This window comes from Macaca nemestrina, chromosome 17 (assembly GCF_043159975.1).
Source record: "Macaca nemestrina isolate mMacNem1 chromosome 17, mMacNem.hap1, whole genome shotgun sequence".
Lineage (NCBI taxonomy): Eukaryota > Metazoa > Chordata > Mammalia > Primates > Cercopithecidae > Macaca > Macaca nemestrina.
In genome coordinates, this window is record NC_092141.1 from 37,201,190 (window position 1) to 37,344,350 (window position 143,161).

The 143,161-nt window shown below is 45.4% G+C and overlaps 2 protein-coding genes, 1 long non-coding RNA gene, 1 other non-coding gene and 2 pseudogenes across 6 annotated transcripts; 4 read left to right on the forward strand and 2 right to left on the reverse strand.

The window, feature by feature from the left end:
* Window positions 1–890: 890 nt before the first annotated feature.
* LOC139359513 (TBC1 domain family member 3B-like) lies at window positions 891–12,771 on the forward strand (annotated as a pseudogene).
* A 12,865-nt stretch (window positions 12,772–25,636) lies between these two features.
* LOC139359514 (14-3-3 protein epsilon-like) lies at window positions 25,637–96,903 on the forward strand. Its single transcript, XM_071082632.1, has 7 exons — window positions 25,637–25,712; window positions 25,988–26,062; window positions 77,358–77,557; window positions 79,770–79,848; window positions 85,073–85,151; window positions 86,614–86,692; window positions 96,820–96,903. Exons 2-7 carry the CDS (start codon window positions 26,047–26,049, stop codon window positions 96,841–96,843), a joined length of 477 nt encoding a protein of 158 aa, XP_070938733.1. The 5' UTR covers window positions 25,637–25,712; window positions 25,988–26,046; the 3' UTR covers window positions 96,844–96,903.
* On the reverse strand, window positions 39,411–39,517 carry LOC139359694 (U6 spliceosomal RNA). Its single transcript, XR_011616052.1, has one exon. It is a non-coding gene; the product is annotated as a U6 spliceosomal RNA (small nuclear RNA).
* LOC105469842 (TBC1 domain family member 3B-like) lies at window positions 59,197–71,081 on the reverse strand. 3 transcript variants are annotated; one of them, XM_071082633.1, is made up of 14 exons: window positions 69,594–71,081; window positions 69,349–69,431; window positions 68,018–68,240; window positions 67,451–67,531; window positions 66,894–67,001; window positions 66,455–66,564; window positions 65,171–65,219; window positions 64,527–64,647; window positions 63,727–63,821; window positions 63,277–63,342; window positions 62,707–62,806; window positions 62,184–62,336; window positions 60,856–61,215; window positions 59,197–60,670 (listed from the first exon to the last, which is right to left on the reverse strand). In XM_071082633.1, exons 1-14 carry the CDS (start codon window positions 69,663–69,665, stop codon window positions 60,420–60,422), a joined length of 1,872 nt encoding a protein of 623 aa, XP_070938734.1. In that variant the 5' UTR covers window positions 69,666–71,081; the 3' UTR covers window positions 59,197–60,419. The 3 variants fall into 3 exon arrangements, with proteins under 3 accessions (XP_070938734.1, XP_070938736.1, XP_070938735.1); XM_071082634.1 differs by having other exon boundaries at window positions 59,204–60,670; window positions 68,018–68,057; XM_071082635.1 differs by lacking the exon at window positions 63,277–63,342 and having other exon boundaries at window positions 59,199–60,670; window positions 68,018–68,057.
* Window positions 96,904–103,868: 6,965 nt separating the features above from the next.
* Window positions 103,869–113,318, forward strand: LOC139359516 (uncharacterized). Its single transcript, XR_011615573.1, has 3 exons — window positions 103,869–103,986; window positions 108,622–108,684; window positions 113,224–113,318. It is a non-coding gene; the product is annotated as an uncharacterized lncRNA (long non-coding RNA).
* Window positions 113,319–115,755: 2,437 nt separating this feature from the next.
* On the forward strand, window positions 115,756–126,123 carry LOC139359515 (E3 ubiquitin-protein ligase KCMF1-like; annotated as a pseudogene).
* Window positions 126,124–143,161: the final 17,038 nt, after the last annotated feature.

The window sequence follows — 143,161 nt, forward strand, 5'->3', positions numbered from 1 at the left end:
ATCCTGTTTCCTTTATAAATTACCCAATGTCAGGTATTTCTTTATGGCAGTGTGAAAACAAACCAGTACAGACCTTTCCTGAGGTACCTTCTCCTTAGGCACTGGCTGCCCCCGTGCTCCTCCTCTGCTCCCTGGTCTTTCTTTTCCCAAGTGATCCACATGGCCAGCCCCAGCCCCATCCTAGTGTAGCCCGTGTGGCCGCTGGAGAGGCCGCGCTCCTTTCCTCACCCCGAGGGGGCCTGATATGCTCTTTGGATCCTGGAGGAAACTGACCCCCTATTCTCACACTGGTGCAACTTCTTCCAAGACCTCAAAGCTGGACAATGTGAACTGGTCTTTTTTCTTGTCTCCTCTTGCTAGGGCTGTCATTGGGACAGTCCTAGATGGGGAATGGGGGTGGGGGGGAACAAAGGATGAATGGACAGTCGTCCAGGGAGTATATCCCCGTCTGTCCTGAACTGGGCCCTTCCTCCAATGAGAAGCTTTCCTGAGTGAGTTTATACAGTCATTGCTTGGTATCCATGGAGGATTAGTTCTAGGGTCCCCAGGGATGCCAAAATCCATGGATGCTCAAGTCTCTGACATAACATGGCCTAGTATTTACATATAAGCTATGCACATCCTCATAGACATTAGACCATTACTAGATCATTTATGATATGTAACACAATGCAGATGCTACATAAATGGTTGGGATACTGTATTCTTTAGGGAATGATGACAAGAACAAAGTCTGCACATGTTCAGTAGAGACATAACCATCCAGTTTATTTTCTGAATATTTTCCGTCTGCTGTTGCTGAATCCACAGATGCAGAGCTCCCGGATACGAGGGCCAAGTGTGCTTTGAGAGCAGGGTGGGTGAGGCTGCTAATGAGTACAGGGGAGCAGGTGTCAATCATGGGGGCCCTGCATTGGGGCATCTGGACGCCCTGTCTCAGGACTTGAGACTCTGTTTAGATGGCACAGGCAGACTCAGCCCAGGTCAAAGCCCACCTCTTGAAGGTTCATTTTATCCCAAGCTCTTTCTGGAGCCTGGAATTTGATATCCCCTAGGCCCTGGGTGGTTTTAGATAACATGTCTGAAAGAATGAGCCCCTACTGTGTGCCCAGCACTTTCCCCACAGGATCCTCTAGCTAAAATATCCAAGGGTCAGGGAGAGAAATACCCAGTTAAAATATCAGAAATGAAAAAAGAGATACCATTAGAGACACTAAAAAAGACCATTAGGTAATAGTATTAGCATTTGTGTTCTGAGATTCAACAGCAGCAGTCACTTTCCTCCACCCCTATGTGTATCCCAGACCACCCTGGGCAGGGACAGCTGAGGTCGCGGCGGTGTGATGTTGGTCCTGGGCCTCGGGGGTGACAGTGGTGAGGAAGTGGGTGCACACATGAGTAGGGAAGCCAGGCCTGGCCAGAGAAGCAACACATGGGTGCACAGACCTATTTACCCATATACATGTGTGCAGACACGTGTGCAAACACATTGCAGGCAGGCATGTGGCCGCCTCAGGCAGCGGAGGACCCTGACTCTGGGCCCTGCTGACCCGGGCAAGGCCCCACTGTGATGCGTGCCATGACCTCAGAATGTCACTGGTGCTTAGCACCAATCCGCTCTCCGGCCTGCCTCTGTGTTCTACGGCAGTTACCCACGCACAGTGGTATCAGCTACACACGCACAGTGGTATCTGGGAACAGTTTTGTGGACTCAGAGGTTTTCTACCTGAGAGGCATAACGCAGGCCAGCTGATTCATCAGAATCAGGTGAGTGTGACCTGCTCTCTTCCCTCCAGGCTGACTTGGGGACAGTGGCTATGCTGTGGGTGGTGTTGGCCTCTGGGCAGCTACCGAGGAGGGTCATTCCTAAGCACTCACTGGGAGCCCGTTCTACACTGCCCGTGTAGACGATTTTCTCTTTTGTCCTCATGGGGGTTTTATGGAGTCGGTGCTATTCTCTAGTGTACCCATTCAACAGGGGAGACGTCTGGGGTCAGAGAGGCGGTAACAGGCTTGGGAATTTAGACAGGACGCTGGGTTTTGCTCTCAGCCCTGCCGTGCGCTGTGCTGGAATTCAGGCCTGAACCCTGTGACCTCCCTGCCCTAGATCCCAAATCTGCCCAGGCTTCCGATCCCGATGGGGCAGAGCGTGGTCCTGGCAGAGACGCTGGGATGGATCCACTGTGGGTGGGAAGGAGGGGAGGGTCCTCTGAACACATCTGGGGCCTAAGCTGGGTCCTGATGTTCGCTGTGGGACCCACTGGACCCACACGGTCCCTTGTCTGGGAGTGGCATGGGGAGACTTCTGCCCTTGGGCAGTTGTGGAAAATGAAGGGGCCCTGGAGGGCTGGCTGGAGGGAGACTATCTTCCCTTCTGTTCAAAGGGGTCCGGGCTCTGGGGATTGTCCCCGAGTATTTCTTGTTCTGTCTGGTCCTCTCGAGGCCTCGCTCGCCTTTTGCCCCGAGTGTTCCCAGGAGGGACAGTCCATCTAGATGTTCTCCAGGACCAAGGACCCACTGTTCTTCCTCAGTGGCCCAGGAAAATGAAGCCCCCTCCTGTAGGGACAGCTCAGAATGGTGGAGTCCACAGTCCCTCCCCGAGAGCCGTGATTTCCATGAGCACAGAGGCTGCTTTAGAGACAGTAGATCATTTTCATCCCCAAAACCAAACACACTCCTGCTCAGACGGCATTATTCCTAAAGCAGCCTCAATGGTTAGACTGAAGGGCCACGGTAGCCCAAGTGACGAGCGGGGTAGAACGGAGCAGTCAGGAGAGATCTTGTTCTCCGCAGGAAACTGGGCATCTCTGTGGTCCTGAGCATCCCAGGAGGCCGATCGTACAGAGACCTCTGGTGCCTGATCCCAGTTCACATCCACATCCCTGGAATAGCCCACGATGGGCCCTTTACCCTTGGCAGGTGGACACCATTCAACCTGCCAGGGCAGGTGTGTGAGCATTTCATGGCATTTGGGGACAACGGGATTCTCTGTCCAGGTCCCACTCTTCTCGAGTCCTTGGGAAGATGCCATCCCCTGCTTGGAGCTTCAGACTCCAGAGACCCGTGGAGGTGTGGGCCATGGGGTCTGGCCCCTTTTTACCTGGGGGCGGTGGTGGAATGAAGGTTATACAACCAGCCAGCATCTGGGAGCCCGGCAGGAGCAATTCAGGTTTTCTCTGAAGCTCTCGGGTACAATGTAACCTTTAGACAATTTTGTCTCACAGGATGGACATGGTAGAGGACGTGGACAGTTTGTGGGCACAGGAGCGAGAGGACATCATTATGAACTATGAGAAGGTACAGGTCGGTCTGCTTCTTGGAGGGAGGCCTGTTCCAGTGCACCCTGGTCAAAGGGTCCTGGGCTCACTAGGAGCACAGGGTGGGGACGGGTGGCCACTACCCCCAGGCCCTTACACCCTTTACCTTGGACCCCTCACCAAGGCTTCCTCTGGGTTACAGGGACACCGAGCTGGGCTGCCAGAGGACATGGGGCCTGAGCCTGTTGAAATCTACAACAACATTGATCACTTTGGAATTCTGCAGTGAGTCCTCTGTGCTCCCCTCACCCCTAAAGCACCTGTCTCAGCTCAGGGACGGGTCTGCTTTTAGGAAGGCCTTTCTGAGGTAGGACATGTCCTGCCAGGTCGCGTCAACCTCCTTTCCAGGGTCAGAATTCCTCCCTGGCTCCCCTGCAGGTCCAGCCCGAGGTTGCTGTTAGGTCAGAGGTGCGGGGCCCATCTAGGGAGCAGGTGGGAATGGAGACTGGGCTAGGTCAGGCCCCTGGAGTCTCAGCAGTTCTGTCCACAAGTTAGCACAAGAGGAGGGGGCAGCCTGAGTGTCTGGCCATGTCTACCTGGAGACAACCCAGTGAGATCCAAGTGTTGTGGCCACAGGGTGAGGGGACGCCTGGCCGAACCTTGGGGCTGTTGTCCAGCAGGTCTCTGAGGGCCCACCTGCCCCTGTCCTCCCCCAATTTCCCTAGAGCTACAGCCCTCATCGTCCCCATGGGGAAGGGGGAAAGGCATGAGGACAGTGGGGGCAGTGGCCCTAGGGAATGGGGGAGAAGATGGGCAGTGCCCGTTCTGGGCATCTCATGGTGAGGCCAGGGAGGCAGCAGGGCTTGTGGCTAAAGACCCTGGATCTGGTGCTGGTAAGGGATCTGGGGCCAGGTAAAAGGAGCCCAGCCAGGAGCCCATCTGTCAGGGATCGTAGGATGGAGAGACAGGATCCAGGGGAAGTAGAGTGGGAGTGAGCTTATGAGTTGTGCCACTTCTGAAACGCAGGGTGTGTGGTTCACATGCAGGGAGAGGCAGGTGGACACTGGGAGGTCAGACCCTGCAAGGGTCTTGGGGCTGTCAAGTGGGATGGGACCCTTGTGGTCCCAGGGTGCACTGGGCAGGTCTCAGGGCAGGCTCCCTAGACCGTAGTGGGGTGATGTGGTCACTCCCTGAGGGACTCCTGTGAGGGCCCGGTCACCCACCCTTGGCGGCCCCCATCTAGTCTCAGGGCTGACCTTCCTCAGATCCAGCAGAAAGCACCACCTCCAGTCCAGGACGGGCAGCCTTATTGTGCAGCCTGACCACCCCCCACACCAGGGGCCCCAGTAACCCCACCCAGGCTGGCCCCACACTCCTTCTTCTCCCAGGTCTTGCCCCTCCTGGGAGTCAGCCCCACAGGAAGGCCCTTGTCCTCCCTTCCCTGTGTCTTTTCCTGGACTGAGCCCTGAGCTAGATAGGGACAGAGCCTGTCCTTTCTGGGGGTTGGTTCCCAGTCTCGGGGAGCTCCAGGCCCTGTGCAGGTCCTCAGTTCTGCCTGGGTTGTCTTACAGTGAGACAGAGCTGCCTCCTGCCACTGCTCGGGAGGCGAAGGTAAGAGCCTGATGCATGAGGAGGGGCTGAACCAGGGATGTGGGGACTGGGCGGGTGGTCAGTGAGGCAGAGGAGGCAGCTGGCCTGGGCGGTGGTGGGTAAGGGCAACACGATGTCCCTGGGAGGGGCAGCACTCCCTGCTGGACCTGACCCCAGGTTGCTGTAAGTTTGGCAGCTTGATAAGATTCCAAAGTGAGGACCACAGTTGTGGCTTGGGGGTGGCTGCCCGCCTGTGTCAGGACCCCACCTAGAGGCTGGGACCTGACCTAAGACTGGTGTGTCTGTGGCCTGAGGATGGCACCTCCCGGGGTCCCAAAGCCAGCCCACTGGTGATCATTTGCTCAAAGGTTCTCAACCCTTAGGGTCTGCCCTTCCTTGGCTCCCTCCAGCTGGGTCCACCTGGGCTCCAGAGCCCAAGATCCAGCATCCACGGGCAGCTCTGGGAAGCCTGGCAGCTCCCCTAATGCCAACATTCCTCATTTGACAGCAAATGCGGCGGGAGATAACACGAAAGAGCAAGTGGATGGAAATGCTGGGACAATGGGAGACATACAAGAACAGTAAAAAGGTAATGTGTGGAGGGAGAGGCCCCGGGAACCACTCTCTGCAGAGACAGGGGACAGGCACCCTTGGCTGTGACCTGGCACCGTCAGCCTCTCAGAGGGCGGGTGGCACACTGTCCTCACCCAGAGGACTGCAGGCCTGGTCGGTGGTTTGCCTGCCTATTTGTGCAAGCGTCACCTTGCTGGGAGGGAATCTGAATCTAGGGCTGGGACCACCTGGAGCTCAAGGCTAGGGATGCCCTGGTGACCCGAAGGAAGGAAAAGGTTCAGATCACAGTCCTCACTCTGAGTGTCCATCCACTCTTTTAATCCTGGGAAGGGAGACTGTGTCCCAGCTTAATGTCACCTCTAACGAGGAATCATGGGGCCCAAACCAACCATTTCCAGAATCCTTGAGCTCTGGTCCTCACTGGGGTCGCCCCGTGGCCTGTGACACCAGATTGTTTTCTGCCCACAGCTGATAGATCGAGTATATAAGGGCATTCCCATGAACATCCGGGGCCAAGTGTGGTCAGTTCTGCTGAACATACAGGAAGTCAAGTGGAAAAACCCCAGAACATACAAGGTACGCTCAGCCAGAGCACGACAAACAGGACAGGCCGTGTCAGGAGCCCAGGTCTCCAGCTGGAGGGAGCATCAAGCCCAGGCTGGGGGGTGGGTGGGATGGTCAGATGCACATCCTGGGCACGGACGGTGACATAGTCACCACAGACAAACGGCTCTGGTGACCCTCCCCAGCTTCAGTAACAAGCCAAAAAGCAGCTTTGTGCACAAGGAAACCTTCCTGCTTTCCTTCCTTCCCGGAGTGCTGACTGTGGGCTGACTGCCATTTGGGGCCGGGAGTCTTCCATCTGTTCTGAGGCTGCTTCCTCCTCTTGGCCCTGCCCTACAGGTCATGAAGGAGAAGGGCAAGAGGTCATCTGAACACATCCACCAGATCGACCTGGACGTGAGCGAGACACTAAGGACTCACATCTTCTTCAGGGATCGATATGGAACCAAGTAAGCCTATGGGAGCCACAGGGTCTCATCAGAGATGGAGTGAACGAAAGGGATGGGGGCTTCCCCGGAGAAGAGGCCAGGGTCACCTAGGAGGGATGACAGAGCTGCCAAGACCTCCCCTGACCCAGGGAGCAGCCAGCACCATGAACTGAGCACCTGGTTCCAAGCCCTGGGCCAGACTGGAACATGTGGGGCCAGAACCCAGGAGGATCCTGAGGAGACAAAAGGCAGCAAACAAAATCATGCACAATGGTGAAAGGTGCTCTCCCGGACCCACGGGGACCCATGGTAGGACTCACAGGAGGGTGGCAAGATGGAGGGCCCATGAGCCTCTCCAGGCAACACTGAGAGCAACAAATGCTGGGGTAATTGGGGTCCCGGAAACTGTCATCCTGGTCTGCTGGGAACATGACATGGCACAGCCACTTTAGCAGCCAGTTGGGCAGTGACTCACAAAGCTCAATGGACTTGAACCACGTATCCCCAAAGTATCACAAATATTGAACCCACTGATTTGAAAACTGATGTCCACATGAAACCTGCATGCCACGTCCGCTGCTTGATTCATCGTCACTCACACAAGGAGCCTTCAGGGACAGTCTTCAACATGGGAATGGGGAGAGCAAGGATGGTCCTCCCTTCAAACGGAAGCCACAGTGAGAAAAGGGAATGAGCCAGTGTTGCCCGCATGAACGTGGGTGGATCCTAGATGCATTTTGCTGAGGGAAAGAAGCCAGACCCAATAAGCTACCACGTAGGATTCCCATTCCTGGGCCATTCTGGAAAAGGCCAAACCATAGGGATTGAGAAGCAGTCTGGGTGGTCAGGGGCTGACGGATCAGGGACAGGCCGGATGCATAGGGGCCACCCTGGAGACTTGGAAGGTGAAGGAGTCGCTTCAGGAGGGGCTGGAGCGGTTGCCAGGAGACTCTGCCCATTGGTTTACAACCGTGGAGGAACTGTACACCCAAAGGCTGAACTGGCGTGTGTGCAAACTGAAAATTAAAAAAATCATTCAGAGTGAAAAGGATCAGGCAAGTCAGTGTACAACTGGGCTATCTGCATGTCACAGATGTGGATTTTACTGAAACATTTCCTCAAAGTCAAAGGCCCTGAGGAGCTCACTGCTTATCTGGTGAATCATCTGAACCTGAAATGGGCTTTGTTGTTAGGCTTTGTAGACAAAGTGAAACTAACGGCATCTGCACAAAACAAAGAAAAGCCTCATTTCTCTGTTTCCTAGGCAGCGGGAACTATTCTACATCCTCTTGGCATATTCGGAGTATAACCCGGTGAGTATTCCCCGCAGTGACGTTCCCGGGCAGTATTTCCCTGTTCACAGGAGTGGGTGTCTGGTGGGGGTGTCGCTGCTTCTTTTAAAGTTAGTATTTGTGAGCCACCAGGATATAGGAGGTAGGACTCCGGCTCACTGCTGGCATAAACCTCCAAGCAAGGGAGTGGTCTCAAGGGGTCAAGCTGAGACACAAAGGAGTCAGACCTGGACTCCTGGTGTCACCTGGGTCTGACCACCACTTCTCAGAACCAGAAATGATGCTCTCCTCCTGGGGCTGCCCCAAATCCCAGGAGCTTGGCAGGGTCGTATGCGAGATGGTGCCATCAGGAGACAGTTTGGACAAGGTGCTGAAGTGCCTGATGGACTTGGCTCTTGTCATGAAATGAATTTGCATCCTGAGGAAGCCTCTTCTTCAGAGGAAGCCTCTCCAGTCACCTCTGCCCTCTCCAATGACATGAGTCCTCCCAGGTGACCTCAGTCCTCCCAGGTGATGTCCTTTCATGGTGACTCTGGCTCTTGCAGGAGGTGGGCTACTGCAGGGACCTGAGCCACATCGCGGCCTTGTTCCTCCTTTATCTGCCTGAGGAGGATGCATTCTGGGCACTGGTGCAGCTGCTGGCCAGGGAGAGGCACTCCCTGCAGGGTAGGTGAACAGGTGCCCAAGGGACCTCATGCAGTCAGACCCAGGGACGACCACCCTGGCCAGATGATCTCAGCTTTCAGCCAAGGCACCTTCCTTGGCCAGCTCCTTGGGAGTCTTTAGGATGTCTCTGCTGAGGGTCCCACAGGAGTCCGCGGCTGACCCCAAAGCCCAGTCAGACGCCTTTCATCCCCATCAACGGAGGGCATCTCATCCTCCCCGTGGCCACCCTCTGTGTCCTGCTGCCACGCCCTCTGGATCTGATTGTGTAGCTGACTCTCTAATCCCTGAGAGTCCTGCTGCCCTTGGTGCCCATGAATGGGCCGACCAAGCCCAGGTGGCAGCATCTCCCCAACCCGTGTCCCCTGGCCCGACCTCACTTCCAGGAGACGACCAAGAGCCCAGCACCCACCCTGCTCTGGCAGCAATGTGGTGGCCTCAAGTCATGCTTGCCCTTTTTGCACCCTGGTCCAGGAGGCGTCCAGGGGAACCTCCAGCCAGGCTCCAGGGGATGTTCCTGCCCCACCTCCCCAGGGCAAAGGCTGCATGGTGGGTCACCAGATGGGAGGGTGAAAGGCTTTCAGGTTTCGGGTCCTCTCCAGCTGCCCAGCTCTTCCTGCTGATGGCTCCACATCTTGGGGGAAGGCTCTGATTTCTTGATGGGCTGGGGGCTTCTCAGGATTCCACAGCCCAAATGGCGGGACAGTCCAGGGCCTCCAAGACCATCAGGAGCATGTGGTACCCACGTCACAACACAAGACCAGGTGGCATCTGGTGAGTTTATGGCGTCTGGTGAGCAAGCTTGGGCTCTTCCCCAGAGACTCTGCCTCCCGTGGCTCTGGAGGAACGGGGACTGGAGCCCCTGGTGGGGCTGGTGACTGGATGAGTCCAGCCAGGGCCTGACCTGGAACGTCGAGTTCTCCATGGGCTGGGAGTTGGATTCCTTTCCTGCCCTGGAGGAGACAGAGGCACAGGGATGAGGGCCCAGCTCCCGCAGAGCAGGGCAAAGGGCAGTGTGTCCACCGGGAGTGTGGGAAGGGGCCGGTGTTGTGGGGAGCCCTGGACACCGCCCAGTGTTCTGCACTAGGGGAAGGGTCTTCAGAGGCCCTGCAAGAGGGAGGTTTTTAGGGCAGCCCAGGGGGCCCTGAGCACCTCTGTTCCTCCCATCAGGACAAGGAAGGTCTTTGCGCGCAGGATTCCTCCTTAGGCTGGCTTCTCCAGATGTGGAATGACGGGGTAAGAAGGCACAGGGAGACCGTGGCTCAGGGACCCTCCTTGCCCTGCAGTGCCCTGCTTCCCTAGCCCGGGGATCTGGCTCAGCCACAGCCCACAGGAGGCTCCGCCCACAGGGGGGCCCTCACAGGACACCCAAACCAAACCCTCTGCCCAAGAGGGGTCACCCCAGGGCAATGATTGGGGCACAGGACCAGCCTTACAGGCAGACTGGGCCAAGACCTGACTTGGGAGGGATCAGGGAAGCCTCAAGCCCTGGGCAAGCCCCTCTCTCCAGGAGCCACACTCCCAGTCCAATGAGTGCCCCCCATGAGGAGCTGCAAGACCTTGTCTGACCCAGCGTCCTGGAGGGCTCAGGAAACCCTCATGGGGAAGGTCACTGACTCTGGGGACTGAAGCCCCAGTGGGCTCAGTTCGAGCCACCAGCCCCAGCCTGGAAGGGCTACAGTCTCCCACACCTGCTATCCCCACAGATCTCTCTTGGGCTCATCCTGCGCCTGTGGGACGTGTATTTGCTGGAAGGAGAACAGGTGTTGATGCCGATGACAAGCATTGCCTTTAAAGTTCAGAGGAGTAAGTCTACATGTGCCCAGTTGGGCCTGGGGAGCCCTGGGGTCAGACGCTGACTTACCCGAGGGCAGCTTCCTCACACTGTCCTCATGATCCTCTGTTCTGGCCCAGAGGGAGGTCTGGCCAGGTGGGCTGGGCAGGGCACAGTGACACCGAGCCGATCCCCCACATGACCCAGATAAATGTTGTGAGCACTTCCCTACCCACTTCCCCCAGCCACGGTCTCCTGTGCACATCCGAACCCCTGGGGTGGCCACAAAAGATTCCCGCATCACCTAGTGGGAGCCTGAAGTGGCTAGTGGGTATCAGCTGTGCCCTCTCCCAGGGAACTCTCCTGGCCTGATGTCCACCCTGTCCCTAGAGCGCCTCATGAAGACATCCAGGTCTGGCCTGTGGGCACGGTTTCGGAACCAGTTCTTTCACTCCTGGGAGTTGGATGATGACTCTGTGCTCAAGCATCTTAGAGCCTCTACAAAGAAACTAACAAGGAAGCAAGGGGACCTGCCATCCCCAGGTGGGCTCCAGTGCCATGTCCCCTCCCATGTCACCCTCTGGGGCAGTCAATAGTATGGGAATGCCCGAGACCCGCAACCCTACTACCTGGGCCTTCCTCTTCACCTTTTCTTCCTCCTCTTCCTCCTGGACTCTAAGAAAGTACAGGAGGCCCACCAGTCCTCACGGCAGGCGCTCAGTGCGTGTGTACTGGATGTGATGTGCACGCAGGAGGGCGATGTGGGAATGACCCTCCAACAAGCCCCCTCCCACATTCCACAGTGTCTCTGTCTCCCCATCACAAGGCTGTCAAGGGCACTAAAGGAGCCAGACCCATTTGTGGGAAACCCCACCCCTCCCTGCAAGCACCCACAGCCTCAGAGAGCAGCAGAGGCCCCTCACTGCTGCACGCTCCTCCAGGGTTGGCAGCACCACAAGCCTTGAGCCAGGGAGACAAGGGAATCGGGTGTCCCTGACCCCAGAGCATTCAGGGAGAGGGCACAGGCAGCACCCCAGGCGAAAGCCAGAGCCAAGAATTCAGACAGATGTGGGAACGGTCAGTCCTGGCATGGACTGGGCATCCCAGGAAGGCAGAGGGTGACCCACGTCCAGGTCCCATCACCCACTGTGGAGATGGGTCCCCATGTGAGGTGACAAGGGTCTGGGTGACATCCAAGTCCCCTCCCACCTGAGTTCTCACTGGAGGCTGTACCCCTGGCTTAACAGCCCTGGGACGAGGGTGTGTCATAGGAATCCCCCAGCCAGTCCGAACCCTGGGGGCAGTCCTAGGAGCTTCCTGTCATGCCCTGATAGCTTCCCAATGCGAGGCGGCACACACCCCTCCCTCTGGGATCAGCACACTACAGGCGTGTCCTCAGTGTCAGACCACGGGGCCACACAGAGACCCTGAGGACTCCAGAGACCCAGGCAGGTGGGGCCTGGCCGGGAAAGGCCTACATGGGCTCAGTGGAGACGCTGACCACGTCTGTTTTCCTTTCAGCCAAACCAGAGCAAGGGTCCTCAACACCCAGGCCTGTGCCGGCTTCAAGTGGCAGAATGACCCTCTGCAAGGGGGACAGGCAGACCCCTCCAGGCCCACCAGCCCGGTTCCAGCGGCCCATTTGGTTAGTTTCCCCACCATGGGCACCTTGTTCTTCCACATCTTTCCTGGTGTGGCTGTCCGGGAAGACACCTACCCTGTGGGCACTCAGGATGTGCCCAGCCCGGTCCCGGCTCAGGGAAGACCTCAGGGTTCCTGGAGATTCCTGGAGTGGAACTCGATGCCCCGGCTCCCGACGGACCTGGATGTAGGGGGCCCTTGGTTCCCCCATTATGATTTTGAACAGAGCTGCTGGGTCCGTGTCCCTTCTGAATGTGTCCTGGACAACCCCGGGACTGCGGGACAGGGCCAGCTCGAGAAGCCCGCGGGGACCCTGACACCAGGCCCTGCCCAGGCCCATCAGGACTGAGGGAGGCCAGGAGGTATCCCACTACAACAGGGCACCCCGTCTGCGGACAAGAGACTTGCACCCAATTTCTACAATGGCACCGTATCCCAGGAAGAGCAGCTGGCCACCTGCTGGCAGGCAGAACACCCTGCGGAGGGGGTGAGATTGGCTTTCACCGCACTGAGCCACAATGTGGACATGGACTTCCAGCCCTGCCCTGCACCCAGCACTGATTCCAACCAGGACGGCTCCTTAACAGCTAGGGACGAGCAGCAGCGCGCTCCCACCTCAGGGCCTTGCCTCTGCACCTCTACTTGGAAAATTCTTATTTCCCTCCAGGCTTCTAGAAGCATCTGGGGCAGGGCTCATGGCTGGATAACTTCCTGAGGCTTAACAACCCAAGCAAACTTCACGTTCTTGTTTTATTTTTTGGTAAACTTATGAAAATTTATTAAGAAAGTGTGCAGCTCGAAAGACCTTCACAGATGGAACACACCAGCCCCCAGATCACAAAGCCATCCATGTCCAGCCCCTCCCAGCACCCCCAGCCGTGTGACCAGCTTTCTGAATTCTGACGACACTGTGTGCCTGCCTTTGTATTTTCAACTCATAGACGGTTAACCCCTTCATGTTTTAAAATAAATGTTTTCTGTTGAAATTAGTTTAGATATAAAAGATTGAAAAGGCACTACAGTGGCCTCCTACACCTTCCATCCAGCTGCCCCTCTAATGACGTTTTGCAGTTCCATGGCACATAACAAATTTAGACTGGGTGTGGTGGCTCACACCTGTAATTTCAGCAATTTGAGAGGTCGAGCCAGGACGTTCAGGTTCACTTGAGTCTAGAAGTCTGGGACCAGCCTGGGAAACAGGTGGACCCTGTCTCTAGAGAAAAGTCAAAGAAATTAGCCAGGCATGGTGGCGTGTGCCTATTGTCCCACTTAGGAGGCTGAGGCAGGATTGCTGGAGCCCATGAGTTCCAGAAAGCAGTGAGCCATGACTGCACCACTGCACTCCAGCCTGGGTGACCGAGTCAGACTTCCCCTCTTAAAAAAAATTAGCAATTTAAGGTGGGTACAATCCTATTAACTAAATAATAATGTGAACTATTATCTAAGGTTATTAAGGCTAGAATTATCCCATTTTTGCCTAACTTCTCATACCTGTCCCAAGATCCCACTTCGGACTCACCCTCTGCCTTCAGCTCATGTCTCCTCAGCTTCCTCCAGATGGTCCAGCAAACACACACCTGGGCTGAATGGTAGAGCTGATTGCTCGTACACAAGGGGAGACCTGTGGGCAGGGGTTTTCAAACTTACACAACAAATGAGTTTTCCATGGTGTTCTGGAGAGCAGCCTTTGAGAAACACTTTGACAGTGAATCCAGGCCCCAGTATCCGTCAGCTGCTCTAGTGAATTTTGTGGAAGCTCAGTGAACACCTGCTCTGCAGGGTGCATGTGAAAGGGGAGAGGATGAGTAAGCTGCAGATAAAGAAGACAGGACACAGGGGGTCTGTCGAAGCTCTATCCCCTGCCTTCAGCACTGATGAAGCAAATCCAACTCTTAGGGAATGGTGGCCACATGCTGGGCCAGCTCCAGGCTCTGAGGATGTGATAGAGAGTGATGCAGAGCCAGACCTTGCCCTCGGGGAGCTCTCCAGCGTACACCTCCCTCTACCCTCCCAGCGCCCTGCAAAGCAGGCGTCAATGTCACTGTTAATGCACAGAGGAGGAACCTGACTGTTAGACAGGTTCATGGGTTTTCCAGGGTCGCACGGCTTCTGGGACACGGATGTGACCCTGAGGACACGGCACAGGCCAGTGTAATGCCAGGTCGGAATGAGCTGTGATCTGTGCCATGTAGAGGCCTAGGCCAAGGTGGGAGTGACTGATGGGAGTCGCTGAAAACACTCTTGGGTCCTCACCTGCTGGCTCCCAGGAGTCCGGAACTGCCAGGAGAGTGGTGGCAGGTCCCCCATCCTCAGCTGGGTGGGCCCGGATAGAATAACAAGGAGAGGGCACATTTCCCCGGCCATTGCCTCCAGGCGCGGCTGTGACCTGCTCATTCCAATTTTGTGGAAATATTTCCACACACACAGAATTGCACATAGCAGTGGACGTGGTGAGACGTGTTTGGACATGGGATAGGCAGTATTCTGGAGGCAGAGCCTCCAGGACTCGCCGATGGGTTAGCTGCAGGGCTTGAGTGGGGAAGGAGAATCGAGGATGATGTGTTCAAATCGGTCCATTCACTTCCTCTGTGCCACGCCTGTGCTGGGCACTGGGAGAGACAGATGAGCACAGCAGCCCCGGCCGGGGGGAGGTGTGGGAGGAAGCCCAGAGTGTCTACTTGGAGCTGAGAGCTTGTGTCCACCTCAGCGCCATCCAGGTTCTCTGTATGGACATGTATAAGCTGAGCTGCCTGGAGGAGGAGCAGCTGCTGTTGGTGGTGACCAGCAAGTTCCGGAATGGAGACTGCTCTGGCAATGGAGAGATGGGTGGCCTGAGGTCTGGATGGTCTAGAGGGTTTTAGGGCCCAGGAAGACCCAGGAAAGGGTCTGGGGGATGCAGGACGTCCTATGGGGGGCATTTGAAACTCAGTGCTCAGGTCACTCCAGGTCACTCAGGTCTTTTGCCGGCCTCTGTCATAATTATTGCCACATGAGAGTGCCACCTTTCCTATGACATATTTTATGTGTTTCTGTGAATGGCCTACTTGTTCGTATTTACAAATTCATGTTTAAAGGAAACTTCTATCACTCTCACAAGTGGAAAGCCAGCAAAATATAAATTCAGTGAAAACAAAATGAAGTCAATGAATTTTAGCTAGATACTATTCCCTGACCAAGGCCTGCTGGAGGTGGTACAACCAGGGTTTGAATTGAGATGTGCCAAGCTTCTGAGTTTCTTCTCTTTCCCCCACACCAGGGCTCCTGAGTACTGAATTACTGACATCAGGGGCCAGACAGTTCTTTGTGATGGGGCTGTCCTGCGCCTGGCAGGATGTTTAGCAGCTTCTCTGGCCTCCACCCACTGGAAGCCAGGGGAATGCAGAAGGGGCTCCTCCTTCTCCCATTTAATCCTCAGGACAATATATGACATAAATGTTATATCTTTTATTTTATAAATGAACAAAATGAGACTCAGAAAGGTTTAAGTGAGTTACCTGAGAACACACCGACAGCAAGAGGTAGAACTAGAAAGTGAACACAGGTGTCCACATGGGACAACAACAAAGTTCAGGTTCCAGCTTCTTTTGAGTCTCTCATTTCAACAATTACCATCGTCTGGATATGAGCTGAAGTACAGGAAACCTGGGGCTGAACTCTCCTCCCATCAGGCCTAGGAGCCCCAGACCAGAACCCCAGCCCATGGTCTCCCAGTCATCAGGCCACTGGAGTGAGCTGGCATCCACACTAGCCTGGTTTCCCAAAGCTACAGGTATGCCAGTCTCACTGCGGAAGAACAAAATGAAGGGCATTTGCTTCTCCTGCAGGCTGTCGGGATTGAACACAGATTCCTTTTCTTGCTCTCTTCTCCCACAGCACCAAACAGAGTGGTCCACCCCCCTCCCGGTGTCCCAAGGCTTTGTTGTGAGTTCTCTTTAATTTCTCCCAGTCTCGCAGCGCACCCCACCCTCATCTCCGTGGCAACCTTTCTGCTCTATCCTCTCAACACCTGGATCACAAGAACTCTTGGGAAGCCCCTTAACAAGCTACATTCCAAATTGTTATTCCCCCATATCCTCAGCCAGTGCCCAGGCCTAACTTGCTCTCCTGGGGCGACTTACTTTCCTGCCCAATATGGTTTCATCATCTGTAAATTGGGGATAATTAAAGTCTTGATCCTGATATTTGACTCTCAAAGCAGAAGTAGCAAGCTCAGCCAAGTCACGTAAACAAGAGGAGACGTTCCTTCTGAACCGAAAGGGCACTGCTCACTAGGGCCACTCCTGTTTCTCTCAGGCCTCTCCAGCACACCCTTGGCTCAGCCAAAGAAGAGACTCAGGCTGTGCTTCTGTGCTGTCAGGATAACATAGGTACCTAGTCCATGACCCTGCGACTTTAACAGTTTCCTCCTGTGGCTCAGTTCTACAGCTTCAGTGACACAAGGTGGCTTTTGCTCAAAATAGCCTTTGACAGGTTAAATTACTCCTCTGCCACTCTAAGTCTGCATAGAACAGTTCTAAATAAGAGATGTTTACTCCTCTGATCCCGAGGAAGGGAAGAAAAGGCAATGACATTAACCCTGTGTTGAACTTCAGCCTCTGGAAAACCCTGGTGTTGGCTGCTGCCAATGTAACCTGGGATAGCGTCACAAACATCAAGCGATGCCAGGAGGCCCTGCTTCATTCAGGGAGCAGCGAGTCGGGATAGGCTGCATATCCCTTCTTATTCACTAGAGACACTTCCTCTTTATCTATTTCTGGGTGAGAACCAGCACCATTTCCCTGGTGACGGGGGCCCCAGCTAGGAACCATACAGGGTAGGATGCTACTCTACCCTAGACATCCAGCAGGGAAAATGCCATTTTGCAGATGCAGGAGTGGTTAGAGTTTGAAATGTTCACGCTGGACTACAACACCACATGGGTTCTCAACTGTTTGAGTTTCTGCGCTCAGACACATAAGGCCCCAGCAGAAGCAACCTGAGAGTGGACCTGAAACGGCATGGCTATGTGTGTCTGCTGGGGAATCATAGAGAAGGTTTCTGTTCAATATGAACCTTAGGGCCAAGTGAGCCTGGCTCCAATCCCAGCACCACCACTCACCAGCCTTGACTGTCAGCAAATCACTTTGTTCTCCGAGTTCCAGCTCCCTTGTTTCTCTAATGGGAATTGGATATCTCACTATAATCTTGCTTCTGTGCAACTGGCACACATGAGTTGATTGCTAAGTATGAAAATCCCTTTTCTCCTTCTGTTTCCCTGCTGATCAACAGATGTGGCCAAAAGCTGACATTAGCCAAAAGTTAAATTTTTGCAAAAATTTAATATAAATTTATATTAAATATAGAAATAGAAACAAAAGGGCTAAATCTGCCTATGTTACAGGATCTTGGCTGATGCTAAGAGCTCAAAGACCTGGGTCAATTACATAGTCTCTTTCTCTGCCAAGCCCATTAAACAGTCTCTAAAATAAAGGCTATGGGTCTTGGGTTCTCCCAGAACTTTGAGAAATAAAGAGGGGGCCTCTGTGCTGGGTTGTGTGAATTGCACCTCTCACCTGACAGTGGCTTGTGGTGTCCCTAGAGCCTAAAAGCTACATGATGCTCCCTGGGAAGTGGCTGCTTTCTGACTGGTATGCTTGGATCTGTGCCATGGACACTCACTGGTGGCCCAGAAATCTGCACTTATTTGAGGCTGATCCAACTTTAAAAACTAATGTGTCCACTGTACCACTGTTCTCCTCTTCACTGAGCTTTCCTTTCTCAGTTTCATGCTGAAACCCTAAGAATCACAAATATTACCTTTCTACAAAATGCACCATGATGTCACCCCAAAGTCTTCCGGCCTCACCAGCCTATAGGAAGGAATGAAATTACATCTGAAATACAGCATGAACTGCCACTCCCTGAATATAATATGACTGTAGTATTCCACAACTATAACACCGCCATTCTTTCAGAAAAAATTCATAGTTGTTCCATGGCGGGCAAATCTATGCAAACCTACCCCCAAAATACAATGAATCTGAGTGGCGGAAGAAAGCGGCTGACAAATCCTACCTCTTAGAAAGTGGCTGGGCGTGGTGGCTCATGCCTGTAATCCCAGCACTTTGGGAGGCCGAGGTGGGCAGATCACCTGAGCTTGGGAGTTCGAGACCAGCCTGACCGACATGGAGAAATGCCGTCTCTACTAAAAATACAAAAAATTAACACATGCTTGTGGTCCCAGCTACTCGGGAGGCTAAGGCAGGAGAATCGTTTGAACCCGGGAAGCGGAGGTTGCAGTGAGCCCAGATTGCACCATTGCACTCCAGCTTGGGCAACAAGAGAAAAACTCCATCTGAAAAATACAAAACAAAATAAACAAACAACAAAAACATAAAGTAATATTTAATAGGAACTTACAAACAGAAGCCATGTCAGTGTCTGGTGGTGGAGAGATGAGATGGTAGATCCCCGCACCCTTACCCTGCAGACCCAGGCCTGATATCCCACAGGCAGAGAGTATACATGATTCAGAAGTGATGTGTAGGACAATTAAAGTATGACAACAGCAAAGCTGTTTTGACCTAAGGGCAGGATTTACAGTAAGTATGTGATCTTACACACGGAATACTAGACAAACTGGAAATCTTAATGGTCTTCCCAGAGCAGAGGTTAATCTGAAGTCAACATGGCAGATTAGCATCCAACGTGGAGTTGCTTTGGCCTCCACACAGCGACTTCAAGAAATTAAGAATCCCCAAAAGTAGCCACTGTCTTTAGGAGTACAGTGGAGGGCGGCGGCAGTGGTGGTCGTGGTGGTGTTGGTAGAAGAAAGAGGTTAGACTGACTTGTCAAAGTGATGCAACTAATGAGAATTTACAATGTCTTAATCAGCTGCAGCAACAAAAGTCAATTCTCCCAAACCTCAGTGACTTGAAATAACAATCGTTCCCATGAATCTGTCAGTCAGCTAGGGGATCAGAAGCGGGTCAGCTGATCTGTCGGTCAGCTAGGGGGTCAGAAATCCAAGTCTTACTGATTTAACTGGTTATTCTTTACTGGTTATGCCTCTCTGTGTGAAATCCAAAACCGGTGTATGTGAACAGCAAGCAGCTTTTCTCCAAGTGGTGATTCCGGGACCAGGCTCCTTCCATCTTGTAGTCTTCACCAGCTTCAACGCGTGGCTTCCAAGACAGCTTGCTTATGTGCTTCATGCCAGCAATAGGAAGGAGAGAGTGGAAGGCTGTGCATGGGCAGCAGGGGAGTTCGGGGTCTCACCCTGGAAGTGGGGTGCATCACTTCTGCTTATATTCCATTAGCTAGAACTTGATTGCATGGCCGTAGCAAACCAACGGCAAAGAAAGCTAGGAAATGTAAGCTACTGTGTCCTCAGAAAGTAGAAATGAGTCTGCTAAACAGCCAGCCAGCCTCTGCCACTCATATAGAGGCTTGCCTCCCCAGCTGCGGCTAAAGTGAAAAAGACTGACCAGTTGTTTATCAAACTTAGCGGTCAAGCATACCATGGAGTCATCCTCATAACGAGAATGTTCTGAACATTCAGAGCCTGCGGAGCAGCCCAGCTGGTATTTGGAGCAGCTTTTGCAAAAGGAGAAATAAAAACTTAGATATAAAAGATGGATCAACGTTTCTGAGAACCTATAATACAAGAAGACTTAAGTATTTTTCAAGTTAGAAGGAGGAGGTAAAATGTGATTATAATCAAATACGGGATTCTCCTACATCTGAACAGCCAGGAGGCTTCTTACCCTAGGAAGTCTCTACTTGTTAACATTTCAGATAGTGTGATTGAATGAGGAATTCTAGATAGTTCTGTGAAGATTGGGAGAAGAAGAAAACAGGATGCCAGTCCTTGTTCCTAGGTCCTGAGCCCTGTACAATTTTTTTTTTTTTTATATGGAGTCTCACTCTGTCGCCCAGGCTGGAATGCAATGGCAGGATATAGGGTCACTGAAAGCGCCGCCTCCCAGGTTCACGCCATTCTCCTGCCTCAGCCTCCCGAGTAGCTAAGACTACAGGCGCCTATCACAACGCCCGGTTAATTTTTTGTATTTTTTAATAGAGATGGGGTTTCACTGTGTTAGCCACGATGGTCTCGATCTCCTGACCTTGTGATCCACCCGCCTCGGGCTCCCAAAGTGCTAGGATTACAGGCATGAGCCACCGCGTCCAGCCGAGCCCTGTAATATTAATATTTACATCTAAAATCAGGTAAACGGCAGTGTGTAAGGAAAAGTAATAAATAGTGTCATGTGAAGGAGAGAAGTTGGGATTTGAAATCGAAAGAGTTGGGGAACTAAGTTCTATAAACCTGGGCAAACTATTGTCTCTTCATGTGTGAAATGAAGATAACTTCTGATAATGTTTTTGATCTTTAAAGGGGGTGGAGATAGGAGATGTGGGGGAGGGGGATAAAATCTGGCACAGAGACGTATCCAGTATATGCCAGTTCCTTTCTCCCTGTCCCGTTTCTCTGTCATTCAAGGTGGCCACCATCTTTAGTTGTCTTTATTATTAGGCAGAAGAAGCTGTTTCCCTTGGCTTAGAAAGTTTGTTTGAAAATACTTAATGCTAAACACAGGTCTATAGAATCCATAAAGGTCAGCTTCCTACTGGGACTTAAGCTTCCAAATACCTGTGTCATGAGCCAGGACGCACATGCTGGGAGGGAAGACGTAAATCTCAGCCCATCTCTGCCCATCTGTGTTGTCATCAGAGGAAACTTCCCACAGCAACATGATGCTGGGGTTAAATAACGTGTCCTCGGTCACGCAGCTGCTAAGTTGGAGTCAGGATCTGAGTCCAGGTGATCTGGTCCTGAGCTCGGATTCTTAGGCTGACTTGCTACACTCTCTAGGTCTGCTACAAGCTGAAGAGGTGTAGGTGGAAGGACGCATGCTTATTGTGGGGTCCAGCTGTCTCCTGCAGGCCCCTCCCAGCAACCCAGGCCTTGGTCTCATGCTCTAGTTTCAGAACATGGGGAGCAGCGGAGCTGATATTTGGAAGAGCTGAGTACTCACAAGCCATCGCTGATAATGACCCTCTTGTGTTGTAAAGGCTCTCACTGGCAGCAGGAGCCCTTTGGGTGGCGACTGTCCTCTGTAGACAATCGTGATGCTCTTTGTCACCTTGTGAGGAAATTATTTAAGATAGTGATTTTATTGCCCCTCCCCTGGCTAATGACTCTTGAGGCAGAATTGGTCACATATGAAGCTTCCTGATCTCCATACGGGAATCATGAGCCCACATAGAGCTATGGAAGTGACAGTAATACTAGCTTCGGCCTTGGAGTCTCTTCATGGTTCAGTTTACAATATCCAGCAGAATAAAATAGGGACAGGTTCTGAGTTTTCTTTATCTGGAAATATTTCCTTAATGAAATGATACACTTTGCATGAGCTGTCTGTAGGTGCCCCGCTCTAGGGAATAGAAAGACACGCATCCCCTTTCACAGAAATCCACAAGAATAGTAGCTGCCAGTGTTGAGGGCTCTGTGCCAGGGGTATGTATGTGTACATATATTATAATTTAGTCTGTCCAACATTGAAGTAGGAATTATACTCCCCACTTTACAGAAAAGAGAAGTGAGGCTCAGAAAGGGAAGTTAATTTTCCCAAGGTCACACAGCGCAAGTAGTGGAGCCAGATGCAAACCAGACCTGTCACACTCCGGGGTCCTCACTCTCAGCCACTGTGCTATACTTGGATCAGGCTTCTTTTCACAAGCTCGAAATGGCTTTAGCAAACAGCCAGAAATAAGGGCCACATGCTGTTCCTCAACTCACTGAAATCCAAAGTAACAGTTTTGGGTGGATGGCACCTACTTTTAATCTGATTGAGCACTCAGAAGCCTCTAGAGTGAGTTGCTTTGCTCAAAGCAGTTATTCTACGCTAATGAAATCGTGACTATGAGTGCCACACTAGATACAGCAGAATTCTCTGACCTCAAAACGGTCATTTATCTGTACCCAGAGATGAGTCCAAATTATTTTCTCAGAATTTGGATGTAGCCTGACAGTCATGTGTACTAGTTTAGACCACTGTCTTTGGAGTTTGATTGTGGTTCTGCATTTAACTATTACTTCAGGCTACTAAAACTCTCCGTGGCTTAGTCTCCTCAACTGTAACATGGCAATAATAATGTCCATCTGTACTGGAAGCCATGTGAGTGTCTTCCTAATTACAACGGCTCTCTGAATTCTCCTCATCCTCCCAAAACACACATTAGTGAGGACAATAAGTGCCCATGATTGAGCGCTGAGGACGAAAGATCAGTAAGACCCCATGCTAGCCATCAAGATACAGGAGAGAAATGTAAAATCACCACAATAATTAATTACAATAGAGTCTGATAAGCCCTATGACAAGATAAGTACCAAGAGAATGTTACTCTCCTGGGGTGGAGGTTGAGGAAAGTTTTGGAGGTGACATTTAGGCTGGGTCTTGTTAGATAAGAAGGATTTGCAGAAAAGGTCAGTTGTTTGCCCAAAGGACCTCTAACTAGTAGCGTTTCAGGAACTGTGATACATGAAGTAGAACAGAGGGGGTGTCTCGCTGTAGACCCAGAATTAGGAACCAGAAGTGAAACATCAAGTACTCTACTTTCTGAAGTGAAGTCAACTTTATCTCAGAGATGGCAATAGCCATCTCTGTCCTTCCTGCTGAGAGGGCGGGCCACCAAAGCTGATGTGAAAGCAGCTGTGGAAACAGTCCCAGTCCATAGGCTTGGCTCCCTGGCCTTAGTTTACCCAGTGATAATGACACCGCCAGTATATCCCCCTCAATCCAGTGGCCATAGTCAGAAAGTGGGTTCAGCTGTGCGCAGTGGCTCACACCTGTAATCCCAGCAGTTTAAGAGGCCAAGGCGGGTGGATCACCTGAGGTCAGGAGCTCGAGAACAGCTTGGCTAACATGGTGAAACTCTGTCTCTACTAAAATTACAAAACAAATTAGTTGGGCATGGTGGCACACGCCTGTAATCTCAGTCACTCGGGAGGCTGAGGCACAGGATTACAGCCACTGACATGCCCAGCTAAGTTTTGTATTTTCAGTAGAGATGGGGTTTCGCCATGTTGGCCAGGCTGGTCTTGAACTCCTGACCTCAAGTGACCACGCACCTCGGCCTCCCAAAGTGCTGGGATTATAGGCCTGGGCCACTGCATCCGGCCATCTCTGCATATTTAAAAAGTAATTAATATCCTTAATATCTTTTAAAAATACAATGGTACAAAAATAAGGGAAAACGTTTAAAGATTATTTTGTTCTTTACAATTCTCTTGCTCTTTTTTGATTAGTTTAGGAATTAAATTTTTGGGGAGAGTCTAAAATGATGAAATTGGAAAATAAGCTCTATTAGGTGCACTATTAAGTAGAAAGAGCCTCTCAAGTTTTCTCCTAGGCTATTTGAAGTTATTTTATTTGGGAATTTTTTCTTCCTAATTCTACCTCATAAGACAAAGTACTAGGAGATACAAAAGATAGTGATGTAATGGCACTGTTTCCCTAGCACTGAATTATTTTCATTTGAAAGAATTTGGTCACTTTTCAGAAAAGTAATGATAAAGTTATTTTTACCTTTGGTTAATTTGATTTCTTAAATAGCACTTTCCTTGACAGAAATTTACAGTGTAAAGACAATACGTAACTGGTTCAGTCAGATGAAAATTCAATAATTAGCTTATGTTGAAACTAGATGTTGATTTACTACAGGATTATACACGTGGATTCCATAAAACCAAAGCAAACTTTATGGCAATACGGGAAAGGCAGAATCTCATGGGATCAGTATAAAAAGATATTGAGTAAGTTGCCTTTTATATTATTTTGTAGAATATTTATTCAAATTTGGCTTTAGGATATGTTCACGGTTAATTGCAAATTGAGTGGCAGAACCATGGTGGAGATTTCACCGTTTCCAAGTCCCATTTCACTGTCTTTAAACATCGCTGCTACAGCGTCATCCTAATCTACTTTTCCGTTTTTATCTCATGCTTCCTCTTATTTTACCATTGGCTGCTGCCAACCTTGACTTTCCTGTCTTAATTCAAAGTGCAGCTTAGATGGTATCTTCACGGTATTTTGATCTCTTACCACCCACCCTAAGAATTACAACATTATTTTTATGATCCTCTGCAGATGTGCTAAAGAAAATAAAATTGTTAAAATTATAGCATTATCAGTTACTGAAGTTCTCCATGTTTGTCTTCCTGTTTATCCACTATCTCTGCCCCCTCCCTTGTCCCAACAATTGTATATTACATTTGTATGTATTACAACAATAATACATAGAAACTCATAGCCTTAATGTTACATTATTTAAGGACTCCCAATGTTTTTATGCTGATCTCAATCTATCATTTTAAATATTTTTTAAGGTGAAGTCATTTCGCCTCTCCTTTAATGATCTATTCTAGCATTTGATACACAATTTGGGAAATTTTTTCACAACTGAACACTACTGACAATGTTAAGTCCCGTGGGCATCTCATTGAAGATGAAGACTTTCCAATCTGGAGCCATCGAAAGATACCTGTCATCGTGTCACTGGTGAGAGATTATGTGATAAGTTTCATAAACTGTGATATACACGATTATCAACTATACATTATGTGTACTCTCAGAAACACTTTCCTAGAGATCCTTTATTTTGTTGTAACAGTTTCAACAGTAAGACAGTTGTCAGATTTCTAGTCCTTCAGGACATGTAAGCCTTTTGTTTAATTTCCGTTCAGTGCATTTACATACACATTTTGAGGAATACACTGAGAACCTGTGTAGGGGATGCCTTTAATGTACAGACACCGAGCACCCCTCACACACAATGTGTGGGAATCACTAGAATGCAACCCATTGTAATCACTTGGTTTTTGAGAAATGGGCAGAAAAGATATATTCATCCATTCCTTCAACTAGCTCCTGAGGACCAACTCTGAGTTAGTCACAGTAGCAGGTAGAAATGTAAAGACCAACGTGGCCCTGCGGGAGTTTATAATCCAGGTGCTGTTGGAAAGTAAGGCAGGTACTCAAGTTAGTATAATCCAAGGCAGAATATGACTAGTGAGATGTGATATAGTAATGATACCTGACATTGTGTGTGTGTGTGTGTGTGTGGGTGGGTGGGTGTGTATAGTAACTTACACAGTATTTTTTCATGTATTTTTTTTTTTGGCTCCATAATGATCTTTCCGTTAAGATAGAAATAATCAGTCTCATTTTACAAATGTAGACATTGACACACTTGTCTAGGTGAAGCCGCTATGAAAGGATGGAGTATAGATTTAAATCCAAGTCATCAGTCTCCCGAGTCCAGTGTGTTCTTGGTTATATCATTCTGCCTTCCTCGGTGGTGTTTTCTCCTGTGTTTTGCACGGTAGCCCTGCGTCTCAGCCAGTATTTCCATTTTAACAGCATGACTCTCTTTGGTCTTACTGTAGTATTCGTACAGTTAACTTGAATTTTAAAAATTTGGAGCCAGGCATGGTGGTTCACACCTGTAATCCTAGTACTCTGGGAGGCCGAGGCGAGCAGATTGCTTGATCTCAGGAGTTCGAGACCAGAGTGGGGAACATGGCGAAACCCCATGTCTACCAAAAATACAAAAATTAGGTGGGCATGGTGGCGTGCTCCTGTACTCCCAGCTACTTGCGGGCCTGAGGCAGGAGGACCACTTGAACCTGGGAGGTTGAGAAGGCTGCAGTGAGCTGAGACTGTGCCACTGCACTCTAGCCTAAGTGACAAAGAGACCCTGTCTCAAAAAAAAAAAAAAAAACTGTTGGCTTCCTTAAGTTTCCGTTGGTGGACCGCATGTATTACTGTTATGGAAAACATTCCATTTCAACGGCTTTCCCTCCCCATGCGCTACATACTAAATCAGTGCTACGGTTTACTTCCGCTTGGACAAAATGAAGATAGCAGAGAAGGAAAGGAAAATAAAAGTAAGATATTTTGTTTGTTTGTTTCTGAATGTTGAGTTATTTTCGTGAAAAACATAGTAAACTGTTAGGCCTAAAATAGAGAGGCATTAATACTTATCTGTTTATACTAGATATCATTTTTGGGGGTGAAAGGGAAAGGATGACGCACTTTTGTTGTTCATTCAAAACTATGAAGAGACTCCATGCATCTACTTTCAAGATCACTGGGGTCACTCAGTTCCTCAGATTTTGTATCCTCTGCCAAAAATGTTTATAAATTTTCTCTTTTGTCCCAGGTCATATAAAAGTGGGTCTGGAGTAAACAACAGACGAACTGAGCTATTTTTGAAAGAACATGACCACCTTCAAAAGTAGGTATTATTGAATGTACGTGCATGATGCGATTTTCCGTGTTTATTGATTCATTGACTTATGTAACAAACATTTTATGATGTTTATTATAGTAAGTGCTTTATCCATGCTAATTCATTCTATTCTCCTAATGACTCTTTTCCATAGAAAAGGAATTGTAACTCTTCCGACCATAATGAGAAAAGATCCAGTGCTAATCACTTAATTGTTACCTTAACATGTTTTTTTATTGCCTTAATGTGCTCTTTTCCTTAACAAGTCTTGCTCTAATGCTTTTGTCCAATACTACAGGTTATTAGTTAAAAAATCATGCTGATAATGAATTATGTTTGAATGGCCTGTTACCTCTTTTTTTTTTTTTTTTTTTTGAGACAGAGTCTGGCTCTGTTGCCCAGGCTGGAGTGCAGTGGCCTGATCTCAGCTCACTGCAAGCCCCGCCTCCCGAGTTCACACCATTCTCCTGCCTCAGCCTCCCGAGTAGCTGGAAGTACCGGCGCCCGCCACCTCGCCCGGCTAATTTTTTTTCTATTTTAGTAGAAACGGGATTTCACCATGTTAGCCAGGATAGTCTCGATCTCCTGAACTCATGATCCGCCCGTCTCGGCCTCCCAAAGTGCTGGGATTACAGGCTTGAGCCACCGCGCCTGGCCGGCCTGTTACCTCTTATATATGAAGAAGCCATATAAAGAGACATTAGGTCATATATCAAATTCTAAAAAGGTTTTATTTTTCAAGATTTCATAAGAAAGTACTTAAATACTTGGATGAAGTAGATATAGTTTTAAAAATAAGCCACCATAGTCTGTTTCTTTAGTTTTCTACTTTTCTCTGAAATGTACAGGTTTCTTTGCTCTTGACTTTGTGTTTTGTTGTAGAAACTAAGGATCAGAAAATTACTTATCTCTGCAGACTTAGCCTATAAGCACTTGAGCAGCTTGTATCCGTGAGAGTTAAGTGTGAGGAATTATGTTGATATTTTCTACTGAATGTCATAAATTAGTCATGTCTTATGGGCTTAACATACCATTCAATTTACTTTTCTTTAAAAGTCACCACTTTAAATATAAGCTGTTGAAATCAAAATACAGAAGGATCCAGAGCTTTTTAGAAGCCTGGGTGCTCCTAGTGTTGGAACTAGTTTTCTGAATCTGTTGGACGTTATTGGTTCGCAGAAGGGGCAGTCTCTTCTAGAGCATGTTTAGTTTGTGGTATTCATAGCTTTGGTAGTTCTCTTTGTATTTGACAAAGACCACTGTGAAAAGAATTTTGCGTTGCATCCAAAATTATATTAATCTATTCTTGGGGAACACAGTAATTTAGGGGATAGAATATTCAATAGCATAAAATACAGATTAGGTTGCATCAGTATCTCTATATTTATTGCTTCAAAAGACACAGTTAGAAATGCAGTAGTTGACTTTGACAAGAATGATTCGATGCTGAGAAGAGTCTACCAGTTATTATACACACAAATATTATTTATTTCATGACTTCAGAACACGTCCCATATTAAAACTTCTGTATGAATTTTGCAGAAAGTTTTGCCTTTGCTTTAATTATTCAAAGTAAATCCTTGAGGAGTTTAATATCATTCATTTTACAGGAGAATGAAGCAATTCAAGTATACACATCTTTAATAATTTGTTTAGGCTATAAACATGCTGAGAAGACAGAAATCAAAAGGTATTTTTCCATCTTAGATCAAAGTATAAAGTCTCAGACAATTTTACATACAATATTCTTTATATATATTATATACTTTATATACATTTCTTTCAACATTCTTGTGAAGAAGTTTGTGTGTGCCAAACCTATACAGTGAGAAACTGAGATAGGATGAAACTGAATGGAATGAGAGCTTCAATATATATATACTTCCAATATATACACTTTACATATGTTATATACTTTATATACATTTCTTTCAACATTCTTGTGAAGAAGTTTGTGTGTGCCAAATCTATACAGAGAGAAACTGAGATAGGATGAAACTGAATGGAATGAGAGCGTCTGATGAATTAGAGGAGTTGTTGATTGTGAAAACCAGGGCTTAGTCATTGTTCTCAATATTGAGTACATGAGCCTCCAAATAAATTTTTTTCTTTTTCCTTTTTTTTTTTTTTTTTTGCAGACAGTCTTGCTCTGTTGCCCAGGTTGGAGTGCAGTGGTGCGATATAGGCTCACTGCAACCTCCACCTCCCAGGTTCAAGCAATTCTCCTGCCTCAGCCTCCCAAGTAGCTGGGACTACAGGCGCCTGCCACCATACCCAGCTAATTTTTGTATTTTTGGTAGAGATGGGGTTTCACCATATTGTCAAGTCTGGTCTTAAACTGCTGACCTTGTGATCCACACACCTCAGCATCCCAAAGTGATGGGATTACAGGCGTGAGCCACCAGCCCAGCCTCCAAATACTTTTTGTAGTCAATTTTTTTGAAATTAAAAATACTTGCTAGGTAGCAATATTAAAATTATTAGTAAAATATGGTTACGAAGTAATGTGAGAAACTAGTTTTTCAATGTTACTGTATTTCATTTGCTAAGTGCTTTGAGGAAGAAGTGGGAAGATTTTTTTGAAATAACAAAAGCTCTAAATGTTATTTCATTTAACTATGAACATCTTTTACTCTTCAGTAGATTGCAAGCCTTTTCCCAGGTAATCTGATTTTTGTTGTTGTTGTTTTTAAACATATGGTGTGGCCGGGCGCGGTGGCTCATGCCTGTAATCCCAGCACTTTGGGAGGCCAAGGGGGAAGATCATGAAGTCAAGAAATCCAGACCGGCCGGGCGCAGCGGCTGACACCTGTAATCCCAGCACTTTGGGAGGCCGAGACGGGCGGATCACGAGGTCAGGAGATCGAGACCATCCTGGCTAACACGGTGAAACCCCGTGTCTACTAAAAAATACAAAAAACTAGCCGTGCGAGGTGGCGGGCACCTGTAGTCCCAGCTACTGGGAAGGCTGAGACAGGAGAATGGGGTAAACCTGGGAGACGGAGGTTACAGTGAGCTGAGATCCAGCCACTGCACTCCAGCCTGGGTGACAGAGCGAGACCCTGTCTCAAAAAATATAAATGTGTATATATATATGCATATATATATATGTATACACATATATATGGTGCATATATTGCATAATACAGAGAAACTATAAATTATGTAACCACTTCCCTAATGCTGGCCTTTTGTATTATTTTCTGTTTTTATTATTATACACAGAAAGCCTTTGTGTGTATCCATCATTATTTTGATAAGTTCCTAAATTAGAATTGCAGGATTAAAAAACACATTCATTCGCAGTTTTTTCTATAATATTGCCAAATTTCCAAGTTTGATATTTTGCGGTAGGATCAGACTGTTTATGGCAAGAACTATGTTTAAGCTTATGCTTCTTCATAAATCTTTCATGATAATGTAAATTTTTACTTGTTCCAAAAGTACATATTTTCGCTTGGAAAAAGAGTAGATCAATTATTGTAAATGAATGCCAGACTTTAACACACACACACACACACACACACACACAGAGAGAGAGAGAGAGAGAGGGAGAGAGAGAGAGATAATTAACTTTGTAATGAATTGTTTTTACCAGTTCTCCTTAATACTCTTTTTATCTGAAAATGGATGTTTGTAGGTTTTAGCAGTTTGTGTTATGGAAGACAGAAATTTCTTTTCCTACAAGGTGAATAAGATAACTTTCATTTTTGGCTTGCTTTCCCTGAGTCTCAGTCAGAAGAAAATACTGACTTTGAATTAGTGTCAAGCTTGTAGCTGTTTGTTTTCCACGGGACTGTTGATACATTTTTAGAAAGTTTTTGGTTGCTGTTTCGGTTAATTTCTCTTCCTTTCTACAATTGTTGTCTTTCAGTACTCCCTGATGTTCTTCGTCTTGAAGAAGTAGCTAGTTAATTTTAAAGTTCTTCTCACCCCAAGAACTTCTGCCTTTATAATTGTTTCTCTCTTCATTTTTATTTTATACAAGATATGTGGCTGATTATATTGTTTCTGTCTGTACAGATGGAGAGTTAAGGAATAAAGAGGACAGACTAGATTACCTCAAACACTGAAATGCTATGATTTGTCCCAAGTCATACATGCATTATCTGATGAGACATATATGCTTTTTCTCTGAGAAGCATTTTATCATTTTGAATAAAATAGGTCTTCTGAATTTACCTTAATGAAGCTGACAACTTTCAGAGTTTTTCAGTGGTGAAGAGAAACTAGAATAAGGAGATAACTGACACAAACAGAAAAAGCCTCGTCTCTTCTGGATTCCTTTAATGCCAGTGGTCATCACCAGCTGTAGATCAGCCACCCTTTACCCGGGCTGGGACCTCCACCTTCTCATCTACAGGTGTATCACCTCAGAAATCTTCTGCATCTCACTGTCACCCAACACATTTTCTCCTTCCAGGCCTCTGTAGTCTCACAAGTTTGTCTGTATTTTTCTTCTTATAACCTACCCTGCTACCCTAGCCCGCCTGGATCTCACAGGAGATTAACTGAAATCCTCCCAACATTGGGCCTTTCCTGTGCCCGTCTTCCTGCTGTACCCTGGTAAAATGCCAGCCCAATCCAGTCTGTTGTTCCACTTCTGTATCTGAAGGCTAAAGAAAAAGCAACTAGTCATACAGATGAACCCTGTTTTAAAGTAACTACTAAATCTTTTCAAACTCATCTAAGTGCTCAGCCTTGCCTAATGCCTTTTCCTTGCCCAACCCTGTTTAGTTCTCTCATTCTCTTCAACATCTTTACCCAATCTCCTTCCCCCTCTTGACCTTCCTGTCTCTTCACCTGATACTGAGGTTCTTAGCTCCTACTTCATTGAGAATGTTAAGGTTTTGCTCTCTTCCATAAATTGACCTATAGGAGTATCCTTCACCCCTTTCCTGTGGTTTTTAGGGGATGGAATATTTGTCCTGAGAGGGCCAATACATCCATTGGACGCTTGTCTCTATCCCCATTTGCTACGTAAGTATTTGACTTCAGCCATCCGGTACGCTGGCTCTGTCTCTGGTTTACACCTGCTGTCTCTGTGTCAGCACTCACTTCCGCTTTAGCCCATTGACTTCTTCCCTCACAACACTACTGAACTTGTCAATAGGCACATCGGTGATCTCCTGCATGCCAAGTCTCACGGACATTTTTCTTTGTGTTGTTTGGCTGCTGCTCTGCCTGACTTGATATTATAATCTCCTTTCCTGAAACCCTAGGCTACTGTAGCACAACACTTTACTGGTTCTCCACTTACCTTCCTTACTTCTCTTTCCTTTTTTTTTCCAGATCCCTCCAGATGTGGCCTAGGAATCCTTTCAAACACAGTGCTCCAGGCAGAAATTAGTTGGAGTTAGTTCACAAGATGCAATTTATTTGCCATCCACCCTTGCATTTCAGCTCCATGATTTGTCCTTGACATGCCTGTCTATAAAAACACTTTCTCCTTCCCAGAGATGGCAGCTAACAAGACCTAGCAAAGAGAAATGGGAATTTTCATTCACAGTTTCATAGGGAAAGCAATTGATAAGATTATTTTACTGCTAAGGATAATAAAATGAATGAGAGAGTTGAAGAAAGAGGCACAAATTCTGAAACTGTCTAGAACCATCTAAGAGGTAAAGCTGAGGCGTTTTATCCATACTTGTAGGCTGTGATTTTTTTTTTTTTTTTTTTTTTTTTTTGAGACGGAGTCTCGCTTTGTCGCCCAGGCTGGAGTGCAGTGGCAAGATCTCGGCTCACTGCAAGCTCCGCCTCCCGGGTTCCCACCATTCTCCTGCCTCAGCCTCCCGAGTAGCTGGGACTACAGGCGCCCGCCACCACGCCCGGCTAATTTTTTGTATTTTTAGTAGAGACGGGGTTTCACTGGGTTAGCCAGGATGGTCTCGATCTCCTGACCTCGTGATCCGCCTGTCTTGCCCTCCCAAAGTGCTGGGATTACAGGCTTGAGCCACCGTGCCCGGCCTGTGATTGTTTCATAGAAGTACTCTCTGATTTATGGGCATGTCATTGATCACAACTAGAATTACAGATTGGGTACATTAAGCACATCAGCGTAAAAATCCTTGACATTTTGGCCGGGCGCGGTGGCTCACGCCTGTAATCCCAGCACTTGGGGATGCCAAGGCGGGTGGATCACGAGGTCAGGAGTTCGAGATCAGCCTGACCAACATGGTGAAACCCCGTCTCTATTAAAAATACAAAAATTAGCCGGGTTTGGTGGCACGTGCCTGCAATCCCAGCTACTCGGGAAGCTGAGGTAGGAGAATGGCTTGAACCCGGGAGGCAGAGGTTGCAGTGAGCCAAGATCTGGCTGTTGCACTCTAGCCTGGCGACAGAGGGAGTCTCCGTCTTTAAAAAAAAAAAAAAAAAAAGCCTTGACATTTAAAAAATACCTCTGGCAGGGTTTCAGTGTAGTCATAATATTTAAAATATTACCATGATTTTTCAGTTTCTTACACATAATTTTGTTTAGTCACATGAGTGATAAGAACATATAGACTTCTTGCTGGGGCATTGGCTCATGCCTGTAATGCCTGTAATCCCCTCTACTCAGGAGGCTGAGTCGGGAGGATTGCTTGAGGTCAGGACTTTGAGACTAGCCTGGACAATATAGCAAGACTCTGTCTCCTACAAAATACATAGCCATAAATAGATTTCTTGGTTTGTAGGGTTAACTTTTAATATTTTCCTCCCATTAATTGGCCCCCCCCTTTTTTTTTTTTTTTTTTTTTTTTTTGAGATGGAGTCTCGCTCTGTCACCCAGGCTGGAGTGCAGTGGCATGATCTCGGCTCACTGCAACCTTTGCCTCTCGGGTTCAAGTGATTCTCCTGACTCAGCCTCCTGAGTAGCTGGGACTACAGGCATGTGTCACCACGCTGACTAATTTTTCGTATTTTTTTAGTAGAGTTGGGGTTTCATCATGTTAGTCAGGATGGTCTCGATCTCTTGACCTCGTGATCTGCCCGCCTCGGCCTTCCTAAGTGCTGGGATCACAGGCCTGAGCCACCGCGCTCGGTCTAATTTGCCACTTTTATCTGACTAAGATAACTTAACTTTTTCCTTGGATTGGTGATATAGTGAAATGATTAGGGCAGGGTTTTGAAGCCAGAGAGATTTGGGTTCCTACCCTGCTGTGAGCTGTAGATTTTGGGGGCAGTGGACTTAAATTCTCTGACTTTCCAGTTACTTTTATTTATTTTGTTTTTACTTTTTGAGATGGAGTCTCCCTCTGCCATTCGGGCTGGAGTGCAGCCGCGCGATCTCGGCTCCCTGCAAGCTCCGCCCCTCGGGTTCAAGCCATTCTCCTGCCTCAGGCTCCCGAGTAGCTGGGACTACAGGCGCCCGCCACCATGCCTGGCTAATTCATTTTTGTATTTTTAGTAGAGACGGGGTTTCACCGTGTTAGCCAGGGTGATCTTGATCTCCTGACCTCGCGATCCGCCCGCCTCAGCCTCCCAAAGTGCTGGGATTACAGGCCTGAGCCACCGCCCCCGGCATCCAGTGACTTTTAAGTGGGTAAAATAACCCTTACTTTGTAGAATGTTGCAAAGATTAGAAAGGATGTATGTAAAATGTTTACCTATTCCAGTGCTTGGTATGTAGTAGACGAATTCTAACATTACACTGAGCTATTTTGCCCACTGTGGATTTAGAATAGAAAAGTATACTCATACATTAGAATTGTGCACCTAGAGCTAAGTGACTCCAGCCCTGGGGAACCCTTCAATGCCAAAATGGCATGTAGGACTAGATAAACGAATGTCACCTGTCCCTGTCTATTAAAACTCGCTGTATTGGGCCGAGGACATCGCTTGGCGGATGAGTAAGCCTCACCCATCTGGACAGCAGCATTTATACTTCAACGTTACTTTTATCTTCATATTTGCTGCTTGTTGTTATTTATGTGGTCACTAGCATGAATGATTCACATACACACATACATATTCTCTGTCTTGTTGTGAAATATTACACCAAGGAGAAAACACCATTGTGCAGTTAGTGACAGTGAAGTAGCCCCAGACACAGTGCTCTTCGGTGGAAACATGGGAAGTTTACAGAAGAAGCTCTGTGTCATAGCGATAGCCGTAAACTTTGGAATATGCAAAGATCTTGAAGTGTATCTCTCACCTATACCAGGGATTTTGGTACAGTACAGAATTGCATTTTGAGCTTATGAGAACTGGTAGCATTGGATTATTTCACTTTATGTCTATCACTCCGTTCATGGGGTATTTTCAGATTTCATGTCAAGGCTCCATTTGGCTCAGATGGTACAATTGTCTGCCATGTTGAAATAGGTGGCAATGCAAATTAATATTACCCTGAAACAAGACTTTATTTTTTTTATTTTCAAAATTTTAAAAAATTATAGTTTAAGTTCTGAGATACATGTGCAGAACATGCAGGTTTGTTACACAGGTATACATGTGCCATGGTGGTTTGCTGTACCTATCAACCTGCCATCTAGGTTTTAAGCCCTTCATGCATTAAGTATTTGTCCTAATGCTATCCCTCCCCTTGCCCGCCGTCCCCTGACAGGCCCTGGTATGTGATGTTTCCCTCCCTGTGTCCATGTGTTCTCATTGTTCAACTCCCACTCATGAGTGAGAACATGCGGTGTTTGGTTTTCTGTTCCTGTGTTAGTTTGCCGAGATGATGGTTTACAGCAGCATCCATGTCCCTGAAAATGACATGAACTCATTCGTTTTTATGGCTGCCTAGTATTCCATGGGGTACATGTGCCATGTTTTCTTTATCCAGTCTATCCTTGATGGGCATTTGGGTTGGTTCCAAGTCTTTGCTGTTGTAAATAGTGCTGCAGTAAACGTATGTGTACATGTGTCTTTAGAGTAGAATGATTTACAATCCTTTGGGTATATACCCAGTAATGGGATTGCTGGGTCTAATGGTATTTCTGGTTCTAAAAGTCTTAAAATATCCTCTAAAGCAGATTTCAAAATACAACATCCATGAGTCCACAAGAGACCTGCTCACAGACGGCATCTGTAATTTACAGGAAGATGACGCTGACACTGGCTTAACCATGCACTTAGCACACCACAGTTACAATGAAAATTCAATTTTGTGCCGAAAGTGGGAAATAAATGGAGGTGTAAGTGTTTGCTTTAGGAGACTTTGATCCATGTAAATAGAAAATGGTTTTATTACATGTAAAATAAGATTTAAAGTGGTCACTGTGAGGAATCGCCATACTGTCTTCCACGATGATTGAACTAATTTACACTCCCACCAACGGTGTAAAAGCATGCCTGTATCTCCACATCCTTTCCAGCATCTGTTGTTTCCTGACTTTTTAATGATCGCCATTTTAACTGGCATGAGATGGAATCTCATTGTGGTTTTGATTTGCATTTCTCTAATGAGCAGTGATGATGAGCTTTATTTCATATGTTTGTTGACCGCATAAATATCTTCTTTTGAGAAGTGTCTGTTCATATCTTTCACCCTCTTTTTGATGGGGTTTTCTTTCTTGTAAATTTGTTTAAATTCCTTGAGGATTCTGGATATTAAATCTTTGTCAGATGGATAGATTGCAAACATTTTCTCCCATTCTGTAGGTTGCCTGTTCACTCTGATGATAGTTTTTTTGCTGTGCAGAAGCCCTTTAGTTTAAGGTTTTTTTTTAATATTTGTGTAATAATGTCCAGTTTTATCAAGCAGAATGATCTACATAGGAGCTTTTATGCAGAACTCATTGTTCTTCACTTAGAGCTTGTTAGTCCCATAGTGAAGTCAAATCCATCTTCAGTTGCTACGTGCCTTTGTTACACAGTTAAACTTGAGTTGGAGATGCTCTGCCATAGGGAGGAATTTTCACCCCCCAGATGCGTTTGTGTAATATAATGTATTTTTCCCCTTTCCCCTGTGGAAACTTTGTGGAGGATTATTTCAGTGTTAACCCTGATGGATAGTTTAGTAATCGAACAAGTGTCTGTTACTCCTTTATTCATTGATTTATCAAGCACTTTTACAGTATGAAATGAGATAATGTGTGTGAAAAACTTTGTAAGCTTTACACATTTAAGATTTTTTTCTCCAGTGCATAGCATGATGCCTGACATATTTTAATTGCTCTTTATACCCTTGAATGAACTGGTGAAGGGCCAAGAGTTATGAGAGTATAATACTAGAGTGGAGACGGATTCGTTCTGCTGAATGGACAGGTGGGATGCGGAGGCTTCCAAGAATATCACTTTTGAACCGGACTTGGAAATATAAGTTATTTATTTTAAGAATCAAGAAAAGAGATTCTGGGGGGGCAGCTGTCAGTCGTTAAAGTGCCTTGATTAAGATGAACCACATATCTACAGGCTTATACCGTTTACAGGACGCTTTGTTTACAGTATCTCTTTTGAGCCTTATGACAGGTCCATGAGGTGAGTTCATACAACCGAGAAGCCTTGACCAGAACCTGGGTTCTAGGGTGTAAGAGACAGCATCTGGCCAGTTTATTCTCTTCAGTTTCATGGATGCTATGATCGCTAATATTATTGTATTTCAATTTGTGAAAGCATGGTTTTCTGAGTTACAAGTATATGAAAGACAAATGTATACATGTAATAAAATGTATAGTTTTCTTTTTCTTTTTCTTTTTTTTTTTTTTTTTTGAGAGAGAGTCTCGCTCAGTCCCAGGCTAGAGTGTAGTGGTGCGATCTTGGCACACTGCAAACTCTGCCTCTGAGGTTCAAGCTATTTTCCTGCCTCAGCCTCCCAAGGAGCTGGGATTGCAGGTGTGCACCACCATGCCTGCCTAATTTTTGTATTTTTAGTAGAGAGGGGGTTTCACCATGTTGGCCAGGCTGGCTTCGAACTGCTGACCTCATGATCTGCCTGCCTCGACCTCCAAAAGTGATGGGATTTTAGACCTGAGCCACCGCACCCATAGTTTTCTTTTTATTTCTGTGTAGCAGGTTAGCTTGTATTGATACATGAGGAGGTTTTTTTCAGAGGTTTCAAAAACAAGCTAGAAAATGCTTCCATAATATTTCATAGCTTCTTTATGATTCAAGCAGTTTTTCAGGATTTTCAGTCCATTTAAAGCATTTCTCTAACGAACACTAAAAATTATGAGCTCTACATTCTCTTGTAAGCTTTCTTTTTCTGTTATAGTTGAGCAACTTTGTTGACATTTTTATTTTTATTTTTATTTTTTTATTATTATTTTTTTGAGACGGAGTCTCCCTCTGTCACCCAGGCTGGAGTGCAGTGGTGCGATCTCAGCTTACTGCAAGCTCTGCCTCCCGGGTTCATGCCATTCTCCTGCCTCAGCCTCCTGAGTAGCTGGTACTACAGGCGCCCGCCACCACGCCCAGCTAGTTTTTTTTTGTAGTTTTAGTAGAGACGGGGTTTCACTGTGTTAGCCAGGATGGTCTTGATGACCTGACCTCGTGATCCACCCACCTCGACCTCCGAAAGTGCTGGGATTACAGGTGTGACCCACCATATCTGGCCCAGTTGTAGCTCTTATGTTTAGATCTTTGATCCATTTTGAGTCAATTTTTGTGTGTGGTGTAAGGTAAGTGTCCACCTACATTCTTTTGCATGTAGATAATCCAGTTTTCCCAGCATTATTTGTTGAAAAGACTCTTTCCCACTGAATGATCCTGACACTTTTTTGAAAATCACTTCACCATATCAGCGAGAGTTTATTTCTGAACTCTCTGTTCTCTTTCAGTGCTCTGTGTTTCTGCCAATACAACACTGTTATTTATTTATTTATTTATTTATTTATTTATTTTGAGGTGGAGTTTCACTCTTGTTGCTCAGGTTGGAGTGTAGTGGCCTGATTTTGGCTCACTGCAACCTCTGCCTCCTGGGTTCAAGTGATTCTCCTTCCTCAGCCTCCCGAGTAGCTGAGATTACAGGCATGCGCCACCACACCCAGCTAATTTGGTATTTTTGGTAGAGACGGGGTTTCTCCATGTTGGTCAGGCTGGTCTTGAACACCCGACCTCAGGTTCCTGGTGCTTCCTATTGCACCATCTTCCCAGAATCCTCTCCCTTCCTGTTGTGCTTTTATAGCCACGCCTGCTTTCCTCCTGCTGCCAGACTTAGTCATAACCACTAATGTATTCTTCATTTTGGTAATTTTGTTATTTCAAGGATGTTATATACACGGGATAATAGAAGTTGTAATTTTCCAGAGGCCAGGTGCGTGGCTTAGGCCTGTAATCCCAGCATATTGGGAGGCTGAGGTGGGTGGGTCACTTGAGGTCAGGAGTTCGAAACCAGCCTGGCCAACATGGTGAAACCCTGTCACTGAAAATACAAAAATTAGCCAGCTGTGGTGGCGCTCACCTGACATCCCAGCTGCTTGGGAGGCTGAGACATGAGAATTGCTTGAATCCAAGAGGCAGAGGTTGCAGTGAGCTGAGATTGTGCCTCTGCACTGCACCCTGGGTGACAGAGTGAGACTCGGTCTAAAACCAAAACAAAACAATATGTAACTTTCTGGGATTGAGTTTTTTACACTAGGTTTAATTCCTCGGAGATTCCTCCAGGTTGTTGCTTAATGTTTGTTACAGTTATACTGCATTTTGTTTAATTACTTATTTGCTGAAAGATAATCTCAGTTATTTCCACTTGTAGGTTATTGTGAATAAAACTGTTACAGCCGGGCGCGGTGGCTCACGCCTGTAATCCCAGCACTTTGGGAGGCCGAGGCGGGCGGATCACAAGGTCAGGAGATCGAGACCACAGTGAAACCCCGTCTCTACTAAAAATACAAAAAATTAGCCGGGCGCGGTTGTGGGCGCCTGTAGTTCCGGCTACTCTGGAGGTTGAGCCAGGAGAATGGCGAGAGCCCGGGAGGCGGAGCTTGCAGTGAGCCGAGATCGCACCACTGCACTCCAGCCTGGGCGACAGAGCAAGACTCTGTCTCAAAAAAAAAAAAAAAAAAAAAATTACACAGGTTTTCATGTGAACATAGGTCTTCATTTAGTAATTTTGATAGGTGGGTAGTGATCTCACTGTGTGTATTATTATTATTATTTTTGAGACAGGGTCTTGCTCTGTTACCTAGGCTTTGAAGGGCAATGTTGTGATCATGGCTCATTACCACCTTAACCCTCTGAGTAGCTGGGACTATGGGTGTGTGCCACTATACCCAGCCAGTGTTTTTAAAATAGGTTTCTGAGGAGATGGGGTCTTGCTATGTTGCTCAGGCCGATTTTGAACTTCTGAGCTCAAGCCATGCTCCAGACTGGTCTCCTAAAGTGCTGGGATTACAGGCCACTACACATGCCTCATTGTGTTTTTAATATGTATTTACTTAGTGGCTAATGATATTGACCATCTTTTCAGGTGCTTATTTGGTATCTTTAAAAAAAAAATACAGAACACTTTAAGAATTTGCATGTCATCACTGTGCAGGGAACATGCTAATCTTCTCTGTATTGATTCAATTTTGGTATATGTGCTGCTGCGACAAGCAAACTAATACCTTTATATATCCTCTGTTCATCACTTTTGGCTATTTTCTTTTTCTTTTTTTGATACGGAGTCTCCCCATCTCTACTTAAAAAAATACAAACATTAGCCGGGCATGGTGGCACATGCCTGTAGTCTCAGCTACTTGGGAGGTTGAGGCGGGAGAATTGCTTGAACCCAGGAAGCAGAGGTTGCAGTGAGCTGAGATCGCACCACTGTACTCCAGCCTGAGCAACAGAGTGAGACTGTCTGAAAAAAAAAAGTATTCTACTCTTGGTGGGTGCAATGTTCTGTTAATATCCATGGATGCAGTTAGTTCATGGGGTTGAATTAAATATTCTTGCTGTGAATATATGTGTAGTTTTAACAGTTGTTACAGGGAAATACTGAAGTCTTTCTAGTGGATTTATGCATTTCTCCATTCTGTTCCATCAGGTTTTCTTTCACATATTTTGCAGTCCTGTTTTTTGGTGCATACACATTCAGGAATGTTATGTCCTTTTGGTGGATTGACCCTTCTCTCAATAAATAATTTCCTTCTTAGTCTCTAGTACTTTTTGTTTGCTCTGAAGTATACTGTTTCTGATATTGTCATCTAGCATTTCTTTAATTAATGTTTGCATCATATACGTTTTAAATTTTTTCTTTGCTTTCAACCTGCTTAGATTGTTATATTCAAAGTAAATTTCTTGTACACAAAATAGTGTTAGGCTATGTTTTATTTATTTTTCTTTTTTTTTTTTTTTTTTTGAGATGGAATCTTGCACCGTCACCTGGGCTGGAGAGCAATGGCATCATCTTGGTTCACTGCAACCTCTGCCTCCTGGGTTGAAGTGATTCTCCTGCCTCAGCCTCCTGAGTAGCTGGGATTACAGGTGTACGCCACCATGCCTGGTTTTTTTTTATATTTTTAATAGAGATCGGGTTTCACTATGTTGACCAAGCTGGTCTCAAACACTTGACCTCGTGATCTGCTTTCCTCAGCCTCCCAAAGTGCTGGGATTACAGGTGTGAGCCACTGCGCCTGGCCTTTTTTTTTTTTTTTTTTTTTTTGAGACATGGTCTTGCTCTGTCACCCAGGCTGGACTGCAGTGGCACAATCGTGGTTTACTGCAGCCTGGACCTCCTGGGCTCAAACAATTCCCCCACCTCAGCCTCCCAAGTAATTGGGACCACACATGTGCACCATCACACCTTACTAATTTTTTTATTATTTGTAGGGACAAGGTCTTGTTATGTTGCCCAGCCTGGTCTTGAACTCCTGGGCTCAAGAGACCCTCCTGTCATGGCCTCCCAAAGTGCTGGCATTACAGGCGTGAGCCACCATGCTTGGCTTTAGGTTAGTTTTTAAAATCCAGTTTGTCAATCTTTGTCTTTTTTTTTTTGAGACAGAGTGTCGCTCTGTGACTCAGGGTGGAGTGCCGTGGTATGATCTTGGCTCACTACAACCTCCACCTAGTGGGTTCAAATGATTCTCCTGCCTCAGCCTCCAGAGTAGCTATTACAGGTGCCTACCACCACGCCTGGCTAAATTTTTTTTTTTTTTTTTTTTTGTATTTTTAGTAGAGACAGATTTGCACCATGTTGGCCAGGCTGGTCTCGAACACCGAACCTCAAATGATCTGCTCTCCTCGGCCTCCCCAAGTGCTGGGATTATGGTCACGAGCCACTGCACCTGGCCAGTTTTTGTCTTTTATTTGCTGTATTTAGGTATTTGGGTCATTTACATAGTTACAGATGTTGTCAGAGTCCCTTTTTTTGGGGGGGTTTGGGCGGGGACAAAGTGTTACTCTTGCCTAGGCTGGAGGGTAGTGGCTCAATCTTGGCCTACTGCAACCTCTGCCTCCCGGGTTCAAGCAGTTCTTGTGCCTCAGTCTCCCAAGTAGCTGGGATTACAGGCATGTGCCACCACGCCCAGCTAATTTTTATATTTTTAGCAGAGATGGGGTTTCACCACGTTGGCCAGGCTGGTCTTGAATTCCTGGCCTTAGATGATTCACCCACCGTGGCCTCCCAAAGTGCTAGAATTACAGGCTTCAGCCACCATGCCTCGTTTAAGTTTTTTTTTGTTTTTTGATTGCTCTTTTTCCTGCTTTCTTTTGGGTTACTTGAACATTTTTGGAATTCCATTTTTCTTGTATTTTTTTTTCTACCCCAATTCACTATGACAAAACCATTTTTCTTTATTGTGTTTTGTATCTGTTTATTTTAGTTCGTTGATATTGTTTGGATATTTGTTCCACTGAAATTGTTTTACTTCTTTTTTTGAGACAAAGTTTTGCTCTCGTTGCCCAGACTGAAGTGCAATGGCGCGATCTTGGCTTACCGCAACCTCCGCCTCCTAGGTTCAAGGGATTCTCCTGCCTCAGCCTCCTAAGTAGCTGGGATTACAGGCATGCGCCACCACACCAGCTAATTTTAGTAGAGACGGTGTCTGTCCATGTTAGTTAGGCTGTTCTCAAACTCCTGACCTGAGGTAATTCACCCACCTCAGCCTCCCAAAGTGATGGGATTACAGGCATGAGCCACCGTGTCCGGCCGAAACATTTTTTTTGGGAGGCCAAGATGGGTTAGTCACCTGGGGTCAGGGTTTGAAGCCAGCCTGGCCAACATGGCAAAACCCCGCCTCTACTAAAAACACAAAAATTAGCCAGACATGATGGCAGCACCTGTAATCCCTGCTACTCAGGAGGCTGAGGCAGGAGAATGGCTTGAACTTGGGAGATGAGCTGAGATAATGCCAGTGCACTCCAGCTTGGGCAGCAGAGCGAGACTCCATCTCAAAAAGCAAAAAACAACCACGAATAAGCAAAAAAAAGGTTTGTTTCAGTTAATCCTGATGTATCTGAGAGATATTAGATACAAGATATATCAATGTTTGCATTTGTTTATTGCCTTTTTCCATTCAGTTTGAAATCTTCCCAATTCTTGGTATCTTTTTGGTATCACAAATAACTTTTGATTGAAACCTGCGCATTTTTGTGTTCTCATGAGACTATGCGGCTTAAACAACTGTTTTAACTAGTGTTCTCTTACACTGATCTAACAGGAGCAGAGTGTTGGTGCTACCTTGTTAAGCCAGGTTGGGGATGAAGTTCAGGTTCTCTACCTTGTCTATGTTGATATTTGAAGTAAATTCCCTTTTAGTTCCCTTTTTTTTTAAATTTTTTTTGAGACGGAGTCTCGCTCTGTCACCCAGCCTGGAGTGCAGTGGCGCGATCTCGGCTCACTGCAGGCTCCGCCTCCTGGGTTCACGCCTTTCTCCTGCCTCAGCTTCTGGCGTAGCTGGGACTACAGGCGCCCGCCGCCACGCCCAGCTAATTTTTTTGTATTTTTCGTAGAGATGGGGTTTCACTGTGTTAGCCAGGATGGTCTCCATCTCCTGACCTCGTGATCCTCCCGCCGCGGCCTCCCAAAGTGCTGGGATTACAGGCGTGAGCCACCGTGGCTGGCCTCCCTTTCAGTTCTTTGCAGAGGTGGGAGTTGTGGCTCCCACCTGATCTCCCTGGTGGATGTGGCCTCATTTGTTACTGGTGAAAGTTCTGACTCTCTCCTAGGTCTTCTCTGCTACCGCTCCAGTGGGAACAGGGAGGGATGCCCTATTACTCGCAGATAGTAGTGAAGGCCAGGCTTCCCCACGTTTCTCCACTGACAGGGTGGGGAGGGGATGCTCATTAACTAGCCATTTGGAATGAAAGTTCCAGTGCCCTGCTTAATTTGCTGTGACACCACCTGGTGGGAATCTAGGGTTGTTTTCATGACAGTCTCAGGAGGGTGGATATCTAGGTTTCCATGCGATCATTGCTGGTGTGGGTGGGGCTAGGTTTTCTGTGGTGTTATGCTGGATTAGAGCAGTTCTTCTTCAAAAGTTTTCTTTCTGGGGAACATCCCACTTTACTGGTAATTGGGTCCGGAGAGAGAAGGCCTTTGTTGGGGCTTTTTTTTTTTTTTTTTTGGAGACAGTCTCTCTCTATCACCCAGACTGGAGTGCAGCGGCGCGATCTCTGCTCACTGCAACCTCCGCCTCCCGAGTTCAAGCGGTTCTCGTGCCTCAGCCTCCGGAGTAGCTGGGATTATAGGCGCCGGCCAACACGCCCGGCTAACTTTTATTTTTAGTGGAGAGGGGGTTTTGCCATGTTGGCCAGGCTGGCCTCCAACTCCTGACCTCAGGTGATCCACCCGCCTCGGCCTCCCGAAGTGCTGGGATTATAGGCGTGAGCCACCACGCCCGGCCCTGTTGGGGATTGTATTGGTCTGTGCCCATCGGTGTTCCTGATGTACTCACTTCTTGCATTCCAGGAGTAGGATACATTAGTCAAGAAGAATACCCAGGGAATTTACTGCTCTACTGTGCCTTGTGTCTTGTGATCCTGAACTAATTTGTCTTCTCTCCACTTTTCAGAGAATATTCGTTTCATTTATAATATTCACTTTTTAAATTTGTACTTACTGGGAGGAATAGGGAAAAGTATGTCCGTTCCATCCTCCCAGAAGTGTAAGTCTAACCTTTGATTTCATTGAGTGTGCCCTATTTTTCTGTTTCTGTTTCATTGACTTCTGCTCGATCTTTCTTTCTTTTGCTCTTCCAGTTTCTTAAGGAAAAGATGAAATCACTGATTTGTTTCTTTTCTAATATAGTCGTGTAATTGTATGAATTTTTCTTTCAATTACTGCTTTAACCGTCTTAAAAATACTTGATATTTTTGTCTTTTTTTAACCCGTTGGTTATGTTATTTAATTAATTAATTAATTAATTTTATATTTTGAGACAGATTCTTGCTCTGTCGCTCAGGCTGGAGTGCAGCCGCGCGATCTTGGCTCACTGCAACCGCCACCTCCCCGGTTCAAGCAGTTCTCTGCCTGAGCCTCCTGAGTAGCTATGGTTACAGGTGGCTGCTACCATGCCCCGCTAACTTTTGTATTTTTAGTAGAGACGAGGTTTCCCCATCTTGGCCACACTGGTCTTGAACTCCTGACCTTATGATCCACCTGCCTTGACCTCCTAAAGTGCTGGAATTACAGGCATGAACCACTGCTCCTGGTCCCCATTGGTTGTTTTAAAAGTATGTTTTGATTCCAAATATTGGGGTTGTCTTATTGATTTTTTTTTCTGTCACTGATTTCTAAATTAATAACACAGTGGTAAGAAAAAAACTCGTGATAAGACCTGAAACCTTTTAAATTTACCAGGAGTTGTTTTTCTGGTTCGAATATAGTATATCTTGTAAGTGTTCCAAATGCACTTGAACAGAATTTGTATTCTGGTAGTTTGTGCGGAGTATTCTATAGTTACGTCAGTTTGGTTAGTGGTGTTATTCAAGCTTCTGTATCCTTACTGATTCTCTGTCTACTGGTCCTATTATTATTATTATCATTCCTTTTCTTTGAACGTGATGTCGCTCTGTCACCTAGACTGGAGTGCAGTGACATGCACAATCATAGCTCACTGAGCCTCCACCCCCTGGGCTCAAGTGATCCTCCCACCTCAGCCTCCCCAGTAGCTGGGTCTACAGGCATATGCTACCACACCTAGCAAAATTTTTTTTTTTTTTTGAGATGGAATCTCGCTCTGTCGCCCAGGCTGGAGTGCAATGGCGCGATCTCTGCTCACTGCAACCTCCGCCTCCTGGGTTCAAGCGATTCTCCTACCTCAGCCTCCCGAGTAGCTAGGATTACTGTTGTACGCCACCACGCCCAGCTAATTTTTGTATTTTTAGTAGAGACGGGGTTTCACCATTTTGGCCATGCTGGACTCAAATTCTTGACCTCAGATGATCCGCCTGCCTCAGGCTCCCAAAGTGCTGGGACTACAGGTGTGAGCCAACACGCCCGGCCCACCCACTTAGTTTTTTAAAATCTTTTTGTAGAGACAGGGTCTCCCTGTGTTGCTCAGGTAGGTCTTGAACTCCTGTGCTCAAGCAATCCTGTCTCGGGCTCCCAAAGTTCAGGGATAACAGGTGTGATTCACCACGCCTGACCTGGTTCTATCACATAGAGAGGTTTGCTGAAATTTTAAAATATAATTGTAGACTTTCATTTCTTCTTACAGTTCTTCCATTTTTGCTTTATTTATTTTGAAGCCCTGTTATTAATAGGTAAATAAATGTTTAGGATTTGCGTGTGTTCTTGACGAATTAAACCCTTAATGTATATAAAATGATGCTCTTTTTTCCTGATAAAATTTTTATTTTTGTCTACTTTACATGATAGTATTATAACGATTTCAACTTTCTTTTGATTTTGTAGTGTGTAATAAGATCTTTTTCTTTGGCTGCATTAGAATTTTCATTTCTGATTTTAGTTGTTTTTGTCATGGTTTACCTTATTTTTTAGAGATGGGCTTTTACTCTATCGCCTGGGCTGGAGTGCAGTGTCACAATCATGGCTCACTATGGCCTCAACCTCCTCCTGCCTTAGCTGGAAGGACCACAGGTGTGTGCCACTACCCGTGGCTAATTTTTGTGTGTGTGGTTTTTTGTTTTTTGTTTTTTTTTTTTTTTTTTTTGAGACGGAGTTTCCCTCTTGTTGCCCAGGCTGGAGTGCAGTGGCACAATCTCGGCTCACCACAATCTCCGTCTCCCTGGTTCAAGCAATTCTCCTGCCTCAGTTTCCCCGGTAGCTGGGATTACAGGCATGTACCACCATGCCCGTCTAATTTTGTATTTTTAGTAGAGACAGGGTTTGTCCATGTTGGTCAGGCTGGTCTCGAACTCCTGACCTCAGGTAATCTGCTGGCCTTGGCCTCCCAAAGTGCTGGGATTACAGCAAGTGTGAGCCACAGAGCCAGGCTATGTTTCGTGTGTGTGTGTGTGTGTTTGTGTGTGTGTGTGTTTTTTGTTTTTGTTTTTTTAAAGAGACGGTGTTCTGCAATGTTGCCCACACTGGTCTCAAACTCCTGGCCTAAAGAGATTTTCCCACCTCGGCCTCCCAAAGTGCTGGGATTACAGGCATGAGCCACTGCACTCAGCCACTTATCTTCATGTTTCTAGTGACTGATAGTTGATTAATAGAGTGCCATGTTATATATGCTTATAATTTCCATCAAACATGTGAAAGTTTTTGGCAATGATTTCTGAAGATTTTTTTTTCTATATTATCTCATGTTTTGTGGTTCTGGCTACAAGTATGTTTGGCCTCTTGAAGTTATTTCAATTATCACGTATTACATTTTTTAGTGGGTTTTTTTTTCTGTGTTTCATTTAGGTTAGTAAGTTTGGTTTCACGTGTTGTAAATTTCAAAGTGTATTTTTCATCTTAGACTTTGTAATTTTTCATCTTTAGAAGTTCAAATTTTAAAAATATTTCAGATTTTTACCTAATATGTTTGTTTCTTCTAGCCTTATGATCGCATGAAATAGCATCATAATTGTTTTAAAGGACTTGTGTACTAATTCTATTTTCTGTTTCATTTCAAAATTGGTTTGTTTTTTGTTTCATTGTGGGGTGTAATTTCCTGCTTCTGTGTAAGTCTTATAAATTTTTATTGACTTTTTAACCAGTGGGAATTTTACCTTGTTTTCTCGTTTCTCTAGTTTTGTTTGCCTTTTAAAAATATTTGTGGACTTTGTTCTGTGGTATTGAAAACCACAGTTGCTTGAAAACAGTTTCTTTCTGTTGGGTCTTTTATGTTTTCTTTGATTGGACCAGGGCTATGTTTAGGGTTAATTTTTTCCTCCTTCTGAAGCCTTTTCTTTCCTAGTACTCCGATGTCATATCTCCAATGTGATATAAATTACATCACATCATTTCCTTTTGGATTTTGAGTACGGGTACCATTCATATTCTTATGTCAGTTCTGGATGCTATTACCTCTAATTCTTTTGGTGATTTCTCACCTTGCCCTTGGATGTCTCCTTTACATTGCAAGTGCTGATTTGTCATTCAACCAAAAGTTCTAGGGTGAGCCTTTGTAGATCTCTTCATTTCTCTCTCTCTCTCCAACTCTCTACTCAGTGCTGGTCTCCCTTGTGAGCTCTAGGCACCTTGGCCTCCTTGGACTTCCAGCTCCATTTCCTCAACTTGGGGAGACCACATGCTCTGCCTGGGTTCCTCCTCCCTGTTCCACGACCTGGAAACTCTCTCGAGGCAGTAAGCTGGGCACGCGTGCAGCCCGTTTGTTTTTGTCTTCCAGGGATCACTGTCTTTTGTTACTTGTCCAGTATCTTCAGTGTTGTTGTTTCATTCATTTTATTAGATTTTTATTATTTCACACAAGGAGGCTAAATCTGGTCCCCTTATTCATGCCGTCTTGACCGGAAGTGGTATCATTGTAGTTTCAATTTACATTTTCATGAGAACTGGTGATATTGAGCATGTTTTAGCTCGTGTGTTGACGATTTGTGTGCTCTCATTGGTGATGAGTTTTTTCATTCAGCCTTTAGTGTTCTTTGTTTTCTTTTTTTCATCTATTTGAGTTGCAGAAGGTGTTTATATGTCCTAAATACTCATCCTTTGTTAGATAAATGTTTTGTAAATACTTTCCCCAAGTCTGTGTGGTTTACCTATTTATTTTAACTATACTTTTTGATGAGCAGAAATATTTATATCTGATAAATTTAATTTATCAGTGTTTTCTTTTGTAGTTACTGCTTGCTGTGAGCTAAGACACTTTTGCCTAACCTCGACATCTTGAAGGTAGTTTCCTTGATTTCCTCTAAAGGTTTTGCTTTTGCTAATTTATATTAGCTCTGTGATGCATCTGCAGTTATTTTTGTAGGTTTGAGTTTTTTGCATATGGCTGTCCAGTTGTTTTTCACCATTTGTTGAAAAGAGTCTCCTTTTCTCGCTGGGTTGCTTTGGGAACATCCTGTGGCTGCATAAGTGGGATCTCTTTCAGAAATCTTCCTTCTGCTCCAGAAATCTGTCTAGCTCTGTTAGAGTATTCTGATTATTTTGTAACTTGATATTGTCTTGAAGTCAGAATTGCAAGTCCTTAAACCTTTTTCTTCTTTTTCGAAGTTCTGCATATTCTACGTCCTTCACATTTCCATATCAATTTTAATAATCTCTTTTCTCTCTTCTCCAAAAAAGGCTGATGGAATCATGATTGTAATTGTCTTGAATCTGCTGATCAGTTTAAGGAGAACTGACATCTTGACAACCATTGAGTCTTAATCATTAGTATAGTATATCTCTCCATTTATTAGGTCTTTTTTGTTATGCCTGAGCGGTCGTTTGTTGCTTTTAGCCTTTGGTCTGTTTTTAAAATTACTTTTTTTTTTTTCCTTTTTTTGAGACGGAGTCTCACTCTGTCGCCTAAATGGAGTGCAGTGGCACAGTCTTGGCTCACTCCATCTCCTGGGTTCAAACAATTCTCCTGCCTCAGCCTCCCAAGCAGCTGGGATTACAGGCATGTACCACTAAGCCCAGCTAAGTTTTATAATTTTAGTAGAGATGGGTTTCACCATGTTGGCTAGGCTGGTCAACTCCTGACCTCAAATGATCTGCTTGCTTCAGCCTCCCAAAGTGCTGGGATTACAGGCATGAGTCACCACACCTGGCCTAAAATTATTTTTATTTTTAAGTGTTTGGTCCTTTTTTGATGCTATTTGTATTTTAAAATATTAAATACATTTTTCAGCAATTATAAAGTATTATAATATTTTCTAATTTTTGGTTGGAAATTGAATTTTTGTATATTGACCTGTTTCTTGCGACCTTACTTAAGTCCTATTAATTCTACTAGTTTTTTAGGTAGATTTCTTAGATTTTCTAATAAATGATTGTCATAAAACACAGTTTCCTCTCTTTTTTCCCGTTGTAATTCCTTTTCTTCTCTTCCCTTACAGAATGGACTTAATCTTGTTTTCATTCTTCGAGGGGAGCATTCAGTGTCACACCATTAATTATAAGTCAGCTGTAGGGATTTTATTGATGGACTTTATCAGATTGTTTTCAAATATAGGTTTTATTACTGTTTAGATATGACAAGGCCAACAGAAGCCCACATGACTCCCATTGAAAAGACAGTTACAGTCACAGATCCCAAGAGGAATAGTCATGCCATGCCATGGAGAATACACAGTTGAGTAAGGTCTAGCCCTCGCTTCCTGAGGGTTTATGTCATGAATGCATATTGAGTTTTCTCAAAAGCTTTTTCTGTATCTATTGAGATAATGCTATATATTTAAAGATATTAATGTAAATTTCATTGTTTTATTTTCAAATGTTATACTAAATGCCATTTGATGTCATGGTGTGTTATTTTTATTATTATTATTATTATTATTTTTTTTTTATTTTTGGAGATGGGTACAGTGGTGCAATCTCTGCTGACTATAACCTCCACCTCTTGGGTTCAAGTGATTCTCCTCACTCAGCCTCCCAAGTAGGTGGGATTACAGGCACGTGCCACCATGCTCAGTTAGTTTTTTTTTTTTTGGAGACAGGGTTTCACCATGTTGGCCAGGCAGGTCTTCTGACCTCAAATGATCTTCCCTCCTTGGCCTCCGAAAGTGCTGGGATTACTTTCGTAATCCCTGTGGGCCACCGCAACTGGCCTATTCTTCTTATATATTGTTGGATTTAAATTGCTAATAGTAAATACGTCCAGCGAATTTTTTGTATTTTTAGTAGAGATGGGGTTTTACCATGTTGCTTAGGCTGTTCTTGAACTCCTAACCTCAAGTGATCCACCCGCCTCAGCCTCCCAAAGTGCTGGGATTACAAGTGAGAGCCACTGCAGCCGGCCAGACTTTTATAAAAGTTTTATGGTTATAAGTGGTTATATAAAATACCTTTGTACATATATTTTTGTGTCTTGAAGATAAAGTATATAAATGATATAAAGGACAAAAAGGTAATTTATAAATGCTATATCTTACATTATTTGCTTTGGCTCTCTAGAAGTGAAGTAATTATATTGAATTTTTTCTCGATTCTTATTGCTTAATTGCTGTCCAAAAGAATCAGATTATGGTGTCATCGAAATTATATAAAAATGAATATTGAGGTTTTTTTTTTTTTTTTTTTTGACAGAGTCTCTCTTTGTCGCCCAGTCTGGAGTGCAGTGGTGTGATCTTGCCTCACTGCAGCCTCTGCCTCCTGGGTTCAAGTGATTCTCCTGCCTCAGCCTCCGAGTAGCTGGGACTACAGGCATGCACCACCATACCCAGCTAATTTTTGTATTTTTTGTAGAGATGGGGTTTCACCATGTTGGCCAGGATGGTCTCGATCTCTTGACCTTGTGATCCACCTGCCTTGGCCTCCCAAAGTGCTGCGATTACAGGTATGAGCCTCTGTACCCAGCCTAAGTTTTGTATTTTTCGTAGTGATGGGGTTTCCCCATGTTCGCCAGGCTTGTTTTGAACTTCTGACCTTACGTCATCTGCCCGCCTTGGCCTCCCAGAATGCTGGAATTACAGGCATGAGCCATCGAATCTGGCCTATTTTTGAAAATTAAAATTTTTCTTTCTTTTTTTTTTCTTTGTTATAGCAGCGATGGGATGTTTGTGGTTTTGTTCCTTTTGTCGCTTCATCATGTAGTTTTTGAGTTACTGTGCTTGGAGACTGTGCCTGATGTTACGGGTAGCTACAGCCATAAAATGGAGCTTATAATCTAGCAGAGGAGTTAGTTTAATTGCGTAAATAGTTAATTGTAATTGTAATATTTCCCAAGAAGGAAGCATAGGTAAATCATCATATGGCACCTGACCTCATCTGGAGATTCAGAGGCATTGTCTTTGATGAAGTGACTTTAAGCAAGGACCAGAGGGATACATAGAAGTTATCCAGCTGCAAAAGAGGGTACAGGGAATAATAATATTCCATTTAGCGTAAAAACAACCCCTTAAAAGCCTCTGAAGTGAGAATGAGCTCTGTAGAATTTATAGAATTGAAAGAAGAAAAAGCCAGTGTTGCCCATAAAGTGAAATGTTGGAAGGAGGGAAGGTTGTGGAGGTGAGAAAGGGTTATATGATATAGGGAAACTATTGAAGTGGTTTTTTTTGTTTTGTTTTGTTTTGTTTTTTTGTTGTTGAGACAGATTCTCGCTCTGTCGCCAGGCTGGAGTGCAGTGGTGCAATCTCGGCTCAGTGCAACCTCCTTCTCCTGGGTTCACGCCATACTCTTGCCACAGCCTCCCGAGTAGCTGGGACTACAGGTACGCACCACCGCACCCAAATGATTTTTGTATTTTTAGTAGAGATGGGTTTTCACCATGTTGGCCACGATGGTCTCGATCTCTTGACCTCATGAACAGCCTCCCAAAGTGCTGGGATTACAGGTTTGAGCCACGGTGCCTGGTGTATTGAAGTGTTTTTAAGTGGGCAGTGGTATATTTGGATGTGCATTTCTGAAGTTCGTTTTGTTATGAAAAGTTCATTCTGTAGATTGGTGATAGTTGGTTAAGAGTGAATACTAAGAGACTACAGTCATTTTCCATTATCTGCGGTTTTTCTTTCCTTGATTTTAGTTCCCCATGGTCAACCCCTCTGAAAATAGGTGAGTAGAGTACAGTGAGGTAGAATCATGTGTTGTGTAATGCAGGAGGGAGGTATTTTCTTAGAAATACCTCATTAGGTGATTTTGTCATTGCACAATCATCTTAGAATGTTCTTAAACAAAGCTATATTGTGTAGCCTACTACATACCTAGGCTACATGGTATAGCCTATTGCTCCTAGGCTGCAAACTTGTACATTTCATTACTGAATCCTGTAAGCAACTTACCATAATGGTAATTATTTGTGTTTTTAAACATAGAAAAGGTACTGCTAAAATAATGGTGTGAAAGAAAAAAAATGCACTTTTTTAAGGACTTAACATGAATGAAGCTTGCAGGACTAGAAGTTGCTCTGGGTGAGTCAGTTAGTAAGTGGTGAGTGAATGTGAAAGCCTGAGACATTATTGTACATTACTGATAGGGTTTGGCTGTGTATCCCCACCCAAATCTCATCTGGAATTGTAATCCCAATGTGTTGAAGGAGGGAGGTGACTGGATAATAGGGGCAGTTTCCCCCATCCTGTTCTCGTGACAGTGAGTGAATTCTCTTGAGATCTGATGGTTTGGAAAGTGGCAGTGTTTTCCTATGTACAGATTCTCTTTCTCTTGCTTGCTGCCATGTAAGACGTGCTTGCTTCCCCTCCCGCCGTGATTGAAAGTTTCCTGAGGTCTTCTCAGCCATGTGGAACTGTGAGTCAATTAAACCTCTTATCTTTATAAATTGCCTAGTCTTGGGTAGTTCTTTATAGCAGTGAGAGAATGGACTGCTGCAAGTACCGTAGACTTCATAAACATTGTGCACTTAATGTACACTACATTTAGTTTAAAATTTGCTCTGTCATGTTACTATGGCTATTACATCACTCCGTCACTAGGCAATAGGAATTGTTCAGTTCCATTTAATCTCATGGGACCACCATTGTGTATCTGGCGGTTGTTATGCAGACTGTATTTTGAGAGAGACCACATTCACGTAACTTTTTCATAGTAAATTGTTATAATTTTTTTTTTAATTTTTAAAATTTTTTTGAGGTGGAATCTCTCTCTGTCACCCAGACTGGAGTACAGTGGCACGATCTTAGCTCATTGCAGCCTTCCGAGTTCAATTGATTTTTTGTGCCTTAGCCTCCTGCTTAGGTGGGACTGCAGGTGTGCACCAGCACACTCAGCTAAATTTTTTGTCTTTTTAGTAGAAATGGGGTTTCACCACATTGGCCAGGCTGGTCTCGAACTCCTGACCTGAGGTGATCTGCCCCCCCCTTGGCCTCCCAAAGTCCTGGGATTATAGGCGTGAGCCACTACACCCGGCCTGTTCTATTTTATTATTGTTGTTAATCTGTTACTGTGCCTAATTTCTAAATTAAACTTTTTTATAGGTATGTATGTATAGCAAAAAACAGAATCAAGTGCTCAGTACCATTTGTCATTTCAGACATCCACTGGGGTTCTTAGAATGTTTCTCCCATGGATAACTGGGCGCCTACTGCATTTAGGAGGTGACTGAAGTGGTCCTGATGAAAGGTGATGCTGGCTCTAAGTAGGGTAATAGTGGAGATGGAGAGAGATAGGCAGATCTCACCAGTATTGAGGAAGAGGAAGGGCACAATATAGTTATGGATTAAAAGTGAGGTTAGGGCTGGGTGTGGTGGCTCACACCTGTAATCCCAGCACTTTGGGAGGCCTAGGCAGGCGGATCACGAGATCAAGAGATCGAGACCATCCTGGCTAACATGGTGAAACCCTGTCTCTACTAAAAGTGCAAAAAATTAGCCGGGCATGGTGGCGGGCTACTCGGGAGGCTGAGGCAGGAGAATGGCATGAACCCGGGAGGTGGAGCGTGGAGTGAGCCAAGATCGCGCCACTGTTCTCCAGCCTGGGTGATAGAGCGAGACTCTGTCTCAAAAAAAAAAAAAAAAGTGAGGTTAGGGAGTAAGGTTTGAAGTGGTCAAAGATTATGTATACTAGGTGTGTTGCATGAGCCATGTGTCATTGAAAATATCATTACCAATATATGGAAAGAGCAGGAAGAGCAGGTTTTGTCATAAATTGTGGAGCGTTTCAAGTGTCTATGTAGGCTGAGTGCAGTGGCTCATGCTTGTAATCCTAGCACTTCAGGAGGCTGAAGTCGGTGGATCACTTGAGGCCAGGAGTTTGAGACCAACCTGGGCAACATGATGAAACCCCATCTCTACTAAAAATAGAAAAAGTTAGATGGAAGTGGTGGCACACACCTGTAATCCCAGCTCCTTGGGAGGCTGAGGCAGGAGAATTGCTTGAACCCTGGAGGTGGAGGTTGCAGTGAGTCACTGCACTCCAGCCTGGGCAACAGAGCAAGACTCCGTCTCAAAATAAAATAAAATAAAGTGTTTATGTAGCATATAGAGTTTTATACCTGAACCTGAGGACAGATACAGATAGATAAAATTTGGGATTCTCTGTTATATTTTTAAAATTTAGTTGGTAATGGAAATTTGGACGATGAATAAGATTGCCTAGTATTTCACGTGAAATAAGATGACATCTTAGGCCAGAGACCTGAAGAACTTCACCATTTAAAGGTTTGATAGGGTGATCAGAAAGGTGCTGCCAAAGAGGTAATAGGAAAATCAGGAGAGTGAAATACTGAAAGGCAAGAAATATAGCAGTATTAGTCTGTTTTGTGTTGCTATAAAGGAATACCTGAAACTGGGTAGATTATTAATATAAAGAAAAGAGATTTATTTGGTTCACAGTTCTGTCGGCTGTACAAGCATAACACCAACACCTTTGGGCTGAGGAAACTTTTACTCATGGGGGAGTGGGAATGGGGACCAGGAGTGTCACGTGGTGAGAGAAGGGAGCAAGATGGCAGGCTCTTTTTACCAATCAGATCTCACGTGAACTAACACCAGCAAGAAACTCACTCATTACCACAAGGAAAACACCAAGACATTCATGAGGGATCTGCCCCCATTACCCAAACACCTTTTGCTAGGCTCCACCTTCAACATTGGGAGTATATTTTTACACGAGATTTGGAGGCACAAATATCCACTTTATCAATACGCTCTATAATTTCTTTTTCTTTCGCTTTTTCTTTCTTTTTTTTTTTTTTTTTTTGAGACAGAGTTTAGCTCTTGTTGCCCAGGCTGGAGTGCAGCGGTGCGATCTCGGCTCACTGCAACCTCTGCCTTCCAGTTTCAAGTGATTCTCCTGCCTCAGCCTCCCAAGAAGCTGGGACTACAGGCACGTGCCACCACGCCCAGCTGATTTTTTGTGTTTTTAGTAGAGACGGGGTTTCATCATGCTGGCCAGGATGGTCTTGATCTCCTGACCTCGTGATCCGCTCGCCTCGACCTCCCAAAGTACTGGAATTACAGGCATGCGCCACCATACCTTGCCGATAGACCCTATTTTTTAAAAACATTATTTTTTGTAGAGATGAGGTCTCACTTTCTTGCTTAGGCTTGAACACCTGACTTTAAGTGGTCCTTCCGCTTTGGCCTCCCAAAGTGCTGTGATTATATGTGTGAGGCACTGCACCCGGCCTCAGTAGGCTTTTATGGCTTATGCCTTCTGTCTTTTTAAAACTATTTCAACTTAATTTTCTACTCTAATTGTTTGTTGTAGTTCATATATGTATGTAAGTGTATATATATTTATATGTAGGGTGTGTAAATATAGTGTGTGTTTATATATAGCATCTGTGTGTGTGTGTGTATATATACATTTTTTGTTTGTTTTTTGGAGATAGGATCCACTCTGTCACCCAGGCTGGAGTGCAGTGGTGCAATCATGGCTCACTGGAGCCTTGACCTTCTGGGCTCAATTGATCTGCCCACCTCAGCCTGCTGAGCAGCTGGGACTACAGGTGTACCACCACCATATCCAACTAATTTTTTTTTTTTTTTTTTTTTTTTTTTGTAGACGTGGGATTTTGCCATGTTGCCCAGGCTGGTCTCGAACCCCTGGGCTCAAGTGATCTGCCTAACTCAGCCTCCCAAAGTGCTGGGATTACAGGTGTGATCTGCTGTGCCCAGCCTATATTACCATGTCGTATGCTGCAGAACCTCTTTTGGAAACAAACTGGGATATAAATAATACTCAAGTGCAACTTTCAGGAACTTACTCTTCATAGTAAGACAATGCCATTGAAACTTACTGTGTTTCATAAGAAGGGTTAGTACTGGCTCGACATTTATTTTTGCTTTTACATTCTGAGGATGGGAGGGAGAGGGATCCACAATAAATTTTGAGTACCATTGTGTTTGTACAATAATAGCTGATTAGCCTAATTCCTTTCAGAAGGGAAATCAGCATGCGTGAGATCATTTCTTGCCACTTAAATTAAAATTCTAAAATCGTGACTATGGTTCTTTAAGAGAAACCAGACCTACTTGACTGCAGTCATCCTAGCTGGCCATAAGACAGGAAGTAAAGGGCCAGGCGCGGTGGCTCACGCCTGTAATCCCAGCACTCTGGGAGACTGAGGCGGGTGGATCACAAAGTCAGGAGAACGAGACCATCCTGGCTAACACGGTGAAACCCCGTCTGTACTAAAGATACAAAAAACGTAGCCGGACGTGGTGGCGGGCACCTGTAGTCCCAGCTACTCGGGAGGCTGAGGCAGGAGAATGAACCCGGGAGGCGGAGCTTGCAGTGAGCCGAGATCGCCCCACTGTGCTCCAGTGTACACCACACCCAGCCAGATGCTGGTGATTTGTGTTCTGGATTTTTCTTTGTTTTAATTTTAATTTTTATTTTTTTGACCAGTCCAAATAGAATTGTTCAGTTTTGTTGACCTTTTTAAAGAAAGTTTTGGGCTTTGTTAATTTTTTATGCCATCTCCCTGTTTTCTATTTTGTTAAACTTCTGCTCTTTATTATTTCCTTCCTACTACTTACTATGTATTTTCCTCTTCTTTTCTAACTTAAAAAGGTGGAAACTTAGGTCTTTTCTTTTAGATATTCTTTTCTAATGAAAATATATGTGCTGTAAGTTCCTCTCTGTTGCTTTTATTGAATCCCACAAGTTGTGTTATGTTTTTGTTTTTGCCACTGTTGTTGTTGTTTTGAGACAGGGTCTCAATTTGTCACCTAGGCCGGAGGGCAGTGGTGTGATCTCGGCTCACTGAAGCCCCAACCTCCTGGGTTCAAGCGATCCTCCTGTCTTAGCCCCTCAAGTAGCTGGGACTACGGGTGCACGCCACCTTATCTGGCTAATGTTTTTGTATTTGTCATAGAGACAGGGTTTCACCATGTTGCCCAGGCTGGTCTCAAGCTCCTGAGCTCAAGCCATTAACAGGCGTCAGCCACCACTGCCCCAGCCTACATCTCAAATTTTGATAAATTTCATATTTGTTGCCATTCTGTTCAAGACTTTTCCACTTTCCCTTGTGCCTTTCTCTTCACTATCTTAGTCTGTCTTGGACAGAAGTAGAAGTCTTCTGCTATTTGTTCTTAACATTGATTTTCCCTCCTCTTCTGGTTTTTTGTGATTAGTTTTTAGCGCTGTATTTTAATCAGTTTAACAATGCAACGGTTAGTACTGCATTTAAATTTAATTAATTACATTAAATTGCCTTAAATTGTCTTTTTGGCCATATCTCTTCCTATATAGATAAGTATTTATATTTATATAGTGGTTGGTGTACGGATTATAATTTTCTTATCAGTAAATTGAGTCTACTGAGTGTATCCCTTTTTTGTTTTTTTTCTTTTTGAGACAGAGTCTTGCTGTGTTGCCCAGGCTGGACTGCAGTGGCAGTATCTTGGCTCACTGCAACCTCCACCTCCCAGGTTCAAGCAGTCCTCCTGCCTCAGCCTCCTGCGTGGCTGGGACTACAGGCACACACCACTGCACTCAGCTAATTTTTGTATTTTTAGTGGAGACATGGTTTCGCTATATTGGCCAGGCTGCTCTGAAACTCCTGACCTCAAGTGATCTGCCCGCCTTGGCTATCCAAAGTGTTGGGATCACAGGCGTGAGCCGCCTCCCCCGGCCTGTGTGTACCACTGAACACAAAATGTAGAATGAAACCGTAGAGACGACTTTTACCTGTTGCTTCTCCAGTCTTTGTTATAGTTTTATCAGAAAGCTACACACATTCACAAACCAACCCGTGTTTTAATCTTTAATGTAAATGGTCATTTGCATTGTAAATGAGTGTGAAGGCATTAATGTTTTATATGTTTATTATATATTCAGTGTGCCTCCATGTTTATCGCTCTTCATGTTTTTCTTCAGTTCTGAGCTTCCTTCTGGAATCATTTTGCTATTACCCAAGGAAAATTGTTTGGTGTCCCCTTTAATGGAAATCTTTTAAAAAATGTTTTCTGGCTTTATTTAGTTATCTAGTTTTTCGTTTGATAACTTCCCTTTTGTTTTTAAAATGTTCATTTCTTTCCCTTAGTTTTCTGTAGTTTTATTAACGTCCCTTGGTGTATATGTTTATTTACTCTGATTTATAGTGGTTCTTCAGTCAGTGGCTTTGGGTCTTCTGTTCTGGAAAATTTTCAGATATTATCAATATATAAAAGAATATTAATATTGATAGTGAATCCTGGTATACATTTAGTGAATAAAATTAATCTGTAGGAAACTCTTTATATTTTCAACACCTTTAGTTAGTTGGATTTTGGCCCCAATTATACATTTTGTGATGATCACTTTGTTTCTCATTTTCTGCTGAATTCCTATCACCCATTTATTTATTTTCATTTTTATTTACTGGGACACAGTAAAATTGAAGTAAGGCTGTTTTGTAACTCACTTAAAAACCTTCAGAAAAATATATTTCAATACAACTTTGGGAATTCTTTAGATTTGGTCACTGTTTGCTGTCACACAGGATCATGGTGTTGGTACCATTTGATTGGGTGTTACATATTTGTATCCATGTTCCTTTGAAGGGTCAGTATGTCTGATGTCCCGAATGTCTATTTCTCATTCTTTTTAATGGTAGATATTCATACACTGAAGCTTTAAGGCTTATTTTTCTTTTAGTTTCTAATTTTAAATTATGATCTTTCCCTTGTTGAATGGGGCTATTTCTTTTTAAGATAAATACTACAAGGGTCCCCTGTCTTACGAAATGATCAGATTAGGTCTCTAATACTCTGGCCCTGGTATATGAATTACTTAAGAGTGTGTATCTGTATATCCTTTGATGCTGAATGCTTTGATTTATTTTAATGACTAGCAAAAATTTTGAGATTATAAAATTGAACATTTTTCTTCCTAGGTGTAATAAGCATATTGAAATGTTCATTTTCTAAATGAGAGATGATGTGTATAAAATTTTAAAAATGGACTTTGAAGATTGTGCAGATAGAATTTTCTAATTGCTAATTATAGACATGATGTGATCCCATTTGGTAGTTGGGAAAAAATGTCTAACAATTTAATAAGATTGTATAATCTTTACATTTGCATGGAATTTGAACTTTTTTATAGTGATTTTTATCTAGGTTACACCAGTTAGATGTGGCACCACCAACTTTTAAACACCTCAAATAACTCTCATCTTCGTACTTAATTATGCAATGGTACAAGTGTTTTAAACAGAAATGTGAGATGCTTTTTAGTAATGCTTTGAAAAGTGCATGAGTCTAATACTGACATTTCCTTTCATGTTTTTATTTTTTTCTTTATTTGCTCTATCAAATATAATGTGCAGGAATTTTTTCTTATTGAACTGTGGAGATAAATTTTTAGAAAACTGTATACCTTAATACTGATGGTATAACAGTCTTCTTGCTTTCCCTAGTGGCATAAAGTAACACTTCAAATATTTACCTTTCTATTCTTCAGTGGTGCAATCATGGCTTACTGCTTCCTGGAAGTCATGGGCTCCAGCAGTCCTCCTGCCTCAAGGTCCTCACTAGGTGGGACCATAGACACACGCCACCAGGCCTGGCTAATTTCTTTGACTTTTCTCTAGGGACAGGGTTCACCTGTGTTTCCCAAGCTGGTCTCAGACTTCCAGACTCAAGTGAACCTGAACCTCCCGCCTTGACCTCTCAAATTGCTGAGATTACACGTGTCAGTCACCACACCCGGCCTAAATTTCTTATGTGCCATGGTACTGCAAAACGTCATAATTAGGGGCAGCTGGATGGAAGGTATAGGAGGACACTGTAGTGCCTTTTCAATATTTCTGTATCTCTAAAATAATTTCAACAGAAAACATTTATTTTAAACCAGGAAGAGGGTTACCATCTATGAGTTGAAAATACAAAGGCAGGCACACGGTGTCGTCAGAATTCAGAAAGCTGGTCACACGGCTGGGGGTGCTGGGAGGGGCTGGGCATGGTTGGCTTTGTGATCTGGGGGCTGGTGTGTTCCATCTGTGAAGGTCTTTCAAGCTGCACACTTTCTTAATCAATTTTGATAAAGTTTAACAAAAAATAAAGCGAAGAGGCAAAGCTGGCTTGGGTTGTTAAGCCTCGGGAAATTATCCAGCCATGAGCCCTGGCCCAGATGCTTCTAGAAGCCTGGAGGGAACTGAGAACTTTCCAAGTAGAGGTGGCAGAGGCAAGGCCCTGAGGTGGGAGCGCACTGCTGCTCGTGCATAGCTGTTAAGGAGGTGTCCTGGTTGGAATCAGTGCTGGGTGCAGTGCAGGGCTGGAAGTCCATGTCCACACTGTGGCTCAGTGCAGTGAAAGCCAATCTCACCCCCTCCGCAGGATGTTCCGCCTGCCAGCAGGTGGCCAGCTGGTCTTCCTGGGATACGGTGCCATTGTAGAAATTGGGTGCAAGTCTCTTGTCCGCAGATGGGGTGCTCTGTTGCAGTGGGATGTCTCCCGATCTCCCTCAGTCCTGATGGCCTTGGCAAGGCTTGGTGTCAGGGTCCACATGGGCTTCCCAGGCTAGCCCTGTCCCACAGTCCCGGGGCTGTCCAGGACACATTCAGAAGGGATATGGACCAAGCAGCTCTGTTCGAAATCATAATGGGGGAACCAAGGGCCCCCTACATCCAGGTCCGTCTGGAGCCGGGGCATCGAGTTCCACTCCAGGAATCTCCAGGAACCCTGAGGTCTTTCCTGAGCCGGGGCTGGGCTGGGCACACCCTGAGTGCCCACACGGTAGGTGTCTTCCCGGACAGCCCCACCAGGACAGGATGTGGAAGAACGAGGTGCCCATGGTGGGGAAACTAGCCAAATGGGCCGCTGGAACCGGGCTGGTGGGCCTGGAGGGGCCTGCCTGTCCCCATTGCAGAGGGTCATCCTGCCATGTGAAGCCGGCACAGGCCTGGGTGTTGAGGACACTTGCTCGGGTTTGGCTGAAAGGAAAACAGACGTGGTCAGCGTCTCTAATGAGCCCATGCAGGCCTTTCCCGGCTGGGCCCCACCTGCCTGGGTCTCTGGAGTCCTCGGGGTCTCTGTGGGGCCCCCGTGGTCTGACACTGAGGACACGCCTGTAGTCTGCTGATCCCAGAGGGAGGGGTGTGTGCCAACAGGCGTGGGGAAGCTGTCAGGGCATGACAGGTGTCTCCTGGCACTGCCCCCAGGGTTCAGACTGGCTGGGGGCTTCCTACCACACACCCTCGTCCCAGGGCTATTGGGCCAGGGATACAACCCCTAGTGAGAACTCAGGTGGGAGGGGACTTGGATGTCACCCAGCCCCTTGCAACCTCTCATGGGGAACCGTCTACGCAGTGGGTGATTGGGCCTTGACATGGGTCATCCTCTGCCCTCCTGGGCTGTCCAGTCCATGCCAGGACTGACCGTTCCCACATCTGGCTGAAAACTTGGCTCTGGGCCCGGGGTCCTGCCTGTGCCCTCTCCCTGAATGCTCTGGGGTCAGGGACACCCGATTCCCTTGTCTCCCTGGCTCAAGGCTGGTTGTCCTGGCAACCTTGGAGGAGCGTGCAGCAGTGAGGGGCCTCTGTTGCTCTGTGAGGCTGTGGCTGCTTGCATGGAGGGGCGGGGTTTCCCACAAATGGGTCTGGCTCATCTAGTGCCCTAGAGGGTCCTATAAAGGGGAGACAGAGACACTGCGGATAGTAAGAGGGGGCTTGTTGGAGGGTCTTGCCCACATTCTCCTCCTGCATGCACAACACATCCAGTACACACGCACTGAGCACCTGCCCTGAGGACTGGTGGCCTCCTGTACTTAGAGTCCAGGAGGAAGAGGAGAAAAAAAGGTGAAGAGGAAGGCCCAGGTAGTAGGGTTGCGGGTCTCGGGCACTCCCCCACTATTGACTGCCCCAGAGGGTGACATGGGAGGGGACATGGCACTGGAGCCCACCTGGGGGTGGCAGGTCTCCTTGCTTCCTCGTTAGTTTCTTCGTAGAGGTCCTAAGATGCTTGAGCACAGCGTCATCATCCAACTCTAAAGTATGGAAGAACTGGTTCCGAAAACATGCCCACAGGCCAGACCTGGATGTCTTCATGAGGCGCTCTAAGGACAGGGTGGAAATCAGGCCAGGAGAGTTCCCTGGGAGGGGGCACAGCTGAGACCTCGTGGCCACTTCAGTCTCCCACTGGGCAGTGCTGGATCCTTTTGTGGCCACCCCAGGGGCCCAGATGTGCACAAGAGCCTGTGGCTGGAGGGCCACCTGGGCAAGGAAGTGCTCACGACACTCCTGACTTTCATCTGGGTCATGTGGGGGATGGGCTCGGTGTCTCAGTCCCCTGCCCAGCCCACCTGGCCAGACCTCCCTCCAGACCAGAACAGAGGATCATGAGGACAGTGTGAGGAAGCTGGCCTCCGGATAGTCTGGGTCTGACCCCAGGGCTTCCCAGGCCCCACTGGGCACATGTAGACTTACTCCTCTGAACTTTAAAGGCAATGCTTGTCATCGGCATCAACACTCGTTCTCCTTCCAGCAAATACACATCCCACAGGCGCAGGATGATCCCAAGAGAGATCTGTGGGGACAGCAGGTGTGGGAAAACCTGGCCCTTCCAGGCTGGGGCTGGTAGCTCGAGCTGGGTCCATTGGGGCTTCAGTCCCCAGAGTCAGTGACCTTCCCCATGAGGGTCGCCTGAGCCCTCCAGGGCGCTGGGTCAGACAAGGTCTTGCAGCTCCTCATGGGGGACACTCATTTGAGGGGGGATGTGGCTCCTGGAGAGAGGGGCTTGCCCAGGGCATGAGGCTTCCCTGAGCCCTCTCAAGTCGGGTCCTTGCCCTGTCTGCCCATGAGACTGGGCCTGAGCCCCAGCCTTTGCCCTGGGATGACCCCTCTTGGGCAGAGGGTTTTGTTTGGGTTTCCTGTGGGGACCTCCTTGTGGGCGGAGCCTCCTGTGGGCTGTGGGTGAGCCAGACCCCCGGGCTGGGGAAGCAGGGCACTGCAGGGCAAGGAGGGTCCCTGAGCCAGGGTCTCCCTGTGCCTTCTTACCCCGTCATTCAACATCTGGAGAAGCCAGCCTAACGAGGAACCCTGCGCGCAAAGACCTTCCTTGTCCTGATGGGAGGAACAGAGGTGCTCAGGGCCCCCTGGGCTGCCCTAAAAACCTCCCTCTTCCAGGGCCTCTGAAGACCCTTCCCCTAGTGCAGAACACTGGGCGGTGTCCAGGGCTCCCCACAACACCGGCCCCTTCCCACACTCCCGGTGGACACACTGCCCTTTGCCCTGCTCTGCGGGAGCTGGGCCCCCATCCCTGTGCCTCTGTCTCCTCCAGGGCAGGAAAGGAATCCAACTCCCAGCCCATGGAGAACCCGACGTCCCGGGTCAGGCCCTGGCTGGACTCAGCCAATCACCAGCCCCACCAGGGGCTCCAGTCCCCGTTCCTCCAGCCCCACGAGTGGCAGGGCCTCTGGGGAAGAGCGGAGGGGACCATAAACTCACCAGATGCCACATGGTCTTGGGTTGTGACGTGGGGACCACATGCTCCTGATGGTCTTGGAGTCCCTGGACTGTCCCGCCATTTGAACTGTGGAACCCTGAGAAGCCCCCAGCCCGTCATGAAATCAGAGCCTTCCCCCAAGATGTGGAGCCATCAGCTGGAAGAGCTGGGCAGCTGCAGAGGCCCCCAAACCGCAAGGCCTCCCACCCTCCCATCTGATGACCTCACCATGCAGCCTTTGCCCTGGGGAGGTGGGGCAGGAACATCCCCTGGAGCCTGGCTGGAGGTTCCCCTGGACGCCTCCTGGACCAGGGTGCAAAAAGGGCAAGCCTGACTTTGAGGCCACAAAAAGGTGGCCGGAACAGGGTGGGTGCTGGGCTTCCTGGTCATCTCCTGAGAGTGAGGTCGGGCCCGGGGACACGGGATGGGGAGATGCTGCCACCTGGGCTTGGTCGGCCCATTTGTGGGCACCAAGGGCAACTGGAGCCCGGGTAGCTGGAGGGCAGGAGGACTCTCAGAGAGGAGACAGCTGCACAGAGAGCCGGAGGGCGTGGCAGCAGGACACAGAGGGTGGCCACAGGGAGGATGAGATGCCCTCCGCTGATGGGGATGAAAGGCGTCTGACTTGGGGTTTGGGGGTCAGCCGCGAATTCCCGTGGGACCCTCAGCAGAGACATCCTAAAGGCTCCCAACAAGCTGGCAACACAAGGAAGGTGCCTTGGCTGAAAGCTGACATCATGTGGCCAGGGTGGCTGCCCCCGGGACTCACTGCATGAAGTCTTGGGGGCAGCTGTCCACCTACCCTGCAGGGAGTGCCTCTCACTGGCCAGCAGCTGCACCAGTGCCCAGAATGCATCCTCCTCAGGCAGATACAGGAGGAACAAGGCCGCGATGGGGCTCAGGTCCCTGCAGTAGCCCACCTCCTGCAAGAGCCAGAGTCACCGTGAAAGGACATCACCTGGGAGGACTGAGGTCACCTGGGAGGACTCATGTCATTGGAGAGGGCAGAGGTGACTGGGGAGGCTTCCTCTGAAGAAGAGGCTTCCTCAGGGTGCAAATTCATTTCATGACAAGAGCCAAGTCCATCAGGCACTTCAGCACTTTGTCCAAAATGTCTCCTGATGCACCGTCCTGCGTGTGACTCTGCCAAGCTCCTGGGGTTTGGGGCAGCCCCAGGAGGAGGGCGTCATTTCTGGTTCTGAGAAGTGGTGGTCAGACCCAGGTAACACCAGGAGTCCAGGCCCCGACTCCTTTGTGTCTCAGCTTGACCCCTTGAGACCACCCCCTTGCTTGGAGGTTTATGCCAGCAGTGAGCTGGAGTCCTACATCCTATATCCTGGTGGTCACAAATACTAACTTTAAAAGAAACGACAGCACCCCCACCAGATACCCACTCCTGTGAATAGGGAAATATTGCCCGGGAACGTCACTGCCGGGAATACTCACCGGGTTATACTCCGAATATGCCAGGAGGATGTGGAATAGTTCCCGCTGCCTAGGAAACAGAGAAAGGAGGCTTTTGTTTGTTTTGTACAGATGCCGTTGGTTTCACTTTGTCCACAAAGCCTAACAACAAACCCCATTTCAGGTTCAGATGATTCATCAGATAAGCAGTGAGCTCTTCAGGTCCTTTGAGGAAATGTTTCAGGAAAATCCACATCTGTGACATGCAGATAGCCCAGTTGTACAGTGACTTGCCTGATCCTTTTCACTCTGAATGATTTTCTTTATTTTTTTTCAGTTTGCACACACGCCAGTTCAGTCTTTGGATGTACAGTTCCTCCACGGTTCTAAACCAATGGGCAGAGTCTCCCGGCCACCACTTCAGCCCCTCCTAAAGTGACTCCTTAATCTTCCAAGTCTCCAGGGTGGCCCCTATGCACCCAGCCTCTCCCCGATCTGTCAGCACCTAGCCACCCAGACTGCTTCTCAGTCCCCATGGTTTGGCCTTTTCCAGAATGACCCAGGAATGGGAATCCTACGTGGTAGTTTATTGTGTCTGGCTCCTTTCCCTCAGCAAAATGCATCTAGGATCCACCCACGTTCATCCGGCCATCACTGGCTCGTTCCCTTTTCTCACTGGGTCTTCCGTTTGGAGGGAGGACCAGCCTTGCTCTCCCCATTCTCGTGTTGAAGGCCATCCCCGACGTCTCCGTGTATGAGTGATGATGAATTAAGTAGTGAACATCTTATGTGGATGTCAGTTTTCAAATCAGTGGGTTCAATATCTGAGACACTTTGGGGACACATGGTTGAAGTCCATTGAGCTTTGTGAGTCACTGCCCAACTGGCTGCCAAAGTGGCTGTGCCATGTCACGTTCCCAGCAGAAAAGGATGACAGTTTCCAGGACCCCTTATTGCCCCAGCATTTGGTGATGTCAGTGTTACATCGGGAGGCTCTAGGGTCCTCTGTCCTGCCCCCCTCCCGTGAGTCCTACCGTGGGTCCCCGTGGGTCAGGGAGAGCACCTTTCACCATTGTGCATGATTTTGTTTGCTGCCTTCTGTCTCCTCAGGATCCTCCTGGGTTCTGGCCCCACGTGTTCCAGTCTGGCCCAGGGCTTGGAACCAGGGAGGTGCTTGTTTCATGGGGCCAGCTGCTCCCTGGGCCAGGAGACCTCTTGGCAGCTCTGTCTTCCCTCCTAGGTGACCCTGGCTTCTGCTCTGGGGAACGCCCCATCCCTTTCATTCAATCCATGTCTGCTGTGATCCTGTGGCTCCCATAGGCTTACTTGGCTCCGTATCGATCCCTGAAGAAGATGTGAGTCCTTAGTGTCCCCCTCACGTCCAGGTCGATCTGGTGGATGTGTTCAGATGACCTCTTGCCCTTCTCCTTCATGACCTGTAGGGCAGGGCCAACAGGAGGAAGCAGCCTCAGAACAGATGGAAGACTCCCTGCCCCAAATGGCAGTCGGCCCACAGTCAGCACTCCGGGAAGGAAGGAAAGCAGAAAGGTTTCCTTGTGCACAAAGCTACTTTTTGGCTTGTTACTAAAGCCGGGGAGGGTCACCGGAGCCGAGTTTGTCTGTGGTGACTATGTCACCGTCCGTGCCCAGGATGTGCATCTGACCATCCCACTCACCCCCCAGCCTGGGCTTGATGCTCCCTCCAGCTGGAGACCTGGGCTCCTGACACGGCCTGTCCTGTTTGTTGTGCTCTGCCTGAGCGTACCTTGTATGTTCTGGGGTTTTTCGACTTGACTTCCTGTATGTTCAGCAGGACTGACCACACTTGGCCCCGGATGTTCATGGGAATGCCCTTATATACTCGATCTATCAGCTGTGGGCACAAAACAACCTCGTGTCACAGGCCACGGGGCGACCCCAGTGAGGACCAGAGCCCGAGGATTCTGGAAATGGTTGGTTTTGACGCCGTGATTCCTCATTAGAGGTGACATAAAGCTGGAACAGGGTCTCCCTTCCCAGGATTGAAAAAGTGCATGGACACTCAGAGTCGGGACTCTGATCTGAACATTCTCCTGCCTTTGGGTCACCAGGGCATCCCTAGCCTTGAGCTCTGGGTGGTCCCAGCCCTAGATTCAGATTCCTTCCCAGCAAGGTGATGCTTGCACAAATAGGCAGGCAAACTACCGACCAGGCCTGCAGTCCTCTGGGTGAGGACAGTGTGCCACCCGCCCTCTGAGAGACTGATGGCGCCAGGCCACAGCCATGGGTGCCTGTCCCCTGTCTCTGCAGAGAGTGGTTCCGGGGGCCTCTCCCTCCAATTACCTTTTTACTGTTCTTATATGTCTCCCATTGTCCCAGCATTTCCATCCACTTGCTCTTTCGTGTTATCTCCCGCCGCATTTGCTGTCAAATGAGAAATGTCAAATGAGAAATGTTGGCGTTAGGGGAGCTGCCAGGCTTCCCAGAGCTGCCCATGAATGCTGGGTCTTGGGCTCTGGAGCCCTGGTGGACCCAGCTGGAGGGAACCAGGGAAGGGCAGACCCTAAGGGCTGAGAGCCTTTGTGCAAATGAGCGCCAGTGGGCTGGATTTGGGACCCCGGGACGTGCCATCCTCAGGCCACAGACATACCAGTCTTAGGTCAGGTCTCAGCCTCTGGGTGGGGTCCTGGCCACCCCCAGGCCATAACTGTGGTTCTCATTTTGGAATGTTATCAAACTGCCCAAGTTACCGCAACTTGGGGTCAGATCCAGCAGGGACTGCTGCCCCTCCCAGTGAGAGCATGTTGCCCTCACCGGCCACCACCCGGGCCAGCTGCCTCCTCTGCCTCACCGACCACTCGCCCAGTCCCCACGCCCCTGAACCAGCCCCTCCATGCATCAGGTTCTTACCTTCACCTCCCGAGCAGTGGCAGGAGGCAGCTCTGTCTCACTGTAAGGCAAGCCAGGCAGAACTGAGGACCTGCACAGGGCCTGGAGCTGCCCCAGACTGGGAGCCAACCCCCAGAAAGGACAGGCTCTGTCCCTATCCAGCTCAGGGCTCAGCCCAGGAGAAGACACAGGGAAGGGAGGACAAGGGACTTCCTGTGGGCCTGACTCCCAGGAGGGGCAGGAGCTGGGAGAAGAAGGAGTGCGGGGCCAGTCTGGGTGGGGTTACTGGGGCCCCTGGCGTGGGGGGCGGTCAGGCTGCACAATGGGGCTGCCTGTCCTGGACTGGAGGTGGTGCTTTCTGCTGGAGCTGAGAAAGGTCAGGCCTGAGATGGGATGGGGGCCGCCCAGGGTGGGCGACAGGGCCCTCATAGGAGTCCCTCAGGGAGTGACTGCATCACCCCACCAGGGTCAAGGGAGCCTGCCCTGAGAGCTGCCCGGTGTACTCCTGGTGCACCAGGGGCCCATCCCACTTGACAGCCCCAAGGCCCTTGCAAGTTCTGACCTCCCAGCATCCACCTGCCTCTCCCTGCACCTGACCCACACACCCTGCGTTTCAGAAGTGGCACCGCTCATCAGCTCCCTCCCACCCTACCTCCCCCGGGATCCTCTGTCTCTCCATCCTATGATCCCTAAGGGATGGACTCCTGGGTGGGCTCCTCTTACCTGGCCCCAGCTCCCTTCCCAGCACCAGACCCAGGGTCTGTAGCCACAAGCCCTGCTGCCTCCCTGGCCTTAACATGAGATGCCCAGAACGGGGCCCTGCCCGTCTTCTCCCCCATTCCCCTAGGGCCACGGCCCCCACTGTCTCCATGCCTTTCCATCTTCCCGATGGGGACAGTGAGGGCTGTAGCTCTAGGGAAATGAGGGAGGACAGGGGCAGGTGGGCCCTCAGAGACCTGCTGGACAACAGCCCTGAGGCTAGGCCAGGCGTCCCCTCACCCTGTGGCCACAACACATGGATCTCACTGGGGTTGTCTCCAAGTAGACATGGCCAGACCCTCAGGCTGCCCCGCTCCTCTTGTGCTAACTTGTGGACAGAACTGCTGAGAGTCCAGGGGCCTGACCTAACCCAGTCTCCATTCCCACCCGCTCCCTAGATGGGCCCCGCACCTCTGGCCTAACAGCAACCTCGGGCTGGACCTGCAGGGGAGTCAGGGAGGAGTTCTGACCCTGGAAAGGAGGTTGACCTGACGTGGTGAGACAGTCCTGCCTCAGAAAGGCCTTTCTGAAAGCAAACCCATCCCTGAGCTGAGACAGGTGCTTCAGGGGTGAGGGGAGCACAGAGGACTCACTGCAGAATCCCGAAGCGATCAGTGCTGCTGTAGATTCCAACAGGCTCAGGCCCCATGTCCTCGGGCAGCCCAGCTCGGTATCCCTGTAACCCAGAGGGAGGCTTGGTGAGGGGTCCAAGATAAAGAGTGCAAGGGCCTGGAGGTAGTGGCCACCCGTGCCCACCCTGTGCTCCTAGGGAGCCCAGGACCCTTTGACCAGGGTGCACTGGAAGAGGCCTCCCTCCAAGGAGCAGACCGACCTGTACCTTCTCATAGTTCATAATGATGTTATCTCGTTCCTGTGTCCGCAAACTATCTGCATCCTCTGCGATTTCCATCCTGTGAGCCAAAAATCATCTAAACGTTACATTGTACCCGAGAGCTGCAGAGAAAACCTGAACCGCTCCCACCGGGCTCCCAGATGCTGGCTGGCTGCGTAACCCCCATTCCACCACCGTCCCCAGGTAAAAAGGGGCCAGACTCAGTGGCCCACACCTGCATGAGTCTCTGGAGTCTCAAGCCCCAAGCAGGGGTGGGCATCATCCCAAGGACTTGAGGACAGTGCGACCTGGACAGAGAGTCCAGTTGTCCCCAATTGCCATGAAATGGGGACACACCTGCCCCAGCAGGTTGAATGGTGTCCACCTGCCAAGGGTGAAGGGCCGATGGTGGGCTATTCCAGGGATGTGGAGGCAGACTGGGGTCAGCGATCAGAGGTCTCTGTACAATCGGCCTCCTGAGATGCTCAGGGACCACAGAGATGCCCAGTTTTCTACAGGAATCAAGATCTCTCCTGACTGCTCTGTTCTTCTCCGCTCATCACTTTGGCTCCCGTGGCCCTTCAGTCTGAACAGAGAAGCCACTTTAGGAATAATGCCAGTTGAGCAGGAGGGTGTTCGGTTTGGGGTATGAAAATGATCTATTGTGCTAGTGGAAACCCTCACTTGGGGAGGGACTGTGGACTCCACCATTCTGAGCTGTCCCTACAGGAGGGGGCTTCATTTTCCTGGGTTACTGAGGAAGGACCATGGGTCCTTGATCCTGGAGAACACCTAGATGGAACGTTCCTCCTGGGAACACTCGGGACAAAAGAAGGGTGAGGCCTCCAGAGGACCAGACAGAGCAAGAAATACTTGGAGAGAACGCCAGTGCCTGGACCCCTTTGAACAGAAGGGAAGATGGTCTCCCCCCAGCCAGCCCTCCAGGGCTCCTTCATTTTCCACAGCTGCCCAAGGGCAGAAGGCTCCCGCGGACAAGGGACTTTGTGTGTTCAGTGGGGCCTACAGCCACCATCAGGACCCAACTTAGAGCACAGAGGTGTTCTGAGGACCCTCCTATCTACCACACCTACAGTGGATCCATCCCAGTGACTCTGCCAGGACCAGGCTCTGCCCCATCGGGATGGGAAAACTGGGAAGACTTGGGATCTAAGGCAGGGAGGTCACAGGGTTCAGGCCTGAATTCCAGCACAGTACACAGCAAGGGTGAGAGCAAAACCCAGGTTCATGTCTGGATTCCCAGGCCGGTTACCGCCTCTCTGACCCCAGACGTCTCATCTGTCGAATGGGTACACTAGGGAATGGCACTCACTCTATGAAGCCACCATGAGGACGAAAGAGCCAATCGTCTACACTGGCAGTGTAGAACGGGCACCCGGTGAGTGCTCAAGGATGACCCTCCTCGGTAGCTGCCCAGAGGCCAACACCGCCCACAGCATAGCCACTGTCCCCAAGTCAGCCTGGAGGGAAGACAGCAGGTCACACTCACCTGATTCTGATGAATCAGCTGACCTGCGTTATGCCTCTCAGGTAGAAAGCCTTCGAGTCCACAAAACTGTTTCCCGATACCACTGTGCGTGTGTAGCTGATACCACTGTGCGTGGGTAACTGCTGTAGAACACAGAGGCAGGCCGGAGAGCGGATTGGTGCTAAGCACCAGTGACATTCTGAGATCATGGCACGCATCACAGTGGGGCCTTGCCCGGGTCAGCAGGGCCCAGAGACGGGGTCCTCCGCTGCCTGAGGCGGCCACATGCCTGCCTGTAATGTGTTTGTGTGCATGCGTGCACACCTGTACATGGGTAAACACATCTGTGCACGTGTGTGTGCCTTCTCTGGCCAGGCCTGGCTGCCCCACTCATGTGTGCACCCAGTTCCTCATCACTGTCATCCCCGAGGTCCAGGACCAGTATCAGAGCATCCACGGGTGTTGCCTAACCTCAGCCCTCCTCGCCCAGGGTGGTCTGGGATACACATAAGGGTGGAGGGAAGTGACCACTACTGTTGAATCTCAGAATACAAATGCTAATACTATTACCTAATGGTCTTTTGCGTGTCTCTAATGGTATCTCTTTTTAAGTTTCTGATATTTTAACTGAGTATTTCTCTCCATGACCCTTGAATGTTCTAGTTAGAGGATCCTGTGGGGAAAGTGCCAGGCACACAGTAGGGCCTCACTCTATTCTAGACATGTTATCTAAAATCTGGTTCATCTGTCCTTCCTGCCAGGGCCTAGGGGATGCCAAATTCCAGGGTCCAGAAAGAGCTTGGGATAAAATGAAGCTTCAAGGGGTGGACTTTGACCTGGGCTGAGTCTGCCTGTGCCATTCAAATGGAGTCTCAAGTCCTGAGATAGGGAGTCCAGATGCCCCAATGCAGGGACCTCTGATCGACACCTGCTCCCCTGTACTCATTAGCAACCTCACCCACCCTACTCTCAAAGCACACTTGGCCATCATAACTGGGAGCTCTGCATCTGTGGATTCAGCAACAGCAGATGGAAAATATTCAGAAAATAAATTGGATGGTTATGTCTCTACTGAACATGTGCAGACTTTGTTCTTGTCATCATTCCCTAAAGAATACAGTATCTCAACTGTTTATGTAGCATCTGCATTGTGTTACAGATCATAAATAATCTAGTAATGGTCAACGTCTATGGGAGGATATGCATAGCTTATATGTAAATACTAGGCCATGTTATATCAGAGATTTGAGCATCCATGGATTTTGGCATCCCCAGGACCCTAAAACTAATCCTCCATGGATACCAAGGGATGACAATATAAACTCACTCAGGAAGGCTTCTTATTGGAGGAAGGACCCAGGTCAGTACAGACAGGGACATCGTCCTTGGATTACTGTCCATCTGTTCATCCTTTTATCCAGTGGCACTACCCTCTAGGACTGTCCCAGTGACAGCCCTAGCAAGTGGAGACATTCAAAAAGACTGACTCACGTTGTCCAGCTTTGAGGTCTTGGAAGAAGTTGCACCAGTGTGAGAATAGGGGGTCAGTTTCCTCCAGGATCCAAAGAGCATATCAGGGCCCCTCGGGGTGAGGAAAGGAGCGCGGCCTCTCCAGCAGCCACACGGGCTGCAGTGGGATGGGGCTGGAGCTGGCCATGTGGATCACCTGGGCCTCATGAGGGCAAAAGAAAGACCAGGGGGTAGAACAGGAGCATGGGGCAGCTGGATGCCTAAGGAGAAGGCACCTCAGGGAAGGGGTACTAGTTTGTTTTCACACTTCTGTAAATACTCGAGACTGGGTAATTTATAAAGGAAAGAGGTTTAATTGACCTGCACTTCAGGGAACTTACAATCATGGCAGAAGGTAAAGGGGAAACAGGCACCTTCTTCACAAGGCGGCAGGAGGGAGTGAGTGGAGAACGAGGATGTGCCACAGTTTGAAACCATCAGCTCTCCTGAGAACTGCCTCACTCTCAGGGGAGCAGCACGGGGGAAACTTTCCCCAGATCCAATCCCCTCCCACCAGGTTCCTCCCTTGACACAGGAGGATTACAATTCCAGATGAGTTTTGGGTGGGGACACAGAGCCAAACCTATCCGGGTCTCAGCCTGTCTTGCAGCTCCCCAGGGCTGAGGCTGAGTACAGATCTCCTGGCCCTGCTCTACAGCCCTGGGGGCTCTGCCTGTGCACCCCCATCTGCTGCTTCCTGGGGGTGGTGGCTGCTTCCTCAAGAGGAAGTTGGATCTGCTCTCCTGCCCACCCCTCTCCAGGACCTTGTGGAGCCCTGGCCACGTCCTTCCAGGGTAAGGGCAGAAAACTGGGCTCCTTGCCCTTCTTGCTGCTTGGGTGACAATCCTGGGGTCTTTCGTAGGCCCCATCACTCTTCCTGCTTCTAAATAGAGAGTATTTTGGCAAATCTTCCTGGCAGAGGCCGGGGGCTCATCCCTGCTATTTGCTGTAGCTTGGTAAAGCCAGGTGAAGACATCTGGACAAGCAGATAGTAGAGTGGCCCCCAGGAAGGGTGGGGCGAGGGTGCTGGCCTTTGGGCTTGCCTGGACCCGGCTGGGAGGGGGCAAGGTTACTAGGAAGCAGGGTTGTGAGGGCTAAAATCAGGAGGCGGGAATAATGCTGGTGGAGGATGGGGGTGTGTCGTGGCTTGGGGTGGGGCATGAGAGCCAAGGTTTGTCAGCACACAGAGGGGTGGCTGACTCATGGACTAGAGGCTGTGGAACCCAGTGGTTGCCCTTAGTTCCTGGATCCTGGGAGACCTCTGGAGCCTGGGTCTGGGGCAGCCTAGGGGTGGAGGTGGTGGGAGACACGGGTAGGGGTGGGACAGGCCTTGCATGGTAGGGTGAAGGGTAGGAAACCAGCCAGGGGCCAGTTTGCATTGGCGGTTCCCATCCCCACCCCCAACCCCAAGCCCACCCCTACCCCCACCCTGCTGCAGAGACTGGCCTGGGCTGCTGTCCTCTGCTTTGGCCTCAGCAGATGGCACGATGGAAGCTGGCAGTCCCATGGGTGCGCCACTCAAGCCAGCTGTCATTTGCAGTTTCTGCTTCCTGGAGTGTGGGGCACCCACCCAGGAGAGCACGGGCACACCCCACACCCCTCTTTTTGAGGATGCTGGGAGGTGGGGGACCAAGGGCCTGCAGCCCTGTGCTTGTGCTGTGACGGGTAGCCTAGGAGTCCTGTGTCCGCCCATCCACGTGGGGCCCCAGGAGCCCGAACAGTGGCAGGCAGAGAGATGAGGAGGGAGAGAGAAGTGGAAAAGAAGGAGAGAGAAAGAGAGATGGGAAGAAGGGAGTGAGAGAGAGAGAGGAAGAGAGATAGGGAGAGAGACAGAGGAGGTTGAGAGGAAAAGGAACAAGAGAGATAGGGAGAGAGACACAAAAGGCAAAGAGAGAGACAGGGAGAGACGAGCATGAGTAGGGGATCAGGTCACTGTTGATCTCAGTTCCCAGTGAAAACTGGAGCTCGCCGTCACCTCACTGCGCATGCAATGAAGTCTTCTGCCTGCTGCTTATAGCCCGAGAACCCCTTCTCCGGGAGAGTCAAATCTTTGACCCTTGCCCTTTCTCACTGGAGTTTGCTTGTGTCTTCTGATGAACTGCTATGTCTCACCTATCGCCTTCCTGGGCTCAAGGATCCAGGAAAAGCCGACACCTCTTTTAGGGAGGCTGTGCAGTGCCTTCATCTCATGAGGCTCCCCAGGAAGCTTGAGAACTTGGCTTGAGCCCTAAGCAGCCGAGTATGTGCCGGGCCTCTGCTTCTGTCTTTCAGTAAGAGGGAGAACCAAGAAAGACACTGAAGCATGGTCTGCAGAGAAGGCACTTGTGCAATCACCAGGAGAGTGAGGGGTCTGAGTTGTCTTCATTTCTCCTAAAAACACGCATTCCCTCCCTGGCCACCCTAGTGAGGGCATGAAGCACAGCGTGCGTGTGTGTCTGTGTGTGTGTGTGTCTGTGTGTGTATGTGCGTGCGTGTGCATGCAGGTATACGCATGTGTATGTATGTATGTTCGTGTGTGTGTGTGCAGGTATGTACATGTGAATATACTTATGTATGTGCATCTGTGTGTGTGCGTGCATGTGTGTGCCTGTGTGTGTGTGTGTGTGCAGGTATGTACATGTGAATGTACTTATGTATGTACATCTGTGTGTGTGTGCGTGTGTGTTTGCAGGTATGTACATTTGAATGTATTTATGTATGTGCATCTGTGTGCATGTGTGTGTGGGGGGCACGTGTGTGTGTGTTGCAGGGCTTTACAGTGGACAGGATGTGGGAGGACAGCTACAGCTCCAAGCAGCAAGTCTTTCTGATAGAATGGTTAAGATTCCCTGGACCACAGAAAGAATGTTTTCATTTGCACCGATTTTTATTAGTATTTAAACCTGTATTTTTTGTAGCATGTAAAGCTTAAGTTGCTTAACTATTCTTGCAAACATTTAAATCATTGGTCCCGAAACTTTTTGGCACCAGAGACCAGTTATCTTGAAGACAACTCTTCCACGGACCTGGGAGAAGGGGAAGGGATAATGCGGAGGTGATTCAAGCCCATTACATTTATTGTGTGCTTTATTTCTATTATTATTTCACTGTAATATATAATGAAATAATTACACGACTCACCATAATATAGAATCAGCGGGAGCCCCAAGCTTGTTTTCCTTTAACTACATGGTCCCATCTGGGGGTGATGGGAGACGATCACAGATCATCAGGCATTAGGTTCTCATAAGGACCACACAGTCTAGATCCCTGGCATGAGCAGTTCACAGTAGGGTTCATGCTCCTATGAGAATATGACGGCACTGATTATCTCACACGAGGCAGAGCTCATGGGGTAATGCGAGGGATGGGAAGCAGCTGTTTCTACAGATGAAGCTTTGATCACTGGCTAGCTGCTCACCTCCTGCTGTGTAGCCTGGTTCCTAACAGGTCAGGACCCCTGATTTACCCAGCAAGATACACACATTTTTATGTCAATTGAAATTATTCATCCTGCACCACCCAAAATTATCTTGCATACCTACACCCACCTGAGAGTCCCATAGTGCACTTTGGAAGCTGTAGACAGTCAGCCTGGAGCTCCGTTGCACATTCCATCCCTTCACCATCTGTGGGCTAACAGGCTGTGTTAGTTTCCTAGGGCTGTTTTACAGGACCACAGACCGGGCACTCTCAACAACAGAATCTTATTGTCTCACAGTCCTGGAGGCCATGAGTCCGAGATCAAGCAGGATGGGTCCCTCAGAGGCTGTGCAGGAAGGCTCTGTTCCAGGCCTGTCTCTTGGCGTGTGGGTGGTCATCTTCTCCCTGTGACTCTTGCTTAAGGGTGACTCTGGCCAGGGCTCAGAAGAGGAGAGCTGGACAGAATGTCGGTAGCATATGGAGGGGTTCGTGCGTAGTGTCTCATGCCTGGAATCTTAGCACTTTGGGAGGCCAAGATGGGAGGATCGCTTGAGGATGAGGCTTTAAGACCAACCTGGCCAACATAGGGAGTCTCACTCTCTTAAAAAAATAAAAATATGAAAGGGAAAAGTCATTCAGATGAAGTCTCAGATGGCAATGAAGAACATGTTATTGAAAACTGGAGGAAAGGTGACGCTTGTCATAAAGTGACAAAGAACTTGGTTGCATTGTGCTCCTAGTGTTTTCTGGAAGGCAGAGCTTGTGAACGGTGAACCTGAAATTTGGCAGAAGAAACATCTAAGCAAACTATTGAAGGAGTACCTTCATTCTCTTGAATGTTTCTAGGAAAATGAAAGAAAAGAGGAATGATTTAGAGACAGAACTTATAATCAAAAGGGAAGCAGAACTTAAACATTTGGGAAATTTTTAGCTTTCTCAGTCTGTCCGTATTGAACAGATAAGAAAGTGTGTTTGGGAGAGAACACGAGGGTGTGGGTCAGGAGGCCTGCATGGATCAGGGCTGTGCTCTTCACCAGGACAATGGAAGAGAGACCCTGAAGGCAGTTTGTAGATCGCTCAGGCTGCACTCTCATCACAGGCCTATGGTGCCAGGGCACTGACGGCAGTACGATTTCCAAGGAAGGCCCTGGGGCGCCCTGAGGACCTTGGGACTTGCTGCCGAGCACTCCCTGACATCACTGGCCCCCACATTCCGGTGTGGCACTCCTTGACTGCTCCAAGTGTTGCTTAATGGGCTCCTGTCCAGGGGAGACATGATGTCACCCCTGCAGACGACACAGGCAGAAAACCCTTAGGCAGCATCCATGTGATGCTAATTCTGCAGGTGTACTGATTTTGCTTCTCCCTTATAGAAATGGTGGAGTCAATGAAGAAAGTAGCAGGGATGGATGTGAAGCTGACAGCTGAAGAAAGAAACCTCCTCTCTGTTACATGTAAGAATGTGATTGGAGCTAGAAGAGCCTCCTGGAGAAGAATCAGCAGCCTTGAACAGAAAGAAGGAAACAAGGGAAGAGAAGACAAGCTAAAAATGATTCAGAAATACCGGCAAAAGGTGAGACTGTTGTACAATAGTCCCCCCTTATCCGCAGTTTTAGTTACCAGTGGTACAGCACAATAAGATATTTTGAGAGATAAAGAGACTACGTTCATATAACTTCTATTAGAGTATGTTATAATTGTTCTGGTATTCATCTTTCACTGTGCCTAATTTATAAATTAAACTTTACCATGAGTATGTATGTATAGAACAGAATATAGTATATATAAGGTTTGCTATTATCCATGGTTTCAGCATATTTACTCGGGGTCTCAGAATGGATCCCTCTCAGATAAAAGGGAATTATTGTATTTTCAAGAAAAATGATGAGTGTTTTTGGTTAAATTTGTCTCATTCTTTTTTTATTGAAAGACTCAAGTTTCTTTAATCCAATGTCATAGTTTTTAATCTTTGGGTTTTATGCAACAGAAATTATCTGGGGGAAGGAGGTTGTTGTTTCCTGAATATGTCCTAATTTTTGCCTTTTATTTTTATGGTTCTAGAAAATGTCTCTGAAAAGGGAGGCTTGTTTGAGTGTCTGGCTTAGTTCTCAGGCTTATGTCTGTTAGTAATTTGGCCATAGTCGTTGGCATTTGAGGTCACAGTCTAGTACTCAGATGACTGTATATATAGTACACATTTTACATCTTGGTAGATTTTTGTCTTTTGCTCACGTGGATTAGGCTATAGAATATTTCAGGACAAACCTTGAGCTAGACACGGAGTACTGATTGGTGCATTTACAATCCCTCAGCTAGACATAAAGGTTCTCCATGTCCCCACTAGACTCAGGAGCCCAGCTGGCTTCACCTAGTGGATCCCTCACTGGGGCTGCAAGCAGAGCGGCCTGCCAGTCCCGCGGTGCACCTGCACTCCTCAGTCCTTGGGCGGTCCATGGGAGCAAGCAGCGCGGCGCAGCGGGCAGCGCTCCTCTGGGAGGCTCGGGTAGGCAGAAGCCCACGGAGGGGTGCAGGGAGGCTCGGGCATGGCAGGCTGCAGGTCCCGAGTCCCCGCCCTTCGGGAGGCAGCTGAGGCCCGGAGAGAATTCAAGGGCAGCGCCGGCGGTCCGGCACTGCGGGGACATGGCGCACCCTCTGCAGCTGTTGGCCCAGGTACTAAGCCCCTCACTGCCCGGTGCCTAGTGCGGGCACGGCCGAACCCACGCCCACAGGGAACTCGCGCTGGCCCGCGAGTGCCGGGCGCAGCCCCGGTTCCCGCCCGCGCCTGTCCCTCCACACCTCCCGGCAAGCAGAGGGAGCCAGCTCTGGCCTCGACCAGCCCAGAGTGGCTCCCACAGTGCAGTGGCAGGCTGAAGGGCTTCTCAAGCGCCACCAGAGTGGACGCCGAGGCCCAGGAGGCGCAGAGAGCGAGGGCTGCTAGCAGGTTGTCACCTCTCAGTCCCAGCTACTCGGGAGGCTGAGGCAGGAGAATGGGGTGAACCCTGGAGGCGGAGGTTGCAGTGAGCTGAGATTGCGCCATTGCAGTCCAGCCTGAGGGACAAAGTGAGGCTCTGTCTCAAAAAAAAGAAAAAGAAAAAGAAAAAAAACAGGAAGCACGCTAAGAATGTGCGTTTAGAGGTGGTGTACATTTTCAGCATTATAAATGAATTGAGATGAGTAGCAATAGTTTTTTTGGTCCATAGATTTTTGGTATCTTAACTAGTTTTGGATCTCTTCCACTAACGGGATTGCCTCTTGAACCTTGTTAGGAATGTAAGTACTGAAGGCAAACTGCTTGGGTTTGAATTTTGTTCTATCCCTTGCACCCTGCCTGGGTTCAAATCCTAGCTCTGCTTAGTAAGTTCTTTTAAGGGGGTGATCTTGGAGCAAATGTCTTAGCTCCTGTTTTCCCAAGTAAATGGACATAGTAGTTGCTACCTTGTGAAAGATTCACGTAATTGACCAGCATTTACCAAGTAGCATCAGTGTTTAGTTTTAGTCATTGGTGATTGTGTAGTTGGACTGTGAGGCGGTGCTGGGGTGGGGGGTGGTGTGTGTGTGTAGCACGTAATTGCATGCGGAAAGGAAAAGATACTTTTGATGACCGAGGGGCAGCTTTTCTCTGCTTTTGTATCAAAAGGGAAGAAGGGAGTTTGGAGAGGGAAAAGAATTCTGTTCAATACTAAGCTCTCTTCCTCAAAATCAGAGGTACATAGAATGTGTAATAATTTGCAGAATTTCTAGACTTCAGCAATCTGATTTTTTTAAATTTATTTTTATTTTTTCAGGTCGAGGCTGAGCTGGTGTTAATCTGTGTCGACATGCTGGAGGTACTAGACAAACACCTCATTCCAGCAGCTACCACTGGTAAGTCTAAGGTTTTCTATTATGAAATGTAGGTTATATACTAGAAAGGAAAATGTAAGATTCAAAGTTGGCCTTTTTAGAATCATGACTTTCTTTTATGTAGGTTTCCAATTTTTATTTAAAAATAATTGTTTAATGTTAGAAGGATAGTTGATGTTGGAATAAAAAGATGGTCAGGCTATTATAAAAATGCATTAGCTTTTGCTTTAGTTATTTATATTCTTTTGCTTTCATGGAACCTATCTCATTTCCCTCCCCCAAATGGCCACACATTGCACAGTCCTGGCTGAATGTTTCGTGTAGAAATTTTATGTTATGATTCATACACTTGTGGCATTTCTTCGAACCACTTGCTTGTTTAATTCTAGTCTATCGAGTGATAATTTTGTTGATACTTGGAAGCTCCTCAGTTAATTTCTGTGGGATTTTTGGTTATATTTAATAAGAAAAATAATAGGAAATATCTAAGAAAAAAAGAAACAAAGCCAATTATTCTTGAGAGTGTTTAAAATTATTGAAGTACACTTGTTAGTTGTTAGTATAGAACCTACATTTCATAATAGAAAACCTTGGACTTGCCAGTGGTAGCTGCTGGAATGAGGTGTTTGTCCAGTGCATCCAGAACGTCGCCACAGATTAACTGTAGCTCAGTCTAAACCTAAATAAAAATAAATTTTAAAAAATCAAATTGTTGAAGTCAAGAAATTCTGTAAATTATTACACATTCTGTGTACCTCTGATTTTGAGGAAGAGAGCTTAGTATTGAACAGAATTCGTATGCCTTTCCAAAACTCCCTTCTTCCTTTTTGACACAAAAGCAGAGAAAAGTGGCCTCTCCCTTATCAAAAGTATCTTTTCCTTTCTGCATGCAATTAAGTGCTACACACACACACCACCCCCCACCCCAACCCTCTCACAGTCCAAATACAGAGTCACCAATTACTAAAACTGAAGGCTGATGCTACTTGGTAAACACTGGTCAATTACATGAATCCTTCCACAAGGTAGCAACTATTGTGTCCATTTACTTGGGAAAACAGGAGCTAAGACATTTGCTCAAAGATCATCACCTTAAAAGAACTTACTAAGCAGAGCTAGGATTTGAACCCAGGCAGGGTGCAAGGGATAGAACAAAATTCAAAACCAAGCAGTTTGCCTTCAGTGCTTCCATTCCTAACAACGTTCAACAGGCAATCTCTTCAGTGGAAGAGATCTAAAACTAGTTAAGATACCAAAAATCTAGGGACCAAAGTAACTATTGCCACTCATTTCTTTTCATTTATAATGCTGGAAATGTACATACCACTTCTAAAGGCATATACCCAGTTTGTTGCTTTTTTTTTTTTGAGAGGGAGTCTCACTCTATTGCCCAGGCTGGAGTGCAGTGGCAGGACCTCGGCTCACTGCAAGCTCCACCTCCCGGGTTCACGCCATTCTCCTGCCTCAGCCTCCAGAACAGCTGGGACCACAGGCACCCGCCACCATGCCCTGCTCATTTTTTGTTTTTTTAGTAGAGATGGGGTTCCAACGTGTTAGCCAGAATCATCTCGATATCCTGACCTCATGATCTCAGCCTCCCAAAGTGATGGGATTACAGGCGTGAGCCACCACGGCCTGCCTTTTTGTTTTGTTTTTGTTTTTGTTTTGTTTCGTTTCCCCGTTTTTTTTGTTTTGTTTTGTTTTTGAGACGGAGTCTTGCACTGTTGCCCAGGCTGGAGTGCACCATCCCTGCTCACTGCAAGCTCCGCCTCCCGGGTTGAGGCTACTATCTTGCCTCAGCCTCTATAGTAGTTGGGACTACAGGCACCTGCCACCACGTCCGGCTAATTTTTTTTTTTTTTTTTTTTTTTTGTATTTTTAGTACAGACAGGGTTTCTCTTCACCTCGTGATCCGCCCGCCTCGACCGCCAAAACTACTGGAGTTACAGGCATGCGCCACCACACCTTGCCAATAGACTCTATTTTTTTAAAAAAATTATTTTTTGTAGAGATGAGGTCACACTTCGTTACTGAGGCTGGTCTTGAACTCCTGACTTTAAGTGGTCCTTCCATTTTGGCCTCCCAAAGTGCTGTGATTTTATGTGCGAGGCACTGCACCTGGCCTCAGTAGGCTTTTATGGCTTATGCCTTCTGTCCTTTTAAAACTATTTCAACTTAATTTTCTACTCTAATTGTTTGTTGTAGTTTATATATATATGTAAGTGTATATATATTTGTAGGGTGTGTAAATATAGTGTGTGCATATATATATAGTATCTGTGTGTATATGTGTATGTGTGTCTGTGTGTGTGTGTGTATATACAGGTATATATATATACACACACACACATTTTTGTTTTTTCGAGATAGGGTCCATTCTGTCACCCAGGCTGGAGTGCAGTGGTGCAATCATGGCTCACTGCAGCCTTGACCTTCTGGGCTCAATTGATCTGCCCGCCTCAGCCTGCTGAACAGCTGGGACAACAGGTGTGCCACCACCACATCCAACTAATTTTTTTTTTTTTTTTTTTTTTTTTTTTTTTTTTTGTAGAGGTGGGATTTTGCCATATTGCCCAGGCTGGTCTTGAACCCCTGGGCTCAAGCGATCTGCCTACCTCAGCCTCCCAAAGTGTTAATATTACAGGTGTGATCCGCTGTGCCCGGACTATATTACTATGTCGTATGCTGCAGAACCTCTTTTGGAAACAAACTGGGATATAAATAATACTCAAGTGTGACTTTCAGGAACGTATTCTTCATAGTAAGACAATGCCATTGAAACTTACTGTGTTTCATAAGAAGGGGTATTACTGGCTCTACATTTATTTTTGCTTTTACATTCTGAGGATGGGAGGGAGAGGGATCTAAAATAAATTTTGAGTACCATTGCATTTGAACAATAATAGCTGATTAGCCTAATTCCTTTCAGAAGGGAAATCAGCATGCATGACATCATTTCTTGCCACTTAAATTAAAAATCTAAATTCGTGAGTTTGGCTCTTTAAGAGAAACCAGACCTACTTGACTGCAGTCATCCTAGCTGGCCATAAGACAGGAAGTAAAGGGGGTCAGGCGCAGTGGCTCACGCCTGTAATCCCAGCACTCTGGGAGGCTGAGGCGGGCGGATCACAAGGTCAGGAAAACGAGACCATCCTGGCTAACACGGTGAAACCCTGTCTCTACTAAAAATCCAAAAGACTTAGCCGGGCGTGGTGGCGGGCACCTGTAATCCCAGCTACTCAGGAGACTGAGGCAGGAGAATGAACCCAGGAGGCGGAGCTTGCAGTGAGCCGAGATCACCCCACTGTGCTCCAGCCTGGGCAACAGAGCGAGACTCCATCTCAAAAAAAAAAAAAGGACGGGAAGTAAACAGGTAACAGGCAGATGTTAAAAGCTTTGCTTCATTCTTGTGTTGAGAGGACCTTTTTGATTTTTTTCTCCCTCTCCGCAGGTAAATAATCCCAGCATCCTTGTGTTTTCATTCACGTAAGATTTAAAAACTTGCGGCAGGAGTTTTTTGTTTTGTTTTGTTTTGTTTCTTTTAGATGGAGTTTCGTTCTTGTTGCCCAGACTGGAGTGCAATGACACGATCTTGGTTCACCGCAACCTCTGCCTCCCGGGTTCAAGCAATTCTCCTGCCTCAGCCTCCCCAGTAGCTGGGATTACAGGCATGCGCCGCCACTCCTGGCTAATTTTTTATTTTTAGTAGAGACGAAGTTTCTCCATGTTGGTCAGGCTGGTCTCAACTCCTGACCTCAGGTGATCCACCCGCCTCGGCCTCCCAGAGTTCTGGGATTACAGGCATGAGCCACCACGCCTGGCCCGTGGCAGGAGTTTAAAAGTTAAAATGTACTTTATTTCTTTGTTTATTTTATTTTATTTTTTTTGAGATGGAGTCTGGCTCTGTTGCCCAATCTCAACTCACTGCAAGCTCCGCCTCCTGGGTTGTCGCTGTTCTCCCGCCTCAGCCTCCCGAGGAGCTGGGACTAGAGTTGCCCGCCACCATGCCCGGCTAATTTTTTGTATTATTTTAGTAGAGACGGGGTTTCACCATGTTAGCCAGGAGGGTCTTGATCTCCTGACCTCGTTATCCGCCTGCCTTGGCCTCCCAAAGTGCTGGGATTACAGGTATGAGCCACTGTGCCCGGCCACAAGTATCTATTTCTACCAAACACGGTTCAGTTCTCTGAGAAAGATTTCACAGTAACATGTAACATGGAACAGAAAGGTGCAGAATGTAGCCACTTTTTTGTGACTATTGCCGTTGGAAAAACTTTTTTTTTTTGAAGATGGACTTTCGCTCCTCTCGCCCAGGCTGGAGTGCAGAGGTGTAATCTCAGTTCACTGCAACCTCTGCCTCCCAGGTTCAAGCGATTCTCCTGCCTTAGCCTCCCATTTAGCTGGGACTACAGGTATGCGCCACCACACCGGGGTATTGTTTTGTATTTTTAGTAGAGTTGGGCTTTCACCGTGTTGGCCAGGCTGGTCTTGAACTCCTGACCTCAGGTGATCTGCCCGCCTTGGCCTTCTAAAGTGCTGGTATTACAGTTGTGAGCCATTGTGCCTGCCCGGAAAAACTTTATTTTGACATAATTTCATACTTAAACAGTTTCAAGGGTAGTATAAAGAATTCCTATGCCAGGCTCAGTGGCTCATGCCTATAATCTCAGCACTTTGGGAGACCAAGGTGGGTGGATCATGAGGTCAGGAGTTTGAGACCAGTCTGGCCAACATAGTGAAATCCCGTCTCTACTAAAAATAGAAAAATTAGCCGAGCATGGTGGTGTGCTCCTGTAATCCCAGCTACTCAGGAGTCCTCATTTTATAAATGGAGAAACTAAAGTATAAAATCACATAGCTCACTTATTATCACACAATAAGTTAATGGTGGAAACACAGGCTTCCTTCCAGGACACTGCTACTTCCTCTGTCCTGTTGCTTAAAAACTGCACTTCTGCCGGGCACAGTGGTGCGTGCCTGTAGCCCAAGCTACTCAGGAGGCTGAGGCGGGAGGATCATTGGAGCCAAGGATTATTAATAGAATCTAGCCTTGACAACATAGCGAGACCCTGTCTCTAAAACAAAATAAAGGTCTTTAGCAGTTAGCCTGTTTCACAGCATACATTTCTGATCCCCATGCATAACTAATTCAGGAAATAGATAATATTGTTATTTAAAATTTGTTTCTTATATGCTAATATTTTTCACTCCCTGCTAATATTTTTCACTTGTCTTCTACTCTTAGCCCCCATTCACTGGGGAGAATGGAAAGAAAACAACTGTCTCCCTACCTCACACAAGAAGCCAGAGATCTGCTTAAAAAGGTAAGGTTCTTTTTTTTTTTTTTTTTTTTTTTTTTTTGAGACGGAGTCTCGCTCTGTCGCCCAGGCTGGAGTGCAGTGGCCGGATCCCAGCTCACTGCAAGCTCCGCCTCCCGGGTTTACACCATTCTCCTGCCTCAGCCTCCCGAGTAGCTGGGACTACAGGCGCCCGCCACCTCGCCCGGCTAGTTTTTTTTTCTTTTTGTATTTTTAGTAGAGACGGGGTTTCACCATGTTAGCCAGGATGGTCTCTATCTCCTGACCTTGTGATCTGCCCGTCTCGGCCTCCCAAAGTGCTGGGATTACAGGCTTGAGCCACCGCGCCCGGCCAAAAAAGGTAAGGTTCTTAAATGGTCACCAACACTATAAGATTCAATGACTAGGATTTAACTAGATAGAATTTAATGTATATTTTGAATAATATATATTGAACAAAAAAAGTCTTCAGTTTTTGAAGGCGAAGTACAGATTTATCTAACGACTTTCTTTTCATATTGGTTTTTATAATTCTTTCTTTTTTTTGGGGGGGGGGGGACAGAGTCTCGCTCTGTCACCCAGGCTGGAGTACAGTGGCGCGATCTTGGCTCACTGCAACCTCAGCCCCCCAGGTTCAAGCGATTCTCCTGCCTCAGCCTCTGGAGTAGCCGGGATTACAGGCGCCCGCCAGCACGCCTGGGTAATTTTTGTATTTTTAATAGAGACAGGGTTCCACCATGTTGGTCAGGCTGGTCTGGAATTCCTGACCACAGGTGATCCAGCTGCCTTGGCCTCCCAAAGTGCTGGGATTACAGACCCTTAAACAATTATTCAGTAGTAATTAGTAAACTCTATTTTCTTTTCTTTCTGAGATGGAGTCTTGCCCTGTCATCCAGGCTGGAGTGCAATGGCATGATCTTGGCTCACTGCAACCTCCGCCTCCCAGGTTCCAGTGATTGTCCTGCTTCAGTCTCCCTAGTAACTGGGATTACAGGTGTGCACCACCATGCTGGGCTAATTTTTGTATTTTTAGTAGAGAAGGGGTTTCACCATGTTGGCCAGGCTGGTCTCGAACTCCCAGCCTCAGGTGAACCACCTGCCTCAGCCTCCCAAAATGCTGGGATTACAGGCATGAGCCACCGTGCCCGGCCAGTAAACTATATTTTGTCAAGGCAAAGTAGACAAGCAAAGTCTAAAAAGGAAAAAAATCAGTTTGACTAAGGTTCTTTATCCAGGCTTTTTTTCCTCTATCAAGCTGCTTCTCATCTGGGAGCTGGGCCTGGGGACCCTGGAGAAGTTCAAGTAGGGATTGGCATGTTTGGTGTTTTGTGGGGAAGATAGTGCTAGTTTTATGTATTTCTCAGGGTTATATGTAGTTGCTTTTAAGTTTAGCTTATTTTGTGACTTGTAACTTCAAAAAGGTGATTAATTTCTCAATCCAGCAAAGTCTATTCCCCTCAACTTTTCTTTCTGCTTTTTTTTCCCCTAGGCTCATCCATTCTTTAGACACATTAACTGGGAAGAACTTCTGGCTGGAAAGGTGGAGCCCCCCCTTTAAACCTCTGTTGGTAAGTATACATGAAAGCATATAATTGGGTGCAAGGGCTCATACCTGTAATCCCAAAACTTTAAAGGGCCGAGGTGGGAGGATTGTTTGAAGCCAGGCGTTCAAGACCAGCATGGGCAACATAACAAGACTCCATCTCTACAAAACATTTAAAAGTTAGCTGGGCCGGGCGCGGTGGCTCACGCCTGTAATCCCAGCACTTTGGGAGGCCGAGGCAGGCGGATCACGAGGTCAGGAGATCAAGACCATCCTGGCAAACACTGTGAAACCCAGTCTCTATTAAAAATACAAAAAATTAGCCGGGCGTGGTGGTGGGCGCCTGTAGTCCCAGCTACTCGGGAGACGGAGGCAGGAGAATGGCGTGAACCCGCAAGGCGGAGCTTGCAGTGAGCGGAGATCACACCACTGCACTCCAGTCTGGGCGACAGAGCGAGACTCCGTCTCAAAAAAAAAAAGTTAGCTGGGTGTGGTGGCATGTGCCTGTGAGTCCCAGCTACTTGAGAGGCTGAGGCAGGAGGATCGCTTGAGACTTTTTTGGAATAAGAAAACTCGCGGCCGGGCGCGGTGGCTCACGCCTGTAATCCCGGCACTTTGGGAGGCCCAGGCGGGCGGATCACGAGGTCAGGAGATCGAGACCATCCTGGCTAACACGGTGAAACCCCGAATCTACTAAAACTACAAAAAATTAGCCAGGTGTGTTGGCGGGCGCCTGTAGTCCCAGCTACTCAGGAGACTGAGTCAGGAGAATGGCGTGAACCCGGGAGGCGGAGCTTGCAGTGAACTGAGATTGGGCCACTGCACTCCAGCCTGGGCGACAGAGGGAGACTCCCTCTCAAAAAAAAAAAAAAAAGTGTTCCCACTAGAGGGCATCCTTTTCTCAAAATTTTAGTTCATAGCTTTCGTTTGTTTTCCAGAACTTCTAAATATACAAAACAATGAGAAAGGATGGGGGATCACAAATATAACACCTTAACCTTATAATGTAGCTTGTCCAAGTTACCATTTTACAAACTAGTGATTTCTCAACTTCTTTATGACACAGTATGACTAAGCTAGATTTTTTTTTTTTTTTTGGAGACGGAGTGCCGCTCTGTTACCAGGCTGGAGTGCAGTGGCACAATCTCAGCTCACTGCAACCTCTGCCTCCCGGGTTCAAATGATTCTTTTTCCTCAGCCTCCCGAGTACCTGGGATTACAGGCACGCACCACCAGGCCCGGCTAATTTTTGTATATTTAGCAGAGATGGGGTTTCGCCAGGTTGGCCAGGCTGGTCAGGAACTCCTGACCTCAGGTGATCTGCCCTCCTCGGCCTCCCAAAGCCCTGGGATTACAGGCGTGAGCCCCCGTGCCCAGCCGTGACTAAGCTAGATTATGCAGTAATGGGTTGCACATGTTATTATTTGGTTAACTCAGTTTTTGCAGAATATGTGTAGTGTAAGGTAAATGAAACCTAAATGTTTTTTAATGTAATGGATATCAGTGCTATCTAGACAACTAGTGGTTATTCAGCTTTGCCTCTCAAGACATTATTTTACAATATTTGAACTCTTGTTTCTGTTATAATACTTTTCAGAACTTTGATTTGATTTTTTTTTAAAACGGAGTCTTGCTCCGTCGCCCAGGCCAGAGTGCAGTGGTGTGATCTTGGCTCACTGCAGCCTCCACCTCCCAGCTAATTTTTGTATTTTTAGTAGAGATGGGGTTTCATCATGTTGACCAGGCTGGTCTTGAACTCCTGACCTCAGGTGATCCACCCGCCTCGGCCTCCCAAAGTTCTGGGATTACAGGCGTGAGCCACCACGTCCAGCCAGAACTTTGAGTTTTTAATATCTTAAATACAGTGTACTGATACCTCATCAGAAGCAACTTCATTCTTCCTGTGAAGGAATTGATAGTTTTACCTATGCCATGTATCTGTTCTGTTTCAGATTTCTCCGACTTCCTGATACCAGGTAGAATCACTATTGTTAACCAAGGGACTGCAGCAAAGAGCTAGCTTATTTCCTCCCATAGGAACGTTCGATTACCTGTAGTTGACAGTAGCGGAGCAGGTTTTGTTCATCTGTGTCATAAAATGATACAAATTCTGACAGATATACTTAGGAGGTCCTCTGTATTGAGTGAGAGTCATTCTAAGGCGGACAATGGGCTACTATTGAGAAACTGAAAAAGTCTGTGCTTGTATACTTTTATTTAGAGACTTAGGTGGTATGGAATGTTCTATCAAATTAAATAGTAACTTCAACAAGTTTATGACAACAGAAGGAATTAAAGGACAGAGTTTTCGTACACAAAACAATGAGAAAGGATGATAGCAGACTATATGGAAAAACTGTATGTTATAAAACATTTTTACTTACCTCAACTTCTTATTCATAGTATGCTAATCACCAAAAAACCCTCTGTAGCATGCCTGCCACAGAGATTTTTTTTTTTTTGAGACAGAGTCTGGCTCTGTCACCCAGGCTGGAGTGCAGTGGCCAGATCTCAGCTCACTGCAAGCTCCGCCTCCCGGGTTCATGCCATTCTCCTGCTTCAGCCTCCCGAGTAGCTGGGACTACAGGCACCCGCCACCTCGCCCGGCTAGTTTTTTGTATTTTTTTTTTTTTTAGTAGAGACGGGGTTTCACCGTGTTAGCCAGGATGGTCTCTATCTCCTGACCTCATGATCCCCCCGTCTCAGCCTCCCAAAGTGCTGGGATTACAGACTTGAGCCACCGCGCCCGGCCGCCACAGAGATTATTAATAAAGTGAATCTTATGTTGTAAGAAACCCTGCTGTAAACTTACCTAAAGTTTGACTTAAATATTTTATAAATATGTATGATGTATCTGTATTTGAAATACTGATCTTGAATCATAAAAGGCCTTTCAGTATTTGAGAAGCTAAACAATATATATTACAGAAATGATTTCATCGCAAATAGACAGTAAATTTAAACAAACAAACCCTGTTTCCTTTTTAAAGGGCTTACAGTTACGGAACTCTAGCTGGGTTTAAGTGAAGCCTGAGGCTACCACCCCCTATCCCTTATGTGAACCATTTAGGTAGCTTTGAATTAAATCGCAAGAGTAGAGTGAGCAAGGGATAAGTATCAGCATCTTTTTACTGAAAGATACAGTGTTTATCAATATCACCATGCACAGTTGCCTTAAGCTTTGTTCATCTATACTTGCCAGGAGGCATCCCCACCTAGAAAGAGAAGGCAGGCCTACAGAATAATGTCAGGCTACACACCAAAAAGTTCAGAGCTGGGTTTACCTTCCTGGCACCTAAATTCACAGTACAATTGTTTGTCAATATTATTATACCATCATACCATCATATTAAACTTTCATTTGTGAACCTAAATAGGTATCATAGGTATTCCCCCCCCCACCGCATTCATTATTTTCAGTGTTGTGCTTAAAGCATCATCATGCATGAAAGCTATTTTGTTTTTGTTTGAGATAGGGTCTCACTCTGGCACCCAGGCTGGAGCGCAGTGGCACAATCTCCACTCACTGCAGCCTCAACCTCCTAGGCTCAAGTGATCCTCCTACCTCAGTCTGAGTAGTAGGGACTACAGGCGCTCACCACCACACCTGGCTAATTTTTGTGTTTTTTGTAGAGACGGGGTTTCTCCATGTCTCCCAGGCTGGTCTCAAACTCCTGCACTCAAACAATCTGCCCGCCTTGGTTTCCCAAAGTGTTGGTATTGATGACAGGCCTGAGCTGCTGCGCCTGGCCTGGAAGCTATTTTGAATAAGCAAATTTTTAAGTATTCCCTCTCTTTGCTCAAGTATCTTTTTTAGTAATACTTTCTTTGCCCACGCTGTCCTTCACTGGTTTATGTTTCTCCATAGCACTTACTTCCACCATGTTCTGCAACATTTTTTCTTGTTTTGGAGTCAGGGTTTACTCTGTCTGCAGGCTAGAGTGCAGTTGCATGATCATAGCTCACAGCAGCCTCGACCTCCTGGGCTGAAGCAATTCTCCCACCTCAGCCTCCTGAGAAGCTGGGTCTACAGGCACGCACCACCACACTTAGCCAACTTTTATTTTTATGCTTGTCTTCACGCACTAAATGTTAGTTTCTTGGGGGCAGGGCTTTGTTTTGTTCATTGCTATATCCTCAGCATCTAAAACATATTACATATTAGATAATCAATATTTGTTGAATTTGCTGAAAAATTGCCACCATGATGCCATCATTTGGCTGCCATTGTAAGTTGCTCAGGGAGTCTCACTGCAGCTTTTGAGATCAAGGATCTCGAAGGATATTTTGAAAACTAATTTACAAGGTTTTGTATAGTACTGAGATCAAATTGTATTCTAGGAAAGTAATAAAATCATCTTATAGCTCACACCTGTAATCCCAGCACTTTGGGAGGCCGAAGTGGGCGGATCACGAGGTCAGGAGATCAAGAACATCCTGGCCAATGTGATGAAACCCTCTCTCTACTAAAAGTACAAAAATTAGCCGGGCGAGGTGGCGGGTGCCTGTAGTCCCAGCTACTCGGGAGGCTGAGGCAGGAGAATGGCGTGAACCCGGGAGGTGGAGCTTGCAGTGAGCCGAGATCGTGCCACTGTACTCCAGCCTGGGCGACAGAGCGAGACTCTGTCTCAAAAAAAAAAAATCTTACTGCATCTGAATAAGTTAATATTACCACTTTAGAATTTAGGACTTTCATATATTTTAATCCTCATTTGATTCTCGTAGCAAACTTCATAGATGAAGAAAGATTGAGCAGAGAACATTAAGTGATTTGTCTAAGTGGTTATTGTTAATGGCTAAGTAATAACAGGGAATTCCATTTTTTTTGTTTCGGTTTTTTGTTTGTTTGTTTGTTTGTTTGTTTTTTGAGACGGAGTCTTGCTCTGTCACCCAGACTGGAGTGCAGTGGCCGGATCTCGGCTCACTGCAAGCTCTGCCTCCCGGGTTCCCGCCATTCTCCTGCCTCAGCCTCCTGAGTAGCTGGGACTACAGGCGCCCGCCACCATGCCTGGCTAGTTTTTTGTGTTTTTTAGTAGAGACGGGGTTTCACCGTGTTGGCCAGGATGGTCTTGATCTCCTGACCTCGTGATCTGCCCGTCTCGGCCTACCAAAGTGCTGGGACTACAGGCTTGAGACACCGCGCCCGGCCTTTTGTTTTGGTTTTTTTTGGTGGTTGCTTTTGTTTTTTTTTTTTAGGAGAAGTCTCGCTCTTGTGCCCCAGGCTGGAGTGCGACGGTGCGATCTCGGCTCACTGCAACCTCTGCCTCCCAGATTCAAGCAATTCTCCTGCCTCAGCCTCCCGAGTAGCTGGGATGTGGCTGCCACCACGCCCGGCTAATTTTTGTATTTTTAGTAGAGATGGGGTTTCACCATGTTGGCCAGGCTGGTCTTGAACTCCTGACCTTGTGATCTGCCTGTCTCAGCCTCCCAAAGTGCTGGGATTACAGACGTGATCCACTGTGCCTGGCCTGATTTTTTTTTTTTTTTGGTGTTTTTTGTTTTTTAATAAAAACATTCAACAAACATTAAGAATCTACAACCTAGGCCAGTCTCAGTGGCTCATGCCTGTAATCCTAATACTTTGGGAGGCTGACACAGGCAGATTGCTTGAGTCCAGGAGTTCGAGACCATCCTGACAAAAATTATGCGGGCATGGTGGCACACACCAGTGGTCTCAGCTACTCAGGAGGCTGAGGTAGAAGGATTGCTTAAACCCAGGAGGTCGAGGCTGTAGTGAGCCGAGATTATGCAACTGCATTCCAGGCAGGGTGACAGTGAGACCTTGTCTCAAAAAAAAATCTACAGTCTGCCAAAACTATGTTAGTTTTCCGGTTTTCCACCTTGAACTGACAGCCCAAAGGTTGCTGTAAACAATTCCAGCTTTGCTTTATGTTTTTGTTTTTTGTTTTTTTGTTTGTTTGGAAGGAAGGAAAGAACTTTTAAAAATAAAATATTGGTTGGATATATGAGAATTTTCATAAAATAAATGCAAAGGAGAAGAATGGTACTACAGATCCTCTTGGCCAGATGTAAAAATGTTACATTTCAAGATCCCTAAAAGCTTCACACACTCATCTCCTCATCCCCTTAACCCCCAGAGGGAACCACTGACCAAAATTTTATCATTCCCTCATTTTCCTTTTATAGTTTTACTACATGTTTGATTTCCTAAACTAGATACTGGTTTTCAACTTTATACTATATGTATTCTTTGAGACTTTTTTTTCATTCATCTGAGGCAGATGTTCTTACCTGTTGCTTTGATTCATTCTTTTTCCAATTCATTCTGTGCATATTGAACTGTTGAGCTTTTGAGTCTGAATAGTCTTTTTTTTTTTTTTTTTTTGAGACGGAGTCTCGCACTTTTTGCTCAGGCTGGAGTGCAGTGGCGTGATCTCGGCTCACTGCAAGCTCCGCCTCCCGGGTTCCCGCCATTCTCCTGCCTCAGCCTCCCGAGTAGCTGGGACTACAGGCGCCCGCCACCATGCCCAGCTAATTTTTCTTCGTATTTTTAGTAGAAACGAGGTTTCACCATGTTAGCCAGGATGGTCTCGATCTCCTGACCTCATGATCCGCCCGCTCGGCCTCCCGAAGTGCTGGGATTACAGGCATGAGCCACCACGCCCGGTCCCTGAGTCGCCTTTTTAAAATTCAGTTACAAAAACTGCCGTCAACATTCTTCTACATTCTCTAGGGGCACACAGACAAAAGATTCCCCCTGGGAACGTATTTAAGAGTGAAATGGCCGGGCGCGGTGGCTCAAGCCTGTAATCCCAGCACTTTGGGAGGCCGAGACGGGCGGATCACGAGGTCAGGAGATCGAGACCATCCTGGCTAACACAGTGAAACCCCGTCTCTACTAAAAAATACAAAAAACTAGCCGGGCGAGGTGGCAGGTGCCTGTAGTCCCAGCTACTCGGGAGGCTGAGGCAGGAGAATGGCGTAGACCCGGGAGGCGGAGCTTGCAGTGAGCTGAGATCCGGCCACTGCACTCCAGCCTGGGCGACAGAGCGAGACTCCGTCTCCAAAAAAAAAAAAAAAAAAGAGTGAAATTACGGTATCATAGGAGGTATATGTGTTTAACTTGACTAAAATATGAACAAATTTTTCAAAGTGGTTGTGCTGACGTACACTCCCACCAGCAGGGTATAAGCACTTCTGCTGCCCTTTATCTTCATTAACACTTGACATCATGAAACTTATAGTTTCTTACCAGTTTGGTAAATGTAAAATGCTAGCTCACAGATGTTAATCATGCACTTCTTTGATGACTAATGAGACTGAGCGTCTTTTCATATGTTTACTGGCCATTTATGTTTGTTGTTCTTTGAGTGCCCTTTGACAGGTTTCTCCATTTTTCTATTGAGCGTTCATCATTTACTTACTGATATGTAAGAGTTCAGAATGCATTCTGAATACCAAACTTTTGTCTGTCATGTGTACTGTACATATCACCAGTTTCTGAGCCTTGTATTTCCAATCAGTGTAGGCTGTTAAAAGACCAAGACAAACTCTTAACATAGTTGGATTTATCTCTTACTTTTCGATTTGGAGTGTGTGTGTGTGTGTTTGAGAAAGAGAAAGAAAGATTTAAGAAATTGTTTTCTACTTTAGGCTGATAAAAATACTGTATATGGTCTTCTAGAGATATTTTTCATTGTTCTTTTGAATCTGTCTTTAAACCATGTGGAATTGATTTTTTGTGTGTACGGGATATGGGGAAGAGATCTAATTCTGTTTTCCCCACATGTAGATAATCACCTGTTCAGCACTATTTATTGTCCACTCCCTTCTTTTCTCAGTGTTCTTTAGTGACCTTGCTGTGGTAAAACAGATTTCAACCTCTGCTTCTGGGCTTTCCATTCTATTCCATAGGCCAGTTTGTCTCTATGCTGGTGCCATTCCTTCTTATTATAGTTATTATAGCTTTATAATTTGTTATTGTATTACTTATTATTTATTAGTGTAGCTCTATATATATATATATAAAACAAGTCCCTCTATCTCGTTTTTCTTGGGAGCATCTTGACTGTCCATCAGCGTTTGAGTCAGCTTACCATGTCCCACAAAAAAATTCTTTTTAAATTTTAGTTATAATTGTATTGAATCTACAAATCAGTTGACATTTTATTATGAACCTTCCAGTCCATGAAGTTGGTATCTGTATTTTTTAAAGTCCTTTAGTGTCTTTGAATACATTTTTACTCATTTGCTTCATAAAAGGCTACCTATCTTTGGTTAGATTTTTTCAGAGGCACTTTTTAAAAATGCTGTTGCAAATGGCATATTTTTTTATTACAGTAAAATATACATAGCATAAAATTTATTTTAAGCCCTTTTAGGTGTACAATTCAGTAGCATTAAGTATATTCACATTCTTGGAACCATCACCACTGTCCATCTCCAGAATTATTCCATTATCCCAGACTTCAAAACTCCCTACCCGCTAAACTGTGACTCCCCATTCTCCCGTTCCTCCAGCTTCTGGTCGCTAGGGCTGCAGGCACAGGCCACAATGCCCAGCTAATTTTTAAATGTTTTTGTAGACAGGATCTCTCTATGTTGCCCAGGCTGGTCTTGAACTCCTGGCCTCAAGCCATCCCTCTGCCTTGCCTTGCCAAAGTGCTTGGGATTACAGGTGTTAGGCACAACACCCGGTTATTTCTTTTAACAGGTTAAGAATTATTTGATATCCAGTTCTGATACGAACTCGGGACTGATTCTGCTGCTCCTGTTAGTTCTTTCTGATGGTGCTTTGCTTTTCTGTATTTTATGATTTAAATTATGAACTTATTCCTTGGATGTTAATATATGCCAGATGCTTGCTGTCAATTCTAATTTAAGACCACTTAAAATTCTTCCCAAGGTCTTTGGAACCATTTGATAGAATTTGGGCTATAAACCCATGAGGACTGGTTTGTGGTTATGGCTTTTTGTTGTTATTTTGTGCCCCCAGGGCTGGGGGCTTTTTGTAATCCCCTAGGGAGGATTTCTAGCCCACCCATGCATTGTGATAGTATATTAGGATCTTGGTTTTATGAGGAATCTTCTGTTAATTATCCCACCTTTAGTAGGCCTTTGTCCTATAATGCTGTAGAACTTAAACTTAGATTTTTACCTGCTTTGGCAAATACCCTCATTGTGAAAAGCCCTCTTTAGTGCTTCCAGTCAGTCACCAGTCCCTCTTCATCTTGGTTTTTACCTTCTTGCTGGCTTATCAAATTTTTTTTTTTTTTGAGATGGAGTCTCACTCTGTTGCCCAGGCTGGAGTGCAGTGGCTTGGTCTCGGCTCACTGCAACCTCCACCTCCTGGGTTCAAGCGATTCTCCTCCCTCAACCTCCGGAGTAGCTAGGATTACAGGTGTTTGCCACCAAGCCCGGCTAATTTTTTGTATTTTTTTTTTTTTAGTAGAGACGGTGTTTCACCATGTTATCCAGGATGGTCTCCATCTCCTGACCTCATGATCCGCCCACCTCGGCCTCCCAAAGTCCTGGGATTACAGGCCTGAGCCACCATGCCTGGCCTATATCAAGGCATTTCTTAAGGGGGGAAAAGGGTGATTACATTGTGTCAGTCATTTTACTTTATTTAATTTTAAGTGGTTTTTTGTTTGCTTTTAGTTTTGGTTTTGGTTTTGGTTTTTTTTTTTTTTTGGAGACAAAGTCTTGCTCTGTTGCCCAGGCTGGAGTGCAGTGGCGCGATCTCAGCTCACTGCAACCCCACCTCCTGGGTTTAAGCAATTCTTGTGCCTCAGCCTCCCAAGTAGTTGGGATTACAGGCACCCGCCACCAAGCCCAGCTAATTTTTGCATTTTTAGTAGAGACGGGGTTTCAACATGTTGACCAAGGCTGGTCTTGGAATTCTGACCCCAAGTGATCCACCCGCCTTGGCCCGCCAAAGTACTGGGATTACATGCGTGAGCCACCGTGCCCAGCCTGTATCAGTCATTTTAAATTATTTTCATCTGGAGTATATAAATCAGAGTAATGAATCCAGCACATGGCTAAAAATTCCCATATCATTTTACTAAGTCATTTCTAGTCATTTTGGAAAGGATATGTGGGGTTAAATGAACACCTGAAACATTCATAAAAATGAAATCAAGAGTGGCCTTTATAACTGGTAACGAAAGATATTTCTTTTTTTTATAGGTGTCAGCTGTGATGCATGTTTAAAAGGAAATTTTCGAGGTCGCAGATATAAGTGTTTAATTTGCTACGATTACGATCTTTGTGCGTCTTGTTATGAAAGTGGTGCAACAACAACAAGGCATACAACTGACCACCCAATGCGGTGCATATTAACAAGGGTAGATTTTGGTAAGTAATTAAAAATTTAATGAATTACATCATTTAGAATTGTATGTACGTGTGAAGAAGGAAAGGCGAAGTATTCTAAAACTCCCCAGCAGCATACCATGAGGCCCCAGATTCATTAAACATGAAATAAATCTTATCTTTTTTTTTTGGGAGATGGAGTCTCACTCTGTCACCCTGGCTGGAATACAGTGGCGCAACCTTGGCTCACTGCAACCTCCACCTCCCTGGTTCAAGCAATTCCCCTGCCTCAGCCACCCAAGTAGCTGGGATTACAGGCGCACACCACCACGCCTGGCTGATTTGTTTGTATTTTAGTAGAGACAGAGTTTTACCATGTTGAACAGACCCGGTCTCGAACTTCTGGCCTTAGGCTGTCCACCCGCCTCAAACTCCCAAAGTGCTGGGATTACAGGCGTGAGCCACCATGCCCGGCTTTTTTTTTTTTTTTTGAGATGGAGTCTTGCCCTGTCTCCTAGGCTGGAGTGCAATGGCCCTACCTCAGCTCACTGCAACGTCCACCTCCCAGGTTCAAGCGATTCTCCTGCCTCAGCCTCCCGAGGAGCTGGGATTATAGGCGTGCACCACCGTGCCCGGCTAATTTTTTGTATCTTTAATAGAGACGGGGTTTCACCATGTTAGCTATGCTGGTCTTGAACTCCTAACCTCATGATCCACCTGCCTCGGCCTCCAAAGTGCTAGGATTACAGGCATAAGCCACTGCACCCAGCCTTACTTTTATATACCAAGTAATTCTGTCTGTTCGTCTTAATCATAGTTTACTTGTTTAAAAAAACCATTCAGAAATACACACCACTGACAAGGTATGAAATAGAAGAGTGCTTCAGTAAAGAAGAAATATGGTCTGTCTTTTGTTCTTGCTATTAACACACAAACAATACCTTTTTTTTTTTTTTTTTTTAAGTCAGAGTTTCACTTTGTCACCTAGGCTGAAATATAGTGGCCAGATCTCAGCTCACTGCAGCATCTGCCTCCTGGGTTCAAGCAATTCTTGTGCCTCAGCCTCTTGAGTAGCTGAGACTACAGGTGTGTGCCACTGTGCCCAGCTAATTGTTTTGTATTTTTAGTAGAGGTGAAGTTTCACCTTGTTGGCCAGGCTGGTCTTGAACTCCTGACCTCAAGTTATCCATCTGCCTTGGCCTCCCAAAGTGCTGGGATTATAGATGTGAGCCACCATGCCTGGCAGTAATAACTTTTGTAATGACCAGAAAGCAGATTGTTGGCTGGGTGTGGTGGCTCACACCTGTAATCCCAACATTTTGGGAGGCTTAGATGGGCAGATCACTTGAGTCCAGGAGTTTGAGACGAGCCTGGGCAACGTGGCGAAAACTGTCTCTGCACCTACCCCTCAAAAATACAATAAATTAGCTGGATGTAGTGGCACACATACATCTGTAGTCCTAGCTACATGGGAGGCTGAGATGGGAGGATCACTTGAGCCCACGTGGTTGAGGCTACAGTGAACCCTGATTGTGTCACTACACTCCAGCCTAGGCAATAAAGCAAGACACTATCTCAAAAAAAAAAAAAAAAAAAAGGTTGTTTCCACAGTTGATTAGAAGACATTGTAAGAAAATATATAAATGTTTCATGCTATAATCTTTTTAAATTTATTTATTTTTTGAGACAGAGTTTCACTCTTCTGGCCTAGGCTGGAGTGCAATGGCGCCATCTTGGCTTACTGCAACCTCCACCTCCTGGGTTCAAGCGATTCTCCTGCCTCAGCCTCCTAAGTAGCTGGGATTACAGGTGCCTGCCACCATGCCCAGAAAATTTTTGTATTTTTGGTAGAGACAGGGTTTCACCATGTTGGCCAGGCTGGTCTTGAACTCCCGATCTCAGGTAATCCACTTGCGGGCCTCCCAGGGTGCTGAGATAACAGACATGAGCCACCACACCTGGCTTCATGCTATAATTTCTTACCTAGCCCCACACTTTTTGTCCTTTTTATTTCAGCCATCCTAGTAGGTGTAAAGTAGTATCTCAGGTGGTTTTGATTTATATTTATCTGAAATATAAATTATGAGCATATTTTCTTGTGCTTATGGGCCATTTGTATATCTACTGTGAAGAAATACCTAGATCCTTTGCCCATTTTTTAATTGGATAATATGTCTTTGTTATTGAATTGTAATAGTTTTTTATTCCATAGATAAGTGTTTTTATCTGATAGATGATTTGCAAAAATGTTCTCCCATTCTGTGGGTTGTGTTTTCACTTTCTTGGTGGTGTGCTTTGAAGCACAAAAGTTCTAATTCTGATAATGTCCCATTTATGTATTTTTTCATTTGTTGTGCATTTGGTGCTGTATCTAGAAAATCACTGCCTAATTCAAAGTCACGAAGATTTAAACCTATGTGTTCTTCTAAGAGTTTTACAGTTTTAGCTCTTATATTTAGATATATGACCCATTTAGAATTAATTTTTATATATGGAATGAGGTAAAGCGCCAACTTTATTCTTTTGCATGTGAATATTCAGTTGTCCCAATATCTTTTGTTGGAAAGACTATTCTTTATCTAATGCATTGTCTTGGCACTCTTGTTAAAGATAGGTTGACTGTAAATGAGGGTTTATTTCTAGACTCTCAGTCTATTCCATTGATCTATATGCCTGGTGTTTTTGTCTGTATTTTGACACAGAGTCTCACTCTGTCACCCAGGCTGGAGTGCAGTGGTGTGATCTTGGCTCACTGCATCCTGTGCTTCCCAGGCTCAGGCAATCCTCCACCTTCAGCCTTCCAAGTAATTGGGATCACAGGTGGAAGCCACCACGCCTAGCTGATTTTTTAATTTTTTGTGGAAATGGGGTTTCGCCACATTGCCCAGGCTGGTGTCAAACTCCTGAGCTCAACGTGATCTGCCCGCCTCAGCCTCCCAAAGTGCTGGGATTACAGGCGTGAGCCACCGTGCCAAGCCTATATGTCTGTCTTTATGCCAGTACTACACTGTCTTGATTTCTGTAGCTTCATAGTAAGCTTTGAAATCAAGAAGACTAAGTCTTCCACCTTTGTTCTTTTCAAGATTATTTTGGGTATTTTGTGTCTCTTTCATTTCTGTATTTTAGATTCAGCTTGTCAGTTTCTACAAAGAAGCCAACTAGGATTTTGAATGGAATTATGTCAAATCTGTAGATTAGTTTGGAGAGTACTGCCATCTTAATAATACTAAATCTGCTGATCCATGAACATGGGATATGTTTCCATTTATGTAGGTCTTTAATTTCTTTTGACACACTTCTGCAGTTATCACAGTATAAGTTTTGCACTTCCATTGAATTTATTCCTAAGAATAGATGGTCCCCAGTTTATGATGGTTCAGCTTATGATTTTTTAATCTTGTACTGCAAAAGCAATATATGTTCAGTAGAAACAGAACTTTAAAGACATACAACCATGCTGTTTTCATTTTCAGTGCAGTCTTCAATAAATTCATAAAATAGGCTTCATTTTAGGTGATTTTGCCCAACTGTAGGCTTACATGAGTGTTCTGAGCACATTTAATGTAGACTAGGCTAAGCTATGACGTTTGGTAGGTTAGGTGTATTAAATGCATTTTCAACTTAAAATAGGTTCATCAAGTTTTAGGATATAACCCCATTGTAAGTCAAGGAGCATCTGTATTCTTTTACTGCCTTAAATGGAATTTTTAGCTTATGTATTTATTTTGAAATGGGTTCTCATTGTGTCACCTAGGCTGGAGTGCAGTGGTGCCATCATGGCTCATTGCAGCCTCAATCTCTCAGGCTCCAGTGATCTTCCCATCTCAGCCTTCCAAGTAGCTGGGACCACATGCACATGCCACCACAACAGACTGAAGTTTTAATTTTTTGTAGAGGTGAAACCTTGTTACATTGCAAAGGCTTGTCTCAAACTCCTGGGCTCAAGTGGTTCCTGCCTCTACCTCCAAAAGCATTGGGATTACAGGCATGAGCCACCATGCTCGGCTGTTTTCTAATTTTATTTTTGAATTGGTCATTGCAACCATATAGACAAACAATTGATTTTTTTCCTATAGATCTCGTATCCCACAGTGCTGCTGAACCTCTTTATTTGTTCCAAGAGGGTTTTGTTTGTTTGTTTGTTTGTTTGTTTTCTTTGAGACGGAGTCTCCCTCTGTTGCCCAGGCTGGAGTGCAGTGGTGCCATCTCGGCTCACTGCAACTTCCGCCTCCTGGATTCAAGCGATTCTCCTGCCTCAGCCTCCTAAGTAGCTGAGACCACAGGCATGCACCACGATGTCTGGCTAATTTTTATATTTTTATTTTATTTTATTTTGAGACAGAGTTTTACTCTTGTTCCCCAGGCTGGAGTGTAGTGGCATGATCTCAGCTCACTGCAACCTCCGCCTCCTGGGTTCAAGTGATTCTCCTGCCTCAGCCTCCTGAGTAGCTGAGACTTCAGGTGTGCACCACCACGCCCAGCTAATTTTTGTATTTTTAGTAGAGACGGGGTTTCACCATGTTGGCTAGGCTGGTCATGAGCTCCCGACATCAGGTGATCCACCGCCTTGGTCTCCCAAAGTGCTGGGATTACAGACATGAGCCCCCACGCCCAGCCTAATTTTTGTATTTTTAATAGAGATAGGGTTTTCCTAGTTGGCCAGGCTGGTCTCAGACTCCTGACCTGAAGTGATTCACCTGCTTCGCCTCCCAAAGTGCTACGATTATAGGCGTGAGCCACAGCACCCAGCGCCAAGAGTTTTTTTTTAGTGGATTCCTTAGGACTTTCTGTACACAAGGTCATGTCATCTGCAAATAAAAATCATTTTATTTCTTCCTGTCTGGATACCTTTCATTTACTCTGGATAGATCCTCCAGTAAAATACTAAATAGAAGTGGCAAGAGTGGACACACTTGTCTTGTTCTGATCTTAGGGGAAAGCATCCAGTCTTTCACCAGTAAATGATGTTTGCTGAGTTTTTGGTAGATGCCCTTTATCAGATGAGGAAGTTCTATTCTTCTTAATATATTTATCCGCACTTACTCCAAATCCACCTGATAAGTCTTGTACACCTAATAAATGGTCAATATATACATGATACCTAAAACTTTTATGATCATTTAAATCTCCCTAAAAGTGAATATGAACAAATCTATCATGTAATGAACACTTTCTTCCATTTTCTTTTCTTACAAAAGCTCTCTTAAATTTGGTGTTTGTTTTATGCTAAATAATTAAATAATTCCTTGTGGTGGCATAACATACTGAATATACTTCCATCTTATTTGATGTTTCTGTCTCTCTGTTTTCTCTTAGTATAAGAAAATCCTTGAAATTAGATAATTTCTAAAGGAAAGGGGTCTATTTAGCTCACAATTCTGGAGGCTAACGGGGCCAAGATGGTTCATCTGCATCTGGTGGACTTCAGGTGAGGGCTCAGTTGTGTCATAACATGGCAGAGAAGCAGAAGGGGCAGTGGGCATGTGTAAAGAGACCAAACAGTTGTAAGTGACAGACAGCCTCACTTTAAAGTAACTCACTCTCAAGGGAACTGATTCAGTCCTGAGAGAGCGAGAATTCACTCCTGAGAAAGGCATTAATAGCTCTTAACAACCTTATCATCTCCTAAAGACACCACCTTCCAACACCACCACATTGGAGACGAAGCCACAGCATGAGCTTTGGCGGGGACAAACCATATTCAAACCATAGCAATTACCTAATGGAAAAAATAGGCTTATTCCTTGAGATAAACTTATGGGGTGAACAAATTATTCCCACAGACTACTGGTTAGTTTTCCAGTAAACCAGTTGGGCGAAATATTTTGTGACAGGCCAGGCGTGGTGGCTCATGCCTGTAGTCCCAGCACTTTGGAAGGTGGAGGTGGGAGGACTTGGAGTTCAAAACCAGCCTAGGCAACATGGTGGGACACCATCTCTGCCAAAAAAATTTTTTTTTTTAATTAACCGGGTGTGATGGCACACACCTGTAGTTCAGTTATGTCTGAGGCTGAGGCAGGAGGATCCTTTGAGCCCAGATATTGAGTCTGCAGTGAGCTGTGATCATGCCACTGTGCTCCAGCCTGGGCGACAGAGTAAGACCTTGTCTCAAAAAAAACCTTTTTAATGTTGTTGGTAGTATCTTAAGTTAGCATTATCCTCCATGCTCTGAGAGCAGTGTGTTCTATAGACAGCTAACTACATCTGGCAGTTCTCGTATCGATCATGGTTGTCTGTCTTTCCCTCTGAGCACATTTGTCCTTGTTTCTTGGTAGACCCTCCTGATTTTTTCTGTTGATATCAGTGTTGCCACAGTGTATACAGATAAGGAAAAAATAAATTACGATAAAATTAGAGCCAGATGTAAAATGACCAATGTTTCAAATAAGTGAAGGAGGATGGAGTTGTTTGCTTCGTTCTCTCTTAAGGCTATATATATAGTAGCTATCTGGGGAAGGAATTTTGGAGGAACAACATGGAGTCCTCATGGGAATCAGGATATTACAAATGTAAATAGGTACCTAAGCATTCCTTGACCACGTGAGGTTGTCGAATATTTTAGGCACACTTTCTTTTGGAGTGCAATGGTACGATCTTGGCTCACTGCAACCTCCGCCTTCCAAGTTCAAGCAATTCTCCTGGCTCAGCCTCCAGACCAGCTGAGATTACAGGCACCTGCCACCATGCCTGGCTAATTTTTGTATTTTTAGTAGACACGAGGTTTTACCATGTTGGCCAGGCTGGTCTCGAACTTCTGACCTCAAGTGATACACCTGCCTTGTCCTTCCAACGTGCTGGGATTACAGGCAGGAACCACTGCTCCTGGCCCACACTTTCTTTATTACATTTTTATGTGTTTAAAGACTAATATTCCTCAATGCAATTCTACTTTATTTTTCAGATTTATACTATGGTGGGGAAGCTTTCTCTGTAGAGCAGCCACAGTCTTTTACTTGTCCCTATTGTGGAAAAATGGGCTGTACGGAGACATCTCTTCAAGAACATGTTACTTCTGAACATGCAGAAACATCAACAGAAGTGGTAAGTGAAGCAGCAGCCTTATGACTAAAATGATGTTGTAAAGTGCATTATTTCTAACATGAATAAAGCTAGGTCACTGTCATCTACTTCCTGCTCAGTGTAATGATACCATTTGCATAGTTATTAAAATCATCTTTTAACAGCAAATTTTATACATCATGGGAGGCTGCATTTTTGCATCTTACTGTTCACACTGGGTTTCTTAACCTGTAGCTAAAACCACAGCATGGAGTCTTGACCAAATTCAGGAGCCCTTTATTCAATGCATTGTGAAAGGTTAAAAGGACGGCAACCTGCAGTGCATCTCTTGTTACAGTATCCTTGCTCTCTGCTTAACTTTTCCTCTACAAGGAACTTCACAAGGAAATTTAAAAACCTTTGGTAGTATCATAATAATCCATTGTCACATCTCATTGTAGCATATCGCTGATCTTACCTGGTTTTCATCAGATCACATCTCTTGCCTCCTAGGTCAAGCTCTGGGGTCCCTAGAAGTTCTTCCTATCCTGATCTTTCCAGTGGCTAAAGGCCATGGACCCAGAATAATACACAAAGAAAGTCTTACCTTGAAAGCCTGTTGGCTTTTTTACTTGACATCTGAGTCAGCATGCATCCACCTTCAAGAAATGATAAAGTACACCTAAGAGTCTCTCCCCCACCTCTTTACCATTGATAATAATAGGTAAAGTGAAGGCTTTATATGGAACTATAGATACTGAATTGGGAGAATTTTGGCACAAGTAATTGCATATTGCATCAACTAATAAACCCCTAAATGTACTCAAAACAAATTAATTGAAACCCAGAGAAATAAAGTAGCATGCTCAAGGACATTCAGCTTAGTAAGGGGCAGGGGTAGGGGCAGGTGTTTGGACTCAGCTAGTGTCCCTCTGGGTTCCAGAGTCTCTACTTAACTCTGCTACAGCTATGCATATAATATAGGGTTACTTTTATTCCCACTGACACTGCTAGTTTGATGCTTGAAGTTGTTATAACATGTATCAAGCAGTAGGTAAATTTATTTTGTATAGACATCAAGCCAAATTTTACCGTCTTAACAGCTCAGAAATGCTCTGATCTTGCACCTAGGAGAGCCTCAGACTACTGTTGTCACATTTTATTACTATTCTTAGTTTGTTCTTTTTATTCTGTAAAGTGACTTTGCTGCCTTTTGGTACAGTCCCACATACCCGTATGAAGAATCCTGACTCAGTTGCATCTCCATGCTGGTTGTTGTGGAAAACTTGGAATCATTTTTCTTTGATTTAATTTCTGTTCAGTTTGGGTCCTTTACCTAAATACAATAAGATAAACATGGAGTTCTTATTGTAATTTAGGCATCCTTAAAATCATTATCAGACTGTGCACAGTGACTCATGCCTGTAATCCCAACACTGGGGAGGCTGAGGCGGGAGCATTGCTTGAGCCCAGAAGTTTGAGATTGGCCTGAGCAACAAAGTGGGGCCTTGTCTCCACAAAATTTAAAAATTAGCTGGACGTGGTGGCACATGCCTGTGGTCCCATCTACTTGGGAGGCTGAGGTGGGAGAATTGCTTGAGCTCAGGAGGTTGAGGCTGCAGTGAGCCATGATTGTGCCACTGCGTGGCACTGCAGCCTGGGTGACAGAACAAGACCCTGTCTCCAAAAAAAATTATGTATTATTATATATATTATATGTAATATATAAATAGCATTATATTATCATTAATAAATATATATAATGATATATAACAAGTAATAATAGATATTATTATTATCATCAGCCAGTAGTCCCTAGTATAGTATTCTCATCTCCCCACAAGGCAAGACAACCCAGTTTTCCATAACCTTGCCTCCGTGCCTCCGGTTGGTTTGCTCCCCAACCCCCACCCCCCGGAAAGTAAATACTCAAAATTGGTTGTTTACACTCTGGCATACCTGATACATAGTTTGAAAATTAAATACCCACCACCTGCAAATGGTTTCATGGTCTGTTTCTTGTGAGTTGTGTTTATGCCTTCATTAAGTTTCCAGGCTTTTGGTACATAGCCCAAGGCAGTTGTCACTCTATTTTCATATGGGCTTTTGTGGAATATTTTAAGGATTTATCTCTCCTCATTAGCCCTTAATCTTCGCATGAATGCTGTATCTACCTCTCTTTCCACCCATATGCCCAGACATTTCGAAGTGAAAAATGGCAGGCAGATAAGAATCTTTAATATAAAAGTACAAGATTCCTTCAGGTCATGTGGGTCAAGTCCTAGAGGCAGGGCTGGCATTCAGCAGGTGCAGTCAAGTGTAGCATGCTGACTAGTGTCCATTCTGAAGGATTGGTGCCTATGCCATGCCAGTTGTTAAGTGTTTTGAATGCCTCTCTGTATATATGTGAAACATATTATCAACTCCAGTGTGCTACAGTTACATGTAATTGTCCAGGTGATAAGACTGTGTGTCCTCTCTCACCCCTCAATGTTTTGCATTTTTGAATTAGGGAATTCAAGAGTGATTTACATCATTTTGGTTTGGGGGATTATATCTACACAACAACTTGCTATATCTCCTTTTCTATTCCTCTTAACATGTTCCTTTCTGAATGCTCTGTTTGCTGTCTTGCTTTGCCCCACGTTACCTGCATGTGTCCTCTAGACCAGGGTTCCCCAACCCCTGGGCCACAGACGGGACCAGACTAATACCCGTCTATGACCTGTTTGGAACGAAGCCACAGAGCAGGACGTGAGCGGTGGGCCAGCGGGCATCACCGCCTGAACTCCACTTCCTGTCAGATCAGCTACATCGTTAGATTCTCACAGGAGCGCAAGCCCTTTTGTGAGCTGCTTTCTGATTTCTTGGGAATTATTTTTCAGTATAGCTAAATTATATTAATACTCTTTCAAGTTTTGTGAATTCCCAAGATGTCGTCATACACATAAATTTTTGTACAAGAACCATGTTTAAATGTAAAACATAATTGCTTTTTAGGACTTCCTAAATTACATGTAGATGCTGCTCTTTAGAAGCCAGTGACGGCCGGGCGTGGTGGCTCAAGCCTGTAATCCCAGCACTTTGGGAGGCCGAGACGGGCGGATCACGAGGTCAGGAGATCGAGACCATCCTGGCTAACACGGTGAAACCCCGTCTCTACTAAAAAATACAAAAAACTAGCCGGGCGAGGTGGCGGGCGCCTGTAGTCCCAGCTACTCAGGAGGCTGAGGCAGGAGAATGTAAAAACCCGGGAGGCAGAGCTTGCAGTGAGCTGAGATCCGGCCACTGCACTCCAGCCTGGGCGACACAGCGAGACTCCGTCTCAAAAAAAAAAAAAAAAAAAGAAAGAAGCCAGTGACAAATCTAACTTTTCAGCATTATGGGAGAATGGAATTGAGAGGGAAAATCATTTAATATGAAGTAATTCACAATTGTAAGTTAATTTCACTTATAATTGAACACTTACTAACTGTTCACTGCAGCAGCAGAAAATTAGATTGTAATCTAGTTGAACAGTGCGCTCACTCAACTCTTGAAAGGACCTTTATTTATATTGGCAAAATGGATGGCCAAGGTGCAGGTAGCTACAAGCTAGACGGTTCTACAAGGCCCAAAAGGAGTTTCTTGACCATGTAGCATAGATCATCCACTAGTCCTTTATGTATATTCTCAAAGCAAAACTTCAGTTTCTGTCTTGTATTCATTGTATCTGCAGATTTTGTAGGATAAACTAATACTTTTAATTGGGAAGGAGATCCAAAAGCCTGAAGTTGTCATTGGCCGTGGCAGTTAGTTAGCTCAATAGAATGTCTTTCTTCTCTTTTTTTTTTTTTTTGTGTAAGCACTAAAGTATAACACGTGTCAACAGGTTTTGTGTGTTGGCTTTAAATTCAGATGACTCTTTTTGGGTCATTACTCTTCTGTGGAGAAAGTGTTTTAAACCCCATTCCCCCCATTGCGTTGCAGGTGATCAGAAAATCTCTTGGCATAATAAGCCTGGGTGTTTCTGTAGCTGAGTTCTAAGAGCCGCTCAAAAGCAGAGACATGAATTGTACCCCAGTTTGAAGAAATAATGAAAAATATACACCAATTTTTAAAAAAAAATTTTTGGTAGAGACTGCGTCTCACTGGGTGGCCCAGGCTGGTCTCAAACTCTTGTCTGCAAGTGATCCCCCTGCCTCGTTCTCCCAAAGTGTTAGGGTTACAAGTATAAGCCACTGTGCCCTGCCCCAATTTTGGCCCCAGTTTTTAAAAAGAGATGAAATTCATATGAACTTTTAATATTGGCAGGAACTATGCTCATTTCTTGATAATGTTTTAACCTAAAGTGTTAAGTTAGTTCTGATTTGGGACTCAGTAAATGCTTAATAGATTAGTCCATGGTAACAAAATTATACAATTTAACAGTCAGAACTTTAACTTTACCAGTTTACCTGGATTTCATAGCATAGATCCTTGAACAAGAAATAGGAAGGTGGTTATAAAGAATAGTTTTTAAAGCTGTGCATAGTACCCAGAGAGAGAATGCTGTCTGATGTGGTTGTATTAGTTCAAGAGACAGGCGAGAGGAAATCCAAACTTGCTTTAGAATGGTTGATAACTGTATGGGGAAGAATGTGTGGAACTGTTGTTTAAAAAAAAAATCACGCATGCTGACTTCAGGTGCTTTCACAGAGGAGAAGTTCTGTGCATTCAGCAGTGACTCGGTGTTTATATGTGGAGTAACGACTTCAGAAGGTATGTTTTAAAGACATTGGCAACTGTGCTATATAATGTGCCCTAACTGGTTGCTGGCTGGCAGTCATGCCCTGGAACCACATGGAAAAATGGAGACTCTGTATGTTCTTGGAATGGGACCTTATCTCAATTGGTAAAGGCTTCCAAAGGGGCTACAGATAAAAAGCAAGATTGATGGTGACCCTCAGTGGCATGGTGAAGGAGAAGAGGAAACTCAAGCAATAGCAGAGACGACACTGAGAATGGCAAGGACATTTGTGAATCCAAATTTTTTTGTTATGTTAGGTAACAATAACATTTGGTGTTTTCGTATAACAGAGTAAATACAGTTTTTGAATATCATCGCTGTATTTGCCAAACTTACGTAGTTTGTTAATAATCAACCAGGACCTTTGTCAAAATAGATTGTTAAATCCCTCTCTTTCCAGAACTAGGAAACTGTATTTTTAACAATTGCTCCAGATGATTTATATTCTTTTTTTTTTTTTTTTTTTTTTTTTGAGACGGAGTCTTGCTCTGTCACCCAGGCTGGAATCCAGTGGCTCCATCTTGACTCACTGCAACCTCCACCTCCCTGGTTCAAACAATTCCCCTGCCTCAGCCTCCTGAGTAGCTAGGATTACAGGCGCACGGCCACCATGCCCAGCTAATTTTTTGTGTTTTTATTAGAGACGGGGTTTCACCATGTTGGCCATACTGGTCTCAAACTCCTAACCTCAGGCAATCCACCTGCCTCGGCCTCCCAAAGTGCTGGGATTATAGGCGTCAGCCACTGCGCCTGGCCCTGATAATTTATATTCTTTTTTTTTTTTTTTTTTTTTTTTTTTTTTTTTTGAGACGCGCCTAGACTGGAGTGCAGTGGCGCAATCTCGGCTCACTGCAAGCTCCGCCTCCCGGGTTCACGCCATTCTCCTGCCTCAGCCTCCCGAGTAGCTGGGACTACAGGCGCCCGCCACCGCGCCCGGCTAGTTTTTTGTGTTTTTAGTAGAGACGGAGTTTCACTGTGTTGTCCAGGATGGTCTTAGTCTCCTGACCTGGTGATCCACCTGCCTCGGCCTCCCAAAGTGCTGGGATTACAGGCGTGAGCCATCGCGCCCGGCGATGATTTATATTCTTAGCCAAATTAAAGAAATACTGACTTAAGCCAGTTAAGTAAATCTTAATTGATAAGTTGTTACAATTTTAAGCTTGTGTGTTATATGGAATTTTCCTGTACGAATAATAGATAGTACTCTATCATGTGGCAGTGGAAGTATGATAAATATTAATGTTGACAAGCTGTCATAATTTTAGGGTCAGTACCCTAAAATTACCCTTGTGTTGAGTTTTCCTGTGCTGTAAGAGATATTAGGCACCATGATGTGGAAAGAAAGACACACTCAAAACTAAGAAGTGTTTGTGGCCATGAGTGGCACAGTGGCTTGCTTCCTCCCACTCCCCACCACCTCTTTTCCATTTCTCCTGCCTCGCTTTGCTCTCCTTTTTCTTTCTTCTTCTTGTTCCCTTCATTTCCTTTCAGAAAACACAGTCTTAAGAACAAGCGTTTTTGTCTTAAAGCGTGAGTTAGCTTGCTAAATATAAAATGTAAAACCTAAAAGATGACCAGGCCTCTGAGGTCACATCAGCATCTGAGCTTAGTTTTCCTTTCCAAGTCCTCATCCGAGTTCACTTTATGTGACCCAAGTGTGGCAACATCTTCCACTTGGTTCTAAACCTAGTATCTTGATTTTCTTTTTTCCTTTTTTTTTTTTTTTTTTTTTTTTTTTTTTTTTGAGATGGAGTCTCTGTTGCTCAGGCTGGAGTGCAGTGGTGTAATCTTGGCTCACTGCAACCTCCACCTCCTGGGTTCAAGTGATTCTCCTGCCTCAGCCTCCTGAGTAGCTGGGATTACAGGCATGTGCCACCACGCCCAGCTCATTTTTGTATTTTTTAGTAGAGATGGGGTTTCACCATGTTGGTCAGGCTGGTCTTGAACTCCTGACCTCGTGATCCACCCGCCTCAGCCTCCCAAAGTGCTGGGATTACAGGCATGAGCCACCACGCCTTGCCTAGCCTCTTGATTTTCTATGCTAGCTGTCAACCTGGGTGATCCTCCCACCACAGTAATTTCTTATCCTCAGTAATTCTTTATCCCTAGACGTTATGGAAGTTTGGTTGGTTGGTTGGTTGGTTTTATATTATTTCTCTATGAATGAAGCAGTTCTGAATACCTTCATCCTGCCATCTTAACATAGTTACTCCAGTGAAATAAAAAAGATTGTGAGTATAGAACCAAAGTCAATACACAATAAGGAAAGATCTTGGCTTTATTTTATATCCTCCTCTCAAAGGTACTTTTCTACTTGTTAAATTATCTATCTTATTAGGACATTCTTAGTACATTTGGTATCTCTGCTTCCCATTCTGTTTTCCTTCTAGGAATTTATATCCTTGTGGAGACTTTTCTCATCTACCAACATTTTTATGTCCCCTCAAGTACCGAAGCCTCTGCAGCAATCTCTGGATAGCTCAAGTTGTTTATAGATTTTACCCGAAGGCCAATATAAAGGAAGGTATCTTAGAAGAAAGATGCCTTTTCCTTTTGGTGGTTATTTTCTCTTTAAATAAAAATCTTATAGAGACTTATAATATTGTAATAAGACTATAACCCAGCACTTGTTAACTTTTTCAAAATGATGAGTCTCTAAGGTAGCTTGTTTTATTTTTAAATAACTGGAACATGTTTTCTGTTTCTCTAAACCTTGCTGGTCTTTTTTTTTTTTTTTTTTTTTAAAGCAAGTCTGTCTGGAGTTTAAAACCAAAGACAAATCATACTGTGCTGCATCTCTCAAAGAGTTTACAGTTTAGCTAGGTAAGACCAGAAGCACATGAAAAGTAAAATAGGTATATCAGACATAACCAGGTAATGTCAGAGTACAGGAATGGTACAGATAGCAGAAGTTAAATTCCTAGTAAAGAGAGAGTGGATAATCTGTAAACTTGCGACACATACAGCTACTTACTGACAGAGGAAAGAATCTGACCGCCTTCCTTGGCATCTTTTAAGAAAGGCATAGACAGGTCTATCTACTTCTTTTTCTCATTTGCCTCATCACATTCCATTGTGACCTCTCTAGTTCTTTTGCAAACTGTCACGCTTAAATGTTATTTCTCATGAACATATTTAGGTTTTCCTGAGGATATTTCTCAGAGTCCTGAGTCACATAATCAGGACAGCTGATTAGGCATAAGAGAGACTGATACCAAATCAGAGTTGAACTCTCAGGGGACTTCTGCTGTCTGGTTGTTAGATGATGGGAAGTTATGTTTGTTTGGGCTCCAGGAATCAGAGCAGTTTGTTTTCCCTCCATACCCCAGGATTGTCCTTCCAAGTCTCACCCCTCCCATCTCCCCTCATGTCTAGCACTACCACCTACTCCCACTGTGCAGTCAGCAGATAATAAGGCTGACCAATTGCCTAGATTTTGCCTAGGTGAAAGAATTTTGGCTCAAGTACTAGCAAGATGAATCACATATCCTGTCTTTAACCTTCTTATTTATTTATAAAGACAAAAGTCTACCACTTGAACTGTGCACTTCCTGGGGCTCCCTTTGGTCATGCCCTTTGCTTCAGACCTTTCTTCTTGGCCCTGTTCTTTAAGATTGAAATTGTTCATACTTCAAGTCTTGGCTACCATTATTAGAACATTATCTGCCCATTTGAATTTCGGAAGAGAAAGGGCCTTTCCTCTTTAAAAAGCTCCTCATTCTTTCTATCCTTCCCCTCTCCTTCCCTGTTTCACCAATTCTGTTAACTATAAACACCGCCTTCCCAACCTGTCACCGACTCCCCAAACCGTGACTGTGTACACATCATTTTATTCCTACTTTCTCCTGTCTCTTGCCAAAAGGCCCATGGAAAATTGAGCTTCTACTCCTTGAGCCTGACCTGGTTACAAGCTTATGGCTTACCACCCATTTCTTTGGGAAATAAGGTTAAAAAATGGACTTCCATACAATATGCCCCTTGGAAGTCACATTCATAAATTTATAGACCACATTTGCATATTATCAGTAATCATAATCTGTCTTACATTCAACATATCTGTTGAATGTTTGCACAGTTGCATTTAATCAGACCTCTGCTGTCTTATTTGGGAATTGTCTCTCAAGTATAGCTTACTTTGGGGAAGTGTGCCCTAGGCTTGTATCTGTCTTTACCATTCAAGACTGGACTTAAACATAAATGTGCACTGAATAGCATATTTTTAAAGTTTTTTTAATGGAAACTATTTTGCTAGGCCATACGAATGAATCAGGCAGGCTGTTAGAAGGCCCTGCCAGAGATCAAGTTTGGTGTGTCTGAAACTGTTGTGTTTGACCCTGAGGGACCTTGTGTGAACCGTTCTTGCTTAGGCTTCTACTGGTTTTCACTAATTCAGGATCTGCTGAGTTTTTTATTGGTTAAAACTTGATAATAGTGAAACAACAGAATCCTCGTCCGGAAAGGTGTCTTCTTGACATTCATTTGTTAAGCTGCTTTCTTTACTTCCATTGCAGATTTGTCCAATACGTGCAGCGTTACCTGGAGGCGATCCTAATCATGTCACGGATGACTGTGCAGCTCATCTTACACGTGAACACAGAGCCCCTAGAGATTGAATATCCTTTTAAGAGATGACAAGGAAAAGAGTTGTTTGTAACGTTTGTCATTTTGATTTTTTGTTTTGGAGACAGGATCTCGCTGTGTCGACCTGGCTGGTCTCAAACTCCTGAGCTCAAGTGATCATCCTGCTTCAGCCTCTTGAGTAGCTGGGACTATAGGCACACAAGTGCCACTGCATCCAGCTTGTCATTTTGATTATTTTTAAGGATAATATCCCCCAAAAGAGGAAAACTAATCTCCAAATTATTTTTACTTATTTGAACTTTTCCTAAAAGTGACTCAGTGTTGAGATGCAATTGATTTCTCTTTTTATATAGTATCACTGTTGCATGAACCATTTTCACTAAGTGAAAGTTGACTTGTCCTTCATCTTTAGTTCACTATAATTAGATTTTTTTTAAGGCAGTTTGACCAGATTATGTCTTCCAGGATGGAAAGCGGAAAATGTTAATCCAAATTAAAATTTAATTAGTTAAATATCAAGAGGCATTATTTGCTTTCCCTCTCTGTTGCTCTGCTGCCTTACCCTGTTGTGGGTGTGGCGTGGTGAGATGGTGGGGGCAGGTGTGCGTCTTAGTGTTCCTTTCCTTTTTGGGGTCTCCTTCTCCAAAAAGAGCCATTTCCTGCCCAGTTCCTGAGTAGGATAGCGTAAGGTCAGCTCCAGCTTTACATTTCCTTTCCTGCTTTTCTTTTTTTTTTTTTTTTTTTTGAGTCTGAGTCTCACTCTGTCGGCCAGGCTGGAGTGCAATGGCACGATCTTCAGCTCATTGCAACCTCCACCTCCTGGGTTCAAGCAATTCTCCTGCCTCGGCCTCCCAAGTAGCTGAGATTACAGGTGCCCGCCACCATGCCCAGCTAATTTTTGTATTTTTAGTAGAGATGGGGTTTCACCATATTGGCCAGGCCGGTCTCTTGGCCAATCTGGTCTCGAACTCCTGACCGCCCGCCTTGGCTTCCCAAAGTTCTGGGATTACAGGCATGAGCCACTGCGCCTGGCCAGTTTTTGTATTTGTTTTTAGTAGAGATGGGGTTTCACCATATGGGCCAGGCCGGTCTTGAACTCCGGACCTCAGTGATCCGCCCGCCTCGGCCTCCCAAAGTGTTGGGATTATAGGTGTGAGCCACCACGCCCAGCTCCTGATTTTATTTCTTCATTCCCTTCCTTATCTCTCAACAGTTGCTGGCATTGTTCCCTGAGATTACTGGCCTACCAGAGTGATTAATTTTGTGGTCTTTGCTTCTGGTTTCAGGTTATGAATTGTTCGTCTAAAACTGTCACCAGCTGGGTACAGTGCCTCATGCCTACACTCCCAGCACTTTGAAAGGCCAAGGTGGGAGGATCACTTGAGCCTAGAAGTTCGAAACCAGCCCGGACAACATAGGAAGACCCCGTCTCTACCAAAATAATGAGCTGGCCATGGTGGCACACACCTGTGGTCCCAGCTACTCAAGAGGCTGAAGTAGAAGGATGGCTTGAGCCCATGAGCTCAAGGCTGCCATAAACTATGGTTGTACCACTGCACTTCAGCCTGGCAACAAAGTGAGACCCTGTCTCAAAATACATATATATATATATATAATCATAATATATAAATTATCAAATATATAAATATGATCGCATCGCTTTCTCTAAAACCCAAACCATCCTCATTAATATGATGGAACACTGCATGTACGGTGACTCCTGAAGGCCTCCTGGAGCTACCCATCTGGTCCTTTAAATAACTCCAGAACCATCAGCTGAAAAACTGAGAAGCCAGCAAAAAAAAGAATCTGCATTATAAAGCTGGTCTGTTTGGTGCTTTAAAGGAAAAATCTCTTCTATATGATCTGGCCTCCCCCACCTCTCATTTGCCTTTGTGGAAACGTAGGGTTGTCTTCATGAGTTTTGACAGCTATTTGCGACTCAGGACCTTTTTCAGTTTGACTCAAACTCAGCTATGTAAGATGGTCGAGGCTGCTGGGAATTTGACTTCGTGATAAATGTCATGTTAATCTGTCTGTGTGTCTTACACAAGAAATGCAAATCTGTTTTCTGCTTAGCAGCAGCATTGGAAAGAAGCTTGAAAACAGATTAAAACTAGTAATCCAAAAGAAATCTTTGATCTGCTGAATATAAATTCAATATTGTTCCTTTTTCATTATAGGTGGTATTTGAGATTTCATGAGCTATATAGAGAAGCTTTCTTACCTCACACAGCCAATACACACACACACACACTCACATGTTGCCTTATATTTGAGTGTTTTTTTAGGGTTAATAGCCCTCCCTCATAGATAGAGTTGGGACATTTGCACTTTAAGTTAAATGTGCTGTTTTTAAATGCTTACAATTCAGGAAGTCTTTATATCTGTCTAGCAAGGGCTCAAGTGATTTTTTTTTTTCTTTCTGTGAAATATTTTCATTTTTTTCTTAACTTTTGGGTTATGATGAATCGAGTGGTGTTCGACATGTACGTAGAATGTTTCTCCCTGGCCGGGGATTAGGAGGTCCTCGTGCTCGTAGATCAAACATGCACTTTACTAGCAGTTCTACTGGTGGACTTTCTTCTTCTCAGAGTTCATATTCTCCAAGCAATAGGGAAGCCATGGCTCCTATAGCTGGTAAGTTAGTTTCACATTCATAAGGGAAATGGCAGGGGAAGGAGGAGCTCCTTTTAAAACTTTTTGTGATGCCAGGTGCGGTGGCTCACTCTGGGAGGCGGGAGCGGGTGGATCACTTGAGGCCGGGAATTCAAGACCAACCTGGCCAACATGGTGAAACTCCATCTCTACTAAAAATATAAAAATCAGCCAGATGTGGTGGTGGGCGCCTGTAATCGCAGCTACTCAGGAGGCTGAGGCATGAGAATCACTCAAGCCTGGGAGGTGGAGGTTCCAGGGAGCCGAGCTCGCACCACTGCACTCCAGCCTAGGTGATGGAGTGAGACCCTGTCTCAAAAAAAAAAAAAAAAAAAAAAAAAATTGTGAGATTTGTGTCCTTAGCCTCACCTCTCTGATCGTAAGCCATGTTCCTTCACAAAATTGCCAAATACTTTAAAAGTGTAAAATGTGTTCAAAGCAGATACTTAACATAAAGTAATTCATACTCTTCTGGCATCGCTTAAGTCCAGTAGTCCCCCTCTCATATGTGGTTTTGCTTTCCCGGGTTTCAGTTACCCACAACCAACTACAGTCGAAAAATAGGTGAGTACAGGACAGTAAGATACTTTGAGAGGGAGAGAGACCACATCACATAACTTTCATGGTCTATTTTTAGATTTGCTCTATTTTGTTGTGAATCTCGTACTGTGCCTAATTTATAAATTAAACTTTAGCACAACAGATAAGTATATATAGGAAAAAACATATAAGGTTCTGTGTTATCCAGATGCCCATTTCAGCCATTCACTGGGGGTCTTGGAACATGTCTCCTGCAGGTAAAGGGAGTGGGAGACTCCTGTTCTTAGAGACATAAGATGATAAAAAATGGTTTTATGTTGTATTTGTGGCCTCTATTGAAGCCCAAGGAAATCATAAAAGATTTCAGTTTGAATACCTCCAAAATTTCATGGTTAAACCTCCATAAGTACACATAACAAATGTCCAAAGCACATTTGAAATTAAGGTTTTATAAGGTATAGCTAACATTTTTAAGAACATGTTATGTGTAAAATTCTATCACAGATTTATGCCTATCTCAGGTGTTGTGCAGGGCGCCTCATGGCTTCCAGGTACACATTCCACCACATGGACACATTTCAGAACTGTTATCTATAGCTAATTGACAAGACTAAAAAATTAAGCTCTTCTCATGGAAGAAAGGAAAGTAAGACTTAATGTCCTGATCTTGATTTGAGAACTGTATTGTGGTAGAACATACTGAAAGGTACATGTTTAATAGCTTGGGGAAAATGTTAAAAACAAAAACAAAAACAAAAAAACATAGTTTTTGAACCTGGCCATGTCACTGGGTCTAGTACATGACAAACCTGGGAAGTTGGTAGCAGAACACAGGGTCAGAATAAAATATAAGAAATCACTGTAGCCTGACAATCTGCAAGACACACCAAGCAGACAAGTGGTAAGACTGTGGGACGTGTGCACACATTTAAAGCAACAGTTCTGAAATGTGTCCATGTGGTGAAGTGTGCACCTACCTGGAAGCCATGAGGTGCCCTGCAGAACACCTGACACACTGGTAAGTGTAAATCTGTAATAGAAACTGAGAACATCGGAGCTAAATGACAACTTAGGAACACAAAGGAGGAGACAGCAGACACTGGGGAAGGGTGGGAAGAGAGAGAGGAGCAGAAAGATAACTGTTAGGTACTGGACTTAATTGGGTACTGCGTGATGTAATAATATGTACGACAAACCCCCGTGATGTGTTTAACTGTGTAACAGACCTTCACATGTACCCCCAAATCTAAAATAAAAATTTAAAAAAGAAAAAAAAACCTAAGAATAATGTGACACCTATCATGTTATTAAAAAGTTAGATATACCATATAAAATTTTAATTCCAAATGTGCTTTGAACATTTGGGTGTGCAACAACAAAAACAAGCCTAACAAACTGAGTTTGGGGGATTTAAAAAATATTTCTTCATCCAAAGGGAATATTTACCTGCTATTTTGGTGGCAGACACTAAAAATTAAAGTAGTTTCCGGGCGCAAAATTCAAATTTGAGAAATTTTCATTTGTTTTTTTTCTGTCAGTGAAAATTAGTTTATTTTAGTGATAGACTGTATATTCCATGAAAGAGTGGTATAAGAGTGCTATCAAAAGCCTGGGATAAAGCAACAGTGAACAAGAAAACAGAAACTGTTAATGAGTTTTAATGATAAAGAGTTTTTGCTGGCCTAAGAGTGTCTGCAAGGCAATCATCGGTTCCCTATAAGCGAGGTAGACCCTCCACTTGGAAGAAGGCATTTCACTGCACCTTACGTAGATGAGGGTGCAGGGACAAAGGCTTACACCTCTTAATGAGTACAGCCTTATGGACACAAGACAGTCTGGATCATAACAGGCCACTAAGTACGCTGTACAGTCAGATGCAACAGGTTCTCAGGAGCCAGTCAGCCTTGCTGAGCACTGCTAGTGGTACCTACTGCAGTGGTACTCTGAAACAGCAGTACCAGAAGGTACTAGAGGGAGAAGCCAGAGGCGAGTGTTCAAGGGCCACTATCAGAAATGATCCAGGCCTCTTGGGCTACATCCTAATAATTCATTCAGTCATTCAGTAAATGTTTGAATTCCTGCTATATCAGGCCCTGTTCTGAGAGCTGGGAATATAGTCAACAGTAGACCTCATCCCTGCTTCCATGAAACACATATTGAGAAAGCTTACATTATACTTGGGCCCGCAGATAAACCATTTCATTAAATACTAAGAGAAAGCTTAACTAAATCAGTCTATTATGCAGATAATTTTAAAGACAATTTAAGTTTTACTGAAAGCAAACATAGTTGGGTCTGGGTTGATATTCGTATGCATTTGCGTTCTCTGTACACAGTAACTCCTGCCTCCAGGAGGCATTCTAGAAGGTATTCAGCTCTTCACTGAAACTGTATGCTGCTGTGGTTACCTCCTGTTCACAATGCTTTTGATGTTGTTCCAGTCAAAGAGTGATCTGTAGCGTTTTGTTTTCCTCAGTATTAAGCAGACATTAATTGTCTTCATTTCCATTGGCAGAGCTTTTATCTCAGTTATCAGGAGTGAGACGTTCTGCAGGAGGACAGCTTAATTCCTCTGGCCCTTCCGCTTCTCAGTTACAACAACTGCAGATGCAGCTGCAGCTAGAACGGTGGCATGCCCAGGCAGCACGGCAACAACTGGAGACCGCACGCGACGCAACCCGGCGTACTAACGCAAGCAGTGTCACCACTGCAATCACACAATCCACAGTAACAACCAACATAGCTAATACAGAAAGCAGTCAGCAGACTCTCCAGAATTCCCAGTTTCTTTTAACAAGGTAGCTCATTTGTTGATAGAATTTTGTTTGGGAAGTAGTATTTTATTGCCACTACAATCTGGAATTATCTTTTCTCTTTTGTGCATATATATTTCTTTAAAATTCTGTGTTTGATTAAAACTCACAAATCTCTGATTAAAACTGCATATTCAGTATTTCCCCAAGAATGTGAAACATAGTAATTCTTTTAAATAAATTAAGAATACTGGGCCAGACTCAGTGGCTCACACCTCTAATCCCAGCACTTTGGGAGGCCAAGGCAAGCATATTGCCAGAGCCCAGGAGTTCCAAACCACCCTGGGCAACATGGTGAAATCTTCTCTCTACAAAAATTAGCCAGGTGTGATGGTGCGCACCTGTGGTCCCTGCTACTCAGGAGGCTGAGGCGGGAGGATTGTTTGAGCCCTGCAGGCAGAGGTTGCAGTAGCCAAGATTATGCCATTCATTCCAGCCTGGGTGACAGAGTGAGACCCTGTCTCTAAAATAAAATAACTGGTCTTCTTGTTCTCAAGGTATATATCATCATATAACATGAATTGTTTTGCCATAGTACCCATAAAACATTAAACACTATATCATTATATATATATGGTTCATGTTAGGTGCATTTATCATAATTAACATTGCTTTTTATTGCCAGTTTTAATCTACTGTGAAATATTAAAAGGTATAAGAAGGATTTCATAATACAGTGACAGTTTTCTCCTATGAATTTCTAAAAAAGCTAGATTTAAACTTTTATGGTTGGCACACAAAAGTAACTGTTAAAAAAAATGACTTCCCATGGTATAAATAATATTCAGTACAACAGTAAACTGCTCTACTGGATGGAGTTCCTGTTCGCTTCTGAAACTGTTAGCAGCTGTATGTATTTGTCTGCCAGAACTTCATAGGCATTTTATGTGACTTTCAGGAACATAAAGAATTTTAAAAAGAGCAATGATGAGTGGAGACTTAGCCTCAACAGATAATGAACCTGGACTAATTTGGGCTTTTAAGGGAGCAGAGAGGAATATAAAGAAAGAACTGTAAAATGAAGAATAGAGTTTGTGTAATACATCATTATCTCCAAAATGCAGTGTGTATGACAATTCATTGGGAGGTTAGAAGAAAATATTATAATTTCTACTTATATTTCTTTTATCTCATCCTCTGTTAATCCAGTGGTGCATGTGTATAGTTATAAATAACATAGTGTGGGTGCAGAATAAAAAATGCTTGAAAATCCCTGGACTAGAGCCGCAGCTTTGCCACTTGCAAGTTTTGGACCTCAGGCAAGTCATTTCACTCCTCCAAACCTCAGTTTTATCATCAGTATCCCAGAAGTTTTGCCTCTAGAGAGAGAATTATTTTGAGGATGAAATGGAATACTGATACGTATGTGTATGGTCTGGCTCAGTGTCTGCCCTATAGTAAAGGCCCAATTAATGGTATTCATTATTATTTGTTATGAAACCAAGAAAAAACATGGAAATGGGTAATTTACCTTTGAATGACCTCTGCTAGGTCAGTAACTGTGCCTGGTTATTAGCAGATAATGCTGCTTTAATGTAAGAGAACCACAGGGCCACAGATGGAGCTACCTGCTGCCATGTAGCCTTACCGATAGGTACTGACCAGCAGCAGGTCCGTAGCATACCACATCTAAGTTCCTGCCTCAAAAAGGAGATCTACTAGTGTGCACTTCTACTGAGAGTTCACAGAACTGTGGGTGGAACGTCTTGCCAGTGCCCTTTGGAAAAGACACCTTCCTGTCCACCCTTGCCCTATCCATTTTTTTTTTTTTTTTTTTTTAAGACCCAAACTACTCAATGAGCTTGTCTGTGCATTTATTCCACACCCAACTCTCAGAGCATGGTATGAGTGATCTCTGAGTGCTCTTCCTGAATTCTGGTTGTAGCTTCTTGAAATTCCCCTTCTGTCATCTGATACTGTACATTGTATGGTACCATGTAATTTACAAACCACTTTCCACATATTTTATTGTATCATATGATTTATTTAAGGCAATATTTCCCCAGAAATACTCTCTTAACTTCATATATTCTAAGGAATATATGTAATTATGTTATTCCACCCCCAATTAATAAGGTCAGAGAAAGCAAAGTAAGAAGAATAAAGAGATTATTTACTGTTGGGCTTCTCAGAACTTCAAATGTATTAACATGCATTGTGAATTTTCAAGGCAAGGAGAACGGCTGCAGTGTATTCAGGAGAGATCCTGGTCTCTGGTCACTCAGCTCTTATGTGATATATATAGGGCCCAAGCCTTATTTTTGGTCTTTTCTTTGACCAGGGGCAGTTCCTATTGATGTTGCCCTGGAACTGATGGTAAGGTCACAGTTTCTTTGGAGTCCAAGATAGTTGACCTTTTAGAAAGTGATTGTTGGAGTGTGTAAGTCAGATCGGTCTTTTTTTGAGACAGAGTTTCGCTCTTGTTGCCCAGGCTGCACTGCAACCTCCACCTCCCAGGTTTAAGTGATTCTCCTGCCTCAGCCTCCCAAGTAGCTGGAATTACAGGCACACACCTCCACACCCGGCTAATGTTTTGTATTTTTAGTAGAAATGGGGTTTCACCATGTTGGTCAGTCTGGTCTCAACTCCTGACCTCGTGATCCGCGCGTCTCGGCCTCCCAGAGTGCTGGGATTACAGCTTTGGAGCCACCGTGCCTGGCCAGATCTCATCTTTTGACAATGGGACCAGCTCATTTTGCTAACCCCAACTTGAAGATCCTCGCAAGCCTTGCAGTTTCATTTATATCCTAAATTTTATATTTCATCAGGAAGTCAAGACCTAGTACCAGTACCTCATATGCAGACTTTACCTGCCTCTCAGGAATGAGGTATCTTCTCAGTTATTTCCCTGAAAAACAAACAGTAAAATTGTTACTGCATGTTCTCTCGAGGACTGAAGGCCACAGGCTGTATGTTTTTAGTTCGCCTCGTTGTTACGTGGGTAGTCCTCTTTACGTTCTTTATCTTTCTGTTACAAGGTTTAACTTCTCTAAAATTTTTTTTTCTTTACCAAAGACCTTTTCCAAAGAACATGGAATGACTTCAGTTCGTAATATTTTTATAGCTTTGGGTTGAAAACGTGTAGTCTACTCAATCTTCTATTCCATTAGATACTCTCTTATGATAGCCTTAATTTTTTTTTAACCATAAATGTAATCAGTCATTTCCTTTCAATGGGGATTTTATGGCTTTTCTGTAATTACCTTTCAGATATTTTTGCATTCTTTCAGTTCTGAAATTTGATCTTTTGTTTTCTGAGTCATAGATACCTAATTATTTAGTGGTTTTGAACTTAGCACCTATGAGATTTTGTGCAAATTACTTAACCTTTGCTTCAGTTTCCTCTTCCTGTAAAATGTTGATAATAATAGTCCCTAACTCAGAGAGTTAAATGAGCTAATGCACTCAAAGAGCACTCAGAGCCTGACCCGCCGTTAGTGTCGTCCGTGGTGGCATGGGCCTTGCAGTGCTGGGAGAACAGCAGGGAGCAGGTGCCAGGCAGTAGGGCAGCGTAGAATAGATCTGTCTCTGGGCTCAGGGTGCTGCCTCTGGGTACTCAGGGAGAAGACCTGTCATGTATGCCTGCCGGGCCTCCTTTCAGTGTCCCCATATTCTCCCTCTTTGTTCCTTTTGCTGCCCCGTTGCTTCTGCTCGTTTCCCTTTCTTTGCCACTGAAAGTGTAGAGGAAACCAGTACTGAAACTAAGCAGAATTTTATATCATTTTTTGTTGGAGATTGACCTTTTTTTTTTTTTTTTGAGACAGAGTCTCACTCTGCTGCCCAGGCTGGAGTGAAGTGGCACGATCTTGGCTCACTGTAACCTCCGGCTCCCGGGTTTAAGCAATTCTCGTGCCTCAGCCTCCCAAGTAGCTTGGATTACAGGCATGCACCACCATGCCCTGCTAATTTTTGTATTTTTAGTAGAGAAGGGGCTTCACCATGATGGCCGGGCTGGACATGAACTCCTGACCTCAGGTGATCCACCCATTTCAGCCTCCCAAAGTGCTGGGATTACAGGTGTGAGCCACTGCACCCGGCCAGAGATTGACATTTTAAAGTAATTTAACAAGTTTAGTAACAAGTGATAAGTAGAATTTTCAGCTCTTAACATCTGTCCAGTCTCTGTGCATATGAGCCGGGTTTCCCAGCATAGCCCAGATCTCATAAGTACATGCGTCAGGGGAGCAAGTCAGGCAGGTAGACCTTGCGTCTGCCCTGCTACACGGTAGGTCTTAGTAGAAGAAATGCAGGAGGCTGTATGTGTTTTCTTGCCCTCTCTAGCTTCTGCATATACCAGGAAGAATTAAATAGAGTAATAGAGAACAGTCAGAGGAAATTTTCGGATATTTTTCAGTTGAATATTCTGTTCACTGCAGATTTTGTTTTTGTGTTTTATTTTCCTGTATTTACCCCCAGATGAAATTCTGGTTAGACACTTTCCCAAGCGTCTAATCTGTAAGAAATCCTGTTTTCCTTAGAAAATTTTCACCTAGCTTTCTCTGGAGTGGAAAAAGTCTAAATGTATTTTTTTTTTCTCATTGAGTCTAATTAAAGCATAGATTTGCACCTCCAGGTAACAGTATTGCAACAAATGTGGGGAATTCGTCTCAACACAATTAAGGATAAATTAGAGCCAGATATTCCAGCAATGTCTCATTCTGAATTTTGCCAACTGTAAAACTTGCACAGTGGAGAGCACTGTAGAAATTGGCCATGCCATTGTTCATTGACTTTTTAACAATAAGGTCTTTTCTTTTTAACTTACACAGGTTGAATGATCCTAAAATGTCTGAAACGGAGCGCCAGTCCATGGAAAGAGAGCGTGCAGATCGCAGCCTGTTTGTCCAAGAGCTCCTTCTGTCCACTTTAGTGTGTGAAGAGAGCTCATCCTCAGACGAGGATGATCGGGGGGAGATGGCAGATTTTGGTGCTATGGGCTGTGTAGATATTATGCCTTTAGATGTTGCTTTAGAAAACCTACATTTAAAAGAGAGTAATAAAGGAAATGAGCTCCACCACCTCCTCTTTGATGACATCCCAATTCACAGACAATGTCCTCTGTGCTGTATTTGCCAATGAAAGTGGACAACAACTATCTTGGGTTTGTTTGGTGATTGTAATTTCAGGTCTGTCACTCTTGTTACATTGTGTACATTCAAAAGGAAGAGAGAAAATATATATGATAATCATTTCCACTTAACTAATTTTTACTTCTAGCAGGTAAATGTAGGTAGCAGTGCAGGGGTCATCTCTGCTTCCTGTACCTTGACCTGCAAAAGGCTCTCCTGATACTCCACATTCAAACTGAAGAGGAAAATTGAAATCTCTAATGAAGCTGCTGTGTGTATTTATGAATATTAGTGAATAAAAACTGCTTGGATGGTTTACCTTAACTACTTACTGCATGAGGTATTTTGCAGCGTGCATGAGTTTTAGTGACCTTGTTATTTAAAAAATTAAATATAAGGAGTAAAACTTAAAAAAAAAAATACAAAGCCCAAAGCTTTCCCAAACATTATTCAACGGTTATACTACGAAGTAGCTTTTGAATAACGTCTGCCTGAATCACCTTTCTTTGTGTGCCTCCTACGCACAAAGCCAGCTCTGCAGTGGAATCTGGGGATGGTAGCCGGGTGTGGCACTCCGCCCTGTGTGACTGTCCTGTCTCCCTGTTAGTCATCTTGCCTGTGTGGGGCTCAGCCTGTCTCTTTAACTCATCTGTAGAAGACACAGCAGTAAAGCTACCGTTGGAAGCTGCTGCAGGGGCCTTTGTGTGCCCTAAAAACAAATCCTGTTCATGTTTGTTTAAAGTTTTTACTTTTTGTGGTTGTTTAAAATTTTTTCAATTGTTAAGTATGTTTTATTCAGGTGTAGATGAATTTCATTTATTGACTGTTCAACAGAGTTAACCTGAATTATGTTGTCTTTGTTTTTAAAAATCTCACATTCTCAATCATATTTTGCGTTATTTATGTATTTGCTTTGTAGTTGGCTGAGACAGATCAGTATCAGGGGAGCTTTGAGGATTTGCCTTCCCAGATTTGTCAATAGATTACAACCAAATTCTTAATGCTAATTTTAGCACCTTTTATTTATTGGGTTTTTTTTCTGGCATAAAAAGTAAAGCCTTTCAATTGAATCATGCCACCTATATGCCTATATTATTAATCCTATGTGTAAAAAAATGTACAGCTTTTTTTGGGTTTGTTTTGGGGTTTGGAAGGGCTGGGTTATTTTTGATTTCCTGTTTCGGTTTTTGTGCATAGACTTTCACAATAGCTCCAAGGCAGGGACAGCGGGTTTGGGGGTTGGGAGGGCAGTTTTTGGAATGTAAATTTAGGACTTTTAAAAAGGTGCGCACAGCTTCTGATAAATTTATAACCAGACTTAACCTAATCCTGTCTCATTCCAGTTCTGTTTTCTCTGAGCCCTTTTCTTAGTCTCCTCTCTTTCTCCTGTCATCCTTTTCCTTTCCTGTCCGTGTATCTCCATTTCTTCAACATGACAAGCATACAGACTTGAACACCTTTCCGGTGTTCTTCCGAGAACTGTGAAGTCCATGTTCATCCAAATGTAACCGAAAAAGAAGTCACCCTACATGTCTGAAAAACTGTTGCTTCTCCTCTGAAACTTCAAACTCCAATCATAGCTTTGTTTTCTTTAGTTTCTGTAATGGAAAATGTTTAAAGGAAAACTTCACACCAGGCTTCTGGTTACACTAGAAGTCAAGCCCAGTAGGGATTTTCATTTTTTTTTCGATTGGTTGTTGAGAAGTTTCAAAAACCAGTTTTCAAGCTGTGGTCTTTCAAACACATCTGCACTGAGTCTGTTGACCACTTGAATTTCTTTGGTGTTGGTGGATTAACCTAACCATTACTCAGAGATTTTATATCTCTAATCCAGTATTTTTTTTTCTTTTTGTGCTAAACGTGGGAGATCCTGGTTTTGTGTGAATGCATTATTTTGGATGGGAGAAATGTTTAAATATGCCAATTATGTACTTTCCCTTTTCTGCGCAAATTCTGGGAAAATGTAAGAGCCTTCATTTTTTAACATGGTTTCAGGGAAGAACTGTAAGTCCATTCAGAGCAGTTTAATTTAGGTGATCACTTTAACACTGCAGAAGACCTAAGGAGTCATAAGATTCCATCTCATGTAGAATCCTGTATATTAATTATTTTTACCAGATATTTTACAAACACCTCACCTCATCCTGTATGTAATCAATAATGTATTATTTTAGGGTAGAAAGACACAGAATATCAATATAAAAATATATTCAAGCCCTTGAAATTCTTGTGTCCCTTTTCTTTAGTTTCTGGATCAAAATCTTATTACTGGATGTACTGTTGAATAAAAATTGCAAAGACTTTGATGGACAGGAGACAAAATCAAAATACACCACTGTTTATTTTGGCAGTACCTTCAAATTTCTAAGGACCAGACCCTGAGTTTTGAGAAGTTTTTGTTTGGTTGAGTTTTGAGCGTCTAGGATATAAGTTTATAAGTGTTCTACAGTGCTTGTCTTTACTTCCTGTTAAGAAATCATTTAAATCTTTCTCCTCAAGGTGCTCTGGAAGAAGTTTAATTTCAACTCTGAACAAATAGAAATAACTGTGCTTCCTTGTATGGCTGCAATCATAAGATACAATTCCTATGGTTGGCTACCGTGAAATTATTGTATTTATATTGCATTGTTTTGTTTAAAACAAAAAAAATCCACAGAAGTAGAACCTAGGTTTGCTACTAACAAAATAGTGGGTTCTTATAATGAGGCTCAGGTAAAGTAAGAGAAAGCTTCTCTCCCTGTGGTCCCCAGAGAAATGAAGTTTAGGATAGCACATTACACTATTAGAAATAATAGATGTAACCAAAAAAACCCAGTCCATTATCCCCACCCCCCATTTTCTCTCTCAATATTAGAAATTTCAATAATATACTGACAGATTTTCAAAGGTCACCAAGGCTTTTGTGTTTTTTCTCATCTGTGGGCCACAATTAGAGAACAGCTAACAGGTCCAGAGTTCTCTTGATAGGTCCAAGCCTTAGTTTACAGAAAAAAGCTAGGCTCCTCACTGCAAATATTAATACTTTATACACTTTACTCCATGGATCTTGGGGTGAGCACACATGTCAATAGTTCATAGCTCTAGTTAAGGACAAATAAAGCGGGGTTGGGAGTAGGAGGAGAACACGGTACAGAGAGGTTAGGGTAGCAGGTGACTGGAGAAAAGGATCTTTTGAATGGGATTCCTGTAACGGTGTTCAGTACCAATGTTAAGTCTGCTGTAAGTGGGGTCTAATATGGCTTACTGATACAGGCATGTGTGAAAAACTAAGTGTGATGGAGGAATGGGTGCTAAAAGCTCTAACAGTTTTGTAGAGAAGCCCCGCAGCAATGTTTCTATGACACGCCTGTTTCTTAATTATTTGCATGCACAGTTTAAGGGGTACATGCAATATTGGTTTCATGTGCAGTAAAAACATAGCTGAGTGCGGTGGCTCATGCCTGTAATCCCAGCACTTTGAGAGGCTAAGGCGGGTGGATGACGAGGTCAGGAGTTCAAGACCAGCTTCGCCAACATAGTGAAACCTCGTCTCTACTAAAAAACACAAAAAATTAGCTGTGCTTGGTGGCGGGCACCTGTAATCCCAGTTACTTGGGAGGCTGAGGCAGGAGAATCACTTGAACCTGGGAGGTGGAGGTTGCAGTGAGCCGAGATCACGCCATTGCACTCCAGCCTGGGTGACAGTGCGAGACTCCATCTCGAAAAAATAAAATAAAATAAAATACTGGGTACAAAATTTTCCCAGAATTACATGCAAAAGTTGGTGCTTATGCTGGAAAAAGGTAACAGTTATCTGTGCTCTTTCTAAAGCTCAACTAAACACTAAAACAGTTCTCTCCTTGAGATTGGAGGTAGGATGGCAGTTGGCAGGGTGAAGGGAAGAGGTTGGGGAGGAGTCTCTCATAACATTTCATCCCCAATGGTAACTGAAGCCCTGTGTCTGGCCTGGAGTGGATAGAGGTTAGGGTTAGAGTGCAGGAGGGAGCAGCAGTCTGCAGACTTTCAGGTTGAGACAGTGTAATGAAATTCTGTGCTGTTAAACATGGCTATGTCTGAGTTAGTCATTACAGTATTCCAAAGCCAAATTCAAGTGACTGTTTTTCAGAATAGTGTAAAAATTAATTCCCTGTGCTCATCGGCTTCAACCATGCAGACGCAACATTTGTTTCTAATTAGTACTCTTGCCTCTTGGTTTCTCTAGTTTTTCAACCCATTTCTGTCAGTGTTCTATAAATGCAAACATTCATTACTTAAGGAACCCTGCAGCAGACCTCGAATAAGATGTGACTTGATGTTTGTTGCCACTTCCTCAACTTGGTTAGCAAATTCAAGTTTTGAAAGATGATTCATCTCAGAGAAGTCGATCCTGAACCTGCACATCACATTTTAGTTGGTTGCTATCAGGTGGGTAATGTCTAACGTGGGTTCCTCGAATCACAAAGGAGAATGCTCTCAAGTCCTCACGTTAACTTTAGTAAGTCAGTTACCTTTACAGCAACTAAAGAGATCAATTAAAAAGAACCCTTAAGCCGGGCACGGTGGCTCACGCCTGTAATCCCAGCACTTTGGGAGGCCGAGGCGGGCGGATCACGAAGTCAGGAGATAGAGACCACGGTGAAACCCCGTCTCTACTGAAAATACAAAAAATTAGCCGGGCGAGGTGGCAGGCGCCTGTAGTCCCAGCTACTCAGGAGGCTGAGGCAGGAGAATGGCGTGAACCCGGGAGGCGGAGCTTGCGGTGAGCCAGAGATCGCGCCACTGCACTCCAGCCTGGGGGACAGAGGGAGACTCCATCTCAAAAAAAAAAAAAAAAAAAAAACCCTTAAGTCTGACTGTCTCCGGTAACTTTACTTGGTGTACAGATAGTGCACAGATATGGATGAGGGCTACACATGGCTGACTTGAAAACCCATGTCGGGCCGGGCATGGTGGTTCACACCTGTAATCCCAGCACTTTGGGAGACAGAGGCGGGTGGATCATGAGGTCAGGAGTTCAAGGGCAGCCTGGCCAAGATGATGAAACCCAGTCCCTACTAAAAATACTAAAATTAACTGGGTGTGGTGGTGGACACCTGTAATCCTAGCCACTTGGGAGGCTGAGGCAGTGAATTGCTTGAACCCAGGAGGTGGAGGTTGCAGTGAGCTGAGATGGCGCCACTGCACTCCAGCCTGGGGGACGCAGCAAGACTGTCTTCAAAAAAAACAAACAAACAAAAACAAAAAACCGTGGGCTGCATGTGCACAGCCTGGGGCTGCTTTCCACAGGCCTAGATAGTGATTCTCTTCAAGGAGCCCTTTACTAACCACAGGAAACCGAGCATCTGACTGTGTCCTTGGCAGACAGTGCAGGTAGCCTGTAGAATGTTGGCTCCTCTGTCTATAGAAACCATCAGTTCCCTGCTCGCTCTCATTCATACATACTTTTTGAGTTCCCAGTAGGTACGAAGCTTTGTCTAAGCATTATTTGCCAACTGTGATTTTTACAGACTTCCCCTGTAAGAATTTTCTAAAAGAGCCTTTCTCCCTTACACAATTGAAATGTTTTCAAAGGTCATCAAGCCTGTTGCCTGTGGTCGATCACGTGACCGATCAGATCTGGTGAGTGAGCTGCTGCCTTAAATCTACCAAATTAGACTGAGAGCGTTTGGAGTCTGCCTCACACATAAGAGATCCATATTCATTTAATAGTGAAACCAGCCCAGAAGCATCCTCTTCTGTAAGTTGGATGGAGTCCCAGCTCTCTCTCCTTGTAGATTTTCTGACCACACCCTGTATACAAGGTTTTCTTGAGGTAGATGCAGCAATATTCCTGAGGTAAGATTCTACAATGCTCCTGTACTGGCCAGTGGACTGGACCAACAGACACTGGCTTCAGCCGCTGTCCCTAGGGACTGAAGGAGAGCTCACGGATTCTTACACCCTAGTCATGAAAGCTATTCTGGCCAGCCTTGAATCCATTTAATTTTGCCCAGGAGAAGCTCTCATGACAACAAGACACTCTTTTGCCCATAAAAGTCCATTTTTAAATATACAGTATGCTAATTAGCAGTGTCTGTTGAATTGCCCTATCGGATATCAGCCACCACGTGTGCTGACCTCTCAGGATTCAGACTCACCTTGGAAAATATCACACTGACGATACCGTACTTTAGAGTAAATGGCATATTGTGGCAGGCTCCCAGACTAATTCATACTGAACCCTTGATATAGATTTTCCTTTATAACATCACCACCTGCCATGAAGCTTACCTGTTTTCTGATTTGAATACACTTTGGGTTGTGCGCCTCACTTGACATTGCATTCGCTGAGATAACTGAGTGTGACTTCCGTGTTGTGTCATCTTAAGATGTCAGTAATGTTCAGACTTGGTCATCTGTGGCACTGGTGTTTTGGTGTTTCTGTAGTTTTCGTTTTGGTTTGTTTTTTGAGATGGAGTTTTGCTCTTGTTGTCCACACTGGAGTGCAGTGGCACGATCTCGGCTCGCTGCAACCTCCGCCTCCTGGGTTCAAATGATTCTCCTGCCTCAGCCTCCCAAGCAGCTGGGATTACAGGCACATGCCACCAGGCCTAGCTACTTTTTTGTATTTTTAGTAGAGACGGGGTTTCACCACGTTGGTCAGGCTGGTCTCAAACTCCTGACCTCAGGTGATCCGCCTGCCTCGGCCTCCCAAAGTGCTGGGATTACAGGCATGAGCCACCACACCTGGCCTCATTTCTATAGTTTTAAATCCCCTGTGAAATACAATTTATCCTATTGTCCCTCTCTGCTTCCTCTCCTGTTTCCTTATGGGGGTGTGTGTGTGTGTGCGTGTGTGTGTGTGTGTTTTATTAATGCTTCTAGTGACATCTGCCATTTCAGTTCCATTTGCCTACGGAATTTTCAGGACCATCCAGGTTACCATTCTTGCTGGTGTCTGAGCCTGAGGGGTGAAGGTGTGGCCTCTGTCCTCAGTCCAGAAAAGGACTTTGGAATACTGATTCGACTTACAGCTTCACAGGGCAAGACTAGAAAGAAGGACTTGAGAAGGAGCCCCCCAAACTTCAGCATGAACATAAGCCCCACCCACTCAGGACCAGAAGGGACAAGACTTGCTCCTTATCCATTTTTTTTCCCTCTTCAGACTTCCTGTTGGCTTTTGGTGGTTGTTTTTCCCCATTTTGAGCACTCAGCTGCCTCTAGTCAATGGCAGGAGTTTTTTTGTTGCTGTTTGTTTTTGTTTGTTTATTTTATTTTATTTTATTTTATTTATTTTTTTGAGACAGAGTCTCACTCTGTAGCCCAGGCTGGAGCAACATGGCTCCGGCTCTCTGCAACCTCCGCCTTCCAGATTCAAGCGATTCTCCTACCTCAGCTTCCCGAGTAGCTGGGACTACAGGCCCGCGCCACCACACCCAGCAAATTTTTTACTTTTAGTAGAGACGGGTTTTCACCATGTTGGCCAGGCTTGTCTCGTACTCCTCACCTCAGATGATCTGCCCGCCTCAGCCTCCCAAAGTGCTGAGATTACAGGAGTGAGCCACCGTACCCCGCCAAGCCAACGGCAGGTTTAAAAGCAATTGGTGAAAATTACATTTTAGTATCTACCTGAACAAATGCCTTTCACTTCAGCCTAGGGCTCTAGGGTTGTCCCCCAAGTCACTGTGTTCTGAGGAGGAGGGTGGATTGGATTTTTTTTTTCTTTTCTTTTTTTTTTTTAAGACAGGGTCTCACTCTGTCTCCCAGGCTGGAGTGCAGTGGTGCAATCTCGGCTCACTACAGCCTAGGCCTTCTGAATTCAAGCTATCCTCCCACCTCAGCCTCCCCAGGAGCTGGGACTACAGGCACATGCTGCCATGCCCAGCTAATTTTTGTATTTTTTGTACAGATGGGGTTTCGCCATGTTTCCCAGCCTGGTCTCGAATTCCTGGGCTCAAGCGATTTGCCTGCCTTGGCCTCCCAAAGTGCCGGGATTACAGGTGTAAGCCATGCGTGACTGGATTGTATCTTTTTAAGAACACTATTGGCATATTTTGATAAAACTTTTAATCCTTTCATAGTATTTTCCAAGTGTTCACCATTTTATGGTTATAGAGTCCCAAGCAAGTCCACCTAACAAAACCGAAACCCACCAAGTTCACTGGCAGGCGCTTGTCCAGTGGTCCTGGGCAACACATTCTTTTCACACAGCTGTCTTTCAAACTGCCTTCAGCTCCAGTAGAGTCTGGCCGCCGAGGATTGGGGTGGGTTGGTTGACCATTAATCCTAAAATGTAAAGGTTGCAACAAATAGCACTTTTCACATCTTATACTGTTGTAAGTTACACATTTTAGACGTTGTTACAAGACATTTCAAGTAGACACTATTTGATGAAGTGTTTGTAAGATAGCTTTTAGATGCTTATAAATTCTGTAGCCAGCCATAAGAGATGTTGGTTGGGAGAAAGAATGGAATTAAGTTTGTAAAAAGAAGTGGTTGGAAAATTGACAATGAATGATGAGAATGGATGTGAATCTTCTGCATCAGAAATTAGGGTTCAGCTAATCATCTTGGGGTTCTCTCTCTTACCTCAAAAGTATCCAGATCATCCTTGGACTAGGAGGAAAGTCATGGGTAATAATTGGTAGGTCAATTCTGGGGAGGTAAAATTTGCAGAACTTCCTGGATTGCTGACATTGCCTGCCCTGTGGAAGCAAAAGGGAAAATGGTGGTGTTGCTTGATCAGATGTTAGAACTTGGAATTCATGGTGGGGATAAGGAGATGCACGTTTTTGTGTCAAGGGCGGTGGACGAGTCTCAAAATCAAGTTGGGTTGGAGGTGAAGTTAGGGAAAACCTGGAGAATGGAACTCTGGAATTAAAGCTTAGAATTGGAAAGGGCTAATCGCTCTCTGGTTGCAGAAGTTCCCTTAGAAATATTCCTGACAAGTGAATATCCACCCAGAACAGGGAGAAGATAAAATGCTGTGGTTACAAGCACAGATGTGAGTTTCAATCTTGGCCCTACCACTTAGTAGCTGTGTGATCTTGGCCAAGTTAATTAACTTTAATTAAACAGTGTTCCTATTGTCTCATTGTTAAATGTAGCTAATAATAGTATTAAATAATGTGCTAATATAGTGCCTGGTGTGAAGTAACCATAAAACAAATGGCAGGTGCCTCAGAAGGCAACCAACACAACAGGGACCCAAAGATGACCAACAGAAAGAGTGGAATTTGGGCTGGGTGCGGTGGCTCACAGCTGTAACCCCAGCACTTTGGGAGGCCAAGGTGGGCAGATCACTTGAGGACAGGAGTTCAAGACCAGCCTGGCCAACATGGTGAAACCCTGTCTCTACTAAAAGTACAAAAAATTAGCCGGGCTTATTGGCGGGCGCCTGTAACCCCAGCTACTCAGGAGGCTGAGGCATGACAATCGCGTGAGGAAGGCAGAGGTTGCAGTGAGTTGAGATCGCGCCACTGCACTCCAGCCTGGGCGACACAGTGAGACTCCATCAAAAAAAAAAAAAAAAACAGTAATAATAATAATAATAAGGAAAGAAAGAGTGACTTGCTTGGGAGCAAAGGGAAGACAGAGCCAGATAACGTCTACGCAAACACAGCACATTGATTTCATTAGTCCCATCCTGCTTCAATACTTCTAAGTCATTCTGGCAAAACTCCATGAGGGTCAGTGACCTGGTAAAAATCGTGGAAGCTCAAGTTTCTTTATCTGAGGAATTCAAGAGTTGGGGAAGGACGGGGTCCCCCTAGACCATAGGTATCAAAGAATAAACATCAAGTGAGGCTTTACTATGGATCCTGCCACCTCTTCATTTACTCAATTTCTTGGGCATCTACTAAGTGCCTGGCACTGTTCTAGGCACTTGGGGTTCTCCAGTGAATAAAGCAAAGAGGTCCCCAGCTCACGAAATAGCACAACTTCCCAGTTGCTCAGTCCAAAACCTGTTGGAATCATTTTCTACTCTTTTTCTCACACTTCACATCCATTTCGTCAGCAGATCCCACTGTCTCTATTTCCACACTTTTCCAGAAACTGCCCCTCCCACCATCTCCACTGCCCGCCGCCTGGCCCAGGCCTCCATCGTATCCCCACAGAGTCATTGCTATAGCTTCCAAGTGGCATCGCTGCCCCTGCCCTTCCATGTCCCAGCACAGCAGCTGGGTGATCCTGTCAGAACCCGCACCTCCAATCCCTCTGCCGCTCCCGCCTCTCAGAGGAAAAGCAGGGTCCTCACCATGGCCCCTGGCTCCCACAGGCTGTGGCTCTCGTTCCTTTTCGGGGTTCATGCCCTGCTACTCTAATCCCTCCCCCAAGCCTCGCTGACCACTTTGCTGTCCCTCGGGCATGCCACAGCTCTGGGACTTTTGCCTTTGCAGTACCCTTTTCTTGGAAGATCCATATTTCCTCACCTCCTTCTCTTTGTCGGTGAGGCCTTCTCTGACTATCCAGCTGAAAATAGGGGTCCCAGGCCCACCCAGCACACCCATGCCCCACCTCCAGGGTTCAAGCCATTCTCCTGCCTCAGCCTCCCAAGTAGCTGGAATTATAGGTGCCCACCACCATGCCCAGCTAATTTTTGTATTTTTAGTAGAGACAGGGTTTCACCATGTTGACCAGGCTGGTCTCGAACTCCTGACGTCAGGGGATCCACCCACCCCAGCTTCTCAAAATGCTGGGATTACAGGCATGAGACACTGCACCTGGCTTGTTTCTCTATAACTCTTATCACCATCTGACATCCTCCCTACCCCATGTACATATTATGCGCGCGCACACACACACACACACACACACCCCTACATACACACACACACCCCTACATACACACACACACACACACACACACAGATGCCAGCTTCCTGAGGGCAGGGCTGTCCATTAGTCACCCTTGTATCTCCATGTCTACAAGGCATGGCACATGGTAAGTGCTCCAAAATATTTAGGGGATGAAAGAATGAATGGTGTGGGCCAGGCTCTGTTAAGAGTGTTTTTCATTATGTCAAAAGTGCACACCAATATCAAATACTCAGTCCCTGTGGAAGACAGTTTGGCAGTTCCTCAAAACGTTAAACACAGAATTACCATGTGACCCAGCAATTCCACTCCCAGGTATATCCAAGAGAATTGAAAACATATGTTCACAAAAACCCTCCTACATTCATGCTCAGAACAGCATCATTCATAATAGCTGAAAAGTGGAAACAACCCAGATGTCCTTTCACTGATGAAAGGATAAACAAAACATGATCTACGCAATGGACTATTACGCAGCCATAAAAAAGAACGACATACCGACACATGCTGCAACTTGGATGAACTTTGCAAACACGGTAAGTGAAAAAAGTCAGTCGCAAAATGCCACAGAGTATATGACTCCATTTACATGAAATTCCCAGAACAGGCAAATCCATGGAGACAGAAAGTGGATTAGTGGTTGCCAGGGGTTGGGCAAGGAGAGAGTGGGGAGTGGCAGCTCGTGTGCACGGGATTTCTTTCTGGAGTGTTGAAGAGGTTCTAGAATTATATAATGGTGATGGTTGCATAACTCTGTGAATATATGAAAAGCCACTAAATTGTACACTTTGAAATGGTTAAAATGGTGAATTTTATGTAAAGTTTATCTCAAAAAAAAAAAAAGTCAAACGTAGCTGCGGTAGGTATTCTTAACATCCCCATTTTATGGATGATGAAAGTATGGGTGAGGGACCAGCTCTGCCAGGTGCCCAGCAACCCTGCACATTTCCACCGGGCTCGACGGCAACCTGACCTGCGTCTTGGTGGAACACTCTGCAGCTCCTCGCAGAGCAAGGGGCGTTCAGTGGCCCTGTGCATCGCTGTCGTGAGTCAGTCTCACCTGCCTCCCCACCCTTTTGGAACTGCTGCAAGGCCATTTCTCATGGAGCTCCCTAGTTTCTGTTGAGCACAGCGCTTTCCTCCTCTCTCCCCGCTCCCACAAGATAGTCTGCAGGCGCCTGCTAAGTCTGTAGAGTGCTGGGTTGCGGTTGAGAGCTGGCTGCTGCACAGCAGGGCAACCCACTATCCATGCCATCTGGTGTCCCAACCCTCCAGCCTGGTGTCCTCCTGTGGGACGAGGGACACAAGGAGCTGACGCACCATGCTGATTTTGCTTTTGCTATCTGTGTTCGTAACAACCTGTCCAAATCCAAGTGGCTCGATGTCTCCCTACAGACAAATCTATGGAAGTGTGGCTGGCCAGCCCCGCAGTCGCAGGGGTAATCTCTACGGCCGGCCCTGTTAGCCCCTGCTGCCTTGGGAATGCTTGATGCTGAGATGAAATAAATGTTCTCGGGGCCCACCACTGCTGGAGGCAGGATCCCATCCCAGCTGGTCTGACTCAAGTCAGACACAGTAAAGTCCATCTGGCATGTTATCTGACATGACAGTAAATTAAAATGAAGACAGTTCTAGAAAAGACAAGATTTGTTCTAAAGTTTTTCTTTCTGATCTCTTCAAAATTTCTGCCTTATCTTTACTACAACAATTGAGAGAAGTCAAGGAACTCCAAAGCCTCTCTTGGGGACATTTAGACAGTCATCTTTGGGGAAATATGGGAGTAGGACATGTAAAGTCACTCGATGACTTTTAGAAACATTAGCCTGGGACCACATATACATTTCTTCAGGATTAGAAATTACACTGGCAGTTTTTACACTAAAGTTAAACGTTGTCTCCAAAATTGCCACTGCCGTTTCCAAAGGTTGAAAGCCCTCACCCATTAGGGACATTTGAGTCATGGCACCTCACCTAGGCCCTCTTCAACCACCACCCTGATCTTCCAGCTGCCTCTTGTGTCCTCAAGACAGAAGCTTGCCTAATTCCTTGGAACAAGAGGCAGCAGATCCTGAGAAGTTTCTGCTTGTGTTTGTCTGCACGGAGATGGCTTCGGCAGTGGTGGGGGTGTGGGCAGGGCCAGGACTGCCCCCTTAGTCTGTGAGGCTGGTGATCGGCCACAGTGAATTGGCTCCACGTCGACGAAGAGGCAAGGGGGCTCTGCTCTAGTGACCCAGGGCCAAGCCTGGGAAGCTCCAGATCTGGGACAAGCTCCAGATTAGGCCCAGGTTAGCCGTGTGAGGTTGGAGCAGCTGCTTAACTCTGAGTCTGCCCCTCCTGCCACACGAGTCCCTGCTGGCTGTGTGGATGAGCAGAAATAATGTCTGTGAAGGCGTCACAAGGTCTCAAATGGAAGGCTCCAACAACTGGTTCAGCGAAAAAAGGTTTAGGGAAAATACACACTTCCATGACCCCAACCGTGGAGAAATCTTTCTGTTTCTAGCTTGAAGAGCAGCAGGGCACTGTCTGGTGAGGAACTTTTCCTCCCGAACAGTCTCAAAATTGAAGCTCTGAGCACACTTAGCCAGGCCTTCCCTCATCTCTTCCTCTTCTGCACATTTGTTCAACTGCGATCTGAGTCAAGCTAGCAAGATCCAAGCTAGTCTAGCAAAGTGTTTTCCAAGCAGCCTTGAAACGGGGTTGGCTCGTGATGGACACCTATTCCTAATACTTGCAGTTGGCTTTGCAGTGTTCTCATGACAGCGAAGGTGTGAGGGAGTCTATTGCCACCCGCTTTTGAGAGAGAAGCACTGAGCACTACAGCAGCACAGCTAATGTTTATTGGGCCCTTCGTTCGATCCAGGAATTTAGATGGATTGTTTTATGTAATCATTTCCATTAACCTGCTACCATTATCCCACTTTGGAAAGAACACAACGGAGGCCCAGGAGGGGTAAGGATTCTGTGCTGCAGTCTGAGGCCAGCAGGGCTGTGGTTCCCAGCAAGGTGAGGGTCTTGACAGTTTGGGACCAAACAAGGGTGAAGTTCAGGACGTGGCCACGTGAGGGCGGTGGACCAACATGAAACAGAAAAGCAACCCCTCGCCCAAACGCCGGACACCTCCCAAAGGTCCTTGTTAACATCTATTTGATTTCTATTTATTTTCCAGGCAGTTGTGGGAATTGGGTAAAAGTGTGGTGTCTGGGGCCAGACGGCCTGGGATGGATGCTGCCTCCATCATTTACCGACTGTGTGATCTCAGGTAAATTAGTTACCCTTCCCGTTTACCCTCCCCGAGCTTGCTTCCGCTTCCGTAAAGTGGCCCAGTTAGCCACCGGCAGGCCGGGACTCCAGAGCAACGGAGGACAAGTGGCAGCGCGGAACTGCTGGCGCCAGGGGGCGCGATGATCGTAGTGAGCGGCACGGTGGGAGTGGCGCTAACCGTCCGTTCAGAAGAGACTTCTGGAGATGGTTCATAGAACTTGGTATAAACAAAAGGCGAAATAGTTGCATTAGCCAACAGAGTGCTATTCAAATTGAACCATCAAAAGAAATCAGGGATGGGTGATGATGAAGCTGAGGATAGTTGCTCCAGTAAAAAGTCTCTCCCAATGGCGTGAACCCGGGAGGCGGAGCTTGCAGTGAGCTGAGATCCGGCCACTGCACTCCAGGCTGGGCGACAAAACGAGACTCTGTCTCAAAAAAAAAAAAAAAAAAAAAAAAAAAAAAAGAAAGAAAAAAAAGTCTCTCCCTTGCCCAGTTTCTACACTGAGTCATTTTTTGAACCTAGAACCCACTGATTGAAGCAGCACCTGCAACTCCAGCAGGAAGACTCCTGCAACACGTGGCAATTGAATATGTAATGACTCCTTCAGGCCTTCCCTCAAAGGGACATAACACTATTTACTTGGGTAATTGGGCACTGGGGAAAGAAAATACTAAACACCTTGAGGACAATTAGACACAGACTTATAGTAGATACGAATAACCTAAGATCCCAAGTGTAATCATGGCCCCTGTTAGAATTAGGCACATATAGGCTGGGCACAGTGGCTCATATCTGTAATCTCAGCACTTTGGTAGGTTAAGAGGGGAGGATCACTTGAGGCCAAGAGTTGGAGACCAGCCCAGGTAATATAGGAAGAACCTATCTCTACAAAAAAGTTTAAAATTAGCCAGGTGTGGTGGTGCATGCCCGTAGTTCCAGCTACTCAGGAGGCTGAGGCGGGAGGACCACTTAAACCCAGGAGTTCAAGGCTCCAGTGAGCTATGATCATGCCAGGGCACTGCAGCCTGGGGCCACAGAGCAAGCAGCTGTCTCAAAAAAAAAAAAAAAAAAAAAAAAAAAAAAGGAATAAAAGCATATAGTGACTAGGTATAAATGGAATTCTGGCTAAACTCCAGCCCAGAATAGGTCCATTGAGCAGTGGGCATTTCCTCAGTTCCCAAATAGAGATTCTTGGTAGTTGGCCTAATCTCAACAGTTCTTTTCATTATAGCAATTTGAATGGGTGTGTAGTGGTTCTCAATGTGGATTAAATTTGCTTTTCCAAATTGACTATATTGAGAACCTTTCATATGCTTATAGCTATTTGTATATCTTCTTTGGTGAAATGTCTATTTTGTACATATTTTAATTGGGTTGGTTTTTTACTTTATTACTGAATTGATTTCTTTTTTTTTTTCACCCTTGAGACAAGGTCTCACTCTGTTGCCCCGATTGGAGTGCACTGGCGTGATTTCAGCTCACTGTAGCCTTGACATCCCAGCCTCAAGGTATCCCTCCACCTCAGCCTCCCAAGTAGATGGGACTATAGGCACACACCACCGTCTCGCTCTGTTGCCCAGGCTGGAGTGCAGTGGGGCAATCTCAGCTCACTGCAACCTCTGTCTCCCAGGTTCAAGCGATCCTCATACCTCAGCCTCCCGAGTAGCTGGGACTACAGGTGTGCACCGCCAAGCCTTGCTAGTTTTTTGGGTATTTTTAGTAGAGACGGGGTTTCACCATGTTTGCCAGGCTAGTCTTGAATTTCTAAAGCCCCCTATAATAATAGCGAATATGGCTCCTACTGATAAGACGTAGTGGAAGTGGGCTACAACATAGTGTCATGTAATACAATGTCTGATGATGAGTTGGCTAGTAAAATGCTAGCTAGGCCTCCTACTGTAAAAAGGAAAATAAATCCTAGGGCTCAGAGCATTGCGGGGAATCATTTGGTATTGCTGCCGTTAAGCGTAGCAAGTCAGCTTAAAACTGATGCTTCAAATAATCCACCGGCCTCGGCCTCCCAAAGTGCTGGGATTACAGGCGTGAGCCTCCGTGCCTGGCCTAATTTTCTTCATTTATTGTACAAACAAGGTCTCACTATGTTGCCCAGGCTGGTCTCAAACTCCTGGACTCAAGTGATCCTCCTGCCTCAGACTCCTGAAGTACTGGGATTACAGGCATAAGCCACTGTGACCAGTCAGAGTTGAATTCTTTATATATTCTGGATACAAGTCCTTATCACATATATACTGTGCAAATAATTTTTCCCAGTCTGTGACCTTTCCTTCTTTTCTTCTCTTTCCTTCCCTTCCCCTCCCCTCCCCTCCCCTCCCCTCCCCTCCCCTCCCCTCCCTCCCCTTCCCTTCCCTTCTTTCTCTTTTTTTGATGGAGTCTCTCTCTGTTGCCCAGGCTGGAGTACAGTGGCAAGATCTCAACTCGCTGCAACCTCTGCCTCCTGGGTTTAAGCAGTTCTCCTGCCTCACCTCCCGAGTAGCTGGGACTACAGGCACATGCTACCACACCCAGCTAATTTTTTGTGTTTTTACTAAAGAAGGAGTTTTCACTTTGTTAGCCAGGATGGTCTCGATCTCCTGACCTCGTGATCCACCCGCCTCAGCCTCCCTAAGTGCTGGGATTACAGGCATGAGCCACCGCGCCCGGTCTCTCTCTCTCTTTTTTTTAAACAGGGTCTCACTCTGTCACCCAGGCTGGAGTGCAGTGGTGGAATTTCAGCTCACTGCAACCTCTGCCTCCTGGGTTCAAGTGATTCTCATGCCTCAACTTCCCAAGTAGCTGGGACTACATGTGTGTGCCACCACATCCGGCTAATTTTTGTATTTTTAGTAGAGACGAGGTTTCACTGTGTTGACCAGGCTGGTCTTGAACTCCTGACCTCAAATGATCCACCCGCCTCAGCCTCCCAAAGTGCTGGGATTACAGGCATGAGCCACCCCACCCAGCGCTTTTCATTTTCTTAATGGCATCCTTCACAGAGAAGAAGTTTTTAATTTTAGTGAAACCCAATTTTTCTTTTATGGATCATGCTTTTAGTGTCATGTCTAAGAATTATTTGCCTAATGCCGGGTCATGATGACTTTTTCTTGTTTTCATCTAAAAGTTTTGTAATTTTATTTTATACATTTACATTTATAATCCAGTTTATTTTACCACCAAATTCTATTACATCATCCAATAACTACACAATTTTAGTTTTACTGAGTTTAAAATTCACATAACATAAAGGTAACCATTTATTTATTTATTTGTTTGTTTATTTATATATTGAGACAGAGTTTCACTCCTGTTGTCCAGGATGGAGTGCAATGGCATCATCTTGGCTCACTGCAACCTCTGCCTCCCAGGTTCAAGCGATTCTCCTGCCTCTGCCTCCCAAGTAGCTGGGATTACAGGTAGGCGCCACCACTCCCGGCTAATGTTTTGTATTTTTAGTAGACACTGAGTTTCAACATTTGACCAGGCTGATCTTGAACTTTGGGCCTCAGGTCATCCACCCACCTCGGCCTCTTAAAGTGCTGGGATTACAGGTGTGAAACACCGTGCCCGGCCAAGTTAGCCATTTTAAAGTGAACAATTCAGTGGCATTTAGTGCATTTACAATGTTAAGCAACTACCCCCTCTATTTCTAAAACATTTTCATCACTCCAGAGAACCCTGTACCCACTCAGTGATTACTCTCCATTCTCTCTTCCCCACAACCCCTGACAACCACCAATCTGATTTGTTTCTATAGATTTACCTATTCTGGACATTGCATATAAATGGAATCATACAATATGTGACCCTCTGTTCTTTTCCTTAGCATGTTCTCAAGGTTCATCCATGTGTACCATGTATCAGTACTTCGTTCCTTTTTCCTGCTGAATACCCCAGGGCGTGTGTGTCCCTCAGTTTGTTTCTCCATTCATCCACGGAGGGACATTTGGGTGGCTTTCACCTTTTGTTGTTGTGAATAATACTACTGTGAACACATGCGTACAAATATTTGTTTGAATACCTGTTTTCAGTTCTTTCCGGTAAATGCCCAGGAATGGAATTGCTGGGTCAAATGATCATTCTATGTTTAACTTTTTGAGGAACTGCCAAACTGCTTTCCACAGCGGCTGCACCATTTTACATTAATGCCAGCAATATGGAGGGATTCCAATTTAGGTTTTTAAATCAGAAAAAGTTTATCATCAACACTTGCTATTTTCTGGTGTTCAAAAATTATTGCCGTACTAGTAAATATGCAGTGGTATCCCACTGTGGTTTTTGGTTTGCATTTTCCTAATGACTAATGATGTTGAGCATCTTTCGATGTGCTTCTTGGCCATTTGTATCACTTCTTTGGAGAAATGCCTATCCAAGTCGTTTTGCTCATTTTTGAATTGGTTGTTTGTCTTTTTGCTTTTGAGTTGTAAGAGTTCTTTGTGATTTGCAAATATTTTCTACCATTCTGCAAGTTGTCTTTTTACTTTCCTCATAATGTCTTTTGATGCACAGAAACTTACAGTTTTCATAGTTTATCTATTTTTTTTCCTGTGTTGCTCATGCTTTTGTTGTCACATTTGAAAATCCATTGGCAAATCCAAGGTCATGAGATTTCCCATATCTTTACTTCTGAGAGTTTTATAGTGTTATCCCTTATGGTCAGGTTGTTGATCCATTTTGAGTTAATTTTTAAATTGTTAAAAATATTTACTTTTTTTATTTTTGATTTTATTTTTGTCTCTCTCCAGCTCCCAGG

Bases quoted from the DNA above. Each gene is read 5' to 3' on its own strand.
- LOC105469842 (XM_071082633.1), bottom strand. From the start codon at position 69,665: ATGGAAATCGCAGAGGATGCAGATAGTTTGCGGACACAGGAACGAGAT. The intron at 66,565-66,893 runs GTACGCTCAGGC...CCTGCCCTACAG, and splicing joins AAAACCCCAGAACATACAAG to GTCATGAAGGAGAAGGGCAA. The intron at 65,220-66,454 runs GTAAGCCTATGG...TCTGTTTCCTAG, and splicing joins AGGGATCGATACGGAGCCAA to GCAGCGGGAACTATTCCACA.
- LOC139359514 (XM_071082632.1), top strand. The intron at 79,849-85,072 runs GTAAGTCTAAGG...TTCTACTCTTAG, and splicing joins CATTCCAGCAGCTACCACTG to CCCCCATTCACTGGGGAGAA. The intron at 86,693-96,819 runs GTAAGTATACAT...TTTTTTTTATAG, and splicing joins CCCCCTTTAAACCTCTGTTG to GTGTCAGCTGTGATGCATGT.